Source organism: Tubulanus polymorphus, unplaced genomic scaffold, assembly GCF_964204645.1.
Source record: "Tubulanus polymorphus unplaced genomic scaffold, tnTubPoly1.2 scaffold_27, whole genome shotgun sequence".
NCBI classification, from domain to species: domain Eukaryota; kingdom Metazoa; phylum Nemertea; class Palaeonemertea; order Tubulaniformes; family Tubulanidae; genus Tubulanus; species Tubulanus polymorphus.
Window position 1 is genome coordinate 10,168 of NW_027437434.1, and position 144,179 is coordinate 154,346.

The 144,179-nt window shown below is 36.5% G+C and overlaps 1 protein-coding gene and 1 pseudogene across 1 annotated transcript; one reads left to right on the forward strand and one right to left on the reverse strand.

Moving 5' to 3' along the window:
* Positions 1-7,658: 7,658 nt before the first annotated feature.
* Positions 7,659-87,453, forward strand: LOC141914484 (beta-arrestin-1-like; the record flags this gene model as incomplete). The annotated part of the gene is made up of 13 exons (XM_074805705.1): positions 7,659-7,689; positions 14,906-14,966; positions 18,828-19,069; positions 19,620-19,679; positions 19,926-19,993; positions 23,157-23,292; positions 33,354-33,438; positions 55,991-56,063; positions 59,657-59,668; positions 63,841-63,987; positions 75,191-75,277; positions 77,116-77,256; positions 82,467-87,453. Coding segments are annotated over 13 exons (1,240 nt in total), but the record flags the coding sequence as incomplete, so codon positions are not given.
* Positions 47,702-49,984, reverse strand: LOC141914487 (uncharacterized; annotated as a pseudogene).
* Positions 87,454-144,179: the final 56,726 nt, after the last annotated feature.

Here is a 144,179-nt window from a genome sequence, read left to right on the forward strand (position 1 = left end):
GGTGACATTTTTACCTACAATCGGTCATAACTGTAAGCAGCTGAGTTGAGTAAAAAGCTGAAAATACATGAATCGAATGTGTACAATCTCCTGCCATATTAATACTATTAAAATCTATAGAGCCATTTTCTAAATTTGACCTTAATGGTGCGGTTTACAAGTGGTGCTTTTAAAATGCTACTAGTCCTACAATCATCTGATCATGACGAAACTTGGTATCATGCAGATACTATGGGCAAAGGGCTAAAAAGTTAGAGCCGTTTTCCGAATTTGATCACTAGGGCGTGCTGTGCAAATGTTCCTTGTAAAATCGCTGCTTGTTTACTGTACAAAAGCAACAATCAAAAACAACAATAAAGCTATTTTAGATTGTAATTGAATTTTGTTAGCCCATCCTCGCTTGCCAGAGTTTTGATTGCCTGGAGAAGCTCATGCCTAAACCAACCATAGACGCAAACCCTTCAACCCATCAATTATTATACCGCCCAAGATTTCTTTGATGAACAGTTTGCCGCTCCGCGTCCTCAAGTCTAGCCAATTCTTCGGATGTTTTATTTTTCTCCGGTAGGTTCACTCTATCAATACCACACTGGTTAGATCTATAGCGGCCGCTAAGAGGCAACCTCTCCGCCCAATAAATCATGGGCAGTGTAATAGACCAATAAGGTAATCAAACCCTAGCAAGCGAGGATACTTTTAGGCTACTCAAGTTATTGAAGTAATGTAACAATAATGGTATATTTTAGCTATCGTTTTGAATCTAAATTTATGTTGTCTAATTTGTCTTATTTGAGTGAAAACACAATTCTGGGTGGGATAGGCCTGCAATAGCAGTCAAGGCATAGGTGGTAATTGACATATTCAAGATCACATCCCGTGAAATAGCCAATTAGAACTTGTAATAGTGTTAACTGCAAGAGGGTAGGAGAGTCATAGGAGAAGAGGGAACTTCAATTCACTAATGAAATTGACGTCCTATAAGTATTCTGAAAACAATGATCACGAACGGTAACATCACTAAGTATAGGCTGCTGCAGTTAGTCTTCATATCTAGCAATTGATGCTTTGTGGTAGACTAAGTATTTTGAATTGACTTGATGCCTTTCTAGTATCGGCGACAAGGAGAAACGCTGAAATTTGCGGATGCTAATTAATATGACTGCCAATGCGGCACACATTGAATGGACCTGACCAATTCAATTCAATACAAGAGAATGCGTACAACAAAATAAACCTTTTGAATATCCAAAGAGAATTCATTTCCACAGACAAGACAACAAAGTGAAATTATTTGAAATGCACACATATTGCATTTTTTACTGTTGTATCCGTGTGTACCAGTCAAAATGACTGGCATTCTGTATTTTAGTTTGAACATGTTATTTCGTGAATAAATGCCGAGTCCAGATATTTTTTTCCCCAGGGGGGTGGGAGTACGGAATACCTGAAGCGTCATAGCGATTGCCAATCACTAGTAGTATATTCCCACTGGTGTTGTCTGATATAAGTGATTAGGGTTTTCTGTTTCTTCACAGAAAACCCTATTGATATTCGCATGATTATTAGGGTTCTTGCTGCTTTCGCAGAAACCCTCTTGTAATTCTGTTGATTAGCCTATTATTATTATTACAAATTTTCCACTTTCCAGCCAAAATTTATTCATAAAATGTAACTCCTCTCAGATTCGACCACTAACAGCTTATAAACGTAATTTTCATTTCTGTCAGAAATATAACTCAGTGCCTGACCATTTCGAATTTGCGTATAGTAATTTATTATGAATTTATTCCGTGTAATTACCGGGTCTAAACAGCGACAAGAATAACGCAAAGCATTATCATCCATTGATAAAGTACATCCCGCAAAGCCTACAAATCACCGGACGACCTCGACCGTCAAACTCGACCGTATATCGCGAATTCAGACTTACAATTAGTCCGGATCCGTCATTTACTGCGGACAATATGCAGCCAACATGGTGGATGGTTGAAATCATTATTAGCTTAATTTAATCGCAAATTTATGTCGAGTTTTAGGACTTTGATGAACTATGATCCCTAGAATTAGTCAATTGATTAATTCTATTAGTAAATCAATTTACGTTGGCTACATTTCCTGAAGATTTCTGGCTCAAATCAACGTAATATGGACAGAAATGGTAGGGATTTTCCTATGGAATTTTACTTCTGCGTTCACTTGACTACTCGGGTCGATGACGACAGCAGAGTTTATGCAATTTAAGGTGAGAATCCACTAACCAGGGAATGTTAGACATGATTTCTTGGTCTAACTGCAGTTGAGGTTACCTTTCCACTGGGTGGTGCTGTGATATGAGTACATATGATAGCAAATGAGTACTCGGCAAAGCAATGATCATTGTTGGCTACCTACTACTTGCCTAATGCCTAGCTTTTTTGGGGGATTCGCCTAGAATAGATTTAGGCCATTAATGTAGTGTGTAGAGCCATTGGAAAGCCTTAGTAGTTAGTAAGGGACTCGTTTACATTTATGTAGGCCTATACGACTATTTATTTGGACCGTAACCAGATCCGGCAACATATACTCGATGAAGCAATGATCATCGTTGGCTAGCAACTTAACACCTAGCTTTTTGGGGGATACGCCTAGAATAGATTTAGGCCCTAAATGTAGCGCGTAAAGCCAGTGGAAAGCCTAAGTAGTTGGTAAGGGGCTGGCTTACACTCGTGTGTACGACTATGTATTTCGATTCTTTCTTTCCAGCTATTATTATTCATGGAATGAACTGGTCACTACGGTCTTCAATTCCTTTGCCGATTCTTGCAGCTGGTGGGAATATATTTAAACCACAGTGTGCAAGTGTACGTTTCAAATTAAGCGTCTCAGATGCTGTTAGTACTTGACGTTTTGTGTAATTGTTTTTTTCTAATGTCATGTTTAAAATATTTGGATCAGTAATCAGTCGTGCTAGTGTACATGCAGAATTGGATTCATTGTTATTATGGGATGATAATTTACGAGCATCAAGAGTCCTACGATATACCCTTGATATGAAGCTTTTAAAAATTTATCAGAGACTTGTTTTGGAGTAAACCGTATAGCCCTTAAAATACCGAATCCACATGGCTTAACGGTCGGTGTCTATGCTCTGCGAGACAGTTGTAATAGATGTTTCACGGCAAACGCACGATTTAAATATTATACTTTCTTTCGCTCCTCTATTATATTACATAGCTGAGTAATTCTTACATTAGATTGCTTATTTACAGGTGGAAAGAGGTCAGATGGCATGAAAATCGACTGTGACTGACTAAAGCGTTGAGGTTTCAAAAGATGTCGCCAAAATGCTTGTATCATCATGGGTAGACAAATTATCCGATGATAAATGAAAACTTCACCTTGTTGATCGTCAGTTGATTTAGCTGTAATTATTTCGTCTGGATCAATCGACACATAATTCATTTCAAAATCTGTGTTCAGTAGAATTTCTTTCAATAAAATAAGAATCTATTTGACTAATTATTTACTAATGTATTCAGGAGTGAATGGTAGGGATTTTTAATTGATCTCAAAACCAGAGAAAGCATTCTTCAAAAATTCAGAAATTCCTAGACTCATAATCAAATTCTGTGAAGTCATTTAAGGTCTTTTGCTCGAATCAAGCCAAGGGCTCAGGTGGCTAAAATTCAATTCCTCACTGTCCTATAATGCCGAGTACGACGGAGTTTACACACTGAAAAACATTGCGCTGTGTAAGTGTAATTTGGATAAGTCAGCAATATAATGACGGCCCTGGCTCCATCTGAGACATAAACAAGTTGGACTGTATTGCTTCGATGCTTTGACAAATGGTCATATGTTATGGGCTAGAATTATTTCGATGAAATCTTCGTACGCTTCCCAGTTCGACATATGAACCAATTAGGCAGAAACCCGTTATCGCTGCTATGCAGCTATATTTATTATTATTGTTATTTTTTTCCATACTTTTTTTGTCAAAAGTACAGGCTTTTTAACATTACCGAACGCCTACCGCACGTTTCTTGCCACGTCGATTATCAATTCAAGCATAAATTAACAAATTTATTACCGAAAGATTGCACATTCAGCCGCCGTTTTTAAAAACTAGTTTTAACAAAAGCCCATTTTCCTCATCAAATCATATTACCGATACTCAGGAAATTTACTACTTTAGATTTTAAAAGCACTGTCGAGCTATTTTTCTTTACTAAATTAACCGTGTATTTACTAAGATTAATCATTAGAGTACCGGGGAGTCGTAGGCCTAAACTAAACACGCCGAAGAGATATAGTGGAGAAAAGCTGTTGTGTCGACGAGGTATCAAAATAAAAGAATATATTACTTTATTCGGCCGCTCCTATAGTACATACCGAACTTTGTCAAATGCACAAGGTATTTACTAAAATAAATACAAATGTAAATGTAAATACAATATCATTGTACGCGACCTTTAGGCGTTAGGCCTATAGGTACTGAGCTTTACTGTATCAAACAAACCCAGTATAATTGTTGCGTTTATTAATGTACTCATTGGATTGAATTTCAAAACAAAATTTGAAATAAAATTCAGGCAAGAAATTCAATAGGCCTACAACCAATCTCTCCGGATTTTAGGCCTACGCTTACATAGGCCAACATAGACTAGTAGCGTAGCCTCTATGAGGTTAAAACTAAGTTCACTGTAAAGGAGGAATCAGATTTATTAAAATGCATGTTAATAAGTGATTAACTGGTTCTGACTTCTTAATGATCAATCACAATTATCAATTTTATTGGCAAAAATGAAGATTTAAAAAAAATATCGTTTGAGCAGACAGCTTTATAAGCCAGACTTTTCCTTTGAATTTTTTCATCATTGATGAAACTGGTATTTCATGTCACTGCGACCGCAAGTGACGATTGCGTCGCAATGACTCATCGACCTATGCTCCCTTGCGACGGGTTGTGACTGTCAGCGATCCAGTCACAAGGAGTCGCACATGTTCTACTCTCTGTGACGTGACGCAACACGACCGTGGCAAGTGACCTACGCGCTCTTGCGATGGCAGAAACTAGTCGCACACAGTCACTGAAAATCGTGTTGCATCCAACTTGCGCCCACACTTGCGACGCAACGCGAGGAGCGCGTCGCAAGGCTGACCTACATTCAGCTTTAAGTTACTGCGGTGCCCTAGAAAGATCTTTTTTTGCGTCAGGGCAAAAGATTTTTTGTTCGAACCAATAATATTCCATTCGATTGAACCAATTTGAAAAAATCGTTAGAACAAAGTTGTGTCAGTTCGAACAAACTTTTTTGTCCAACGAAAGATTTTTCGTTAGAACAATTGTGTAATCGATTAAGAGTCGTTTTAATTTGAACAAAATTTTCTTGTCAGAACATTACGTTGTTTGGTCGAAACAAGTATATTGTAAAAAGTTTTTGGTTCAACCAAAAGTATATAGTATTTCGTTCAATCGAACAGAATTGTTTTCATTCAAAATTTCATTCAAACATTCGTTCGAACGAAATTGTTTTCACTCAACAAAATTTTTTGTCAGGACAAAAAGTTTTTCATTTCAACAATAACAGCTTTTTATTCGATTTTCTTGTCAGAGCGAAGAAAAGTTTTCCTTCGAACAAAAAGCGTATTGTTTGATCAAACAGAATTGTTTTCATTTGAACAAGATTTCAGAGCATTGAGTTTTTATTTGTTCGAGCAGATACATTGTTTCATCGAAGCATTTTTCGTCCCAACAAGCAAAATTTTGGTGAAACTAAATAGTCTTTTCATTTAAATAATGAGTAATCTTTATTCAAACAGAATAATCTTCTCATTCGAACATAAAGAATAATCTGAATCTGGGTTTTCTTTGTATCCAATATCCATATCATGACTTTTAGGTTGAAGCCCATCATCCATGTTTCCGGCCATGTACGGCACACAGCTTGTTTAGGTTGGTTTTGAAATTTACTTGGTCCGGTACATTTTGGTTTACTGAGTTTGTCATTTATCAGGACAGTAAAGAGAAGATGACTTAGGATACTACCATGCGTGACTCCACTAGTTAGACGGACTTATTCCAAGATGAGGCGTTCCGTTGATTTCGGCCACCTGTTTTCATTCAGATATAACTGCTGAGCCATTTGAGCGACCTATCATTGATAATGTTTCCTAGTGGCTTGTTTAGCAATGGCTGATATTGTACCTTATCAAAGGCTTTGTCAAAATCCATAAAGACTAATTATGACTTACAGTCTACAGCCTTCAGTGTCAAGTAAAGCCATCTGGTCCAGTTGTCCATGGTTTCAAGTAGGTCTAATTGACTGTTTGTCGACCTTCATTTTATAAAGCTGTGTTGACCGTTGAACAGGATTCTAAAACTGTGCAGAAAACCTGTTATCGCTGCTTTGCAGCTATATTTTAAAGTTTGAAATAGGATATAGCCTACAGTACATAGAATCTGCCTGTTCAGAATCGACCGTGATATTTTCATCAGAATTCAACATTTCATTTAAAAGCTGTTAGAAATGTCAAATCTTATAGATTTTATGTAAAAATGTGGAAAATTTGCCAAAGAATAAACATCATAATTCCAATAAGGTTTTCTGCGATCTGCAGAAAACCCTAGATATTTTGCATTCAATGTTGTTGAAAAGTCTTGGGGATTTTTGTCTTCTTCGAAGATTTGGGATTTTTATCCAGTTATGAAATTAAATGCTCGTCAATATATATTGTCTTAATAAAACTTAGGTAATGATGCAAGGGGCACATTACACCATAGTGAGATTGATTGACTAGAGTTGGCTTTTTTCCCCTTTGGGATCATTCATTTATTACGTACGCATAAAATTTGAATATTTCATCCGCCCCTCCCCTCTGCACGCAAAATTGGTAATTTTTTCATATACATTAAGCATACGCAATTGCACTGACCCCTCCCCCTCCCCTAATGCATACGTAATAAATGAATGACCACTTCCATGTCTGATCCATTGTTTTTGATAACTTCATCCAAAATCTAGAATAGTAAATAGTAACGAGTAGTAACTAGTAATCCATGACTGATAGTGCAGCTGTCAATGAATTGGATTAGCCCCCTAGCTTGTCCACTCAATTTCATTTCAATTTAGGTGGGTAGTCCACTGACTGCCATTCTGTTTCCCTTTAACTTTTGTCGAGATATTCATTCGATCATCTATTTGACAATTTTCAAGGCTCTGGTACACTTGACCATCACTTAGCCTACATTACATCTGTGCCTAAACGGTAATCCGTTCAATTGGATAAAGTGAAAATAACATTTCATTGATTTTTACGCTTCTTTAAACCATGAACTCCCAATTTCGACGAAGAAATTAATTTCCTAACAACGATTCTTGAATCCACCATATTGAATACCGGTATACAGTGTTTGTGTAATTCATTTACATAAACATTGAGTGTTGTCTCAAACACAGCTGAGGCACAGCCACTAAAACACGGCCCCGGCCGAACATCTGGAGCACGGCTGTTTGTAACACGTGCGATAATTTTGTGTTCGCATACTTCGGTCTGGGTTGACTGTGAGGTTCGAATTTCGGTTAGGCCTATATTAGCGAAACCACTGTACTCCCTAGATTGTAATATGATATAGCCTGTGATTAATATTGTATTATGTCATGATGTTCTCTTTACAGAGTATTCAAGAAAAGCAGCCCCAATGGAAAGGTAAGTTTTTGTTTCCATAAGTCTGAGGTTAACTTAGAATAAACATTACTCCGGGACTGTTACTGCACAGAAAAAGAACATCAATGACCATGAAATACTCCTTGTTTTTATGTGTGCTGTGGGATGTCTGCCGTACCCTTGAGACCTTATTAACAGGACACCGCCTTTTTAGATTTTTAGGCCAGCCATAGACTGAGCCTGATACTGTGCAAATGGAGCAAATTTAAATGACATGGTTTTCAGAGCTAAGGCCCTTTGACTGTGCAACTGAGCTTATATTCATACAAATTATTCATTAAAGCATTATCCATTCTCCAAATCCTAGCGAGCTGAATTTTGAAAAAAGGGCCTTGTTAGAATTTATATGAGCTTTTTCGCAAAAATCTAAACCCAAAAAATATCGGTTTAAAAAGCCAATCAGAAAGCAAAGACTCCTCTATGATTGGCTTAGCCGCTGAAATCAGCAGGTGTTCATGTGAACCTGCGGCATTTTATGCTGTTTATCTTCCGTGTTTTATTTTAAGATCTAAAATTTCAAGATATATGTTTCAAGATCGTTTTCTTTGAAATCTGTTGTTGATTTGGTTTTTGGAAGGTATATTTTTATTTGCACCACAGAAAATATCATTGACAATGTAAAGTCCGGGAAAATACCTTTTTCTTGCAAAAACCGTAAAGTTTGCCAAGTCTCTGTTTCTAGCTAATGCATGGGCATTAGTCAGTGCTGGGAATTGCTCCAAGTTGAGAAATCAGCACAATGCGCATGCGGCACTACATGTGAACTGCATGTGAACTTTAATGACTTAACAGTCGCTGTAGTTTCCATTAGGTTCGAATCCCGTAAAAATATTGCTTGTTCATCTTATAAGGGGCGCTATCAGGTTCGAAACCCGAAAATTACTGGTCGTATTTCAAGCGTTACGACATGAACTTTGATGATCTAATTTTCGCTTGGTTATTGTTTGCTGAATAAAAAAGTTACATCTTCCCGAATATGAAATAATGAACTTTGATAGCCCCAGGATATACTTTTAGCCTATGTGCTTTTAAGTTCGAATCCCGAATGTGTAACAGAAAAATTCATTCATCCTTTCAGCTTACAGCAAGATCACTTGAACACCTGTCATCCCCAAAAATACAAATGATCCTCTTAAGCGACCAAACAAACTGCGCCTCCCCGCTGGGCAAAAAGTTAAAACAGGTTCATTCCGGCGTTATAGTTCTATGTTTCAGCGTTCTGACATGACCCGAAAAAATACACATGTAGTGACGCATGCGCACGCGACCAATTTCTGGACTTGGAGGATTTCCCCAACACTTACTAATGCGCATGCGTTATAAACAGAAACTTACGGTTTTTGCCTTTTTCTTCCAATCGCATGGATGACCTTGATATGCTAATTAGCCATATATCAATCCAATTCAATTTTACTTTATTGAACCAATAAAATATCAAATACAATTCAACTTTGTTTTATTGAGCAAATTTCAGAAAATTCTATTCCGTATTCAAATCAATAAGACCAAGGGAAAAAATTGATCTGAGGTATTTGTTCCTGCCATTGCCCTGTCTGTGCCACTTATAAAACACGATTGTACTGTGTAAATTATAGGTATCGACTCTGAGCTGGGAGTGTATTTTGGCAAATATAGTGAATGCTCAGAATGCATCATTTGCCATTTTATGAAAATCTGACAAGCTGGTCATTGCGCTCATTGGGGCTCTTGTTTGAAATATTAATGTGAGGATTTGGGGCAGATGAAATGTCCACTCCTATTGAAAATAAATGTGATCAGCCTTCAAATATGTTTAATAACAGTAAACTCACTTCAGTGTTTACCATAGAATACTCCGATCAGAACTCAATGTAGCAACTCATCAAGCTTTCATTCATGAGATTTATGTATTTATTTCGACTCGCTGAATATTGCCCGGTTGGTAGAATATCCTTTTAGTAAGAACTTAATTACAGTAAACTCACTTCAGTGTTTACCGTAGAATACTCTGATCAGAACTCCAAGTAGCAACTCATCAAGCTTTCATTCATGAGAATAACGTATTTATTTTGACTCGCTGAATATTGTGAAATTATTTAGATTTTTGACATAAAATAATGAAAAATAGTTAAATTTCTAATTAAAAAATTGAAAAAAATCTAGAAAATTCAATTTAATAAAACATTTGTTATATAAATGAACGAAGAAACCGAATTCAAATTTGAAATTAAAGAAATGGGTGGGTGTGATTTGAACAAGCGCCTCAGAGAACATAAAAATTATTCAAAAATTTCAAACCTGAGGGTGGAGTAGCTAATCACGTTTATGAAACTAGTCACAATTTTGATTTTGATAATGCCGCTATAATCTCTCCCTGTCCCGATAAAACCAAATGTCACATTATGGAATCTGCCCTTATTATTGAAAATATGGATAAATGTGTTAATTAGAATGACGGTTTTTCTCCTCACAATATTTTGATCTCTAAATTTTTCGCTTCACTTGTACCCCCATTATTCTTATCCCGTTTGTCCAGCTTGTTTTCTCCGTTTGACACTTCCATTCACTCCCTCCCTCCCTCACTCATTCTTTGATTATCCCTTTGATGTACTTGCCTTTTGTTTTTGTCTGATTACCCCTTAGTTTGTCTGCCTTTGAACCCTCTGGACTTTGTTTTTAGATTACTTTAATCTAGTACTACATCCCCTTAGTTTGTCGTTTGCCTTCTTTGTTTTCTTCCTTAGTGTTCCGGTTTTTGTTATTTAATTACTTTAATCTTAATCCTTTAATCTTTATCATTTGTCATATTCTTGTATGAATATACTGTTATTTGATTTTGTTCTCAGTACGCCCGATGATGGCTAACAGTTGTCAGCTGAAACGTCGCTCCTCATATATAATCATTCTGATATAGAATTTTTCAATCTTGGCTTTGTTATTGTGGGATTTCTCTCGCCATTTTATAATCAAATCTTGTATAGGCCTATATTAAATTGAATTTTCTAGATTATTTCCCTTTTTTGATTAGAAATTTAAGTATTTTTCATCATTTTATGTTAAAAATCTTAATTATTTCACTTTTTAGTCAAAGATTTTACTATCTGAAAATACAATTATACACTTACTGACTTATAAATGACAACAACCTGACGAATTATTGGTTTGTCAACTCACTGAGAAAAACAAACAATTAATGTCATTTAGTTTTGCTAAATATGGCCACTATATTGAATTTCATCTTAGCATGATACATAGGTGGAATTCTTGATAGACTTTCATGAAACTAAGTGTGAGGGTTTGAGCAGGTGAGAATTCCATCCATAGGCCCTATACAAAATTGAGGTTTCTCGCCATTAAATCTCGCCGCTGGGTGGCTAACTTGAATTGAACTAACTTGAACTTTCCCTGGAGAAACATTGCCACTTTCTTATTTAGATGTTCTTATTTAGATGTTCTACTAAACTGCGTGATGTTTGAGGGTTAAAGGGTTTATTTCAATTCAGTGTCGTACCACCTCATCTAGTTCATACTGCTTTCATCATGGTTGCAATACGGGATATCGACAGATTCAAGTTCTGGAATTTCTGGTTTGATGGCGCCAGTCAGAACCGGAATTCCTATATTACATTAACGACATCCCAGACAATATCCACTCAACAGCTAGGCTATTCGCGGATGATACATTGGTCTATCTCACTGTCTCATCCCAGCAAGAGGCAGACATACTATAACAAGATTTAAACCCAGTAGTGGAATGGGAAGACCGGTGGCTCATGGCATTTCACCCTGAAAAATGCCATGTCCTCAGCATAAAAAAGGACGAGCAACAACATACCCTTAAACACCCTTCAGACCTGGTGTCAGTCGGCAGCCTTGCAAGCTTCAAGGCTGCTCTCCCTAGTCATTAGTATTCATGGCTATTTTAATGAAAACAAAAAAAATATCCTTTAAATTTCTCCCCGATACTTATATTTATTCCTCTGCGCATACCCAAAACTGTAATATTCATCAACAAGTTGTTGCTGATAGTAAACGGAAGAAGAAGAAGGAAATTGGAACCTAAATCCACCATGTTTCAGTTCATTTGCAATAAAAATCTCTCGCTTCAAGTTTTCATGGGCTTGCATGCTTGCAAGTCCATATTGCTATCACACGGATTGATAACTTGCTTGGGGAGTCTTTCGTTAGAAATTTTCTTGGGCTCTGATATTAACACACATTTAATGCAGTAATAAAATCTAGGTTCCTTTCGTATATTGGCTATAACAGTTGTTATTTTCATTGTTTTATGATTTTGTTTAATCGTTTTTGTTATTTTAGCAGCGCATACCAACCTTGGTTGAGCGTGCGTGATCAGTCTTGAAATTGGTATTCATGCACGGCTTAGTGCTGCCGACAATTCAATTCATTCTTTATTGACACAATAAAAATTTCACAATAAAATATTTACTTTCACGTTTTTAAGAAATTCTTTTAATTTTCTTTTACTTTCATTGGGTGCTTGCGTAAGCGGCTATTTGAAAAATCTCTCTATGAACATTTATATTTTTCAGTTTAAATATCTAAAACTTAAAAACCGCTTTTTTCTAAAATAAATTCTGAATTGAATTGAAGACTGGTTCCCTGTCTCCAAAGAGCCAGGGGGCGGTAGTCTCTGGTGGCAATAAACTTTATCAACTTTATCGATGATCATAGTGGATTGTCATTTGAAGGAAATGCAACTTATTCTTGCTTAATGTCTTTATTATTTTAAAAAGAAAAATCACGGCTCCATCTATTTTCGTGTTCGCTTCTCTTCACCTGAAGTCACTCGAGTTAGTCACTTATTCTTTCAGTCGTAAATGTTTCTATGCAAAATCATTTCAACACAATCCGATAAGTAATCTAGCAATTATCAACATGATGATAGATTCCGTTAAGACACTACAATATTCAAATAACAACTATCCAAAAGCTTGCACTAACTTGGTCCTCGTCTACAATAAAACCATTCTGATTCCCAGTCCCCGTGTGTAACATTTCATGTAGTGATGTAAGACAACACCGATCTCTTAGCTCTTTAAAAAGTAATCGGTTCAAAGTTCGATTAATTCTACTACAGAAATACAAAACCACCAAGCCAGCTTTCAGTACAACCATGTCAGCAAGCCCAATTTTAGAATTTCTTTTTATCACGATGCCTACACCAATTCTTGATGCATTTTTTCATGTAGTGTGATCTTTGGGCCAGCTAAAATGGGCTTTTCTTTTCATGTAAGGATATATTAACAGAAAATGAACATTATCGCCACATAGCCTATCCCTCTTAACCATTTTAAAACTTGTTATATCGTTACAATGTAAATCATTCTGTAAAACTTTGAATACTTAATCAATCTTCTTCTACTGCGTCATGAAGGTACTAGGCCCGTGGGCCTCTTGTTAGTTAGCGATATTTTACTTACTATACATCGTCACGCATAATCCTTTAAGTATGATATCCTGACAATGTGTTGAATTCGATAAAACCTCACCTCGAGCGCTAGATATCACTAGAAACGTCGGAAATTTACCAAAAATCACAAATTTAGCGATGACGCTTGAAGCAGCTAATGGAAGTAAAGACTGGTGCCGGGTGACATCATTTCGTAAGACTCTTAAGGGGAATTTATTGCAGGCTACACTGATAAATATGAAATAATAATATGAAATGAAATTGATTTTAGAAGGACTACACTCGTAGATTCATGATAAAAATATGAAAAGTACCAGAACTCGAACCAATAATCGAAATCGGGCCATCAAGTGCTGCCACCATGTGATACCTGGCAACCAGTCTTTACATTGTCAGCTGTTGCAAAATTGTTTTTTGGCCAGCCGAAGGCTGAGCCTATTACTATACAAATGGAGTGAATTTAAATGACATGGTTTCCAGTGCAAAGGCTCTTTTACTGTGCAACTGAGCATATATTCATACAAATCATTCATTAAAGCATTATTCATTCTCCAAACTCTACGTAGCTGAATTTTGAAAGAGGGCCTCGAGAGCTTTTTTGCGAATATCTGATCGCAAAAATATTGGTTTTGAAAAGCCAATCAGAAAGCAAAGACTCGTCTATGATTGGCTTAGCCGCAGAAATCAGCAGGTGTTCAGGTGAACCCGCGGTATCGTCTACTGTTTTACTTCCGAGTTTTATTTTAAGATCTAAAATTGTCATTTCAAGATCGATTTCTGTGAAATCTTTAGTTGATTTGGTTTTTGGGAGGGTTTTTTTTATAAGCACTACAGAAAATGATATTTTCTGTATCATTGACCATTGTGCAAAGTCTGGGAAAAATAGTTTTTTCTTAAATCGGATAGATGACCTTGATATGCTAATTAGCCATGTGCTCAAACTACAAATTCAATCAAATTTTATTCCGCAAAAAAATATCAAATCAAATTCAATTTTACTTTATTGAACAAATAAAAACAAATCCAATTCTATTTTGTTTTATTCAGAAAAATTTCGGAAAATTCAATACTATTCCGCAATAAAATCAATATGATCAAGGGAAAAGATTTATCTGAGGTATTTTGTTCCTGCCAGATCCAGTCGCTGTCTGGGCTACTTTCGTATTCTACAATTGTATAGTGTAAATTATTAGGTATTGACTCTGAGCTGGCGGTGTATTTTGACAAATTTAACCCATAGAATGCATCATCATGTGCCATTTTATGAAAAGCTGACAGGCTGGCCATAGTGCCCCTTGGGGCTCTTGTTGATAATTTTAGGATATTTATAGTGATTTCTAGCCTTTGCAGTGAGGTTTTATCGTATCCAATTTAGCGGTAGGATATCATATTTAAAGGATTACGCGTGACATTGTTTACTAAGTAAAATTTCGCTCATTGAAAACTTGTAGTGAGAGATTTTCATTGCAAATGAAGTAGAACATGGCTGATTTAGGTTCCAATTTCCGGTTCTGACTAGCGCCATCAAACGAAAAATTCAAGAACTTGAATTTGTCGATATCCCGTATTGGTTGTCAATGTGTTTGTTTTTGGCTTCACACTTGCTTATTCAAAAAAGCTAGTCCAAGACTATTTAAACCTGAGATAACCGCGAAAAGACATATGCCTAAAGGTAGCCAGAGGTATCCGTTCAGATTTAAGTGGGGTTAACACATTCTGTATTAATGCACCCAACTGCTGACTTGCACATATTTGGAAATTTCACTCTGAAAGTTTATTTTTCAGATCACTGCTTATTTGGGGAAAAGGGATTTTATTGACCATTTGACTCACATAGACCCTATAGGTAAGTCTGTTTCAAGTACATTTAACAATAAACCAGCTGCACCATCTCTTATGTACGCATGTACTACAAAATGCTGACTTCAACTCTTACCATTGTACAATGTGAAACACTGAATTGCGCACAGTTGATTTTTATGGACTTCAACAGGTCAATGGATGCAGAACACTTCTAGAAATTATCATGCATATTCACGATGGATCATGTAGTAGTGTGTGATATATGTAAAGTGCTTCTGGCGATTGTGTCAATTGATAGATTTTCATAAAAACATTTTAGCTCACCGGGACACCTGTTAGGCTTTTTTGGTTTACCTTTTTTAGTGATAGTAGAGTTGGCATTGAGCCAATGATGTATAATCATTGTACATTTTTTTATGTGACCATTTGTTCTATTATAATTGATGCGATTGAAGACATGTTAAACAACCGTTGATGATATGGTCAGCTTTGTTAGATTTTATTCAGTAGTAAAGTATCAAAAACCAATTCAATTCGATACTATTCATCCAAAATACACTCAATCACCCTCATTTTTATTTTGCATTATTAAGAAAAATCATTGAGACGTATGAACAAGTAGATTGATCTACATTATTTGTTCCGGTCAACTGCCTGACTGTGTTACTAAACCAATGTTTATTTTGTCAAATATTACCAATAAAGGGCATTTTCATGAAAAGCAAATACAACAGGTTGGTTGTATGGCATCTGAAGCTCTTGAAAAAATTTACCTATCCTTCATGACCTTAACCCTTATTTTTGCCTGACCTGGGTTTCTAATGACTGGCCCCGCATTTAGCTGTGGGTGGTATTTTTGTTGCCTTAGCTCATCCGTTGGTGGGCAGTCTGTTTTAGAGATTTTTGCACTGCTCTTCAATCTACAATTTGTTGACTGATTCATTTATAACATTGTATTTGAATTCTGAGTGGTGGAGGATGAAACCAATTGTTTTTGACTTATGATTAGGGTGGTCATGTGAAATAGGCATTTTATACCTTGTTCCCACTTCAGTTTAGGACTGATATTTTTTAATTAAAAACACAGTACACAGTTTTTACAGTCATTGAGTAAGCGAAAGTTCAGATAAATTTGCTACAATAGATAGTTCTGGCTACTTTGTATTGTTTTACAGAAGGCCTATATTTGGTTGACTAGTATTGTTTTACATTATATTTAGTTGCATGGTGATAAAAGTTGATCACAATAATTTGAATAAGATTTTCTAATGAAAGAAAGCCAAATTTTACATTCGAATATGACTACCTGTAATGGGGTTACTTGAATTATCAAAATCATAATTTTCCCCTTTCATGACCCACGAATCTCGATGTAGATTTAATAGGAACAGAAAATTCCTTTTTATTCAAGTAGATTTCACAAGGACAATGAATAGTCACTTGTAAATGGTGCAGATAGGCTATGAAGTAAATATGGTTTTATAATGCCTACACACTTGTCACGGCTCCCTTTGTTGAGCATATTTTTTGGCTGAGGCCTATATTCTGCACCAAATGCATACGAACTTTGCCCTCGACAAAATGCGTACGCGAAATGCATGTGTTGGCGCCTTTACCAAGTGAATGACTACATTGCTTGGTGTGAACAGCCATCTTGTAATCTTTGAGCCTGTTGCTCATTCTTAACCTTCATTGTAACTCGATTAAGCTACATATCATACTCTGAAATTTTAGTTTAAGTTGAGTTACATGTACTCATCTGTACATCTTGAGTACCAGAAACTTAACAGTAGTCATAGTCATTGTAATTAAATCAAATTTTGAAGCAGCAGATCATCAGCTAATTCTATTTTAATCTGCCAATAATTTCATTCGTATTAAGCAAAAAACCAAATTCAACTCAATTTAATAAAATATAATCCATCGTTGGAAAAAAAAATTGATTTTAAGTATTTGTCATTAAGCAAATTGACATAATTTTTATGAGGATAATAGATAAAGCTACAGCCTTGCAGTAGGCCCTATGAGACACTTGTTAAAATGATCCAATTTGTATGATTAAGAGACTAATTGAGAGAACAAATATTTTAACAAAGATTATGAAAACAGGACCTTGAGAGCACAGGACCGTTGGTCCCCTAGAGTTGATTCATGTGGGTCATAGAATTTCAAGGTGAACTGTATAGAATGATGCCATTTTCACCATAGCTACTTGACAAAGCAGATCATTTCACATGGAGATGAATTGCAAGTCTTCCTCGTGAAAAGATTAAAAATTCCAATTCAAATCTGTGGAAATTAGACGGTTGTTGAAAGTTTAAATTCTAAAATCGTATGTTTTCATGCTGAAAAAGCAGTAAGTAATACTTGTTTTACTTGATTTTGTACCTACTGCCTCTCTTTTTTAACCCTTTCGCTGCAAACATGGTTTAATTGTGGTGTACTTTGGTCCCAGGGGTGGATCTAGGGTTTAATTAAGGAGGGGCAGCAGGTAAAGTTAGGGCACATTTTGATGAATGCGGGCACTCTAAGAGTATACTTCGCTCGAGCTTCCAGAAAATTTTCTTAATTTGATGCAATTTAAGAGGTATCTGGGCTTTTCTGGTGGCACCTGGGAGCCTTTGCGAATCCTGTATCCTAGACATGTATACGTATTGAATTGCCAAAGATAAGAGTCGAAAAGGAAGAGTGGTCCATCCCCCGGCCCCCCATGAAAGTCACCGGAAAACATCAATTATATTATTTTTGAAACACCCAATTACGGATGGTTAGGTTCTGTAAAGTATTTTACCTAAATAAAAAAATTGAAAAAAAATTTTGAGGGCACCTTGAAATTTTGAGGGGGGAGCGCTCCCCCTGCTCCCCCTTGTATCCGCCCCTAGGTCCCAAGGTAAAAAAAATTAAAGCAATTTAAAGAAAACAATTTATATTGATTGGGCCTTACTTATTTGTGATGTTTCCTTGGTAAAAGTAGCTAAAAATATGATTTAAAAAATCCGACCACCACAAGAATTTGAGAGCATAGTACATTAATTGAGCCATGACCTGGTGCCACCAGCTGGCCAATCATCTGAACCATCTGGCGAAAGTTTTGCCATCTTATTGAAAAATTAAGAACTAAGTTGTGTGGTGTGCATACAAGTATGAGTATGTACAACTCAATGTATTGAGTTGTAACGATGTTCGATGACTAAGGGGTGCTAGACAATACTTATCGTCGAGCTGAGTTTGTCATACGTACATTAAATGTCAATTTTATGCGGAGCCCAGCTTGCCATGCGCGGCGAAAGGATTAATATTGCCGGTGCTACCTTTAGAATTAGGTAATAGTAGGTGTCTTTCAAAAAGAAAAGAAAAATATATTTCATCACTACCACAGAGTTGAAGTAGATTTAGATGTTCCAACCATAAATTACCAATAGAGACTGGTAGATATGAAAACAAACCACGGAACGAACGAGTTTGTAATAAATGTAATCTGAATACTATTGGGGACGAATATCATTTTATACTGAAGTGCGAATTTTTATTTAGAATTAGAATTTTGTATATACCTAACAGATATAAAATTGGCGCAAATCATTATACATTCATCCACTTGCTCAATAATGAAAACTCGTATTACAGTCTATCTAAATACATTACGAACGACTGTTACACGGTTGTTATAGCTAGGGCTATTAATTGTACACATTTGCCAGCTTCAATATTCATATTGATACTATTTTGTTATGCTCGGAAAAATTGTATATCTTTTTAGAGCTATAAGATAAACTTGAAACTTGAACTTTAAAACTTTTCACTCGCTCTTTATTTCCGAAGTCCCTTAATCGGCTTCCTATATATTATGTAATTCTATACATTATGTAACTATGTCATGTTTTTCATAATTTTCCACCAATAGATGGCGTAGTGTTAGTCGATCCGGAGTATTTGAAAGATCGTAAAGTCTTTGCACATATACTGGCCGCATTTCGGTACGGTCGCGAGGATCTTGACGTACTTGGATTAACGTTCCGTAAGGATCTGTTTCTTGCATCGGTGCAGGTTTATCCTCCAATCAAAGAACAACAAAAACCGCTGACCCGTCTGCAGGAACGACTTATTAAAAAATTAGGACCAAATGCGTACCCATTTTTCTTTGATGTAAGTGTGATTTTAATTCAGTTGATCTTTTGCAATATATCTAATAGTTATGATGCTCTTGCAGTTGCCAGTAGCACTATGAGACATGTCATTATTCCTGGGCAATCGTAGTTGCCATTATGGCATTCTTAGTTTATGAAATTTCAAGTTCAGAAATATCATATAGTTTCAGTGCTGTAATGGTTCCCCCTATGAGATATTGTTCCAGTGCTTAATCAGTATTTCTGTTGTTTCAGTTTCAGTTGCTAGAGATATCAGTCGAGTGCGAGTTACCACTTAAAAGTTCTAGTGCTTTATTACTTACAACTGAAATAACTCATTTTTCCAGTTGTTATTAGGCCTATGAGACATTTCATAGATGCAGTGCTATGCTAGCTCCCACTGAGATTTTTCAGAATTCCAGTGCTGAAACTATGAGATATCGTAGTGCAAGTGCTTTTCCAGAGGCCACTATGATGGTATCCTCCACTTAAGAGCTTTTCATCTCATTTCCCTATTGGTCGATATGATAATTATGAAAGAAATGAATACAATCTTAATATTCTTTCAGTTACCTCCAAATGCGCCAGCATCTGTGACATTACAGCCTGCACCTGGTGATACTGGCAAGGTATAGTAAGACCTTCATTGTTGAATAAAGATTCTAACCAAACCCTGCTCATAGGAGGCATAAACATTCCAAGTAACAGGTGCAAAACTCTGTCTGTCAATTGACTACAACTGGAAGTATCTTATCATTTATGGGCTCGAAGTTTTGTAATCTTTAAAACATGAAAAAGACTATGAACACTGCATTTTTTAAAATAAAAGGTAAGCTGATAGTACTCAGAAGGATTTTTTCATCCATTTTTTTCAGCCATGCGGAGTTGATTATGAGTTGAAAACCTTTGTCGGAGAAAGCATTGATGAAAAGCCACATAAAAGGTAAATCAGACTCAGATACGCCAGTCATAACATACAGAGGTTTGTACCTGGGGTCATTCATTTGTTACGTACGGATAAAATTTGAATTTTTCAACCCCCCCTCCCCCTCTGTACGCAAAATCTGCCTTTTTCATGTACATTAAACATACGCAATTGCACTGACCCCTCCCACTCCTCTAATGCGTACATAATAAAGGAACGACCCCCTACTTCTCAAAAGCAGCAAAGAACATTATTTTCTTCCCACTCCCACTCACTATGTGATACTCAACCATATGGAGATGACTAGGTGAATAAAAGAAGCTGACCTTATAGTAGTGTTTTGGATGGGCTTATGCTCGAATAGTTAATTGATTCTTAGGTTGCACGGAGGTGTTAGTTATGTTTTGTCTATATTCTCATTATTTCCAAGATGTTGAAGCCCCAACTGTTACTTCTTCCATAAAAACCTCACAACCTCACAGAACCTCTGTGTATCAGTAATCTTCTCAACGACAGGGTTCGATTTAAGCCCTGGCGAGGCCAGTGAATTTCCTATCAGGCCAGTAGATTCTTTATTGCTAGAAGTCCGTCAGGCCAGTGGATATTTCAGCTACAACTGTATGTGTAATTTCATCTTTGTGCAAACATGTGTTTATCCGTGTCTTGTTGTGTGTTTTCCATTGTGCATTCCCCCAGTCCGCTCTCAGTATACAGTCCGATTATAGCTTTGTGTTTGCTTCATTGAATGAACGAAGTTTATTTAGACACAAAAGACCAGTACAGAGGTCAAGAGAATACAAATATATGCAAATATAAATCATTAATAATGTTCAGTAATGTGTCAAGGATTCATTCCAAGCCAAACAAGTCTGTACTCAGAGAGGGGATGAACACTGAAAACTAATGAATATGACAATAGATTATGATATAAACATATGATAGTTCTGATAAATCAGATCCTTACAATATTGATGGTAATGATAATGATAAGAATACTTATAAAGTTAATGATGAAAATGATAATAAATGATAATAATAAGGAGAAAAAAAAATGATAATAATAAAATTTAAAAAAAAATGATAATAGAAAAGAAGAAAAAAAATACACAGCACGCAAAATAAAAAAAAACTAAAAAAATGATAATCGTGCACATAATAACACTAAAAAAAGAAAAAAAAATGATAATAATAGAATTTAAAAAAAAATGATAATAGAAAAGAAGAAAAAAAATACACAGCACGCAAAATAAAAAAAAAATAAAAAAAACTGATAATCGTGCACATAATAACACTAATAGTAATGCTGATAATAACAATAATAAAATTAATGTTAAGGCTAATAATAACACTGGTGAATAATAACACTGGTGATAACACTAATAGCAGATAAGGAGACTAATAATTACACTAATAAAGACACTGATGATAATTCTAATAACAAATAATACTACTAATGATAACCACACTATAAATATCATTACTTGGAACTGCGTGTAGGGTCCAGGGCATCCCTAGCTGATCAGAATAGAAGGCAGAGTATGGTGATGAGCAACTGAAAGCGTTTGCCACTAATGGACAAAATTTGAGATGTTGTCAATTTGAGTTTTTAGATCCCAATTAAGTAGAGAAATGCACATTATGAAAACGGGAGTTCCCCTGGAACGGGTAGTTATCAAAGCAATCTTGGTATACATGTATATCGGATTGAACTCGATCTTTTTATCAATCTGTAGTTTTCCCTCAATCGCCTGTCTCTGTATCTACAGCCACTTGAATTAGATAAAAGACAGCAGTATAAAAACTATGGGCCGGTAAAATGATCTGTGGACCAATAATGAATGAAATTTTTTCCTTAAATATAACCCTGCAGCGATTTGGAAAACATTAGTATACTTACTTATTTTGCCCCACTAACAATAGAAAAATAGTGTAAATTTTTAGGCCAGCCGTAGGCTGAGCCCATTACTATACAAATGGAGGGAATGTAAATGACATGGTTTCCAGAGCAAAGGCTCTTTTACTGTGCAACTGAGCATATATTCATACAAATCATTCATTAAAGCATTATCCATTCTCCAAACTCTATGTAGCTGAATTTTGAAAGAGGCCCTCGTTAAGATTTATATGAGCTTTTTAACGAATATCTGATCGCAAAGATATTGGTTTTGAAAAGCCAATCAGAAAGCAAAGACTCCTCTATGATTGACTTAGCCGTTGTGTTCAGGTGAACCCACGGTATCGTCTACCGTTTTACTTCCGGGTTATATTTTAAGATCTAAAATTGTATTTCAAGATCAATTTCTGTGAAAGCTTTGGTTGATTTGGTTTTTGGGAGGAAAATTTTTATTGGCGCTACGGAAAATATTATTGACCATTGTTCAAAGTCCGGGAAAAATAGCTCTTTCTTAAATCGGATAGATGAGCTTGATATGCTAATTAGCCATGTGCTCAAACTACAAATTCAATCAAATTTTGTTCCGCAATAAATATCAAATCCAATTCAATTTTACTTTATTGAACATATAAAAACATCAAATCCAATTCAATTTTGTTTTATTGAGCAAATTTCAAAAAATTTAATTCTATTCCGCATTAAAATCAATAAGACCAAGGGAAAAGATTTATCTGAGGTATTTGTTCCTGCCAGATCCAGTCGTAGTCTGTGCTACTTTTGTATTCTACGATTGTATTGTGTAAATTATTAGATATTGACTCTGAGCTGGGAGTGTATTTCGACAAATTTAACCCACAGATGCATCATCATTTGCCATTTTATGAAAAGCTGACAGGCTGGCCATAGTGCCCCTTGGGGCTCTAGTTACTGTATGGTGATGTTGATATCATCACTTCACTTCAGTTATCAATCAAACTTTTATCAAAACCGGCTTTATTTATTTGTGAAGGTTATGAACGATGCAACAGTATTTGACTATGTGATGTTTATAACTATATATATATATATATATATATATATATATATATATATATATATATATATATATATATATATATATATATATATATATATATTAGTTTATTGATGAATGTATTTATGTATGAATGATATGTGGCAAGTTTGATTGTATCTCATGATGTAATTTGTGAATAAAATACTTAATCATTTAAAAAACTGTTATTTATATATTTGATTTATTTAATGCTATGATTTTGCCATTTTTAGGAACTCCGTCCGTTTGGCAATTAGAAAATTAACTTACGCCCCTGAGGAACCAGCACCACAGCCAAGTGCGGAAGCCACAAAAGATTTTTTTGGCAGTTCGGGGCATTTACGTTTAGAAGCTAGTCTTGATAAAGAGGTATGTTATCATATATCATATAATTGCTCTTTCATTTTTGGGCGTTTCTATTTTTGTGGAAACATCTTTTAGCTCAAGAAGCATTTCGGAATCTTTAGATTTGATATCATCATTACAACGTGGAGTGTTTTTATGAAAGGTTACAGATACAAATTCTCTGCAGATCCGCAAGAAATCTCAGAAACATGATAGGGGGTTTAGGGTGTTGCCAACCTCCTGGTCTGGTGTGACTGGTTATTGGGTCGGTCTGGTGCGATTCGTTGTGAAGGTGTTCATAGCAGGTTTACTCATCTCTTCTGTTACATTTCTCGTTATCTACCATCTAAAGTGTCAACTTGCACCTGCTTGCAATGTTTTCCTATTAACTCTTTCAGTGCCCATGTGTGGTTTGAGAAAAACCCTCAGAGTGCCCATCATTGTTAACTAAAAAGTAGGAAAATCAGTAGTAACTTTGGAGATCCATAGAGTGAAAACTGTAAGAGCTTTATGGTAATTGAAAAGTTGATAGGGTATGATCCTTGGAATATTTTGGTGACAACTTTTCCGACTGAAAGTGACGCCTTATGGAAATGGGCTAATTTGCAGAAATTATAGTTGGTTGCCTATTTATTTGATAACCCCCTAAATTTCAGGTATGAAAATGAACAAATCTGGTTTGTAGCCTCAGCTACCAGCTGAAATGGAATAGTTTATGTCTACTGTCCGAAATATAAATCATATGGTTAATTATAATGCGCTTAAAATGAGCTTATTATTAGATCACGTAACCTCTGGATAGGTGCCCACTATGTCAAACGCAAAAACTTAAATATTAGTGATTCGGTGGTTTTTCAATTTTTAGGCCAGCCGTAGGCTGAGCCTAATTACTATACAAATGGAGCGAATTTAAATGACATGGTTTCCAGAGCAAAGGCTCTTTTACTGTGCAACTGAGCATATATTCATACTTCATTTACTTCAGGGTTTTATTTTAAGATCTAAAATTGTATTTCAAGATCGATTTCTGTGAAAGCTTTAGTTGATTTGGTTTTTGGGAGGAATATTTTTATTAGCACTATTGTGCAAAGTCTGGGAAAAATAGCTTTTTCTTAAATCGGATAGATGACCTTGATATGCTAATTAGCCATGTGCTCAAACTAAAAATTCAATCAAAAACCAATTCAATTTTGTTTTATTGAGCAAATTTCAGAAAATTCAATTCTATTCTGCATTAAAATCAATAAGACCAAGGGAAAAGATTTATCTGAGGTATTTGATACCTCAAATAAACCTCAATATTTGATACCTCAGATAAATTTAACCCACAGAATGCATCATCATTTGCCATTTTATGAAAAGCTGACAGGCTGGCCATAGTGCCCCTTGGGGCTCTTGTTTGGGTTAAGGAATATGAATTTGATTTGTTTCAACCAGTTACTTATTCAGGGGCTCAACCTGCACTGCTTGAGATACTGTTTGTCGATTGAGTTAGTTTTGCTATATCCTAAATCTTACCATTCAAAATATATTAAATGCTGGATGTTCAAAATTGCTCTAAATGCTTGGACTGAATGCACTTCTTCTAAACTATGAAGTGGAAACTCATTTTTACCTTCATGACGTAGTCATGAAGGTTATAAGATGGTAGTGAGTCGATGACGTCAATTTCGTGTCGCCACTTATAACTTGTTGGTGGGAGTTCAGAGGAAGATTTGTCAAACGAATAAATACTTCAATCTTATTAATGCAGAGTGTGAAATTTTGCTTTTTAAAAATATTTCCCTAAATTATTAGAAAATGCCGATAGTAAGACTGTGGGAAAGTTTTTATCGTTGAATGGGCGAATCACGGCGGTATTGTGCACCTGTTATAAGGCGGAAATAGTTCCATGTGAAGGCGAAGCTTTTAAATGATTCGACAGTCAGAGGTGGTTTATCAACTTTTTTCAACTATAGTGCTCCATTTTAGCCCACTTGGGACTTTAGTCCCAGCGGGCTATTGCATTCACTTTTCGTCCATCGTCCGTCCGTCGTAGCGTCCATCCGTAGACGGAATCCAATTATTTTGAGAAATTTTGAAGACCCTTCAAGGTAATGTCTTCATATTTGGTTTATACGTGTATCTACCCTAGACACATCTTCATCCCAAAAACTGGCCCTTTCAGAGTCACGATGGCCGACTGGCAGCCATTGTTGTTCGCCAAAATCAGCACTTTTTACACATTTTCGAAGTTTTCGAAGGAAATTTTGAAGACGCTTTGATCAATGACCTTGATCTTTAGTTTATATTTGAATTTACCTAGGGCCCATCAGCATGAGAACAATTGGGTCGATCTGACTCAAGATGGCCGTCCTATGACCTTTTTAGTGCCGAAAAATGTCAATTTTGGCCAGAATTCTAGGTCCTGTAGCTTCATACTGCTTTGCCATTTCTCATTGCAATTTGTGATGGGTATTCTTTGGAAAGGGATGTTTTATACCTGAGACAGGTATTTTTGATCAGCCAATAATGACTCAATTGGCGGCCATCTTGGTGTCATCAGTACTCATTCGTAGGTGGGAAAAAGTTTTTCCACATTAAATTGATACCTAAGCATATTGTGTTACTATATTCAATTGGAAAGTTGTAGCCCATAATATGTTCTATGTTTTGGGTGAGTTTCAAGGTCATTGGTTTTTGTATATGGCCACCAGGGGGTGTTGAGTAATACAATAACTTAGTATTTCTATATTATATTTGTACCTATGCATATTTTGTTACCACAATCAATTGCAAAGTTGAAGCTCATGACATCTTCCATGATTTTGGTGAGTTTTAAGGAAATTAGTTATTCTATATGGTCACCAGGGGCATTGAATAGTAGAATAACTTAGTATTTCGTTATTAGATTGGTACCTAGGCATATTTTGTTACCATGACAGTGCTTCATCTAGCATTAGAAAAGGGTAGGGTGCTGATTTCTAATAAGGGCATTTAGTAGTACCCCCTGCTACGATTGATGACTAGAAACTATGTTTAACTCTGATTTTGCCATGAGTGACACACTTGACCACAGTACATCCTTACACCTATGCCTGTCAATGAACAAAAGTTAATCTATAGGGCTTTCAAAATGATTTGGAAAACCAGTTGCAGTCAAAAAAATAGCAGAAACAAGCAATCTCAAAAAGCAAATGATACAGCGAAAAAGAGCCATCAATAGTGTATAGGCCTACATGAAATTGCATATTTTTAATCTTAGAAATATCAAATTAATTGATTTAAATTGATAGTGTTAGTGATTGGCAGTTAACTGTTGATAATTGGTAAGCAGCCAGCTTAAGAACACATTATTGCTATTAGGCTGCTCAAACTAATTGTCTCTGCGAGTCTCTCTGTGAGTTCACCGAACAAAGTTTTTCACCTTGTATATATAAAATTTGTCTAATAGTCTAGATAAAAAGATCCAGAGCATCACGATGTGTTCAAAACGAACCAATCCATCGAATATTCACTACCAGCTTTACAACGGTAATCGCTAGAATGATTGGCAGTAGTTTGGAAGTCAGCCAATTTCCTGGAAACTTAAACTAGGCCACGCGTCTGAGGCACATTTTCACAGGATGCACACTGACTGCAGTACATTTAAATATAACCACTGATCACATGAGCTACTATCGTTGATATCATACGAGATATTTCATAGTCATCGCAGAATACTTACTAACAGTCGGATGCAACAGCTTATTTTGAAAGCCCTGACTCATTACTCGTGACTGACAAGGGCAGGCGGGCGGACCTACGGCAAGTGATAAAGGCACAAGGGCGAGCATGGGACACATCTGAATGGCACAAGGGCGGCTATTTTCGGGGCATATGGTCAACAGGGGCATTGAATAGTAGAATAACTTAGTTTTTCCATATTAAATTGGTAACGAGGCATGTTTTGTTATCACAATCAATTACAAAATCATAGCTGCTGACATGTTCGATGATTTTGGTGGGTTTCAAGGTCATTGGGTTTTGTATATGGTCACTAGGGGGCGTTATGTATTGAAATTGTTAGATTGTTGAGTGTTTTAAACCACTTCCCACGCGGGCATGGTGTCCCTGGACCCCTAGTGTCCCAATCAACTTGCTAGATTTCGATCGTTTCTCATAAGTCGACACTTGTAATTCAAGTGTGATTTTGATGTGTGTAGAGATACATTGTGACTAGCGTATTGAATGGCGGCGCCATGTTTAAGTTGCGCGTCGATCGTTGAATAGTGGAATTATAGGGTGGAATTATCTTAATTGTATCCATACAAAGTTTATTAAAGGTTAGTGTCAACAAATGGTCCATTACAGTCCATCTAATTTATGTGGAGAGACGCTCTTAACCGGCAAAACCGTGGTCTGTTTCGTGTATCGTTGGCCTACATGACTGACCTTGCTTGAGCGTTCGCTGCCGGCACGCCGCTTCAAAGTTATGAATAAAGTATTATATAACTGATTGTTAATGACATACAACAAATGAACCTTTAAGAAATGTACCTATTGTCTGATATTCTACTGAAAAATTCCGGATTGATCCACCGCATAGTTTTTTCATGGTGAGCATTTTAGTATATGAATCAATTAAGATGATTGACAGACGCGGGTGCGGTCGTATCAGCTGTTGAAGACGTTCAATGTAAACAATAATTTTAACCACGTGCGCGATGAAAACCGGGACATCAAACTAAAAAGCACTGAATTTTTTAATTACATGTGATTTGAATAGGCATCTGTGCTGGTTTTTCAAAAAGTCTAATCCTAATTGACTCCTTTTACATAGGCCTAAGCCAGGACCTCTGGAATTGAATTCGACACAGTAATTCGCCTGTAATTTGTGATGAATCTTTTTCAAAATTAGCATGAAGATTGGGTCTGGCGAGATATCCACCCCTATTCTAAAAAAATGTCATTGGTGATCAAATATGGCTGCCATTGGGGTAGCCATCTTGAGTTTCTTGTTTGCACAATGCAGCCCGCATTCTTGATGGATTTCCACAAAATTTGGTGTAAGGATCAGGGTCAAGCTGTCCATGCCTTTTGTATATGGAGGTCATCGGCCTTCAAATATGGCCGCCAGGTCAGCCATCTTGAATTTCTAGCACGAAACGGCCTGCAATTCTTAATGCATTTTCAGGATACTAGTTGTAAGAATTTTGGTAGGTGAAATGTCTACACCTTATTGTCCTCCGCGCAGCGTAGGCCGCGAGCAGGGGACTTGGTATCCGCCTATGTCCGTTCGTCTGTCCGTCCGTCCGCATGAGCTTGTGAACGTGATTCAAGAAGAACCGTTGACCGCATGACTATGATATTACACAGTATGATTACCCCTAGGGAGAGGATGTGCCCTATTGATTCTGGGGTCCAAGGATCGAAGGTCAAGGTCACTACAGGTCATTCATGTGAAACTTTGTGAACGTGATTCACGAACCGTCGATAGCAGGACCATGATATTACGTAGTATGATTACTCCTAGGGAGAGGATGTGTCCTATTGAATCTGGGGTCCAAGGACCAAAGGTCCAGATCACTACAAGTCAATCATGTGAAACCTTGTGAAAGTCATTCAAGAAGAACTGTGGATAGCAAGACCATGATATTACGTAGTGTGATTACCCCTAGGGAGAGGATGTGCCCTATTGATTCTGGGGTCCAAGGATCAAAGGTCAAGGTCACTACAGGTCATTCATGTGAAAGCTTGTGAACGTCATTCAAGATGAACCGTTGATAGCAGGACCATGATATTACGTAGTATGACCATGATATTACGTAGTATGATTACCCCTAGGGAGAGGATATGCCCTATTGATTTTGGGGTCCAAGGATCAAAGGTCAAGGTCACTACAGGTCATTCATGTGAAACTTTGTGAACGTAATTCACGAACCGTCGATAGCAGGACCATGATATTACGTAGTATGATTACTCCTAGGGAGAGGATGTGTCCTATTGATTTTGGGGTCCAAGGACCAAAGGTCAAGGTCACTACAGGTCATTCATATGAAACCTTGTAAACACGTTTCAAGAAGAACCATTCATAACAGAACAATGCTATTTCATAGTATATTTACCCCTGGGGAGAGGATGTGCATTAGTGATTTTGGAGTGTTCGCAACACGGCTGATTTACTGATAGTCATCGCATTTTTAGTGATGAGTCTGATATTTACATGGCTGGAATACTTGTTGTATCATTATTAATTGAAGTCATTTTATTAACGTTCGCATTAGCAATCCATTTTGGAGCCTGATTATTTGTATAAGTTTGTTAACTGCGAGATATTGGAGCGTTTGCGTTGAAAATAGTCGTGTACAGTCGCGTGGGCAATATAGCCTTTTTACTCTCGTGTTCACTGCGTGTATGTATCAGTTATAGAGTACGGGCGCCATGGTGTAGGTCGCGCGTAACAACGATTTGTCTGAGTGAAGATGTAAGCTACTTAAAGCAATCATGTCGTGAAATTATAAAAAATCATGTCAGTCGATAAACTTTGTTTCGTCAGTAACCGGCACTGACTGGCCTCAAATTTGAAGAACTTGGGAGCTTCTGTCCTGATTGGTCCGTATGATAAAAATGAAAAAACCTCCGATGAAACCCAGGCTCTCACCAAGTTTGTACCGTATCTAATCGGGTCACTCATAGTTTTAGTTGTTTTACATCGTTCAAGGGACGTATTACAATTATGAACATTTGTTCAGACAAAAGGCCCATAATCAATTTTTCGAAGATTTCATTTGTGTTAAAAGTCAGTTATCATTAAAAGTTCACACTGACCAAAATTGAGTCCTTTTTTATATATTTTTTTTCTTGTTTAATTTTCAATGAAATGAATTTTTGCATACCGGTAGCCTACGTGACAGATTTTTTACTTCACCAGTTTGGTGAGCCACTGGACCATTGGTCCTTTATTTACCTGTTACCTGCTGCATCCGGGGGTTCAAATCTCCAGTTTTCACGTGCAATGAGATTCTCATTAGGAAATGAGATTTGTACTGTTTTTGCTTCTATGGATTTTCAATTATCTAGACTCTCTACCTAAGATCTATATATGTTTCTATCTTTAGTTCTATTACCTTGGGCCTCCATGGGGAGAAGAAATTTTGAGTAAGTGATTAAGGGCCCCAGTATCTCGGGCACAGGTCATGTCGGTCCCGAGATCCCATATGGTCTCTAAGGCACTGGTGATCACACCACATAATGGGCCACTTTAAAAATGCTCCTTTTCACGTGCAATGAACTAATAAGTCAGGAGTTCTACGTTTAAAAATCACCCGTGGTTTCCATAGTGTATCAGTAATCCAGTAGATAACATGAGCCCTGGTGTAGGTCTGGCGTAACTAGGACTTTTCAGTGAAGGTGTAAGCTTGAGTCACATTGTTTTAAGCTTAGCCTTTTCATGCCTGCCTACTAAAAGCAATCCTATCTTGAAACTATTGTAAACCATGTCAGTCGATAAACTTGAATCCATCAGTAACCGGCACTGCCCTAAAATCTGAAGAACTTGGAACTTCCGTGCTGATAGGTTTTATCATGAAATGAGTTTTGTTATCATTAAAAAAGCTCCAATGAGACCAGGCTCTCTCAGCAAGTTTGTACCTTTATAATAGAAACCCATTATTTACAGATTATAATAGAATTAAAAACCAATGATCTTATTTGATCAAAAATAGATTAAAAGACAGCGTTTTGATCTCACCCTAGATATTGTCAGTGTGAAATTTTGACTAAAGAAGAAATGCCACCAAAAAAAATGCCACCAAATTTTGCAACATGAGAACAAATGCCACCGGCAAAAATGTCACATTTGTATAGTAGGAATGAATGCAACCACGATAAAATAATTATTAGTAGTTATTTACCAGTGTTTTCATAGATAGCCAGGTGTCGGGTCCCGGACCCGTCTGTCAGTCCTTTTAGACCCGGCTGATTTTTTCAACCCGACATTGTTCCCGGCGGCTATCAGCACGACTGTGTATTTTCTGGTCAGAAGTATTTGTGAATATATGCTTCACACACGCATCACTCGACTACTGCCGATTGGTTTGACTCTACTCACTATTGCTAGCTATGAGAAAAGTTAAAGTTTTCCAAGAAATTGTCAATGTTCCAATCAGCTGTCAGCGAAGCTAGAAGTGCCACGCATGTTGGCTGTTGCTACAGGATTCCGTTCGTAGCGGGCCTTACAATCATTGAATTATCAAAGGGGAAATTCAAGGCCTTGAATTCAGCAAGGGTCTTCAAAATCGATTTAGGGGCCTCCAATTTAAAAAATGTTGCAAATCTATAAAATAATGATTATTTTTGTAATAATGGAAATCTTGGCAACAGTGTGACGATGTTTGGTGCAAGATATATAAATTGTATTGATTTCTTTTCAATGTTGTACGGAAGGTGTCTATTTTGAGTCATTGGGGAAACCCACTACCACAAATATCCATGATTAATCATCATACAGTTGTGTAAGATTTTACGGGATCATGTCCATTGACGGATTTTCATACAAATTTCTTGGCTCAAGGGGACACATGATAGGCTTTTTTAATAAAGTGGAGCACAGATCCCCTTTGAATTTATTGTATATTACTTTAAAACAAACTTTTTCCTGACATTTCCGTCTTGATTTATGATCTAATGATCGTTTGAAGGAAGTAAGATTTCTCATCTTTGGAATCCAATCAAATCCAGTTTTCATTCTTTATTTTTCTGCAGTCCTACCAAGATTTTACATGGAAAATACTCAAAGAAGGAAGCTATGATCCCTTCCATTTTGATAGATCCGTGATCTTGAAAATTAATATATTTCATAGATTGTAAATTTTATTTTCCCCTTCAACCTTTCATTTATGCTGTTAAAATTAGTAGGCCTACTCCAACCAATTTGATAAAGGGCCTTAGGATAGGCATTTGGTCACTGGCTCGAAAAATTGCAAATTTCTTAAACAGTTGCTGCAGTTGGCAGTGAAATTTACATAAGATAGGCATTCAATGGCAGTGAAATTCACTTTTCTAGGCTGATTTACTTAGGTTAGAAAAAAGTGCGTTTAAGTGCTTATATTTTTCCTATAGCATTATAACTACGAACCCTGTTTTTGGCCTTCAGTCAAAGTTGTTCGAGACCCTGCTGTTTTACTAAATGACATGACGGCTAAAATGATTAATGAAAACACTGTTTACATACCGAGATTTTGGTTGACTGCATTAATTATCAATCATTTCATCAGTGATCTGTTTTCTATTGATTATTTCCAACTAACTATTGTATTTGGCTGTTTTTCAGTACCCCTAAGTTTCCCCACTTTAAAATCTTAAAAATAGTTTGTGGCTGATTTTATGTTGTATGTTGTACCCTAGCTTGTACTTATATTTACTATTTTGGGCGGAGGTATTATGGGCGTATCCCGTACCTTAATGGTTGTAGGTAAAACCCACCTGGGTAAAAATCCCCAAATATCCAAAGTAGGTAAAAATCCCCACTTGGTGATTTCCAAGAACATTTCAAAGCAAGATGTTTCTACAATCTTATTCATTTGCAATGAGACTGAAATATGTTTGATCTGTGAAATGAAATCTTTCGTAGTGATAAATTCCTAAATTAACGCTTTGAATAAAATAAATTGTTAGAATTAATAAGAAAAATGAACTTTTTATTCGTAATATCTTAAAATTCGAACTGAAATATTTTTGAACTGTGAACTCTTGTTAACTTGTGGTAGATTTTGAGCTGTGCATGCCGTAATTTATTGGAAATAATGAACATTTAATTTGAAATATTTTAGATTCAAGCTAGTGCAGTATATTTGAAATGTGCGATGAACCCTTTCATTGAGATGTGTGATTGATCACTTTAATAAAACTCTATTATTAATGAACTATTAATTTGTAGTATGTTTTAATTAGAATAGTATATACTATAGTTTGTATGCTCATGATATCCTTATGGTGTTTCTTATGGTCATATGAAAAGATTGGATATATGTTAATGATATGAATAAATTGAACTTAAGACATTGGCCACAGGACCGTTGGTCCTTTATTTTCATTAATGTTTTGATATTTAATGCATTTTTCAGAAATATTACCATGGTGAATCAATTGCTGTAAACGTTTTAGTTGATAATAACACAAGTAAAAGTGTCAAAAAGATCAAGATATCAGGTATGTCTCCTAACAACAAGTGTTTACCAGGGTAACAGGTAAAAATCCCCCAAATTTGATTTCTCAGCAAACTATGATAAAGTACTTGAATATTCTTATCTTGAAAAACTTAAATAGTTTGGATATTTAACGGGAGGAAATTTACCAGGGGATTTTTACCTACATTCGTTTACCAGGACTCAGTCTCACAGAGTTCAATATGACTTCAGGATTATTTGATTTTTATTACCTTATCTTAACAACTGTATAGCCTCTCAGCATATTATTTGCCATTCATTATGTGAAGGGCGGGACGATCACTCTGAAAATATGGTAATGAAATATAATTTTGATCATTTCTAATTGCGATGATAATTTTTTCACCGGGTCGTATACTCTGTTTTTTTGTGGTGACATTTTCTTTCTAGGAGTGTGTTGACAATTTCAAAATGGCTCAGGATTGATTTCCCATCTTTGTATATCATCATTTTTAAATGTTTTCAGAAACAAGTAAAATTACTTATGATATTGAAATGATTTTTCAATGTTAATTAATAAGACATTTTCTATGATATTTCTTTTAGGTTTGTCACATAGCCATCACAGATAGTAACAGTCAGTTACTGGGGTTAGCACTGGTCTTTATATTGGGGTCCTGGGTTGAATTTTGAAATGGTACATGGCCATTTTGTTATTCTGAAACAAGCTGCGTTGTGTACTCTGCTGTTGGAGACAGTTAGAAATTATCGAATTGGGATTTGAATAATTCAGTAGCTAATGTAGGTGAATTGTTTTCTTTCTATTAGTTTTTCTGGGTTGTTTCACCCAATTGATACGTGGAAATCAATATTTTCGAATTCTGTTGAGTTGGAAAAATCATTACGTACGTGCTTGAAATGCTAATAACAGTTTATTTTGGAATTTTGTCTTGATCAGACAATGGCATTGATGCTAAGGTAATGCCTACAAATACCATTTCTGTTACAAAGTAATGAACATTTAAAGTTTAGTTTTTTTTTCCGCGAATATTGTTTCATCTGGAAAATAACATTGTTCTCATTGGCTTTTGATGATGAATTCCCTATAATCTGAACACTTATGTCACATAAACGAAAAGTTATCATTGAATATATCATAATCATAGCCACCTGGCATCAATGATGAACTTAGGATTGTTCACAATTTCACAAAATTATCTGCAATTCAATCAAATCTATTGGAGCTTTACACTAATTTAATTCAATTTGATAAAAGATAATGGCTATTCAGTGGGGAAACAGGACACCGACTCAAGTCAATCTTATTCAGTGGTGTACCAGGACAAGTATTCAATTGCATTTGGAAATCACAGTGATTTTGACTAATGAAAAGTCTGAAGTATGAAATTTTGGTAGCTGTCATTAGCACTCAGGAATTTCACTATGTGGTGTCAATAAGATCTTTTTGTCGCATTCGAATCCTCGCTGGGTGTATTTCCGTAGTTCTTGTGCCGTTTAAAGCCGATATTTGCGCGAATTCTATTCAGTCTATTTGAAATTGATTAATCCTTCTCTGGCTCATTTGTCAGGTCAAGGGAGAAGTTTGTATTTGCCATGACTGGTGAAAACTCTTAAATACTATTTTTTATCTCGGGCTAAGCCCGAGATGTTGTAATGGGTCCAAAAATCGAATTTTTGCTAACAAATGAGGTTATAACTTTGACACGAAGTCATGCAATCTACTATGTTTATTTAGCAAAATGTAGCTTCATCATGCGGCTAAAATCTGTTGGAAATGGAATTTTAAATATCGCGTTCATTTAAGAGAAATCGACGAATTTGTGGCGATTTTTAATTTTAGAAATTTCAAGGAGCATTTTGTTTCATAAAACGGCTAGAAGACCGATGTACAACATTACATTGAAGTGAAATAACTGCTCCCTGCGGTTGGCTGAGCTCCCGCTGTCAATCAATGTAAGGGCATATTCGATTGACGCAGACAAACCGGTCTTTTAATCTTCTCATCTATTAATCTGCTCGGTTCTAGTTTCTCATTTCCCAGTCATGGGAGAGTCTTATATGTTTATTTTTAATTTGATAGCCGTAGTATCGAATCCGTCTCCCCATATCTATTTCATTATGCAAATTACCGAAGATTCAATCGATACGCTACTTCACGGAAGATTATGCGCGCACAATCGAATAGGCCGAAACCTCGTGTATTGCCGCGATGATTGCTGATTGGATTTCGATGATGTTGTTCACTGAAATCAGCTGATTTTACACATCCATGAAGTGTTCAAGGAAAACCATTAAGATGCATCAATCAGATGGCGCCTATACATTACAAAGATAACATTCTGCACCCGAGATATTAAGATCCTTGGATCTCTTGTTTTTATATTATCCTACACTGATAGAAAATGCAAGGTAAAATCCAAGTTTATCACGATGCCGAATAGCTCATTTGCTGTTTATTTCCATGCATTACAAGTTTTGGTTATTTTCTAGTAAATAGTCAAGGTTCATATGATGTAAGATTTGATAAGGTGGGCCACCAAAATTGTGTCCTTTTGCCCCCCCCCGAAATTCATCCAATTTCAAATTTTTAAGTGCGACAGTTTGTTAGGTTTGAATTCCATTAAAAGTCGACTTGGTTTTAACTCGAACCAGCAGTTTTGGGATAAATCCAATTCCCATCAATTTAAGTGAACTTTTATTGAATAGTATCTTGTGCTTGTTTGAACTCTCGTCATATCAAAAGTAATTTGTAGGGTCTTACACTGATACATGTATAATACATTGACGTAATTGTTACTGTCATATCAGGTTTGAATCCCCGACAATAAACAATTTTTAACCCACTTGGGACTTTAGTCCCTGCGGGCTATTGCATTCACTTTTTGTCAGTTGTCCGTTCGTAGACGGAATCCCTTTATTTTTGGAAGTCATAATATTTGTACACATGTATCTACCCTAGACACAACTTCAGCCCAAAAACTGGCCATATCAGAATCAAGATGGCCGACTGGCATCCATTGTTGACCCCTAAAGGCCCATCAGCGTAAAAAAAGTTTGGTTGATCGGACTCAAGATGGCTGTCCCATGTACTTTTTGGTGCCCAAAAAATGTCAATTTTGGCCCGAATTCTGAGTCTGTAACTTCCTACTGGTTTACCATTTCTCATTGCAATTTGTGATGGTCACTCTTCGGAAAGGGATCTTTTATACCTGACACAGGTATTTTTGATCAGCCAATAATGATGCAATTGGCGGCTAGCTTGGTGTCATCTGTACTCATTCATAGGTGGGATTGACACATTTGTGTTTTTCCACATTATATTGATACCTAAGCATATTCTGTTACCACTATCAAATGGAGAGCGGTAGCTCATTGCGTGTTCTATGATTTTGTTGAGTTTCAAGGTCACTCCTTTTTGTATATGGCCACTAGAAGGCGTTGAATAATACACAAACTTAGTATTTCTATATCATAATAGAAGAATAACTTAGTATTTCCTTATTGTATTAGTAACTAGGCATATTTTGTTACCATGATCAATTGCGAAGTTGTAGCTCATGACATGTTCTATGATTGTAGTGAGCTTCAAGGTCATTAGGTTTTGCATATGGTCAGCAGGGGGCATTGAATAATAGAGTAAGTTAGTATTTCCATATTCAATTGGTAACGAAGCATATTTTCTTATCACAATCAATTACAAAATAATAGCCGCTGACATGTTCTATGATCATGGTGAGTTTCAAGGTCATTGGTTTTGTATATGGTCGCCAGGGGGCTTTGAATATTGAAATTGTTAGATTGTTGAGCATTTGAAACCACTCTCCAAGTGGGCATGGTGTCCCTGGACCCCTAGTTCCATTTCTATTTATGATTTCGTAAGGTTGCATATTAATGATGCTGCTAAGCAGAAAATACATAATCACTGCTTTGCAGCTACACATGTATAATCAACAATTTTATTCGCACGATTATGAGAAAAGGTCAGTGGAGGCTTTTAATTTTTGATACGAAATGTAGTACACGCCTTAGGTTCGCTCTAGCACTTGTATGAATGTTTTGTTTCAAATTGCATTCAAATGAATTTACCTGCTATTCTTCGTTATAGGCACATGTATATTACATTGCAGAACAATGAGGCACTGAACTATGGCATCTGTCAAATATTGTGTGGTACAGTGCAGCTTAGAATTTACCTTGGTAAATAGCGCTTCGTTTGCACGTTAAATGTGTGGAACCAATTGAAAGGTAGCGTACACGTGTTAGGAATACGTTTGGATGCCGATGGAATGATGTACGGTTCAAGTTTTAATCATATTTCATTTCTTTCCAAAACGCCAATTAATATCCGTTAAAAACATAAATGAGATGGAAAAAAGTTAAGGATGTTATGTTATTCTAAGCAGTACCGCAGAAAAACAGTGCTTAGGTATGAATGGGCCTAGATAATCGCTATTAGTGAACTATAATCATTGCGTCACACAGACTACCTGCTTTTGTATTGATCTTTTCACATTTGTTTGCTAAGTGCATGTATAGGAAACGAGCACTTCGCGTGTGGCCTAGTTAAAGTTTTCCAAGACACTGCAAATGATTTTAGCAACTGCATGCCGCTGAAGTAAACACTGAAGGCAAGTGGGTAAATTCTGAATCTCCGAAGTTTAGGGATTAAACTTGCACCATCATGTAAGTTCAAGAAAGTCAAATTAAGAATCTTGTTTCTTGTTTGATATTTCCATCGGATTTCGCCTTTTTGGATGATACTTCATCTTCCCTGTTTGATGTTCAAATCTGCTTCTATTTGCCATATCTTTTCTATTTGCCATGACTTTTCGGTACAGCGTCGTTGAAGTTGTTGCTAAAACTATACGTAGTTCACTTTGAAGCATTACTGTGCAAAAAATCTGTAATATAAAGATGAGGGTGTATGATTCTTGGATTCCCACAGTAAGCATTTGATGCCCTTACTGATAAAATTGTGGAAAGCCTAATCCTGGACAGAAGACAGAATAGGCAAGGCCTTTTTAAAGAGCTCGAGGAAAGGAAGAACGGGAAAGAGGAATTCAGATATTATTCAGTGTGTTGCTCACTTTTAAGTCACCGCTATCAGTGTAATGAGTTTCCATAAATAGCGCCCCTGGAGGCAGTCTCACACAGTGATGGTGATGCCAGAGCTAATATGATAAGTGGGTAAAATTGTATTACATGTACAGGTATTTGAAAGCTGGATATTACTGATATCATGTGGCAGGTTTTTGTCCCCTGTGAACAACTTTTGGCTGTTATAGACAACATTAGAAATATTAGTTTTTATAGTCAAAAGATAATCAGGATCCATTACTTGTTGAATCTAATTTTGATCCTTCTTCAATCAATTGCAATGATAGATTCATTAGGGTTTTCTGTTTCTCCACAGCAAAAAACCCTATTGATATTCACGTGATTTTTTATTCCCTTTTCTACACTATTTTCGTCGAAAGTACATAGGCTTTTTTACCTTATCGCTGTTTCTGATACAATCCGTTTAATTTTTGTGCTCACCTCGATCTACAGATACTCCTGGCGAATTTTGATTAATCAATGTTAAAAAAACTCTGTGGGGCCGTAAACATCGAAAAATTGAGCCCCATTCAATGAGGCGACATGTTTTTCTGAGTCGTCATCCTGAAATCCACCACAGGCTGCTGGTCACTTCGATTATCAATTCAAGTATAAATCTGCCTCAAGACTTCACATACAGCTGCAGTCTTCAAACAGTTTTTAACAATTACCCATTTTCTTCATCAGTACACTCAACCGATCCACAGGATATTTACTGCTCTAAATATTATACGCACTTTTGAGCTGTAAAGATCGATGAACCAACGTGTGTCTTTACATCGTCGTTCCGCGGATCCGCCGCAAGTATTCCTCGCCATGAGAATCAAATCAAGTACAAATAAATTTATTACTCCCAGTGATTTGGCCGACAGTTCAAACAGTTTGTTTAACAATAGTCTATTTTCCTTTACAGAATTTACCGGATATTTAGTAGAATATATCATTTAAGTACCATTTAAGTACTGGCGAGTTGTAGGCCTAAACTAAACATGCTGAAAAGATGCAGTGGAGAAAAGCTGTAGTGTTGACGAGGTATCAAAATAAATGAGTTTATTTTACTTGAAAAAAGAAATTATAAGGCACTGAACAGGAAGACTGATAGACCTTATTTTTTGGCTGATCTTCTCTAACACCTGAACTATTTGTTTACATGTGAAGAGTGAGGATCGAAGTTTTGAAACCCTATTGGGGGACAATTCTATGGAAATAGAGTTCTCTTAGATGCATTCTTCCTAAATTTTGATATACATTTAAATAGGAAATGGGCAACATTTTTCAGCTCAGAATTTTTTCGAATAGGTAGAAAATATGCAAGACAGCATGAGATAAAAACACATGAAAAGATCTTTGGCTTCAGATTCAAGAAACCGTGCTTGCCAGGGCGGCCTGTACTTTGTTCTACCCTAAACTTTTTTGCAAAGCGCTAAGCTGTAGTTGCCAGAAAATTATATTCAATGAACTATGTGGATAGTTTTTAGGCGCATGAAGGGCTTACCTGTCAGTGAATTGTCTATATCGGTTTTACCTGGCAATGAAGCTACGCAGTTAGTGGTTTAGACTGACTGGGAGAGGATCGGTAGATTATTGTCTCTGCAGGGTTCTACACTATAGCCCGGATTTTATTGGATTCAGCACAGCTGAATCTATTATTATAAAACGGAGTGCTGAATTCGTGTTGACTGCTATCTCCTCCGAGTGTGAAATGATTCACGGGCTAAGGTCTGCATTTAGTTGGCTGTTATAACGGCAGCTAAATGGCAACTGCTTTTGAAGGCTATTGATGAAATCTAAATTGGGTAAATTTGCAATTTTATGCCGTTTTTGGGGATTTTAGCGATGTAGTGTGACGTCGTCTTGATCTACTAACGTAAACAACAAGAGCAGAATTGTGCAACATTTGCTGTCGAAGTAGGCTTTTTGGTTTACCTGTTGTCAGCAGTATGAGGTTGGCATTGAACCAATTCATGTAAAATCGGGGTACGTTTTTTTAAGTGAGCAATTTTTAGGACGACGGTACGTAGTACACGTCGTCCTATTGTTATCGTGAAATCCGTCACGTCAAACGATTACGTCTGTTTAACGCCACGTACGCGTCTGAAACTTTCACAGTAGCTTAAATATGAAAAAAGGAAGGTTGAGGGCGTATATGGTGAATTTTTGTTGCTTGGTTAATTAAATATTGCCGAAATGAAAAAATTGAAATTCTGAACCCTGTCTAGAAGTAAAACTGTATTAGTCCGCGCTTAAAATGGTGCCACGCATACATTTTTGAATAAGCACTTTACATAGGCCTATTTCATGATTTAGTTGTTTATTTCCGTATATAGATATCGGGAGATTTATTTTGTCGTTTATTGCCTGAAATTTCCGTATTTTCTTGGTGTGTGTCAGCGGATTAATTGAATGTTTACGCATTGTTGATATGGACTCGGCGAGTACACGTGCTACATCGATTCAACATTAGCTGCTGTTGAATCGATACTCGTACGTCGAGCAACGCTGAAAACTATCTTACTATTACTAGTAAAATGATTTATCGTCATTCATTCTTTTGGAATTTCGCGTCAGCGATCCGTTTTTAGAGCCCGATTATGTGTATCTAGTTTGCGGCACAGTGATGAGATCGCGCGTCGATATCATTAGTTACAGTCCCGTAGGCAATATCGCCTTATATACGTGGTATGTATCAGTAATAGATAATGCGCGTTACGGAGCGCGTAGGCTACAATCCACACGCTCGTTATATCAAAAAGGTTTTGAATTAGCAGAAGAAATATTATTCACGATAACTTTTACTAGAAAAAATTCCTTTTGTGAAACCATTAAAACCTTTAAGTCAGTATCTTAATTTCGTCAGTAACTAGTTTTAATTTTGACTGTAGCCATATTAGTTTCACATTAGTTTCACGTTCAGATATTTTCACAAATATCCCATCTGATTTTAAAAGCTTTAACCACCAACGATTAGGTAACTTCTCGTCAGTAACCGGCCTACACCCTCATCGTAGTTTTGTATCATTCTCCTTGATCTATCAAACATTTTTCAGGTCAAAGATTCCCATAATCAATCTTTAAGATATCTTGTTAGAATTCTAATGAGACTGCTGGTAGATATTCGTTCTGTTCCACTTGGTAGATCGTTTGATTAGCTCCAGGGCGTAAGGGTTCAGTTAGCAGTTGCCTTTGGTTCAGTCTGTGAACAGCTTCAAATAACTGTGTTAACAGATGGATGTGAAGCTTGTACCCCATGGACTGCATGGTCATTGGCCAATGTCATGGGTTCTTGGCGATTGTGCCAAGAGCAGGCTGTATCCTGTGGTCATGGTAAGTATAACTTTGATTAAACATGCACCGATGGCTAAAATGATACCTTCGTTTCTCAACCCCTCTAATTGTATGTAAGGCAATATCAATCCATACCGACAACAATTTTATTGATCGAGCTTACAATATTTCGAGCCTCGGGACCTTTTTCCCTCTGGTTTTCAAACTTACAGGGATGCTAACTGCTCCGTTTTGCCTTTAATCTCTGTAATACCTTAAACTTGCATTAAATGTTCAACTCTTTGTCTAACAGTGGAACTTCGTTTGGACCTTACTTGCGAAAAGCACTACAGTGTGTAAGCCTTAGCAACCAGTCTATTCATCCTGAGTTCCACTTTTAATTTCTATTCTCTGTCGTCGACCTATTAAAAAGTTTCTTTCTAGTTTCATTGGTTCTCGGGTTAAACGACGTATAATCGATGCAATTGAAGACATGACGAACCTCCGTCGATGACATGGTCAAATTTGTTTCATTTCGACAAAAAACTGTTTTTGGCGGGAAAATTTTTAGCTCTTGCTTATAAAATTGCAATGACCTTGATTGGGGGCGTCGTCTCTACGAGCAAATGTGATTGGTTGTTTTTGGGATATATGGGGAATTCCGGCGCTACTAAAATAATAATGGGAAAGCCATTAATGGCGAACGTTTCATTGGACTAGGTGTCGTATATGTGCGAATTTTAAATGCTCATTGCTGGTGAGAATATAATTATTTCACATATTGCCATAGGTATTGTTTCATTTTAATACCCGGTGATTGTGTTGATTGAGATTGAAGTGAAGCGGACGTTCACTACACAAGGCCTCCACGTGCGCGGGATTGTTAAACATTTAGACTGTTGCACACACAAACACACGCTCATACAGACTGCTATATGGTGGTGTTGTAACGCTGCTTGGCGCGTGCATGTTTGATATGATAACAGGCTGAATAATCGTGGTAGCAGAAGATGAGCGCTGTGTTTTCTGTTTGATAGAATTCGTGATAAATTGTAATTTCTTTTGACTTGAAAATACTAAGCAGGCAAACCATAGGTATAGGTCGAGGTCTGAATATTGTAGTGGTAAATTCCAGGATTTAAAACGATCTAATACTATGCTCCGGTGTTTTAGCTTCCGCTATTTGAATATTTTTTCATATTGTGAAAGATATTTTAATGAAAATATGAATTAGTTTCCTTGGACGTAGACCATAAACAAATGTTTATCTTTGGTCTCATTTGACTACAAAATAATTCTTAAAGAATGAAAAAAAACAATATAAACTTCTAGAACTTTGAAGTCACGAATTTTCACGAAGATTTTTCAAGCAATGCCCTTACTCCAAACAACCTCCAGCTTCAGGTATATAACTTCAAGGTAAACCACACTTTGCCCATGGGCAATTTATTATATATTACTGATACAACATATAAAATTCTCCAATGAGAAATCTACAAAAGAAGAAATAAGATTGACGATGATTTTTCATTTGCTCTGCTGAAAATTGCATGTCGATGTGCGGCGTCGTTTGCGGTATTTACTGCAATGCTGTGATGATAGCGCCCTCGTTTTAGTGTGAAGCTCACTAAATTCAACGAAGCCGTTAATCTTTAGATCAAGGTTATGCTGTTAATAAAAAAGATTTGTTAGAAATACATGAATAAAAATTAATTATGCATACCCTTGGGATTATCTTGACGAAAAAAACGTAGGTATCAGTATGCAGATTAATTTTAAGCAATTCTAATTTAATTCGTATTAAAAACACCATACATGTCGATCAATATTGTGTAGTATATAGTTGAATTTTAACGTGCGGTTTAACTGCAGCTAACTTGCTACGATCCTGCTTATGCGGACCTCGGCGTCTTGTTTGCACTAATTCTTGACGCTAAGATTTACTGTGTTCTTGCTGAGGGGTTTTAGCATGGCGGCCCGCCATGCTACGGCACTTTACCGCCATGCAAATAATAGATACACCATGCTTAAAGAAATTCTGTCATGCTTAAGAAAATGATCAGGAGTTTATTTACTTATCTGGCTTTCTAAGACGGTCTGGTCACACGCTCAATTTTATTACTGATGCATCAATAATTGTATAAACACATTCTCATAGTTTTTTAGTAAAGCGCCTCCATCAAAGTCACCAAAATATTTTGCAAATCGAAATTATTAAACGCTTCCTCTAAGCTGATAAAATTGAATTATATTAACAGATTTGAGAACATGGAACTATATTATGCACATAAGCCTACCAATATACAACAGAAAAGTGCCTCGAACAAACTATCGACGATCTCTGCTAGATGAAAATTACCGAATTTAAACTAGTTCATTATGGCCCCCAATTGCTTGGAAAACGTATCTTAGCACCTATGAATATAAAATTTTTCCGGGGGAGTGCCCCCAGATGCCTTTGCGAGTTGCACATTGCGAGTGATGGATTTTCTTCATGAAAATAACCAGTAATGCCTGCATCACATTACGCAAACTGGGCCATTCGAAGACGCTGTACTCTCTTAGTTAGTTAGTACATGCTAGATACAGTAGTCCTGTGTACACACGGTGAGATAAGCGATGGCATCCTGCCTCTAGTAAATATGGACTGACTCAAAATGACAGTTGAAAAATACCCGGTTTGCCGCGTAGTATTAAAAAGATATAACGAGAAATTTACATCTGTTTTCACTGATACAACTGTCATCTCATTCATCCACTCACCCGAGTCAATTTGAAACACTGTCATTGACCATATGGTCCTTATGGTCCTCTTGTTTGTTTTCATGGGCTTGCATGCTTGCAAGCCCATATTGCTATCACACAGATTGATAACTTGCTTGGGGAGTCGATTACTTTCGTTAGAACCTTTCTTGGGCTCTGATATTTACACACATTTAATGCAGTAACAAAATCTAGGTTCCTTTCGTATATTGGCTATAACGGTTGTTGTTTTCATTGTTTTATGATTTTGTTTAATCGTTTTTGTTATTTCAGCAGCGCATACCAACCTTGGTTGAGCGTGCGTGATCAGGCTTGAAATTGGTATCCATACGCGGCAAAGTGCTGCCGACAATTCAGTTCATTCTTTATTGACATAAAATTTCATAATGAAACATTTACTTTCACGTTTTTAAAAATTTCTTTTAATTTTCTTTTACTTTCATTGGGTGCTTGCGTTAGCAATTGGTAAAATCTCTGTATGAACATTTATATTTTTCAGTTTAAATATCTAAAACTTAAAAACCGCTTTTCCTTAAAATAAATTCTGAATTGAATTGAAGACTTGTTCCCTGTCACTTCAAAGAGCCAGGGGGCGGTAGCCTATGGTGGCAATAAACTTCATCGGATGATCGTAGTGGATTGTCATTTGAAGGAAATGTAACTTAATCTTGCTTAATGTCTTTATTATTTTAAAAAGAAAAATTGTGGCTCTTATTTGTTTTCGTGTTCGCTTCTCTTCACCTGAAGTCACGTTTTTTCTTTCAGCTGTAAATTTTTCTATGCAAAATCATTTCCACACAATCCGATAATCTAGCAATTATCAACAGATGATAGATTCCGTTAAGATACTGCAATAAAATATTCAAATAACAACTATCTAAACGCTTGCACTAATTCGGTCCGGGTCTACAATAAAACCATTCCAATTCCCAGTCCCCGTGTGTAACATTTTATGTAACAATGTAAGACAACACCGATATCTTAGCTCTTTAACAAGTAATCAGTTCAAAATTCGCTTAATTCTGCTACAGAAATACAAAACCACCAAGCAAGCTTTCAGTACAACCATGTCAGCAAGCCCATTTTTAGAATTTCTTTCCTGTTATCAAATACCACTGATGAAACAGATATTGCTTTATTTTTACTTGAATTCATTAGTGAAACTTAAGAGTGTAATGATGCACTGACTACCAACGTTGCCTCGATCGGTCTTCAATCAATTACGACATCGATTCAGTTACATTCATTGAAGAATTGTTCTTGATAATTAAATCATCTATGAGTTCCACTTTCACAATCACTTACAGATATATCACCCCTTAATGTACCACTATTAAAGGCCCATCACAAATTGATTATTGTTTATTGTTTCCTTTACAACACAGGGATCTTTAGTTTCAGTTTGAGATTTAAGGGTATGTAGCTTGTCAGGGTGCCTATATCTCTTGCAATATTCTAAGCTTACGTTGCCAATATTTGACAACGGGAAACTATATTCGTCTTAAATGTTCATTCTAGAAATATTTCTTAATGCATTTAGGAATGATTGAAATATAACAATAAGAATGAGTGACAATTATGTTTGTTTTCAACTAGGTGATGGTGGGTCAGACGTGACTATACATGGCTAAGTACATCTGGGTGTGGTGTACATCCCTGACCTTTAAGTAATTGTAAAGACATAACAATAGTATCCATAAAGGGTGTGACCAACTCAACAAAGTGGGGACTGATATCTTAGTGATTTGTTTTTTATCAATTCCTCACAGGGTAATTTCTGATTAATGAAAACTGGTTAACTGTATCGATTTTGGAAGACATGCTGAAATTGTTCGTTATTTTAGATCGACATTGGTGTCAAGTCATCTTATCTATCATGAAAATCTGCCTGAACTCATTTATCCACATAATATATCTATTCCTAGGAAAGTGGCTCAATCTATTTCCTTAGAACCGACCATTTTCAATCAATCAGGCTTGTTGAGGGTTTTAGATGTTCATTAGCTATTTATCAGGGTGTGGTCCAAGCATCATCATTGGTGATTAGATTCATTGGGAGGAAAATTACCATCATGCGGGTTGATTAAACATGTATGTATAAATCCATTTGATATAATGTCAAATAAGCCGAGGATATAATGCAAATAGTACGTACCTATGAAGGGTGATAAGAACTAGAATTAATGAGAATTAGATTGATTAATTTTTATAGTTCAAAAATATGTAGTTGATAAATATTCAGTTAGATATCAGAGTTATTTTTCATGGACTTGTCCTATGTACTGGTCTTATATCAATCCATTGTCATATGTGACCGGTGCTGGCAAAATCAGTCACTTGTGTCACCTTATCAAAATTGAGTACTATACATATTCTGAAAGCCACAATTGTGTGGAATTCAATGCAAAAAAAAATTATGTTGATATCTCGAAAACTCACTGAGTTATTAAATTTTGAAGACTAAGTCAGCGGAAAAGGATTCTGAGAAATCGAGGGTTAAAGTCTCGGTACTTAGAAATATCAATCCACCATAGCAACCAGTATCTTAGAATAGAGATATCGACCCCAAATTTTTACCAGGGGTACGAGACATCATCCCCTTCGTTTTTCAAGCAAAAATATAGTTCCTGGATCGGTACTTTTTTAGGATGATAGAAAATGACTAAATTTGAAGAAAAAAATATTTTCGGAAAAATTAGATTTCACAGTTAATTGAATTTTTCTGAGTAATGTGACTTATTATTGCACTATACCAAATAAATAAGTCATTCTTTATGATTCTAGAGCATATAACACTTATTATAAGAAAGTATTTTGAATTTAAAATGAGAGCAGCAGTCCATCCAGGAACTAGATAAAATCGGCAATAAATGAAAATTTTTATCTTCATAATATTCAACTCAATTATTATTTCATTACTAACAACAGCGAAACTGCACAGATCAACCAATTAGAATACAATTATCACATATGCCTGTATAAAGTGTATCTCTGGAGCTACATATGGAACTTGACAGTGAAAACGGCTGATTACTATCAAGTTTAATTCACTTCGAAACACTGATTTCACAAATCCAGAAAATGGACTATATAGATTTCTGCCCCCGATTGCTGCAAGATAATCCTATTTGATTCACAATCAAAAGGTATTTAGTATTGATCTACTGATTATTACCACGACCTCGTCCACGACCTCGACCACGCCCGCGTTTCGCTGGTGGAGGAGCAAAGTCAGCATCACTGTCAGAATCTGATGGTACCGGCAAGTCACTAGTGGAAGGAACAACTACAGGTACAGGTAAGTCTTGTGGTGCAGCTGGTAAAGCCTGCGGTAACGGACAAGCTATGTCTCTAGTTTCAACACTGCAGAATTCCCGGATTTTTTGGTACAGGTACAACTGTCTTTCTGCCGATAATCCAGGTGGAGGAATAATGTCCGGTTTTGTGTTGTGCGGTATCACATTCGGATCGATAGCAAGGGTGAATACTTCTTCCGCTGAATCCGCATACAACTTTCTAAACACCTTTCCTGGATGATTACTGTCAAATCTGAAAATATAAGAAAGTAAATATTTTGAATAATAGTCCGTTAATCAAAAGTTGTATTCTTCTAGGCTGCAAAAACATTATCACTTTACAAAACAGGTATAGGGCAGTGATCTATTTTTCTCAAAATTCTGTCATCTATAATAATCATAATTATTATTATTATTTAACCACCGATTGCCATCCAAAGCAGATACCGATATGATACTCTCTTGCTATTAGAATTTGAACCCGCAACCCTGTGTCAAATTTGATTTTTCATTAGGACTTCGTGTACAGATACCTACCTAAAATTGTGATATTTCTTGAAATTGTTCTTATTCTGGCCACTACAGTTGTCACAGTGCAGTTCGACATCCAATTCCCCTAAACCGTGGTTATCGAAAAAATGGTCCAAGTAGCTTATGACGCTGTTTGATCCCTTAGATACGCAAACAATCTCGTCAATCAAATAATTCACCTACTGTGGTAACCCTTCACACACAATTCCAAATAGCCCACACTTACGTGGTGTCAGGAAATATGTAGTTGGCTCCATTAATGTGAAGAAGACCTTTCTTTAGGATTTATATTTATATTGGATTTTAATATCGAGACATAACGAACATGAAATGATGAAATGCTGATCTGAAATTAATAACATATAGAATTTAAACTCTGATCTTAAATAAATTTGCACACTGATCTTTGATTAATTTCCTATTTAAAACATTCATTATCAAATACAATAGAATACAAATTAACTGGTTAAACTTACATGTTTTTGACCAATATATTCTCCTAAATACTCGTTTAATAGCATGAAATCTAATCTCTAAAAAGAATCGACGTGTCGCTCGTTGTATCTACTAAAGTTCTCATCCTAGATTTGGTTGTTACACGTAACTCGTGATGAGGCTCTCTATGAGCTATTCGTACCTCTAACAAAATACATGGGTCCGGGTAGGTAAGGGTCATTCGGGTAATGAACCTGTTGCGCGAAGTCAAAACTATAATGCATTTTAACATCGCGTGATGCTGGAGGACTGTTCTCCAAATTCTTAAGGCCAAGGCCTTTGACAACCGTCTTACAGTTTTAAACCATTTTCTGGTACAGACTACGCTCGAGCGTAACTTTTACTAAATGCGCCTCCTGTTTTTTCAGATTTTCAGATTCTAATTCCTCTGGGATGTTCACACTACGGTATATAGTGGAGTTATTCTGTTGGCACACCCAGCATAAGTCTGTCATTGGGCGGGTCATAACAATAAACGGAACTAATGTACGCCACAATCTTCTGAAGGAATGAAGGCTGACTGCTCGATTCTCTGAAAAATAAACATTGAAACCTATCAATTTCTTGATATAGAACTCAGTGCAGTTAGTCCGTCACATAACTAAATCTTGATGCCTAAAGTCTGAAATGGGATAAACGTTATGAATTTGATTGCTTCATTTTACACAACGCCTATAACAGTTGGCAATTTGATCCAACTTCCATAGCACGTCGGGTACATTAAATTAGTTTGTGTTGGCATTGAAACCCGACTTAAGTACAGAATTTCGCTTGACGTGTAGTTTTTTGAAAAAGATTAAAAATTAATTGGATGCCTGTGATAATCTAAGAAAGCTTACCTGTCGAAATCATAGCTTGTTTATAGTTCCTCCAAATGCTTGCTTTTGTCATGCTGGAGGGTAGCAACTTAATGTTGAAACGCTTATAACCAGGCACTCTACCAGGCAGGACCATCGAATGCATTTCTGCGAAGTTCATCAAAAATGTCACATTGCGAGACGTATCATCGTATGTGATAATGTGCTTGTTGTTCTCCCGGTGCCCACCAGACTTTTTGTAACGTGGCGTCATACCATGCTCTTTATAATGCTTGATCAAGGCTGTAAGTTTGTCTTGGCTCATGCTGAAAAGAAAGGGGTTATAATTAATAACCAGTAAATATTTAACCAAAAACTTAAGTCCCTGAAAACAAAAGCCGTACATTTGAATATTGTCATTGGGCCTATCTCACGTTCTTCATTCAAAGCTACCTACTGTTATCGAGTTCAGACGTCAAGGAAACAGCGCGTGCATATAGGGCCTACATCCATCATTGACATGGTTTGTTGTACATGTTGTAAAAATAAGCGGTTTTATTCTTATTAAAAAGAATTAAAAAATTAGGCCTACTTACCAGTGAAAAAATTTGAAGGTTTCACGACAACATCGATGACCGAGGACGAAATACCATGTTCTCTGCTGTTTTCATTCTTTCTGCGTCTTTCGTTTTGAACATGCAGTCAACGAGTCATTACGCATAAATGATCCCAACTTGCCCAGAATCATTAAGTCCTTCTCAAATGCAGTTAACGCACTCATTGACATTCTGAGATCAAAGATTTCATCTTTATCGAAGGATGAAAAACAAGGCTTTCCATCATTTAGTTTACAGCTATTTTTTGATGAGCTGGACACACACGAGAAATTTTCAATTCTGGTTAGTTCTTCTCGAGGATTATTCGCAGTAGCCGGCACATCACGGAGAATCTCAGGAACACCATCCACGACATCCGCAGTATCATCTTCAGCAGAAGAGTCTTCGTTGTCACTAACTATCCTCTGATTTGTAGCTGGATAGTGGTCACCAACAGTATCATTATTTACTCGTCGAGCCGTCAATGTTGGACCTGGCGTAGCCGCAGAACATGACGGTTTTGACAGGACATTAGAATTCGGTGAAACAATAGTGTTATTAACAGGTACGGAGTTATAAACAGATCTATTTACATCGTTTTCAGTGTCACTTTCTTCATCTGAAGATCCTTCTGACGAAGAGGAAACACACTCATCATCGACATCATTAACAAAATAATCCTCCAAAAGTGTCAACCACTGCCTTTCGATTGCCGGTGACTCCAAATTGCACGATCTCAGACTGTTCAACGAATCCGCGACACGTTTTTCCTTCGATAGTGACATTATTATCAACGAATTTAAACAAGAATAAAGGAGAAATCTTTTCAAAACAAGTAGAATGAAATTAACTGTTGCGTTTGTTTACGACGGCAGCCATGTTTTTTTGCCCAGTGTGCAATGCGCGATGCGTTGATAAGCCAACCAGCGATCAGCTTACATCACACGCTCGGCTTGCGTAGCAACAAAGGGAATTGTTTACAGATCTTTCAAGCCCTCTCATTGGCTTTTAATGACGTATTTCGATATTCTTACGCTGATTTTCATTTAGCACTACTTCTGAGCTGTCGATCAATAGCCGGTTTGTGCCATTCAGACTACTGATTGTAAAAATATTTTAGGTGAAATAGACCGCTAATTTCGATTGTTTTAGAGACTATGTTGATTATGATTGATTCAATATCCCTAATTAAAAACGATGTTTGAAGCATTTAAAGTTAAACTTTTTAAAGTATAGCCTAATAGTGAAAACTGAAAATCGATATTTTCAACACTGACTGCAGTAAATAGCCTATAACGCTTAGTGAATGAATGCGACTTCCGACTGATTTTGCCAGCACCAGTCACATATGTTTGAATCCTAGTGAAAGTTGGTCATATACAAGTTATATGAGTTATTCCTACGAGTAAAATGAATTATTAAAAGTTTGACCTTAAAAAATATGGACGTGCCAACACCTATGAAATATGTGAAAATACAAGTAAATCAGCTCCAACTTCTACCATCGTTCAAGCATCTATGATAATAGTCACGTTTTGTTACAATTACACAATGGAGAGAAGATATTTCTACGTCATTCCTTTTTTGGTTTACCTTTGTCAGCGATCTGATGTTGGCATTGAGCTAATTCATGTAAAATCGCAGTACGTTTTTTTATGTGAGCATTTGTTTCATTGGTTCTCGGCTTAAACGATGTATAATCGATGCGATTGAAGACATGGCGAACCTCCGTCGATGACATGGTCAACTGAGTTAAAATTCTACGAAAACTGTTTTGGCGTGGAAAATTCTCGGCTCTCGCGTATAAAATTGCAATGACCTCGATTGGGAAGCGTCGTCTCTACAAGCGAATTGGATTGGCTGTTTTTGGGATATATGGGAAATTCCGGCGCTACTAAAATAATTATGGGAAAGCCATAGAACGGCGTACGTTTCATTGGATTAGGTGCCGTATACATGCGTATTTCAAATGCTCATTGCTGGTGAGGATGTAATTATTTCACACATCCGCCAATGGTCTGTTTGCCGTAACCCAACCGACCTGACTTCAAAGGTACTGAGTGAAAACTTTGAATTTTTGATAAAAACGGCCGACTGACCCACTGCCGACGTACGAGCTACGTATGTTTGAATTCAAGTGTGGATCATGTGAAAACATGCCTTAACATGTGGCCTAGTTTAAGTTTTCCGGGAAACTGGCAGTGTTCCAATAAGCTGCCACTCATTTTAATAGCGACTATATTAAAGCTGGTAACGTAAAAGCGCGCATATATTCAATGTACTGTTTCATTTTTAACACAGAGATGACGTTCTAGACGAAGTTATAATTTTAGAATAATTCTTGAAATCTATGCTAGTAGACAAATTTCCCGTGCACAATGGATATGATTTTTTTGCGATATTGTTTCCATGTAAAAAAGCCCAAAGGTGAAAAATTTGTTTTTTTTACCCAAAAATTTTGCAAAAAAAAAATTTCTACCTACCTACCGACTCATCCTGAAAAGTTGAGTCGGTGTTACGGCAAACAGACAATTATTTTGGGATGGCCTTATTTGAATATTTTCTCATATTGTGAAACATATTTTTTTGAAAATAAAATATAGTTTCCCTGCCGTGCCTACCTGTACCCTACAAAATTTTGGACGTGGACCTGAAACAAATGTATATCTTTGGTCTTATTTGACTACAAAATAATTCTTCAAGAAAGATAAAATACAATATAAACTTATGGAACTTTGAAGTCACGAATTAAAAAGATTTTTCAAGCAATGCCCTTATTCCAAATGACCTCTAGCTTTCAAGGTAAACCACACTTTTGCCCATGGGCAATTTATTAAACAATTATACAGGGTATATCATTATTCAAGCAAACTTCTATCAAATATTAGGCTAATTAATTAATTGTCTGTTTGCTGAAATGCTGACTCACGGTGAGTCGATAGGTAGGTAGACATTTTTAAGCAGAACTTTAGGGCAAAATTATTTTATCACTTTTTTCTACATTGAAAACAATATGACCAATCTGCGTGGTGCACAGGAAATTTGTCTCATTTAAGAATAATTTTACTGTTTTAACTTCATATGGAGCGTCATCCCTGTGTTCAAAATGAAACAATACATTTGATATAAAATTACTTGGATACAAACTTACTTGGATTTGAAGTGAGCGCTCAAGTCTGTCACTGTCCTACTTTTGACACGGGAGCCTCCTGTGTACACGATAACTCAAAAATCGTTTGAGACAATTTCGTGAAATTTTTATGGTTTGTGCATAATTGTATGGTGGGGAACCCTTTTGGGGAATCTATGATTCAAGATGGCCGAATTATGACCTATTTTTGATATGTGAACTACCAATGTACGTGCCAAAAATCGTTTGAGAACATTTCATGAAATTTATATGAGATATGTATGATAGTATGATGTGAAACCTTATTGTTTTGGGGACTTCTCCAATTCAAGATGGCCGACACCATCTACCTTTGACGCAGGAACTTCCCGTATACACGATGACTCGCCAAACCGTTGCGATAAATTCATGAAATTTTTATGATATGTGTATGATAATATGAAAAGGAACTGTATTGTTCTGGTAAAAATGGCATGTTTTGAACTTTTTATTGATACAAAGTCTTCTGTACTTATTGCAGATACTTGATCTGTTTCTTCACTCACCTGGTTTATTGCTGTGTGCATGAGCGTGCATTTTGATACAACTATGTTTATTTTCTACTTGGGTCAATAGTACAGTAATCAGGAAGTTGAGTCAACTCATCAACTTCACTTCAAAAAGTTGTGTGCGTGAACCGAGCATAGCAAACTCTGGTGCATGTGGCAAATCATTTTACTGCTATATTGCCAACAGGGATATGTAAGCAACTACTTATTTACACTGTTCCTATATCCTCTCAATAGGCCCATAACTCATTAGCCCCACAATTCATTCCACATCCCATTGGGCCACATCTGATAAGTCCAACGTCAAACCAACCGCATACACAAGATGAGGGGTTATGTGAATAGGTTAATTTGAGGTATGAACTTGAACATTGCTTGCTCATGTGTGCTTTATACACTGAGCTCATGCATTATATTTATGCTCAATGATAATAAACATTCATTAATACTTGCTTCTCTTTTTCCTTCCTCATCGCTGCAGTTGTTCAAATCGCTGACATTATGCTGTTCAGTAAAGCTAACTATAAATGTACAGTTGCCGAACTGGAGACGGAGTAAGTGGTGCCACCTACCAGGATTATCCCATTATTTGTATATGTTGCGTTTTTGTCAATATTATTTTTATTGGTTTTTATTTTCAGTATTTAATTTTACGTAGTATTGATGTACCAGACGTGTAAACTGTTGTTCTGGCCCTAGCATTACATGTGAGTTAAGTTTGACGCAAATTTAATTCATTTCCAATTGTTTTAATTCCAAAGAATTCTTTATAACTTGTGTGACGAGTATGCTATGGTTTTGAGTTTAGAAAGTTGAAATTATTTTATTTTCGATAACCTTACCTAGAGGGTCAAGTTTTAACTCACATCTGTGTAACAGGGTTCTGGTTGTTGCTTGTTATGCCTTGGCAGCTGTGATGATTTCTGTAATTTTAGATATGATAGTTTCCCCACATTCATTCCACTTTTAGTTCGACCATGGCAGGGGAAGATTTAAATATCATCCTCTTAAAGATTGCATCTTCTTGGATGCATTTTTTAAAAATGTTCTGACATCAATATTTGCAGCCTTTGGTATAGTTGCTTCAATCAAAATTCAATGAAAAATGTCTTACTTTTTACTTGCGCATCACAGATCCTTTCAACAGATATTTTAACTATCCTGCCAGGGCTGACATCACACATCTGGTACATCACGCTTCACAGAGTTTGATGATTTTTATTATCTCAATGTCAATTATGTATTCATTCATTGATTTTTCTCACTGCTGTTGTTTAGAAATATGTATGTTTTTCGCCTGTCAACTCTCTTTTAGCTCTGTTTTTCAAATCTCTTTTTTAGCTATGAAAAAAATCTGCTTTGCCTTGAAAGTGAAATTGAACGACAAAAAGGTTTTAATGGGATTATGAAAACTTTGTAATAAAATGGTCAACACTTTGGAAATTCAATTTTGAATTTTAGTTAAAAATTTGGTGTTATGCTGGGCTGTGTCTATAAGGGGGATGTTGTAAGGTTCAATGATCTACCTTTGGTTTGGTGATATTACTAGCAAGTCGTCCACCAGATGCCATTAGTGTGCTGTAGGACATTATTTTGTCATAGCTTTCTGTCAAGTTGTTTAGACCAGATTAGCCTATAGCGATTCTAATTTAAGGCCTTTAAAGCCAGTCCAAGCTGATCACACAACTAAAGCGTTAAATGCCCCAATTTAGAGAGCATTTTGAAATCTTAAACCCCCAACATTGACTGGCTTGTCCAGTTCCTTGTTTCACTTTTGTGTCTGTGGATTTGACTCTAGATTTAGATAATCAAACATATACTGATTTTAACTCGTCACCTACTCAAAACCTGGTCCAACTCAATAGACATAGCTCTAGGGAGTTTCGTTATACCATATATACTGGTTTTCGCACAATTTCACCTCATGTATCGAAAAATGCCACTGGCAGGTACAGCAGATTGAGTATGTTAGACAATTGTTAAATCAATGTTGATGTTTTTTTCCCCTCAAAAAGCTTTTTATGTTTAGTTTTCGTTCATCCTTCATTATTTCACAGTTCGACAATTCGCCGATATTTGTTTGTTTTCTACTGCTCAATACAAGTGCACTGTTGCCGAACTGGAAAGCGAGTAAGTTTATTTGATGGGTTCCCTCTATCTGCCACTTCAGATCACTTTTCCAGATCAACTACCCAGGACTCAGTTTCACAAAAATAAATTCCCTTCAGACAGATTGAATTTTGTCATCTATTCTGTTATCTGTTCTGTTATTCAGCAATTATTTGGGCCATCTCAAATTAAGGCCCTAGATTTTGATCTTAACGTTCATGTTTAATCTAGCAAACAAGTAGCCTATCTGCTGTCTATGTACAGCCAAACCTGCTTAGCCAAAATTGGTTTATTCCAGATATTCATTTAATCCAGGTCTAATCTAGTATCACTAAGAAATTGGTTTAGTTACTAATGGTTTCTGGATACGTGATACAAAAGCCCACTACCTGCATGAGCAAATTTGAAAACAATAACTTTTTAAGATCAGAAACAAACTAATTCTAAAAAGAAGACTGGGCATGCTTTTATAAACAAACCACTGAGCTTGGAGGCTGTGTTACATATTCTAAGCTGAGAATTTTTTGATAGACATAGATTCATTATGGTGCTAACAAATTGAAAGTATCTGTAGACCTCAATCAAATTCTCTCATTTAAGTTTGATATCTTTGAACTGAGACTTGCTTTACTTGCTTTAGAAAGAGAAATGCACTCAGTGCACTCTGTGCAGCTGAGTCCACTTTCTTGATTGAAACCTTTTACCCTTACAAAGCCCAACTCGGAAAGCTTTGCCATAAAGGTTTGGGTCCTTCATCATATTTTAATTCATTTATCAAGTGGGCCATAATTTCCACCTTTTAAGTCATTTTTTTCCTTTCTGTGATATATGTATCAATCAAAATAATTTTAGTGTTGTATTTTGTTGTTTCAAAAAAATATCCCTTAAAGTGTGGTGAAATTGCATGACACTTGTATTATTTTGAATTAGAACATTTCAAATAAGTAAATTTTTTAGATACAGTTGTTGAAATATTTGTTTGAATTATTATCTTCAGATCAATGTCTTCTGGCTTTTTAATTGTGCCATTTTTAGCCTACTTGGGACTTTAGTCCCAGCAGGCAATACGGGATATCGACAAACTCAAGTTCTGAAATTTCTCGTTTGATGGCGCTAGTCAGAACCGGAAATTGTAACCTAAATCTGGCATGTTCTAGTTCATTTGCAATAAAAATCACGCGGATCAAGCTTTTAGTTAGAGATATTTTACTTACTATACATCGTCACACGTAATCCTTTAAGTATGATATCCTGGCAATGTGTTGGGTTCGATAAAAGAAAACTTCAAACGCTAAAGATTGCTTAAAATGTCAAAAAATTACCAATAATCACAAATTTAGCGATGACGTTCGAAGCAGCAAACGAAAGTAAAGACTGGTGCCGGGTGTCATCACTTCGTTGTTCACTTCAAGACTCTAAGGTGAATTTATTGCTGACTACACTGATAAATACGAAATAATATTAAGAAATAAAATTGATTTTTGAAGGAATGCAATCGTAGATCCATAATAAAAATATGATAAGTATCAGGACTCGAACCGACAATCAAAAATTGGGTCGTCATGTGCTGCCACCATGTGATACCTGGCAACCAGTCTTTACATCGTCAGCTGTCACAAAATGTTTTCGATGATTTTAGGACATTTATAGTGATTTCTAGCCTTTGTAGTGAGGTTTTATCGAATCCAACATAACGGTAAAATATCACATTGGAAGGATTTATCATGACGATACATAGTAAGTAAAAAAACGCTCATCAAAAACCTGAAGCGAGAGATCTTTATTGCAAATGAACTAAAACATGGTGGATTTAGGGTCCAATTTCCGGTTCTGACTAGCGCCATCAAACCAGAAATTCCAGAACTTGAATTTGTCGATATCCCGTATTGCGTTCACTTTTCGTCCGTTGTCCGTCCATAGACGGAATCCAGTTATTTTGGGAAGTTTTAAGAAGCTTCAATGTAATGCCTTGATATTTGGTTTGCACACGTAATCTATCCTAGACACACCTCAGCCCTAAAACTGGCCTGGTCAGAATCAAGATGGCCGCCTGGCAGCCATTGTTGTTCGCCGAAATCAGCACTTTTCAAACATTTTTCGAGGGAAATTCTGAAGACGCTTGGATCAATTTCCTAAATCTTTTGTATATAATTGCATCCCCCTAGGGCCCATTAGCATGTGAAAAATTTGGGCGATTGTACACAAGATGGCTGTCCTGTGACCTGTTTTTTGCCCGAAAATGTCAATTTTGGTCCGAATTTTGAGTCCTGTAGCTTCTTAATGGATTGCTATTTTTCATTTAAATTTGTGATGGGTATTCTATGGAAAGGGATTTTTAATACATCAGACAGGTATTTTTGATCAGCAATTGGCGGTCTTCTTAGTGTCATCAGTATTCATCTATAGGTGGTAAAACGTTTTTTTTTTTAGGAAAATATCAAGAGGTTTTGACTGATAGGCTGTTATTAGCACTGTCATGAGATACATCTCCTCACATGGAATTGGAATCACCTAATTCTTTGTTCTTGCCACTAGGGGAAGTTAAATATCGAATGATATATAATTTGTCTATTTATATTGGTACCTAAGCAGATTTTGTAACCACAATCAATTGCAAAGTTTTAGCTCATGACATGTTTTATTATTGTTGTGAGTTTCAATGTCATTGATTTTGGCATATTATCACCAGGGGGCGTTGAATGATAGAATTACTTAGTATTTCCACATTATGTTAGTACCTAAACAAATTTTGTTACCACCATTAATTGCAAATTTGTGGCTCATAACATGTTCATGATTGTGGTGAGTTTCAAGGTGATTGGTTTTTGCATATGGCCGGCAGGGGCATTGAATAATATAATAACTACATATTTCTACATCATATTGGTACCTATGCATATTTTGTTACCACAATCAATTGCAAAGTTGTAGCTCATGACATTTTCTATGATTGTGGTGAGTTTCAAGGTCATTAGGTTTTACATATGGTCACCAGGGGCGTTCAATAGTAGAATAGTTTAGTATTTCCATATCTTATTGGTACCTAGGTATATTTTTTTTATCACAGTCAATTGCTTATAGCGCGTGGCATGCTCTATGATTTTGGCGAGTTTCAAGGTCATTGGTTTTTTTATGATCACTTGGGGGCATTTGAAATTGTTAGATTGTGGTATTTGAAACCACCTTCCAAGGGGGCATGGTGTCCCTGGACCCCTGGTATTAATCTCGGGCAATCTGTGATGGAATTGTATGTGAAAAATCTTTGCCGTTGACCTGTGACACTGGAGATTATTGTCCAAATTGAGGTTATTGTTGAATTTAACCTTGGGGTTTACTCAATTGACATATATTAAACCTGAATTTCTAAGTTGGTATTCATCAAAACATTTTCCTGGTATGTGTTTAAGAATCCTTAAAGGAAACCCTGATATCTACATATAAATTGTTTATTGTTTATTGTTTGAGGAGAAAACTGGGATATGTTTGATATGAAATGGGCATCTGATCTAGATGTCAATTGACGTGTGAACAGTTTTCCTCTGTGTATCTGTGCTATAATATGATGATGCTATATTGTTTTGATGTATTTGTATCTGTTTTTTTCTCACTATCAGTAGCAGCAACAGGCAAGTTCTCTTTATCATTCATTTACTCGTCTGTTTGTTCTTGTTTTTCTTTTTTAACCATATCATTCTTCACACTTAGCATCATGATCCTGCCCCTACCTAACCAAGCCAATCCTGCGCACATGCTAAGAATTTCTGGCTCAGTGAGGCGTTTGTCAATTTCCTGTGTTAAATCTGACACCAATAAGAGATTCATGTTGAAACCCAAATAATTTTCAACAAATTGTGACAATTAATTAATTGGCTAAATAGGGTGTAGGACTTGTTAGGCTTAATTATTGAATATATCTCAACACAAGATAATCTGGTGATTTGCTTATGTATTTGGATCAGTCACATAAAGATTTACTTTCCAGTCATTTACATATCTTTTAGTATAATCCTAGCATCTTTGTTGCCAAATCGGTAGAGGCAATTTCTCTTGTGAGGAGGATCCAGTACAAGGCTGTATGGAACTTCTTTCTGCCCCTTTATTAATCTAACAATTAGAAAAAGCTTATTTCCAGGTTGAAAGCTGTTAAAGATTTTTCATAATTTCTCAGATATGAAAAAGTCACTGAGCAGATTTCTACAAATACCTCTCATTGGTAATTTAGCATATGCGGGTTTGACTGGCCCTTATACTGGGACTTTCCTTGGCCATCCTTGTGGTGTATGAACTGCCAATCCTCTCGAGCAATGCTAGCTTAATCTTCTAACTTTTATTACATGATGATTTAAGTTAAGCTTTTATATTTAGAGTGATTTCATTATGTCTATTGAAAATATGTACATATCATAACATTGTTGTTCATATCATAACCAATTTTGAATGTTATTATAATTCAAAGCATGTTCAATGAATGTGACTAAAATAGAATGTCTTACTCGAAAATGATTGATTAATCAGGAGCCGGTTGCTCAAAAATAAGCTAAATTGAGCCAATGGTTAACCAATGGTTAAATGGATCCACTAAAGAATTATATTGAAAGGTATAGCAACTAGCGGTTAACTTTTGAGCAACTAGCCCATTCGAGGTGACTATTCTTGTTTCTGCCAGTTTCCCGTTTCTGCTAGTTTCCCATTTTATATACGTAAAACATATTAATATGTATCAATAATGATTGTTATTGGTGTTTTCGATGAAATTAGATATACATGTACAGACACATCAGGCATGTTGTATCCTACCTTTTGAGCGACTGGCCCATTTGAGTTGATTATTAGTGTTTTCTGCTAGTTTCCCTTATTAGATAAAAACATGTTGAAATGTAGGAATTTTGCCATTTTATTGTTATAGTTGATTTCGATGATTCTTGATATACTATGGGAAGCGATTCATGCAAAAAACAAGACCATTGATCGGAAGTAGGATAATTGTTTCACTGTAGTATATTCCCAAAGGTGTATCTTTAAAGCTAGGTAGCTATTCTGTAACATTGTAGCTAATTTGGTCGCTTCTTCCAGAGTTCACCGTTAGGTATCGCCATGGAAACGTTTTGGCTGTATCTTTCATTCTTAGTGCAAGAGTTTTATATAAATGATAGGAGAGAAAACTTTGATATATATATATTTTTTTTTGTTCTGTAGATTGATTTCAATTTTATGCCGCATTAAATTAATGTTGCCAAATGTAAATGGCCCATACAGTCTGATCGACGACAGTACTTCATCACAATTACTTATCACACGTATGAGTCCAACGATACCTTTGAAATCACGAAATACTTTCTTCCTATCTGTGAGAAATTCTTAGACATCCATTCATCCATGAAAAAAATTCAATGGCCTTAATATATTTCAGGGGTCAGATTCAAAATACATGTCTAATTGAAAAATTATGAAGAAGTTTGAAAAATCCAATAACGTGTTGGTAAAAATATTTTGATCTATTCTATGCATAAACTGGAGCTAGATTTATACAAGCTCTGTTAAAATCTAAAAAGTCTTATTTCACATTTCAAATTTTCCAGATAGTGATCAGTAAATTGCCACTGCTTTTGTTATTGTACTTGTCAGAGTGAGTTTGACGAGAAAAAATTTGGAAAAATTATGTGAAAATCCTGGTATTTTGCAATTGAAAAATATGCAACAAAAACTAATTGCAAGGGTGGGGAAAAGTGCTTAAGACGACACCTAACAGCAAATATTGGAACCTATGCGCAAATAAGCTACAGAGTTACAAAATAGCTACGGTACGAAAAAGTGACATCTTCATGTATATACTATGGTGGTGCATAAAACTTTCTTCCTTTGGTACAAAATAACGTCCAAACGAGGCTAAGTTTCTCTTCATAACCTTTAAAACATTCAATGCAGTAATAAAAGCTCTAACCCTATTGAATTTCATCGGAATCGGTTGCTTATTCATCAATTTAGTTATTTATTTGTTGTTGGATCTACTTTTCGTCTCAGGAGAACACATGCATTTTTACGTATATTCATGCTTCAAACAAGTGCTCGTTACAGACTCGCTGCTATGTGGTGTATTGATCTGCGCATGTATATGAAAAGCTCGTGGCCTAGTTATTAACAAGGCCATGCGCTTAAGTTTTCCTGGAAACTGCAAATTATTCAACTGCCAGGGTTCGTCGCGGCTGGCCGTGAAAAGCAGTGAATTTAATAGAAGGGCAGTAAAATTGGGAACTTGGAAATTGTTCAATTTACGAAAATAAATTGTCTAACAAACTTTGTACACAGTGTATAGAAATATTCACACCATGAATGTGGAGAGTATCTATTTGAGTGAGTGGGGAACTAGCTACCATTTATATTCATGATGAATCGTCATGCTGTTGTATGTGATGGAGATCGTATCAATAGACAGATTTTCATGAAAACTTCTGTATTCAATCAAGGGGGACAACTTAGGCATTTTTGATTACTTGGAGCACGGATTCTCTGAAATTCTGCCAAAACTTCATGCGTTTCCATTTATAATTTGAGAAAAGACATTTTTTCTTGATATTTTCCGTCATTATTGTCGATGTAATTGTCCGTAAAAAGTCAATTTTCTCCCATCATTTGAATTCAATCCAATAGTTATCACTCTTTTTCATTTGTTCTTCTTAAATCTCTACAGCACCAATGTTAAATTTTGATGCTGATTAAACATACACTCATGTCAATTTAGGTAAGTCCATACTAAGAATTTCGTTTCTTGTTTATAAATTACCATAAAACTTGGTGTGAGGATTGAGTGAGATGAAATGTCAAACCCTATTGAAATTTATGTCATTGGCTATCAAATAGATTTAGCCTGTAATTCTAGATGGATTTCCGTGATTCTTGGTCTAAAAATTGATGCAGTTTATCTATGAATGGGCACCGTGTCAGCGTTGATCTGTTCAAACCATCATTGTGACTCAATGAAGCCATATCCCACTGAAGTTTTAGTTGTAGTCAAGTACGCCATAGTACGTACAGCTTGAGTTTCAGAAACTAATTAAAATTTGATACTCATATCAATTAAATCATACCTTAAAGTCGCAGGTCAAAACAAATAATTTGTGGTCCATCTTTTTCAACTTCGTTAAAAAGGCCAAACTCCTCGCTGTAGGCTTAGAAAAGGTACCGTAACTGGCGTGAGTTTCTTCAATTATGCTGAGGCGGGTAGTTCCAACGACTACTTAATAGGATTAGGCACAGGCCTAATTGGTAGTATTATAACAAAACAGGCTTGTTTGCGAAGTGGTGCAGTACACAATTGCTGGTGCATCGTAAAGCGTTCTTAACACTCACTGTATACTACAATAACCACACTCAAAGTGGTGAACAGATGATAAGATAAAAACCCACTATGTACAAATTATAAAATTTGAATCAAAACATCATGTATTTTATATTTATGTTTTTTTAATGAATAAATTCTCAGTTTTAAAATTAAAATTTGTACACCAGTTTGCAATTTTAAGCACGATCGCTGAGTTGCTCAAAGTTTTATCATCCAATGTATTCTTGTTTTCTATCAGTTTAGATTTATCTTAAGAGTAAGTATGTGTTAACCTGAGAACGTTCAATGGAATTAGATATATCATGATATACATTAATCACAACACACATTAATCACATGGGACAGGATCTATGAATTAGAATGCAATGATATTGTAAGCACTGAAAAATCTGTAAATTAGGCAATGTGATTGGCTGTTTGTTTGATATCTCATGTCCATGAATGTTTTTGTTTTTCTAGGGAAGGATTTCCAATACAGCCGAGCACTCAAGGTTTCTGTAAAGTCTACTATTTGACTCCACTGCTGTTGAATAATAGAGACAAACGTGGCCTCGCACTCGATGGAAAGTTGAAACATGAAGACACTAATTTAGCATCATCAACTATGTAAGCAGCAACTCATGCGACTGACAAACTATTCCAGAATTGACATTCCAATTAATAAAATAACCTATTGCGGAATTGTTCATACCACCAGTGAAAATTTTCCATTTTAGCTACTAATTACAGGGATGATGATTTTCCACCGTTCGGCGGATTTCCGCCTTTTCAATCAATTTTTATCATTTCTCAGATCGATGCAAATCCGTTAAAAAAATGGGGAGGGGGTGGTGGGGATAATGGCATCTTAAGGATAAATTGGTATGACCATAAAAGCGTTTTTATGCGTGTGCTCGCGTGTAGTGCTGAAAAACAGCTTTTGCGGCCCGTAACGTAGCACCGCCTACATTGTTTTTCTTATGCAAATGAATAGATGATGTGCATCTGGACTTGTCTTGTGTTTTTCTTATGCAAATGAATAGATGATGAGCATCTGGACTTGTCTTGGAACTAGCAGTGTGTTAATGGTAAAACATTGGACGATGTTGTTTGATTCTCTGAGTGAAATTTCAATCTTAAAACTGCTGAAAAATGATGAGACAATGTGAAAAATCAAAATTTTCTGGGGGAGGACCCCTGACGCCGCCAGTAACTTCACGCCTCAGCTTTCTTTATTACGAGATTTAAAATTTTCTGCCTTTTTAATGATGCCCTGTTATCATCCCTGTAATTAGACTCATAAATCGTGTCCCCCTAAAATTCAATAAAAAGGAAGCATAATCCTTTACTTATAAACGTAGAATTAAAACCTTCATTCGCGTTCTTTTAACCACGAAATACTTTCACAACATTTTTAGGCCATCCTATTACTATACTAATGGAGCGAATTTAGATGATATAGTTGCCAGTGCTTAGACTGTGCAACTGAGCATATATTCATACAAATCATTCATTAAAGCATTATTCATTCTCCAAATCCTAGGGAGCTAAATTTTGAAAAAGGGCCTCGTTAAAATATATGGGAGGTTTTTTGCGAAAATCTGAACGCAAAAATATCAGTTTCAATCAGAAAGGAAAGTCTCCTCTATGGTTGGCTTAGCGCAGAAATCAGAACTTGAACCTATGGTATCGTCTATTGTTTTACTGCTGGGTTTTATTTTAAGATAGAGGTTTTTGGGAAATATTTTTATTTGCTATTTATTTTATTTGGATGACCTTGTAATGCTAATTAGCCATTGCTCGAATTACAAATTCAATCAAATTTTTATTTTGCAAAAAAATTTTAAAAATCCAATTCAGTTTTACTTAATTGAACAAATATAACATCAAATCCATTTCAATTTTATTTCATTCAAATCAATAAGACCAAGGAAAAAGATTGATCTGAGGTTTTTGTTCCTGCCATTTCCCCGTCAGTGCTACTTATGAAAACATGATTGTACCATTTAATTTATATTGAGCGGGAAGTGTATTTTGAGAAATATAACCGACAGATTGCACTTTTTGCCATTCATGAAAAATCAACAGCTGTTGTGCCCCTTAGGGCTCTTGTTTGTTTTCATTTGTCAGACATTATTCAAGATATTGTCATTTGGTGATGACTATATGGTGATGCTGTAATGTTGCTTGGCGCGTGCACGTTTGATATGATAACAGGCTGAATAATTTGTACGCTACGATATTTTGGACGTAGACCATAAACAAATGTTTATCTTTGGTCTTAGTTGACTACAAAATAATTCTTTAAGAACGACGAAATACAATATAAACTTCTAGCATTTTGACGTCACAAATTGTTCAGATTTTTGAAGCAATGCCCTTTCTCCAAACAACCTCTAGCTTTCAAGGTAAACCACACTTTTCAAGGTACACCACACATGGGCAATTTATTTGAGAAATTAACCAAAAGTGTCAAAAATTCGATTTATCGGAGCACATTTTTTATGCAGCATCTTTAAGTGTCAAGAATTACACATGTGAAAATTCAATGCTATTTGCGTGGGAAGAAATTTATCTCGTCGAGATCTGACGCTTTGTTCGTTATTTATGGGCTTTCAAAGACGAAACGCCCAAAATCTCGGTTATATATAATTTGTGTTGACCCGGTTTGAACTACATCATGACGTCATAGCATTCGTTGAATATGTAAATGAGGTGGATCAGCAGGCGCTAAACAAAATGGAGGCACAATTGAAGAGGTTTATATTCATCATTTCTAGCGCGAAAATACTGATACTCAAGGCGTATGATATAATGATTTATTGTGTGCGATGTGTTCAACAATTCATCTAGTTTTGAAATCCCGTGCATAAGGTAACATTGCATCAAGATATCTGACGAAATTCTGGTTTCAAATTGCGGAAATTTACTTCTGTGTTTGCCACACGGCTGATTTACAGATGGTAGCATTGAATTTTTAGAGATTAGTCTGATATTTACACGACTGGAATACTTGTTTAATCATCATTGATTTAAGTCATTTAATTGACGTTCGCATTAACGATCTGTTTTGGAGCCTGATTATTTGTATTAGTTTGTAAATCGCTGCACAGTGATGGACGTTCGCGTTGAAAACAGTCGTGAACAGTGGCGTAGGCAATATCGCCTTATACTCATGTTCACTGCGTGTATGTATCTGTTATAGATAACACGTGCCAAGGCGCAGGTTGCGCGTATCAACGATTATGAGTGAAGATGTAAGCTTGCCTGCCTACTTAAAGGGGAACTGCAGTGAAAAAATGTTTGTATCTATATATGTTAGAAACCTTTATAGATACATTTTCACAACAGCAGAAAAAACATTTCATCTAATACTTTATCCAAAAAAGAGGGTTTTGTAGAATGCTTGGCCGCCGCCATTTTCTCCACGTAGCAGACGCTTTTCGTCATAGCATCTCATCAGCAGCAAACTATCCACTGAAGAAGACTCAGATAACAAATACACGCGCCCCTGCAACTAATCTAGATGTCAACTCTGCCCTCTCATCAACTCATCACCGACCGTCACCGCAGCCAACAACCAACAACTCAAAGTCACTGGACCCTACACATGCGACTCCACCAACGTTGTTTATGCCATCACATGCGATATGTGCCCTGGAACCATCTACATCGGAGAAACTGGACAAACATTACGTCAACGCTTGAACGGTCACAAATTTGATCAGACACAAGAAAATGGATAAACCTATCATTTCAATCTTCCGAACCACATAATCAGAAACCTAAAAGTGACCGCGTTACATAAAATGAACACTTCTAATAAGCATTCGAGCGAAATCATGGAAAAAAAACTTATTCAACGCGGTGATACTGTTAATCGTGGCCTCAATGGCGATCTAGGATTCATGTCCCACTACAGAACGTTATTTCGTTTGTTATTCATTGTATCTGGACTTATCTCGGACTTCCATTTCTTGTTATTCGTTGCTCTTAGATACTATCTGTTTATTTTACTTTGATATAGTTTCATTTTGATTTATTTCTCTTTGATTTGTTTTAGTTTGTTGTTCCTTAATTAATTGATTATCTACTCATTCACTTAGTTATTAATTATCATGTCACTCATCATTTATTTGTAATTACTCTTCTCACTCAGTTTCAGTTCTCTGTAATTAGTGTCAGTCTACCTATAAATACTGTTGTTTTTCTATTGACTATACTCATTCACCTGATGAAGCTTCTATTCATTAGAAGCGAAAGCTCGTGCGTCAAATAAATAGTTAACCTATACAGTACTACTCGTCTCGTTACTTATTGTATACAAGTTGATTAGGAAATTTCAACTAGTGTTATGCTAAACAACAACAAGAGTAGAAATGAATGGCCAATTATAATTTTTTGACTGCAGTTCCCCTTTAAAGCAATCCTATCGTGAAATTATTAACAACTATGTCAGTCGATAAACTTTATTTTGTCAGTAACCGGCACTGGCCTCAAATTTGCATAGACTTGGGAGCTTCTGTCCTTATTGGGCCGTATGATAATGAAAAACCTCTGACGAAACCCAGGCTCTCACTTTGCCGGGTCACTCATAGTTTTAGTTGTTTTATATGTCATTCTATGAATGTATTGAAATTATGAATATTAATTTGTTGAGACAAAAATTTCCAAAATCAATTTTTCGAAGATTTCATTCTCGTTAAAAAGTCAGTTATCACTGACCAAAATTAAGTCCTTTCTGATACATGTATATTTTTTCTTTTCTAACTTTCAATGAAATGAATTTTTGCGTACTAGTAGCCTATGCATGGCAAATTCTTTACTTCACACTAGTTTGGGGAGCCACTGGACCATTGGTCCTTTATCTTGTTAGTGCTGTAGATACTACAATGACAATTTGTACTACAAATGATGTTCTTTCCCTTAAGTTACTAGTTATGCTTTGCTACGTCTATGGATCATACCTTCTATTATAATTTTTCGCTCTTTCAAAGCAGCCAACAAGGCAGACGTCTTACTAGTTTGTTTCTCTTCTAGATTTCTTCTCAACTAGATAGGTATAATGGGTTAAGTCCACTGGTAACACCTTTTCAAGATCAAATTTCTCATTCTTCCAATATGGCCACCCCAAAGTACATTTGAATTCCTTGTTAGTGCTCTTGACACCTCAAGGACCAGCGATATTCTTGAAAGTTAGCACCTTTGATTTGTGTGGTCCATGGAGTATACCTACCAAAAAATATTGATGGATACTTTGCAACCTATGGATACTTTGCAACCAAAACCGATTGCAAAGTTGTAGCTTATTACATGTTGTATGATTGTGTTTAAGTTTCAAGGTCATTGGATTTTGTACATGGTCACCAGGGGATGTTGAATAGCTGAATAACTTGTAGCTCATGACATGTTCTATGATTGTAAAGAGTTTCTAGGTCACCAGTTGATGTATATGGTCGCCAAGGGGCGTTGAATAGCTGAATAACTTAGTACTTTTCATACTGTATTTTTTGTAACCACAATAAATTTCAAAATTGTAGCTTGTGACATTTTTGTGGTCGGTTCACGTAGTGAACGACCACTTCGTTATCCTGTTCAAATGACGTCATGTTGTCTCCTAGGTCAGTCAAATTCTTACCGTTCAGTTTTCTCCGTAACCACATAATGTCTACACTTTTCTACACATTTGTACTACTGAATGTTAGATCAAGTTTATTGCGCTGTCCAATATTTCCGTCATTTGATGTAAAAATTGACAGAATTCCTTGTAAGATTATGGCTAGACTATGGCACATATTGACAGCACTGCACTGCTATGTCGAGCGCACTGACGTGATTATGGGAAACCACGCTATGATTGGTTGTTACTAGTCAAAGTGCTGAAGTGATCCGTTCGACAAGTTTAGGCACTTATATATGGTAATCGCTTTCTAGAAGGTAGTTTTTTTTATCCTGACATTAAACTTTGCCGATTAGTTTGTTTGATATGGAAGAGGCTAACACGCGCGCCACCGATGTATGAGGGTGCTGTTCTTACTATCATCACTGTATGTTGACTAATGTAAGAAATATAGCTGCAAAGCAGCAATAACGGGTTTTCTGCACAACCTTGTTCGTATTCTTGATCTTGTCTGGATAATGTGTCGACCACGATCGCGTGTATGCGATGCAGTGTTCTGTTCATGGTCAGAAAGTTGGGCTTCTACCTGAAAGGCATGATATGGGTACAAAGAAAACCAAGGACGTCTAGCGGCAATAAATTTGTTTATTTACACTTGAATTGATAATCGAAGTGACGAGCAGCCTCTGGTGGATTGCGGGATGACGACTCAGAAAAACATGTGGCCTCATTGAATGGGGCCCAATTTTCGATGTTTACGGCCCGACAGTGCTTTTGTAACTTTGATTTATCAAAATACGCATGGAGTATTTGTAGATCGAAGTGAGCTGAAGGATATCGTACCGATTGTATCGGCAACAGTGGCAAGGTAACAAAGCCTATGTTCTTTTATTGAAAATAGTGTGACATGAAATAATAATAATAAGAAACACGCAAATCTTAATAGGGTTTTCTGTGAAGTAACAGAAAACCCTAATAACATAACGGGAAGTGATTTTGATTTTTAGGCCATCCGTACACTGAGCCTATATATTACTATACAAATACAGCAAATTTTATTGACCAGATGGTTTCAAATGAAAGGTTTTTTCATTGTGCAACCTGGGCATATATTCATGATACAAATCGTGCATTCAAGCGTGAATGCTAAGCTGTCAGGTTTAAAAAGTCAATCAGAAAGCATTGTCTCCACTATGATTGGCTTAGCCACAGAAGTCATCAGGTGTTCACGTGATTCCGCGGTATCGATGACTGTTTTATTTGCAGGTTTAATTTTAAGATTCAAAATTGTATTTCAAGATCGATTCCTGTGATTACTCAATTTGGTTTTTGAGAGGAAGTTTTATTTGCACTTCCGAATCCTTGACAATTGTTCGGGAAAAATAGCTTTTTCTCAAATCGGATATATGACCTTGATATGCAAATTAGCCATGTACACGAATTGCAAATTCAATAAAATCTTATTCCGCAAAATGTCAAATCCAAGTCAATTTAACTTTATTGAGCAAAAAATTCAAATTCATCGAATTCCATTTTATTTTACTCTACATTCAAATGTATTCACTAGACGATGAGTAAAGATTGATCTGAGGTATTCGTTCGTGCCAGCCCCAGTATCTCTGTTAGTACCGTTACTTATAAAATATAGCCAGTCTAATGAAAAACAATCTTTGTCATTCAAACCTAACGGAGCAGGAGAACCGACCACATGTTTGAAATTTTCTAGTCTATGATTGTGGTGAGTTTTAAGGTCATTGTAACCTTAAAATATTCACCAGGGGTCTTTGAATATTGAAATTTTTTGTTTGTTGAGCATTTCGAACCACTTCTTTGAATTCATTGTCAGTTCTGCAGACACTACACATATGGTTCTATTCTCTTTGACTCAGCACTTCTTACACACATTTGAATTTTTTATGGGAAATGTTGAAGATGTTTCAATCAATTACTTTTATTAGGTCAGCCGTAGGCTGAGCCTATTACTATACAAATGGAGCGAATTTAAATGTCATGGTTTCCAGAGCTAAGGCCCATTGACTGTGCAACTGAGCATATATTCATAAAAATCATTCATTAGAGCAATAACCATTCTCTAACCCAAATGAAGCTGAATTTTGAAAGAGGGCCTCGAAAAAAATTTTATGAGCTTTTTTGCGAAATTCTGATCGCAAAAATATCTGTTTTAAAAGGCCAATCAGAAAGCAAAGACTCCTATAATGAGGTATCGTGGTATCGCAGTATCGTCTAGCGTTTTACTTCCGGGTTTTATTTTAAGATCTAAAATTGTATTTCAATATAGATTTCTGTGAAATCTTTAGTTGATTCGGTTTTTGGGAGGAATATCTTCATTTGCACTACAGAAAATATCATTGACAATTGTGCAAAGTCCGGGAAAAATCACTTTTTCTCAAATCGGATGGATGACCTTGATACTCTAATTAGCCATGTGCTCAGACTGCAAATTCAATCAAATTTTGTTCTGCAAAAAAGATATCAAATCAATTCAATTTTACTTTATTGAGGAAGGTAAAACAGCAAATCCAATTCAATTTTGTTTTATTGAGCAAATTTCAGGAAATTCAATTCTATTCCGCATTCAAATCAAAAAGACCAAGGGAAAAGATTTATCTGAGGTATTTGGTCCTGCCAGCTCCAGTCGCTGTCTGTGCTACTTAAGAAAACACGATTGAATTGTGTAAATTATAAGCCTGGGATTGACTAGTCTATGAGCAGGACTGTGTATTTGGACAAATTTAACTCACAGAATGCATCATTTGCCATTTTATGAAAAGCTGACAGGCTGGCCATAGTGCCCCTTGGGGCTCTTGTCTTTCATTTTATTTGTATCCCCTAACCTGTCACCTCTTTTGAGCCCCAAAAGGAAAATTTTGACCTGAATTCCGAGACCTTCCTATTGGTTTGTGATTTTCTTTTGACATTTGTGATGGATATTCTTTGAGAAGAGATCTTTAGTAAACCAACGGGGTTTTGCGATCAGCCAAGTATCACACAATTGACGGCCATCTTAGTGTCATCAGTCCTCATTCGTAGATGAAAAAAGTTTTTTTTGAGATAAATATCAACAGGCTTTAACTTATTGTCTTGGGATATATCACCTTAAATGAAATATGGGATCACCCAATGTTTTGTTATTGCCACCAGGGGGAGTTGAATATTGAATCATATACAATATGTCTATTCATGTTGGCAGCTATGCATATTTTGTAATTAAGTTTAAGTCCTGACAAGGGAGCAATGCGTGATTCTTGCAGCCGTTCATAGAGCTCCAACTAAAGAAGTTCAGAAGTTAGAAGTGATGGACGGGGTTATCCTATCCTTAGCTTGTTTTGTTTCGCATGCCAATCTTTTATCGATTTGGGGGTCTGGCTAATCTCGTTTTAGCATCCCGCCGGTCGATCATGGATACTGGGTACTAAGTTTGTTAGACAGATTAGGTTTCGAAATCTCTGAATCAATAGGCTCTCTTTGTCTCTTCTCAGGTTGGTGCATGCCAGTTTCAGTGGAGTTGAGAAAAATTCATGGGGGCAGACAGTCCATCACACAAGCTCTTTAGAGGAGGCGTTCTGCACCGATTCCTGTGGCACATGGGTTTAGTCCAGTCCAACTTACAGGATGTTTCCGTCAAGGGGTGTCACTGGCCCTCATTCAGAAACCCTTACAGATTTGTTGGCGATGGTCCTTCTTTTCAGCCAGGCAGAGGGCATTTCCCATGATAGCTTGTGCACTTTCGTCAGAAGACAGAATTGGAACTCCACCAGGAGGGGACAGATTGGATACTTGCTTGCCAATCCATTATTGGATCTATTTGCCAATCTTCCCCTGGATCAGTCCTCCCCTGGGTATTAAAGCAACTAAAGAGGTCAATTGCAATATCTTTCTGATAGCTCCATGTTAGCCAGCTCAGAAATGGTTTCTCCTGTATTTCAACCGGAACTTTCCATTGCTTTTCCCAGCACCCGGCAGTGGTTAAATCTGTTCACCTTGTCCAACGAGGGTAACGGCTACAGGCTTTTTTCTAGAGTTGGCTGCCACATTTATCATGGGATCCAAGGAGGCCATTGGCGTCCTCAGGATTTTTTTTGGGGAGTTAGTTTTTAGGAATGGAAGGGGGGGTCTGGGGAAAATTTTCAAAATTTCATGCAAGCAGGCACGTTCTGGTGCAATCTGAGGCCGATAAGTAGACTGGTTCCCATTCACTTCGCATGCATTGCTCTGCTCCACGATTGCCCATACTTTGTGGGCTTCCGGATGGGCGGACGTTACAGAAGATCATGGAATTTCCCAGCTTGTTGCAGGGTTTTAATTAGGGGCCCTTGAGTACCAAAAGTAGGTTTCCCATGGGATCTGTCAATAATTTTAAAGAAGTTAAAGGAGGCTCTGTTTGAACCTCCTTTGGCTGCGTCTTTTGCAAGCTTGTCAAAGAAGACTATTCTTACTGTTCTTAGGTTGCATGGCCCCTTATGATATCCACACATATCCTGTTTAGATAAGGCCATATTGTGTACAGGCTGACAAGTTGTTCATTAGAATTCAGCTCCCTCACGTCATGTTCGAATGTTGACAAGTGTAGAATATTTCCTGTAGTCTAATGTTAGTCAGTTACTTAACCCATTAGCACTCGGGAATTTCACTATGTAGTGTCAATTACTCCTCAGACAATTCTAGGGAAAATCCAAGTTCATCACAATACTGAATAGCTCATTTGCTGTTTATTTCCATGCACTACAAGATCTTGTTATTTTAGTAGATAGTCAAGGCTTTCATATGATATAAGATTTGATGAGGTGGGCCACCAAAATCGTGTCCTTTTGGCCCTCGAAATTCATTCAAACTTACTTGGATTTGAAGTGAGCGCTAAGATCTGAAACAGTTACTCTTGAAAATGGTTTTTAGGATAAAACCGAAAATTTGGGTTATTATTATTAATAAATTTTAATAGTTTCGATTTTTGGTTCGAAGAATGAGAACCTAAGCTATCGTCAAGTTGCAGTCATGAAGTCACGTGACAGGATCGGAAGATTTTTTTTTTCAGATTGAGTGATACGCCTCAATGAAATAGGTCCACATACGTAATTCGCTTGTCTTAAGAATATTATAATTATCATGATAGATATATTCAAATACTCTGAATAATATCATTTTCTAAAATCATGCGTAATGAATGCCGATTTAGCGGTTGGTTAAAACAAATCATTACATCTACTCGCGCATAAATACACCATCAACGCTGAGCCTGTTAAAGCGCCAGTTCCCGTACGTACAGCCATACACACGTTGGTGCCGACACCGGCTTCCACATCAAAAGTTAAGAACAAAATATTAGAAATATTTGTGATCCGATTTAAACCAAATAAACCTTTAAAGTAAGGTATTTAGCATCGGATATTGTGCCGAAAATTCTAGATTGATACACTACATAGTTTTTCAAGTAAGCGCATTTTTAGTGTAAACCAATTATGTTGATTGACAGGCAGTATCAGCTGTGCGCCTCATTTTATCGATGACGTCAGATATAAACAATAACATTACCACGTGCGCAATGCAAACGGAAAACAAATTGAATTTTTTTGAACAAACTTCTCTAATGGAATATCAATTTCTTTTCATAATTTGCCTTTCTTTTATGTGATTTATAATTTGTACATCAGACTTCTTCGAACCCCAGGACTTTGAAGTCCTCTTGTTAAAAAAACCTTTTTTGTTCCTCTGATTGTGGGACTTATATTCCAGATCTGTCATGTTCATACTGTAAATACTCTAGGAATCAAAATAGGAGGATGTTGATTTTTTGACAGTATTTCGAGGCCTTGGGTGCGTAGTTTATCATAAGCTATTGGGTTTGAATCCCACCATAACTGTTTTTGTACACCATACGAAAAAAAGTGTCTGGGCAGATTCGGGTTGTTTGAGGAGTAATAGTCAGGGCGGAACACGGGTGGCTTGAGTGCTAATGGATTAATATGAATGAATGATCAACAGCTATAGAAATGGCTGTATAAAGAGCTGGTATGTCCAAAAATGCATATCAAGTAAAATTTCATGTCAATATCTGAAATAACTAAAGTTGGGTGTTAAGTCTTGTAGATGGTTTCAACATATTCTATTGTGACTGCTATTATCAGCTCTTAAGCAAAACACTTTGTTTCTGAGGAACAAATAACTTTTCTAATTATTTGATTTTTGTTGCAGATTATCGGACCAAAATCAGAAAGAAAATCTTGGTATTGTTGTTCAGTACAAAGTGAAAGTTCGACTTATTCTTGGACTAGTAGCAGGGTAAGTCAACCCACTTCCTTAATGATTAAGTCAACTTCGGTTAATTTGTGTTCGGTTATCCAGTTAAGCTCTTATTCCGTATAAATAAATGGGTCCTATTTTCATGGACTTTCGCTTTAGTGAAGTTTATTTTACTTTGGCATTTGAAACTTTCTTCCTTGGTTCAAACTAAATTCCGAACAAGGCTTAGTTTCTCTTCGGACATTCAATGCAGTAATAAAATCTGTAACCCTATTGTATTTCATCAGGATGAGTTTCTTATTTATTAATTCAGTTATTTATCTGTTGTTGGAACTACATTTCGTTTCGGAAGGATACATGCGCTGTCACGTATATTCATGCTTCACTTTGTTTCTTGTTTTGTAATTGGATCCAAGATGGCCAACTGGTGGCCATATTTGTTTTGTTTTTTTTTTATGCATGATACATGAAAAAGATGATGTCAGATCTAAAGAAGCAGATTTGATAATGAAAATATGTTGCGGATATATAGTTGATGGAATGGCAAGCCCCAGTGCAAAAAGTTTCAAGGTCACATGATATTCCATTTGGCCACTAGAGGAGCTCAGAACATGAATCAGTGATGACTTCAGATGACGTTGTAAACGAAACACGTTTCACTATGTCTCGCTGATTGGGATTGGAGCACAAGATTTCCACCCCTATCAAAAATTAAGGCTGTGTGCCATCAGATATGGCCGCCAGGGCAGCTATCTTGAATTTCTAGTTTGCTCAAAACAGCCTATTATTCTTAATGGATTTTCATAGAATTTAGTGTCTTGTTTTGGCGGATAAGATTATTATATTATTACTATTGATAATTGAGGTCATCGGCCATCAAATATGGCTATCCATGGTTGCCATCTTGAATTTTCTTGTTAGGACAATAGAGCCTACAATTCTTGATTGGTTTTCATGAAATCAGTGTGAGGATTGGGGTAGATGAGATGCCTGGCCCCTATTCAAAATACAGGTTATCAGTCATCAAATATTGCAATGACAGCCATCTTTAATTTCTTGTTAGCAGGTAACAGCCTATAATTCTTGATTCTTTCATTATTTAGTTGCATTTGGAAGTGAGATGTGCGCCCCTTTTGTAAATAGAAGTTATCGACTTTCAAATATGGCCACCTAGGTGGCCATTTTGAATTATGTTATTAGCACAATAGAGCCTAAAATTCTTGATTGATTTACATGAAACTTGTTTTGATGATTGGAGCACGTAAGATATTCTTTACTTACGAAAATGGAGGTCATCAGCTATTATATTATAATATTGCCACCAGGGTAGCCATCTTGAATTTCTAGTTTTGCACGATACAGCTTGGAATATTTGATGGATATCCATGGAACTTGATGTGAGAGTTAAGACAGGTTAATCTGTGTTCCACTTAAATTCTTACAAAGTGGGTGAGAGTGTATTGCGGGGGGGGGGGGTTATTTAAGGCGTAATTCAAGTTCCAAATAAATAGTTTCCCCACCTACCTGTACCCTACCAAATTTTCGACATGGACGGTAAACAAAGGTATATTTTTGGCCTTACTTCACTACTAAATAATTCTTTGAAACTTTAAGCTAAAAGTTAAAACAATTTTTCCATAGGCAATGCGCTCGGCGCACAACCTCTGGCTTTCTAGGTAAACCACTTTGCCCTGGGCAATTCATTTCAGAAATTTCTTGGTGGGAAATGGTCTACCCCTCAAAAACCCCTGATGTATATTGCATATTTACATGCACTTGCTATAAAAGTTACATAGAATTCGTACAATTAGTACAGATGCACTCTGCCCTAAACAAACAATACAATTTATAACTTCATCGATTCCTATTTATTTCAGTGAATTGGCAGTTGAGTTACCATTTACTATCACGCATCCAAAACCTCTTGAATCTCCACCTCCAAGTCGACCAATCAGCGCAGTGGCTCCTGGTTCAAACGAACCACCTATAGATACTAATCTTATACAACTTGAAACAAAGTAAGTGTATGAAATTTAAACTATTTTGAAATCTCACAAATGGACTGATTATGAAACAGTGCTACCAGCTATTTGCCATCAATATTAGGCCTATAGATATTATTGACAGATACTATAGAAAGATTAGATGAAGGGTTTAGACGAGTTGCCTGGTGTGATAAGTTAATCATAGGGGTCGATTGAGCGCTATCACAAGTATCGCAGTGCTACTAAGAAAATTTCTTATACTACAGCTAAGGATCTCAGTATCAAATTGCAGTACTGCCATTTGACTCAATGTATTTGCAGTACTCGCTGTTAATTACCATTGTATTGCAAGCAGAAGGTAAAAATGAAAAATAAATCGGCCACAACATCTCATTGTTACCGTATTCGCGCGTGCCAGAAGAGTGCTGTCACCAAGTGACTGCTATATATGTAAGGCACGGTCGCACGACAAAATTAAGACCGGTCTAAGCTTTCACACGGGAAAAAATACCGTTCCAAATCAGACCCATCTAGTTTAGACTACTCAAATTTGGCATGGTCCAAAAGAGCGAATCGGGTTCGGTTTAAATTGTAACTGTGAATCTCTGCAGTAGATGTCACGACCTCTCCGGTAGAGTATGAGTCCAGTTAATAAGTTTCAAATGCTTTATTACCGCTTACGTAAGTATTTCTAAGTACTGGTTTTTCCGAAATATACCATGGAATGTTTGGAGCGTAACTAATATTCATATTCGTATGCCGCAATCATCATATGTTTTACTTTCGTGTTTTGAATCGTGTTAAAACGAGTTTCAATATAGAATAAAATCAAAACCGCAAAAATGTCTAAACCTGACAGAGGATCGATTGGTCAAATGAAGAATGTCTAGCTCTACTTAGAAACTGGAAGCAAGACTTCATCCAGGCCCAATTAATTATTTAGCAGATGGCAACATCTTGATTTTATCAACGCGTGTCAAAACGGCATGTGAACATTCACAAAAATTTGGTACCAGGTACGGACCCATTAAGACTGGTCTAACTAGTTGTCACGTGAACGCGGCTATAGACTTGCCCAGGCGATTACCTATACACATAACCATATGTGTTACCTATATAGGCAGACACTCGGCACTAACCGCTGACGCGTGTGTTTGCAAATGATTTAGCAGACCCTCAGCACTAACCGCTTACATGCGTTGTGATGAATTAGTTTCATTGTTTTGGAACAATTTTGTAGTATTTTTTTAAAAGCCTTATTGCAGTCGTTCTAATGGCGATAGCATAATAAAAGTTATAATTTTCTTGGAGCTTATGACCTCAGCTACCAGAAGATTATTTTCAAAATTTCTATTTGGGGTCGTATAAATTTATATCACGTATGCACTAAGCGCCTAGTTTCTAACACAGTCAGTGTATGTCAGTACATCTAATCATTCAAAACATGTGTTGTGATGTTGAAATTACTGGAACCTCAGCTAGTACAGGGATGAAAATCTTCCGACCATAGACGGATTTCCGACCTTTTCTAACATTTTCTTTATTCCTGAGAACAGTGTAAATCACTTCAATCGCTTTAATCACCTCAATCGCAGGCGTCACATCGGAGCGCTCCTTAGGAGTGCTCCTTAAGACGGTTTTTGGCAGTTGTTAGCACAACTGTGCAGTCGGAGAAACCAATATGGCGTCTCATTAAAAAAGCGGCTCTAATTCTGGCCCAAACTATTAATATTTTGACCAAAAGGAAGTAAGTTTTTTGGCTAAAAGTTACTGATTTTTGTTCCCAAAAAAAATTCTTTTTTTTTTGAAAATATTTTCCGACTTTTTCAATATGGGCCATTTTCATCCCTGCTAGTAGTAACTGCCTACATGTGGGTGATTGGCTAAAATGCTTAGAATGGCTTTGACCACTAGCCAATCAGCGACAAAGTCACCAGAGTGAGGGCGAATATTTTCGCCAACAGTGTTCTAAGATAACCTATTTCACATCAATTCCCGGCAAACCGGTTTACCAACAACATCAAAAGAGTTGAAGCGACATAGATCAGCCCATAAGCACTCAAGCCGCCCGTATCTGCCCTGTCTATTACTCCTCAAGCCACCCAAATACATCCACACTTTTTGGTTTACCTTTGTCAGCGATATGATGTTGGCATTGAGCCAATGTAAAATCGCAGTACGTTTTTTTATGTGAGCATTTGTTTCATTGGTTCTCGGCTGAAACGACATAGAATCGATGCGATTGAAGACACAGGCGAACCTCCGTCGATGACATAGTCAACTGAGTTAAAATTCTACGAAAAACTGTTTTTGGCGGGAAAATTCTTAGCTCTCGCGTATAAAATTGCTATGACCTCGATTGGGGGCGTCGTCTCTTCGAGCGAATGGGATTGGCTGTTTTTGGAATATACCGGGAATTCCGGCACTACTAAAATAATTATGGGAAAGCCATAAATTGGCGTACGTTTCATTGGACTAGGTGCCGTATACGTGCCGATTTCAAATGCTCATTGCTGGTGAGGATGTATTATTTCACTCATCTGCCATAGGTATTTGTTTCATTTTAATACCCGGTGATTGTTTCGATTGACATTGAGGTGTAAGCGAATATTCACTTACACGAGGCCTCCCATGCATGTGGAGTGTCCCACCACACACACACAAGCTCGTACAGTACGCTACTACCATGGACGTATAGTTTATACGTCCATGCTACTACTAAGGGTGATGCTGTAACGCGTGCACGTTTGACATGAAAATAGGCTGAATAATCGTAGCAGAAGATGAGCGCTGTGTTTTCTGTTCGATAGAATTTGTAATAAATTTTAATTTCTTGTGACCTGAAAATACTAAGCAGCAAACTATAGGTCGAGGTCTGAATATTGTAGGGGTAAATTCCAGGATTTAAAACGATCTTATAGCCGATTTCTTCTGTACCGGTATTTTAGCTTCCGTGGCCAACATTGGAAGAGGTTTCCAAGACCCAATATTTAGCAACACCCTCTGATATGTGACATCATATGAATTTTAGGCCATCCCAAAATAATGGTCTGTTTGCCGTAACCCGACCGACCCGACTTCAAAGGTACCGAGTGAAAACTTTTTTTCTGGGATTGAAATAAATTTTATGTTTGATAAAAACGGCCGACCGACCGACCCACTGCCGACGTATGAGCTACGTATGTTTGAATTCAAGTGTGCATCGTGTGAAAACATGCCTTGAGATGTGGCCTAGTTTAAGTTTTCCAGGAAACTGGCAGTGTTCCAATAAGCTGCCATTCATTCTAATAGTGACTATATTAAAGCTGGTAACGTAAAAGCGCGCACATATTCAATGTACTGTTTCATTTCAGGGATGACGCTCTGGACGAAGTTATGATTTAGAATAATTCTTGAAATCTACGCTATTAGACAAATTTCCCGTGCACAATGTAGATGATTTTTTTTGCGATATTGTTTCCATGTAAAAAAGCCCAAAGGTGAAAAATTTGGTTTTTTTTGCCCAAAAATTTTGCAAAAGAAATTTCAACCTACCTACTGACTCCTGAAAAGTTGATTCGGTGTTGCGGCAAACAGACAATTATTTTGGGATGGCCTTATTTGAATATTTTTTCATATTGTGAAACACATTTTTTGGAAATTATAAAATAGTTTCCCTGCCGCGCCTACCTGTACTCTACAAAATTTTGGACGTGGACCGTAAACAAATGTATATCTTTGGTCTTATTTGACTACAAAATAATTCTTTAAGAAAGATAAATACAATATAAACTTGTGGAACTTTGAAGTCACGAATTAAAAAGATTTTTGAAGCAATGCCCTTATTCCAAACAACCTACAAGCTTTCAAGGTAAACCTGACTTTGCCCATGGGCAATTTATTTTCATTGGTTCTCGGGTTAAACGACGTATAGTCAATGCGATTGAAGACATGACGAACCTCCATCGATGACATGGTCAACTTTGTTTAAATTTGACGAATAACTGTTTTTGGTGGGGAAAATTCTAAGCTCTTGCTATAAAATTGCAATGACCTCGATTGGGGGCGTTGTCTCTATGAGCGAATGTGATTGGCTGTTCAGTGTTTTCAGTAAGAGCCAGGTCCCAGGTCCCAGACCCGTCTGTTGTTTGTAAAGGACCCGCCTGCTTTTTCAAACCAGCTTTTGTTTCAGGGACTGTGACATAGGGGGACCCTCCTGTTTTTCAAAGGGACCTGGCTTGTTAATTTCTTATTGAAAACACTGCTGTTTTTGGGATATACAGGGAATTCCGGCGCTACTAAAATAATCATGGGAAAGCCATTAATGGCGAACATTTCATTGGAATAGGTGCCGTATATGTGCGAATTTTAAATGCTCATTGCTGGTGAAAAATATAATTATTTCACATATCGCCATAGGTATTGTTTCATTTTAATACCCGGTGATTGTGTCGATTGCGATTGAAGTGAAGCAAACGTTCACTACACAAGGCCTCCACGTGCGCGGAGTGTTAAACATTAGACTGTTGCACACACAAACACACGCTCATACAGACTACAATATGGTGATGCTGTAACGTTGCTTGGCGCGTCACGTTTGATATGATAACAAGCTGAATAATCGTCGTAGCAGAAGATGAGCGCTGTGTTTTCTGTTTGATAGAATTTGTAATAAATTATAATTTCTTGAGTAAGTGACCGGAAAGTACTAAGCAGTAAACTATACGTATAAGATGAATTTACCACTTCTACAATATTCAGACCTCAAGGATATAAAACGATCTAACGCGGCCTGGTGTTTTAGCTTCCGCGGCCATATATTGGAAGAGGTTTCGTTTCCAAGACTCAATATTTACCCACCCTCTGATATGTGACATCATATGAATTTTATTTGAATATTTGTTCATATTGTGAAAAATATTTTTTTGAAAATATAAGATAATTTCCCTGCCGCGTCTACCTGTACGCTACGAAATTTTGGACGTAGACCATAAACAAATGTTCATCTATGGTCTTATTTGGCTACAAAATAATTCTTTAAGAAAGATAAAATACAATATAAACTTCTAGAACTTTGAAGTCACAAATTAAAAAGATTTTTCAAGCAATGCCCTTACACCAAACACTGGCTTTCAAGGTAAACCACACTTTGCCCATGGGCAATTTATTTATGAGTGTTTTTAAAGTTGGTTAGCACTGATGCAATAGATATAGATAGTGACGCTGTATTCTAAATGCATCCTATTATCTTTCTTGAATTTCAGTGGTGAAGCGCTCTTTGACCATGACGATGATTTGATATTCGAAGATTTTGCCCGGCTGCGTTTGAAGGGACACGATGGCGATGACACTGAGGCCTGAAAGAACACAAGATTATGTCTTGGTTTGAAGCGTATAAAATCATGGTTGTTCATCTATATGTCTTTATCTCTCTACAAAAAACTGCCCATATTGTAGTTATTTATGTCTTAATGTCTGTAAATTGTAATTATATATCTAACACTCAGATTGGTTGAATCATGTCAAGGTCACCTGAATTTCTAAATAGCTAGTGCTTGGAGTATATATCTTTGACATTGTTAATAAGAGTAATTGTTGGAGTAGGATATATTTATCCACGAGGAGGATCAACTTGGAGTATAAACTTGGAGGACAAGTGATATTTCAACTCAATTTGAAAATGAGTCAACTGGGGCTAATAAATGGACTCAATTGGAGCAAATGTGACAAAAATTTAGTCAAATTTGAGTAAAATTTAAGATAGTAGATATATCACTCACTACTCTCCGGTCTCAGAAAACAGCATATTTTGTGAAGAGTCTACTTTGTAAAGTATATTCATGATTGCTCTAGATCAATGATGAAAGCCTCCATGAATTGGCCTATGACATCAGCATTTTGTCTCTGCCTAGACCCACAGAGTTGAAATAATTGAAAATAAAATACTGGTTTTTTTATTTAATTCTAATTCACAACTGTGATATTGGGTGTCAGGGTTTGGTTTAATAGCCGAGTTCCAAGTTTCTCCTTATTGTAACCTCAAAGCTGAAAGCTTAAACCCTTATTGTAACCTCGAAGTTAAAGCTTAAACAGGGCCAAGATAATTTATGCCTAAGGGAATTTTATGGAGGCACCCATCTTTATACAAAAAAATGAACTTTACTGGTTTAATTGGCTTTGTTTCATCACTCCGTTAAATTACAAGCCTAACTTAAGCAATACTTGTAGCCTAAATACAGCTCTACTAATAATGCAGTGGGAAATCGAAGACGTCCTACCGATAGAGCAGAACATAGCAAAGCCATACTGAATTCAAGTGATAAAATTCACGTTTGGGTCAGTTTTTTTTATTTCAGAAATTTAGCTAGTATAGGGAAGGGTAGTTAGTACGTACACATACAGAGCTTCTGGGTGTTTCCAGATAGATTTTTATACTATTGTCAGCCAAGCATGTAGTAATTTGTAGTCTAATTTGATAGAAGATATATTTTATGAACAAAAAATTGTTAGAAAATGTTCCTAATCACAGAAATAAGAATAAGGCAAACAGACAGAAACCCGAAAAAACTGAATTAATACTTTCAAATCCAAAAATCTTTCTTTTTAACTCTCTGTTTGAAACTGGTCTTTATAGGTTACATCAAGTGCTGCTCAGAATGCAAACTATCTGTTGAGGTTGAACCTATTTGTTACTCTCGAAGAATATTATATATATGTATAGTTCAGATTCCATCAATAAACTTATGCCGGCCGTAAGTAGTCACTAGCCTTGATTGTGGCATCACCTGGAATAACTAAAGATAATCACACGAGGTAGTGCTTTCAATGATAGTTGAGGTTGAAAATATGAAATGGGGATTATCCTGCTGCCTAGAAATTGTTGAAGATTTGTTAACGTGGTTTTGAATCAGTAAAACGTAAAGAATATAGTACTATGTAGGTTAAATTGTTATTTATTAACTAATTATTTGAGCTACAAACTTTCACTACTAATGCATAGCAGCTTCATCAGGTAAATGAGACTTGTCATTTGTCCTATTAAGTGAAAGTTTCTGTGAAATAAGAAAATAATGTAGCTTTATAAAGGTGAATTGAATGGAAGATGTTAAGTTGAGGTCGCTTAAGAATTGCTAAAAAAGTACCTTTTAAATGAAATTCTGCCCTTTTGGAATAAATAACTGCCCTTGACAATCTCATTTCACTATTCTATAGACAATTGGTCTACACTTGCTTTGTCTCTGTGCCCTGATTTAGATATATTACTTATGCTGTGGGTGTGGTAAGTGCAAATCGTGTGCTCTATTAACTGGGGACTGTGACCACCTATAATACTGCATTGTTATATCGTTTTCTTACTATATTTCTATATTTAAACTCCTGCTCGCTGATTGACGAAATTTTATTTGCCCCTATAAATGTTTTCATACCTGTTTTTAGCTAGGGATTGGTCCAGCCTAGTGATTGATTCCTGCATCAACCCCGCTTTAACTATTGTATAATTGACCAAAAGTTAAGGTTTCTAATGGATTTACTTAAGAAGAGTTCACTTATTTAATGAAATGTAGAAGAGATTGTGGATAATCAAGTACTTACTAGTCTATTTCATGATTTCTGTAAAGGTGTTCTAATGCTAAGAAAGGTCTTGGAACTGTCCAGGCAATATGAATCATCGATTTTTTATCTGTTTTACACTTTGTAGTCAATCATTAGTTGAATCTCAGAAAAATAGATTTAAGTTAACTTAACCATGAGAGGAATCTGTGATTGCCACAGTTGGCATTGATCAGGCTTCATTATGGTGAAAGCTAATCAAAATTAAATACCGTCCGGCTTCCTAAATAGTTTTCCATTCAAATACATGTTTTTGACAAAAAGCAAATTTAAAGTAATAATGATACCATTGATATCTCTTACCTTATGGAACCCTTCAAAGATACTTATTCTTAAATGATCACGAATTGTTTGTAGGTGTTTTTGTACAATATGGTATGATCAACGGGTATAATAGAAAATCATTCAAATTACGATTGAATTGTGGTCTATACAATCTTGAATCTTAACTGTTTATTATGAACACAATTGTCCTGAATTAAGAATTACCATTATCCTGCCAGACATGGAATCCTTGACTAATGAGGTAGCATTAGTAAGATCCCATTATTTAATTTTCGTGTAATTTTACTTCAATCATTGGGACTTGCTCTTGACTGTTGCCATAGTGCATCATCAGTGTTATATACAGACATTTTTGTCACTGTGTAATAATACTGGCATGTTATATTCTGGATCCGTCAATTTGCTGACACGTAACATTAGAAATGGACACTGCTATTTCAAGTACCAGTAAACTTTCCAGATACTAAACAGATATACATGTACAGTGTACATAATGATAACATGACCTAAGCATTTTCATGTGGCCTCCAGGGGCAATAGATACATAAAGAGTGTTATTTTCAGGATATCTGCTAAGCAAAGCAGATTTGACAATGACATATATTGCAAAATTGTTCCTCGAGATAACAACATTTCTAGTTCAACATATTGATTAAGTGGCCACCAGTGGACGCTACTTACATAAAACTGCCATTTCAGGGTATACCCTTTAATGGAGATTATTTGACTAGTGGAAACTTCCTACCCAAAATAGCCTCAACCCTCCTAGCGCACCTATTTACTGTGTCTTTTGCTGGGCCCCGCGTGGCTTTGCCATATTTCTATTTTCTTCAAGGTTGGTAGGCCTATATAATCACTGCAGTTATCAATGTATACCCCTCAGATAATTGACACTTATTTTCGATATTTCTAGTATATCTTACTGCCCAAAATTCAACAGACAAACACCCAGCCCAAAAATTAACTCAGATTTTCACCCTTTTGAGTCAGAGCTGTCTTGTCAGGCCCTCGACAGGTCTTGATCAAGAATTCAAGAGAAACGCTCGGAATACACAAGATCTGAAAGTAAGAGAGTAATTTGTTTTAGCATACTAAAACGGAAATGAAATACTACTTTAATTTGCAGTATGAAAATTAAAATCTAGAAAATCATATTTCTACAATCGTTTATCGTTGGGGTTGTTCATTTAGATGTACGAATCATATGACCCCTCCCCTTGTATGCGAATTGAGCCATGTTTTTTTTACATATTTTGTATGTATCATAATCCTCTCTTAAGTTTGTTGATGGAACTGAACGGGAGCCTATTAGTCATTCTGATTATAAGTTGATGAGTTAATATTGAATTGCATTGAATGGCACTACGTGTATCAGAAAGATATTAAACCAATAATTTGGCTTCGACAGAGTTCCACCTTCCGTAAGTATATTAAGCTTCAACAGAGCTTTGGTGGCTTTAAAAATAGCAACCGCCCGGCATTAGACGGCAGCCAATTTTATTATATCCGTCGAGAATTCGTTGATGTTTTATTGAGGAATCGACGATCCAACGATCTGGTCGGATCTTCGTCAACCTGAGCTTGACTTAGTTCAATAAGCTGTTGTCATTTGATGGGACTAGAGCATTGATTTGGTTGATTGGTAACTGCACCCCAATAGCAGTAGTATTCTTTGTGCCAGGAGGAAAATGTCCCCAAAAGTCCCTTCATAGGACGAATATCTTGGATAATTCTATGGGAGTACTTAGTTGTTTGGGGCGTAATATCACCGGGGCAATTTTTGAGGGGGTGTATGTATGTCTAGGGCGATTGACCCGAAGAATTGTCCTAGAATCGTTCTATAGGGCTAACTCGACCCTGCTCAACGGTTTAATTCAATTAATATTCAACTTGAGATTGTCGAGTTAACCATTTTCCATCCGAGATTGAGAAGTTACTGAATTGTGGAAATAAGCATCATTTTTCACTGAACCTTGGTACAGGTTCTGACTCCATCCAACTCAGTTAACAACCAGTTGAGCTTTTACTAGTCAAATGCAAGACTGGCAATGGCGCCTAAAAAGATTCGATCTTGTGAACCATTGTCACGACGTCTGTGAATCATTGTAATAAACGAGTTAGAGTTAATAAAAATTTGTTATGATTGTTATACATGTTAAGATTAACTCATTGTGCATTTCTATATTACCTTGATTTACTGAAGATCCTCTGACCTACAGCTTTGGGGATCACCTCATAATCTATATCTGTCTATGTATGTAGTGTGTACTATTTAGTGGTCAACCATATTATTATTATTAATATTGGATGGTTCTGATTGTTAGAGAAGTAAAGAATAAAGGGAGTTAAGTGTATATGGAAATGTATTTTAGATGTTGTTGAAGTTTCTTTTGTGTGAAAGCACCTCTACGGGCGTACTCTTTTATGACCTCCGAAGTCTATGTCCGAAATCTCCGGTTGGCTCCACACAAAATCCGAATCACACCACCTCGACAGAAAGGAGGTTTCGGAGACTCCAAAAAGTCACGTGACCAATAAAAGAGTACGATTGGAGGCAAACGGATTCTCCGATCTGATAAAAGAGTTCGCCCTAGGAAATCATCGTCAGGAGTGCGCTTCAGGCATATTCCCTCGACAGGGATCCGAACCTGATGGCATCGATAGACTAAATTACGGTCAAAACGTCCTCTGTATTATGTCCTCTCCGCGCACAATCAGCGGTGGTAGAGAGGGCGGCACCTTACGATAGTCACCTTTGAACCTGATGTTTAAAAAAATCTGCGGTCTTTGAGTAAATTTCCAATTTCTTCTGACTTTACTGGTTTTCGTCAAATCTGCGAAATGGTGTTTTTAGAGCTAAAAAGTAAAATATTTTTTTCCAAACCCAGTCAATATTTTTTTGGTTTTTCTGTAGTATATGCCTTAAATTTTCGCAGTTTGATGACAGTTTTTTGATTGGTAGTTCTATTTCCTAGTAATTATCGTCGGAATACGGAGAAACGGTTGATTTTCGCAAATGTTTGAATAATGATGATAACGACAATCTAATAGTTTTTATTATATCTTTAATAATAAATTAGGTTATGGTAAAATAGAAACTAAGGATTTAGAAACATTAAATTTTAATAAATTTCCGAAATTCTATGATAATTTAAAACAAGAAAATAATAATGGTTGGGTTTATTTTATTTTAGATAATAGTGAAAGATTTAGTAAAGCTGGTATACAAAGAATAAATCAATCAATTAGAACTTATTTGATATGTATTCTAGGTGCTCCAATAGATCGATTCCAGAAAACATAGTTATCAAAATTATTTAGATAGATATAGATCATAGAAGATATAATTAAAACCAATAATGATAAAAAGTCCCATGAAAATACTAAATTAGCTATAACTTGTATAGGAATTGTAATAGGCGGAATATTATATTTTAAATTTTAATTTTTTATTATATAAATAGATATTCCAATGGATACTTTTGGTGACGCCCCTGGTATAAGTGATGAACCACAACTTGATTTTCCTGATACAAGTACCAGTAATGATGATGGATCAGCATATAATAATAATTTAAATAATGATGAAGATGATGATCCATCATATAATTCTAGTTTAGCTGATGAAGATGATGGTGTAATTAATTACGAAACGCGTGAAAGATTTAAAGAATATATGACAGCTCCCGAAAGGAAAGTTATTAAACCCGTAACATTTAGAAAAGATTTAATGAATAGAATAGTAAATACAACTGATCCTTATTTGAAAGAGCAATTATATGGAATGAAAAGTAGAGTAATAGATACAATTGCTAACGAATTATTACCAAAAGATGTAATAGATAAAGTTGATACAGAAGAAATTGTAATGCAAATTTTAAAAGATGATCCACATTTCATGAATAATTTAGAATTTAAAAATGATGTATGGTTTTATAATGTTGAATTATATAACAAAACTGCATCAATACAATTATCTAGAATGGGTCAAGAAAATATTTTTGAACCTGGAGTGCGAGCAGGATCTACAATTGAACGTTCAAAAGGTGGTTCAGAATTTCTCAGAATTATATGGAATGCACTCGATAGAATAAATGAAGAAGAACCAAATGTTGGTATTGATATTAACAAATATTCCCCATTTAAAATTTAAATCCTACTTATGTTGATCCAGAAATGGAAAAGTATGGAGATCGATTAGATAAATTAAGAACTGCAACACCAGAAACATCGAGAAGAGATATTCAACAAATTGATAATGATTCAAGCAATTACAATAAGGAAAACATTAAGATAACTTACTGGATACAATGAATTCATTTGAAGAACAGAGATGAGAATTCCCCGCGGATCCGCGGTTTCCCGCGGATTTCAGTATTGAAAAATATCAATTTTCCAAATAGTCCAAAAATGATGTAAATTTATGGGGGGGGGGGGGGGGGTGATGATCTCACTCAATTGGTCCGGCGCGATCGGTAATCAGGTGAACCGTAAAAGCGTTCAGTGCCTGTTTTACTTATCGTCACGTAAAAGTATCGCATTTCAATGCATATTCATTGCAACACAGTGATTTTGTATGTACATTGTACTACGATGAGTTTGTATGTATTTTATCGATCGGTTGCAGACACGCACGCACAGCAACAGTAGTAACTTATATAGGTCTACTTACTGTTGCTGCGTGTGTGTGGCGAACGCTTTCGGATATTATACACTACTTGGTGATGATTTTTAGTGAGCATTCATCGGCGCATTTTTACTGCAATAATTCAGGGCTCGACCCGTAATGCATGAGATGCTGAATGTCATCAAATGAGGATGTACCACATTGGAACTAGCCATTACCTTCCAAAATATAATAGTCGTTCATGGGTTCGAGATCGCTCTAAGTGCTCGGAAAACGTATTTAATTTCTTAAATTTTCTTGGGGGAGGGCCCCCAAACCCCCCCCCCCCGAAATAGCTTCGCGCCTTCCGCGCTCGCTAGTGCTGACGGCGTAGCCGTCAGCTGGTTCGCGTATGTCACTCAAGAAAAAATAACCCGCGGATTTTACAGGTCGGCGTTCTCATCCCTGGAAGAAGAGATGCATAGTATTTTAGATACACCCGGTACTGAAACTGGAACAAATCAAATGCAATCTTTATTAAAAAAAGGATTACTTGATTTAAATGAAGAACAATTAAAAATATTTCCTGAACAAGCACGTAGAGAAATTAAAGGTATGCAAGAATCAGCTGGTGAAATTGCCAATATCAAGATGAGATTTTCTAAAATAACCATGTTAAAAAAAGAATTAACTGACGCAAATGAAGAATTAAAACAATTAGAATTAAATAAAGATCTTCAAGTAATTGATGAAGTTGAATATGAATGCACAAAGTTAGCTTTGAAAAAAAAATTAACTATAAAGATTGGACCAGAAACAGTTTTTTCATGAGATGATTATAATTTATTTATGCATTATAAAGATTTATGGTTAACAAAAGAAAATAGAAATAATATGATATTTCAAGGCATCCAATCAGAAAACCCTAATAAATTAAGATCAAGAGCTAATGACGCAATAGTAACTCGTACCGCAGATAATTTGATTAAAAAGATTTATGGAAGCAAATATAAAATTCCATTAGACTTTGAATTGATAAATAATAATGCGCCTTTATATAAATATGCAATTCAAGAAGATATTATATTCGAAATAACATTTGCTCCTGTTAATGAAATTGTATTATCTAGCGTTGTTAAAGATATGGGTTATAAATTATCGAATATATGTTTAGAATATGACACAGTAACTGATGAAAATATTTCAAGTATAATTCAAACTCAATACAATCAAGGATTTTCATTATTATATGATTATATTGATGAATTTAAAACTGTAACTATTAATGCAAGTGATGAAATAATTAATGAGAATATCAACTTCTCAAGAAGATCTATTAAAGGTATATTAATATTTTTTACAATTGCTACATATTCTAATGGCGCAATACAGGTTGATAATTATTATAATCCTGAAATATCAAAAGTAGAAATAACTATCGAAGGTATAGGAAATGAAATATTCTGTCAAGGAATGAGAATGATAGAACAATGGCCAGAAATTAGAAAATATTTTATGAATGAAAAAATTAAATCATCTGAAAATTGTAATATTAATCAAATTGATTATAATACCGGCAATAAATATGCATTATGGTTAGATTTTAGAACGACAGAGGATAACTTATTACATGGTTCTGGGAAGAAATTACCGAACACTAAAGATGGAATACAATTATTCATGAAAAAGAAAAAAGGAGACTAAAATTTCAAAATGCACATTTATATTATATCTGACGCGCAATCAAATATCATAAATTCTCAATTGAATAGTGTTATGTATTAAAATTTTAGTTTTCATAAAAAAATTCTATAATAAATGGAAGGAGGAATATATGAAATACAAAGTCCAAGTGAAATGATATCGGATATATATTATATAATACCTTATGATGAATATAGTAAGTATTTTGGAGAATACTTTAATGAATTCAATTATAGAATAAGTAAAATAGAAAAGAATATTGAAACAAAAAAGAAGATAATATTGAAACAAAAATAGGATATAAGAATATTGAAACTAAAATAGAAGATAATTTTGAAACAAAAATAGAAGATAATGTTATACCTTCTACATCGAATAATGATAAGATTGAACCTAAAATAACAAAACCAAAAAGACAAATGAAAAATATTGTGATGTATGTAAAGAATATAAAAGTTATAAGAGTTGGGCAACTCATCTTAATTCAATCAAGAATAATAAAATTAAGAATAAGAATATAAATGAATTGAATAATAATAGTGAAATTGATAATGATAAAACTGAAGAAGATAATAATAATGATAAATATTGTGAAGAATGTGATATTTAAGTCGTAGTAATTTTTCAAAACACAAATTAACTCAAATACATTTGGATAATGTAGAAAGAAATATATGTGAAAAGTGTAATGTTGTTGTATTACCTAAAGATAAAATTAAACATGATAATTCTTTTGAGCATTCATTAAAAACTGCTGATCCAAAACACCTTTATAGAATACCAACTGGATTTTTTGATATCGAAAATAATAATCATAGGAAATTATATAGATCAATATTCATCGATTATGTAAGAAATAATAAAAAAAAGTATTATCAGATGTAAAAAATCGTTGGACAAATATAAATGAATTTCCAGATGATTGTTCAGGTATACTTAATTTCATCAAATTTAAGGGAGAGATTTTTTAACAGAATTGAAAAAAGTTGCTGAAGATTTTATAAATAAAATTAAAAATGATGCAAAAAATAAATATAAAAATATAAGTGAAGGTCAATTAAATCAATATATCTATTTAAATTATGAATTGTTTGCTAAAGGTTTGAGGGCTATCAATAGTTATCATACCAAACAATTAGGTGAAGTTGAAGGTAATAGAAAATTAGAAGAATTAAGAGATGCATGGAACAAATTTTTGTTAGAATTAGAATCAGAAAAGTAATTTAAAATATGAATATAATACCCCCTTGTGTTTTTATGTCTTTAGTACTTTTAGTACATAAAGAATAAATCTTTATATTATTAGTACTTGAAAAATAAAATAGAACTACTAAACTACTAAGGAGATAAATATATATATATATATATATATATATATATATATATATATATATATATATATATATATATATATATATATATATATATATATATATATATATATATATATATATATATATATATATATATATATATATATATATATATATATATATATATATATATATATATATATATATAATTATATTATTATTATTATTATTATATATTATTATATATACTGTTTCAATAATAACATTTATTCACCTGATTGATTTTATATATTGCTGTTTCAATAATGATAAATATCATAGATTTATTATATGTGAAAATTATTTATATATTTTTTTTCTATGTACTAATAAAATAAAGATATATTCTATATGTACTAAAAGTACTAAAGATAATAAGGACATAACAAACACACATAGATTTATTATATATATTTGATTCAGTAATAAATATCATAGATTTATTTATCTCACAGATTCATTATTTATATTTGATTCAGTAATGAGAAATCTATATGTCTTTATTGTCTTTAGTAGTTAAGTAGTTTAAAAAATAATTTAAATCGAATATAATAAAGATTTATTCTTCTAAACTACTAAGGAGATGAAGACACAACAAACACACATAGATTTATCATATATATTACTGTTTCAGTAATAAATATCATAGATTTATTTATCTCACAGATTCATTATAAATATGTTTTTATTTTTCAACTACTAATAAAATAAAGATTTATTCTTCATGTACTTAATGTACTAAGACTACTAAAGGCATAAAGACACAGGGGGGTATTAATTATTTGAAATACCTTATTTTATAAATTTATATTCATAGGGAAATTGTAGTCTCAGTATTAATTTTGAAACTTTATTACTTTTTAATTTATTCATATATTTATCATGTAATTCAGTAGGTATTATTTTATTTTCTTCCAATGATTGTTAAATAGATTTTCTATCTTTATTGTAGAATAATACTAAAAATCTAATGTTTTCTCTAAAATCCTTAACAATTGAACTATATTTTTGATTCAAAACCCATGTTGTAATTCCAAAATGTCTCCCAGAGAAAGCTTAATAGCATAGTTCACTTTCTCTAAGTTTTGAATCATGTAAATTTGCACAATCATCTATAATGAATAATGTGTTTGATCCTTTATAAAAATCTAATGCTATTTTTATACAATTATCTCAATTTTCTTTAACTGTTTTAGGATCTAATATAATAAACTTTTTTGACGCCTTATAAAACGTTACCATTATGAAACTTAAACAATGTTAACCATTCAGCGTCATTTTACAAACGACAACCGTAAATCGATGTGCAAAACGTCACAGGTTTATGTGTACACATACAAGCTATTTGGCAAAATATTATTGATAAAGATGTAGAATGGCTCCCTGTGATTATATAATGACCTCTATTTGAACGTCGAAATGTTATATTGCATTGAATATCATGATAAGAGGTATTGTAATAGTAAAGGATGTATGATTATATCAGGAGCGGCAGGCATAAATAGAAATGATAAGTAAATCGGATTATTCGGTTAAATGGCGGATGTATACACGATTTGGAAGTCTGATATAAAAGTCAGACCCTGACATGGGGATGCTAGTGGAATGACGAAGCTATCTACGATCTGAGTAGGGCCGGCGTGAATTTCATCGGCGGCTACAAGCGGTCTATATAAAAACGTGTAAACAAATAATTTCAATATTCAAATGTTTTAGAAAATATGTTCGATATTAGGGGTATGCAGGTTTCATGAGATTAGCAATCTATAATAGCATAGCTGTCATATACGGCTCCGCGTCCGCTGATGGCATGTGTATAAGGTGACAATTCAATTCAATACTTTATTGATCCTTATTACATTGAAATTCCGGGATGAAATTCCCAAATTCAATAAAGTTACAAATTTTAGAATAAGAAAATACAAGACACATGGGTAATTCATACAGAATAACATGAATAAGTTATTTAAATGACGATGTCAACCCAGACTCAAGTCTAGGATATCGAGTGACAGCCAAACCGGGCCCCGGGACCGGGCCGGCTGGCTACACGATATGCTCGAAGTCATGATGAAGCAGACATCAGAAGAGCTCTTTCTTCAACCATGGAGGCAATGAAGTTGCAGACCAGCTTAGAGCAAAAGTGAATCGAAGTCGGTCACAAGTTGACATTTTTTTTTAAATTAGACCAGTCGAAGACTGTATCATCGCCAAATCTCATAATTCCCCAAATTTCTTAAAACTTCGATTTCAAATTTGCAATTCCACATTAGCTTATCCCAGAAATTCTACATTTTTTCGCAGGCGTCAAATAATTTATTAAAGTTAATTTTCTTGTTTATCTTAACTATATCTCTATTATATGTTTTATTCATTTCATAAGTGGGGCAGAATAATATAATATTATCAAAAGGATTCTCATAAATAGTTTCTAACAAGTCTAATATGTAATGTGTTTTACCACAGTTGGTTACCCCAGTAACTAACATTATTATGCGGTTCAAATATAAATAAATCTTTATTCATTTATTCTTATAATTTTACTAGATAAAATCCATTCATTGAATTTATCATCATACCCTTTATATTTCACCAGAGAATACTTTTTCCTTTAAGAGTTTTTTGTTTTCAATACTTTTTCTATTTTGTATTCTATTTCATCTGGATTTGGTACAAGTGATAATTCTTGTTCATAGAAATAACCTAATATTTCTTCATTTTTTAAATCTTCTAATTTATAAACAAATGGTTTAGTAAGTATTATCTTTTTAATCTTGAATATTTTTTCGGTAAAATTTGGAGTATAACCTTTATAAAAGGTTTTTCTATATTTATATATTCTAACGTATTGTCCAATTTTAAATTTAGGTTCTCCGAAATCATGTGTAACAATGGCTCCATAATAATTATTCCAAACTATTTCTGAATTATCTTCTTTTCTAGCTTGTATCGGTTTCATATTTATAGCACTATGTTTAGAATTATTTTAACCTTTCACTAAATCATCTAATACATCGATATATTTATATGTTTCATTGGCAGTAAAATATTTCCACATTCTAGTTTTCAATGTTTTATTAAATCTTTCTATGATAGATGCTTTTTTATCTGAGTGTGTTGAAAAATACTCTTCATCGTTATCAGATAATAGTTTTTTAAAATGTTTATTATAAAATTCCTTACCTTCATCAAATTGTATCTTACCTGGAATAGCTTCTTTAAATATATTTCTAAATGCATTTGTTACTTCTATACCAGTTTTATTTTTGATTGGAATTGACCATGCGTATCTACTGAATATATCTATAACATTTAATATCCAGAAATATCCTTTGTTGTATTCTTCTAAGTTCTTCATGTCAATCAAATCTGCTTGCCATTGTTGATCAATGTATGAAACCATAACTTTTCTCGTTAAATAATTTTTATCCATTTTCTTATGGATTTGATATGTTGGTTGATTTTGTAACCATACTCTTAGTTCACTATATTTTATATTTTCTTTATCAGATTTAATTCTATCCCATAATTCTGAAACACTAGAATATGATACTTCACTCTCTGGAATATAATATAAATCTCTTAAATATTGTTCTTTTTTCATCTTATTTTAATCCGTTAAGAATAATCTTGGTTTATTTTCAATGACTTTATCATTTGACTTATTTTCTGGTATAATAGGTTTATTATCGGAATCATTATTATTAGATTTGAATTTATATTTATATATTACGCCAGAAAATATAATAACTGTTACTAATCCAATTGTAATATATAATTTATTATTACTTCCAGCATTAGATGAATCAGATGGATTATCATTCGAATCAATAACAGATAATTTCTGTGGTTCATTTATATCAGTTAATTTCTTTTTCTTTGCTTTTCTTTAAAGAAGATCTTCTACCCAATTCCCTTTCCCATTTAATTTCTTTTCGAATCTAGGTTTCTTCTTAATATCATCACTCATTTATTTTACTTAATTTTTGTTCTGATTCAATATCTTCTGATTTATTTTTATCTTTACATACTATAGGTTTAATGTTAGAAAATGTTATAACTACAGTAAAAAATCAATGTCATTATTCCACCTAATTGGAATGGAGCGTATCCAACCCATTTCTGTAATTCTCTCATAAATAAATAATCATTCTTTAAATCACTGTATAATTTATTTTCATCATCAATTGGTATAATCCGGTTACATAATTTGGAGTAACATTTTATAATACCATCACTTATAGAATCGTTTATTCTAGCTAATCTAGCTTCTTCATATATTTTGAAATGTTTTATTACTTGATCTGGTTTCATGTTATCTAATTCTTGAAAAGTTATAATTCTATTTAAGAATTCCTTAGATTTCCCACCAGCAATCAATAGTTCTAGATGGTGCTTACATGTTGAATAGTATTCATAATCAATATTATTTTCAATTTTGGTTGGAATATCCTTATTATCACTAATGCCCAAATCATCTAAGGTTTTTTCAATATCAATACTATTCTTACTCGATTTCTTTGACATTTATATTAGCGAAAAAGTAGAAAAAATTAAACTTATTCTTCAAATGATACTAATAACTCTTTGGGTTAATACTAAATTGACTCGGTTAGTTAAAGTTAAAGAATTTCTATTCAAATCTTATCAAAATACAAAGTATTCCCTTTTTGAAAAGAAATGTTAGATTTTGAATAAAAATATAATAAAATTCACTAGCTACTTGAAGTTATTGTTTTTTTAAATATTTTTTATTTAAATTAGGATTTAGAATATCTCACTACCTTTGTCTATCTATAGGAGCAGTTAATATAAGTGTCCAGATAAGTCATTTCGGATCCTTGATATTAAACCTAGTTAATAATCAGAAATATTAGAATAGTTAGTTTAATTATTGTTTTACAACCGTTTCTAATTATTCATTATTCAAAATTCTTTGCTTTAATTTTTACAGTCGTTTCTAATTATTACGTTGAAAGTTGGCAGCACTGAGTGAATTAGATACTGAAATGAAAATTTGAACTGGAATTTGAATTTAATATTCAATTAACATGGATAATTGATTACTGATTTGATTAAAAATTCGATCATAATTAAGTTAAAAATCCATAATTCATTCATCAGTTTTCATTCTTATATTCTTTTCATTCGGAATAATTTAGAATTTCAAATAACGTAAACACCGTTTATATTGACTTCGGTGTTTTAGCTAAGTATATAAGGCAATTCATTCGACCACTGAAGTGCCGCCGAGCCTGGCTTGCAGGGGCATTTCGAAAATGCACCTTTGTCCACCCTCTGTGGTTCTCCTTCAGTTTCGACTTTCGATCCTCCCTTCGGGGGTTAAGGGTTGATAGGAAACGCATTAGGCGCCTTAAATATAATGTGTTTCCTGTCAACTATTGAAGGAGAATTGGTGAGGCGTGGGTCACAGGGGTGTAAATAGAAATGCTTGGGGATAAGTATCTTGTGGCGCCTCTCTATAACGGGATGCTTATCCCCTAGAAACTCTGCGAGTCAGGTCGGGTGGTTTTGCTAAAACTTACCTTAAAACTGAAATTCCTTTTAATCACGAGAGAGAATGTATCCTGTGTGTATTGTATGTACTGCGTGCTTAATCCAACTGCTAGCTATCCAATATAACATAACAACAAATGGCAACACCTGTTTGATCGATCAATTTTCAAATTAATTACTCCCGTGGATTGAGCGTGTGGCAGATGTTAGGTATATACACATGGTTATAGTTGTTCGTAAAACGACTAAGTGCTTATATATACACGTGTGACTCGAGTAGAGTTCTTATCATAAACGCTTAAGATTCAACGTGTTTTTCATTCTGTGTTGAATTCCATAATTCAACAAATGCCTTTGCTTTATCCAGTTGATCTAAATATAATTTCATATCTAGTTTGTTTCCTTTCCTAATATTTTCAAATTTTTCTAAAGGATCTTTGCTTACCATCTTTCTGAGTTTTATAAGTATAATATTCCGAGAGTTGTTTATTCAATTCACATTTTGAACATTTCTTATGATAAATATTAACAACACTATTTGTAATATTAATAGTTTGTGATTGTTCCGGCTCCATTTATTAAACATATTTTTTTACTAAAATTTGATTAACACGCTAGAATTCTTTTCATAATCTCATTCTCTTTTGTTTCTTCCCTTCTAAATTTTAAGTATTCTTCTAAATTGCAACCATACGCGACTGTATGAATTCCATCATCTAAAATATATCTTTTATCGTCAAATGGATTTAGACTAACCTTTTCAATTTCTTCAATAAACATCTCGTGGTACTCAGATCTTAAACATTTCATCCTGTGTTTTCTTACTTCTTCATTAAATATACAATTGATGTAATCTTTAAAATGAATATTCTTTTCAACAACGCTTTTGGTAATTCCTTTTAACTTTTTAGATTCATGAGTTTTGGTTTTATATGAATACATTTTAGATCGAATTCCAATGAATTCAATCATTTCTTCACCTCCTAATTCATCTTTGAATTTACCGGACACATTTTTATTATCATTGTAAAACAATTCATGATCTTTTGGATAATTACTTAAGTCGAAATGATGTTTTAATGTTTTTAAATCATCTGTTATGTTATTAGTTTTTATCTTTAATATGTAACTGTCGGTATCAAAATATAAGATTTCTATATGCTTTTCTCCAAAATGAGGTTGTAATACGTTATAATAGAATTCATACATTAATAATTTTGATATTTCTAAAACTGTAGCACCAATATAAATTGGTTTATTAAATTTTATAGAAGTTCTTCTCATTTTAACTGCAGCTAAATTTTCATCAAATATTCTGTTACCTATGAACTTAGGATATGTTTGTAAATGCCTTAACCTTTTACCATTACTAACTAACTCAATATCATTTCTATTTCTAACATTTTCACAAGTCTTACCATAGAATGCATTATTCATTAACTTGAAGAAATCTTTCTAAAAATCAGTATTAGCTTTAGTTCTCTGTTTGGTGTTAAAAACTATATATTTTTCTAACCATTTAGATTGACTGAATGAAATATATCTACGTACTTTTTTTAGACTCATTCCTCGATTCAAATATAATTTTAACGTTCTATAATGCACTACATGATTATATTTATCTTCCTGAGTTACCATTAACCTTTCTGTATGAATATGATTTTCGGGTTTAATTCTTTTTTGGTAATTTGATAATTCTTCATGTGTTACAGTTTTATATTCGGGGCAGTAAGCTAGATTTCTAGATTTAAATTTTCTAACTTCAGGAGGATATTCTGAATCTACAACAAAGAAGTAACCAACATTTATCTGCTAAATCAAATTCTTGTTTATCTTCTTCTGTCATTATAATTTCTTTATTTTCATTTAACTTTTCATTAAATTTTATTTCATATTCAATTAATAAGTCACAAAAATGATTGATAACATTTTCATTTCTATAATGATAATATTCAATTTCAATTAGTTCTGCATAATTAGATTTAATATATAATCCCAAAGCTGCAGCACTTTGATAGATCTTTTTAATAGTATTTGTTATTAGAGGATCTGAATAATCAATTATATCATTTTCATTAGAATTTAATTTCTTTCTTTTATGATATATTTCTTTTCTATCTTGGTCAGTTAATTCTTTATTTAGTGATTCAAAATCTCCATATATTACAAATGGTACTTTATTCTTGTAATCATATTTTTTAAATTCTAATAATTTATCCTTTTCATTTGGTAAAACTATTTTACAATAATCATGATTTTCACATAATTGTTTATGATTCAATAATGCACTTTCATTACTGAATTTATGTAAACATTTTCTACATAGATATATTTTATTATCAAAATCATTTTCTGATTTGAAAAATAAATCAATTCTTTTAATCCACGTATAATGATTCTCATAATGTAATATATCTATAACATCATTTGAATCATAATCTTTTGATAAGTATAGAGGTTCTGATGTATAATTTTCAATATTATTACCTTTTGTTCTTGGTAATTTGACTAAATCAAATACATTTATCTTTATATTATTATCTCTTTCTATTTTTGGAATATCTTTAATTCTAACAGGATAATTATCTATCTTATAATTATTTTCAAATGGTTTATAATTTGATACTCTACAAATATTATCAGTTGCAGGATGTAAGCAACTAATTATTCACCATAGAAAGCATTAGTTTTAAATGGTAATTTGATATAACTTGATCCATTAATATAATCATCTTTATAATATGATAAATTATTTTCATCAATTGGTTTAGATTTAGTTAATTTATTATATTTTGTGTTATAAACATGTTAATTCATAAATATTATTTCATCGAATATTAAACCAGATCCTTCAAAATATTTCTCTTCCATTTTACTTTTTATTTCATTATAACATTTATCTAATTTATCATCTACATGTTGTTTTGACATAATATGTTGTGAATGAGAATTTATATTATATATTGGTTCATCTTCAGATTTTAAAAATTTAACTTTAACTGATATACCAATCTTAGGGTATTCAACACCAGTAATTATTTTTATAATACTTTTCATATTTTCTAAATGTTTTTTATTTTCTTCTAATGTTTCACTTTTATGAAATTTAAATTCAATAGCAGCTGGTCCAATATTGCTTTCAAATGCTTCGGTTATTTCTGTTTCTTTTTTATTATCTAATGAATTAATATAATTTCTTACATCTTCCATGTATGGCCTTTTATTGTTTATTTTATTTTTTATTCTTTTAATTGTCTTCTGTTTCTTATCATCATCATTATCAAAATAATCTTCACCTAAAATATCATTATTCATATTTCTTATATGTATTTTAGATTTTAAATGTTCTTTATAATATCTTTTGTTACTGAATGATTGATTACATGTATCACATTTGTATATTTCTTTTTCATTCTTTAATTCATCTGATTTAGTTTCTAATATATCATCTTTATATTCTCTTTTTTATTTATTTTCTAAGTGAGATTTAGTTTTATTGTGTCTTGCTTATTGAGATTTATCTATATCAATTTTACATGTTGAACAGTGGTACTTCTTATTTGCTTCCATTTTAATACTAATTTTTTTATTAGGGTTTTCAGTTATTTCACAGAAAACCCTATTGATATCCGCGTGATTATTATTAGGGTTTTCTGTTATTTCACAGAAAACCCTATTGATATCCGCGTGATTATTAGGGTTTTCTGTTACATCACAGAAAACCCTATTGAGATTCGCGTGTTTCTTATTATTATTATTATTATTAGGGTTTTCTGTTATTTCACAGAAAACCCTATTGATATCCGCGTGATTATTATTATTATTATTTTCTTCCACACTATTTTTACCAAAAGAACATAGGCTTTGTTACCTTACCGCTGTTTCATATACAATCCATATAATATCGTTCAGCTCACTGAGATCTACAAATAGCCCGCGTGTTTTTTCACGAATCATCGTTACAAAAGCGCTGTCGGGCCGTAAACATCGAAAATCTAGCCCCATTCAATGGGGCGACATGTTTTTCGAGTCGTCATCCCGAAATCAACCCGCAGGCCGACTGTCACTTCGATTATCAATTCAAGTATAAATGAACTAATTTATTGCCGCAGACTTCACATTCAGTCGCGGTCTTCAGACAGTGATTTTAACAATAGCCCATTTTCCTCATCAAATCATATTACCGATACACTGGAAATTTACTACTTTAGATTTTAAAAGCACTGTCGAGCCGTAAACATCGACGAATCGACGTGTGTTACTACATCGTCGTTCCGGGGATCAGCTGCGAGTTTCTCCTCATCATGAAACTACGTGTAGTGAGCCTGTTATTCCAGCCTCGTATTCAGATATAGTGTGTACACACTGTACAGCTGCCTGTAGATACTGGTTGACATGAAATGTATAACTTAGCATGACGGAGCGATGATAACTAACGTTAACGTTAGTATATAGCATCGGATACTGATACTCAAATTTCTCTGAAACAAAAACTCCAGGTTTCGTAAAAACTGAGTATATTACTGAGTAGGCTCGATTGTTCAAGTAGATATATATAGTGAATGTCTGTGCATCGATTTGTTCAGGTATTATTTCAACTCACGATTGCATCATTCCGCGACAATTCAATATTTTGTTTTTATCGCCCGCGACGATTCAATATCTTGTTTTTGTCGCCCGAGACAATTCATTATTTTGGTTTTATCGCCCGCGACAATTCATTAGTTTGGTTTTATCGCCCGCGACAATTCATTACTTTGGTTTTATCGCCACCGACAATTCATTATTTTGGTTTTATCGCCCGCGAAAATTCATTAGTTTGTTTTTGTCGCCCGCGACAATTAATTAGTTTGGTTTTGTCGCCCGCGACAATTCAATATTTTGGTTTTGTCGCCCACGAAAATTCAATATTTTGGTTTTATCGCCCGCGACAATTCATTACTTTGGTTTTATCGCCACCGACAATTCATTATTTTGGTTTTGTCGCCCGCGACAATTCATTATTTTGGTTTTATATTTTGTTGTTGTCGCCCGCGACAATTTTCTTTTTTGGTTTTATCGCCTGCGACAATTCAATATTTTTGTTTTATCGCCCGCGATTATTCATTATTTTAGTTTTGTCGCCTGAGACAATTCACCATTTTGGTTTTGTCGCCCGCGACAATTCACCTTTTTGGTTTTGTCGCCCGCGACAATTAACCATTTAGGTTTTGTCGCCGGCGACAATTCACCATTTTGGTTTTGTCGCCCGCGACAATTCATTATTTTGGTTTTATCGCCCGCGACAATTCATTAATTTTGATTTATAGCCCGCGACAATTCATTATTTTTGTTTTGTCGCCCCGACAATTCTTTTTAGGCCAGCCGTAGGCTGAGCCTATTACTATACAAATGGAGCGAATTTAAATGACATTGTTTCCACACAAAAGGCTCTTTTGCTTGCCAAGTGAGGGCATATTCGAACGAATCACGTATTTAAGCGTAATCCATTCTCGGAATCGTAGCGAGCAGAATTTTGAAATAGGCTTTCATAAAAATGTTTTCTGCATTTTTCACGAAAATAAAATCGGGAAAATTTCAATTTTTATCAGCCAATCAGGAAGTTGTGTCTTCCCTGTGATTGGTTTATCTAAAAATATCAGCAGCTGTTCACGTGAATTATCGTGATTTCATTACTGGCGCTTTTGCGCATGACGTCATGTATCAACACGCGACAATACTTCCTTGTTCGCTACGTGTTCGCTGATTGGCCCATTTACTGGGAAATTCCACAGAAGCCTAATGTGGTTTGTTACAAGCGCTGTGATTGGCCCGACCTGATTCTGGCACGGCTTTAGCTTAGTGGGTTCGAATCCCTTGACGGGAGAAGATGATGGATCCTATCGATGCTATCAACAAATAAGTTTCCCGGTTGGGCAGCTGCGGATATCTACCGAAAGTGTTGCGGTTCGATATTTCGAGGTTTCTTTGAATTTTGGAGTGATATTGAAATCGGGTAAACACCGGCGGTAGATTGTGGTGAAAACCCATTGCTTGATATTTGTACTACTTAATCAACGAAAAGCGTCGGGACCGCGCCAGGAGTTTTCGCGATTCAAGTAGCTCAATAGCCTACTTCTTCGTGTTCGTCCACCTCCGCAATTTTCACTCCGCCGATCTCTGACACGGCTCTGTCGCCGTCGGCGCTGTGATTATTACTATTATTACTATTCGTACCACCAAAATTTTTTATTTCTATATCAGGGAGGTCTGGAGAATAAAAAAGTCAAAATTTGGATATCACATTGGCCTGATTTCATCGAATAAGTCGACCATGGTTGTTACGTTTCCGTACGAATTACCACCAAAACCGTCTGAACAATTTTGTCACAACCAACATTTCGTTTACAGAAATCAGGTGCTCACGTGAACCCGCGGTATCGTCTATTGTTTTACTTCCGGGTTTTATTTTAAGATTTAAAATCGTATTTCAAGATCGATTTCTTTATTTTAGTCTTTAGTTGATTTGGTGTTTGGGAGGAATTTTTATTTGCTCTACAGAAAATTCATCCTTGACAATTGCGCAAGGTTCGCAAAAAATTGCTTTTCCCAAATCGAGTGTATGAACTTGATATGCTAATTAGCCATGTGCTCGAATTGCAAATTCAATCAAATTTTATTCTGCAAAAAAAATGTTAAATCCAATTCGCTTTCCGAGAGTTAATGGTATGCTGCATGGAACAAAGTTGTTCTGAGATGGGTCTTGAAGCTATTGAGTCGAGAGATAACCATCTAGATAGTTCGTGAGAGTTCCAAAGTTTTGAAGACGCTTCAAGGTAATGTCTTGATATTTGGTTTATACGTGTATCTACCCTAGACACATCTTCAGGCCAAAAACCGGCCCTGTCAGATTCAAGATGGCCGACTGGCAGCCATTGTTGTTCGCCAAAAACAGCACTTTTTACACATTTTAGAAGTTTTCGAGGGGAATTTTGAAGACACTTTTATCAATAACCTTGATCATTCGTATATATTTGTATCCCCCAAGGGCCCATCGGCATGAGAAAAATTGGGTCGATCGGACTCAAGATGGCCGTCCTGTGACCTTTTTTGTTCCCAAAAATGTTAATTTTGGCCTGAATTCTGAGTCCTGTAGCTTTCTAATGGTGTGCCATTTTTCATTGCAATTTGTAATGGGTATTCTTTGGAAAAGGATCTTTTATATCCGAGAGGGTATTTTTGACCAGGCAATTATGACGCAATTGGCGGCCATCGGCATGAGAAAAATTGGGTCGATCGGACTCAAGATGGCCGTCCTGTGACCTTTTTTGTTCCCAAAAATGTTAATTTTGGCCTGAATTCTGAGTCCTGTAGCTTTCTAATGGTGTGCCATTTTTCATTGCAATTTGTAATGGGTATTCTTTGGAAAAGGATCTTTTATATCCGAGAGGGTATTTTTGACCAGGCAATTATGACGCAATTGGCGGCCATCTTGGGGTCATCAGTACTCATTCGTAGGTGGAAAAAAAGTTTAGCCACATCATTTTGATACTTAAGCATATTTTGCTACCATAATTAATTGGAAAGTTGTAGCTCATGACATGTTCTATGATTGAGGTGAGTTTCAAGCTCAGTGGTTTTTGTTTATGGCCACCAGGGGGCGTTGAACATTACAATAACTTAGTATTTCTATATTACATTCGTAGCTATGCATATTTTGCTACCATAATCAATTGGAAAGTTGTAGCTCATGACATGGTCTATGATCTTGGTGAGTTTCAAGCTCATTGGTTTTTGTATATGGCCACCAGGGGCGTTGAACAATACAATAACTTAGCATTTCTATATTACATTCGCTCCTGCTGTCTGTGTTAACACACGATTGTACTATGTAAATGACATTGAGCAGGGAGTGTATATTGATAAATATAACCCACAGATTACATCATTTATAAAAAGCAAATCTGACAGGCTGGCCATTGTGCCCCTTGGGGCTCTTGGTTTGGTTTTGTCGCCCGCAACAATTCAATATTTTGGTTTAGTCGCCCGCGACAATTCAATATTTTGGTTTTGTCGCCGGCGATATAATTCATTAATTTTGTTTTATCGCCCGCGACAATTCAATATTTTGGTTTTATCGCCCGCGACAATTCATTATTTTGGTTTTATCGCCCGCGACAATTCATTATTTTGGTTTTGTCGCCCGAGACAATTCATTATTTTGGTTTAATTGCCCGCGACAATTCAATATTTTGGTTTTATCGCCCGCGATAATTCATTATTTTGGTTTTATCGCCCGCGACAATTCATTATTTTGGTTTTATCGCCGGCGACAATTCAATATTTTGGTTTTATCGCCCACGATAATTCATTATTTTGGTTTTATATTTTGTTTTTATCGCCCGTGCCAATTTTTTTTTGGTTTTGTCGCCCGCGTCAATTCAATATTTTGGTTTTATCGCCCGCGACAATTCATTATTTTGGTTTTGTCGCCCGAGACCATTCATTATTTTCGTTTTATCGCCCGCGACAATTCATTATTTTGGTTTTGTCGCCCGCGACAATTCATTATTTTGATTTTGTCGCCCGCGACGATTCAATATTTTGTTTTTGTCGCCCGAGACGATTAATTAGTTTGGTTTTGTCGCCCGCGACAATTCAATATTTTGGTTTTATCGCCCGCGACAATTCATTAGTTTGGTTTTGACGCCCGCGACAATTCAATATTTTGGTTTTGTCGCCCGCGACAATTATTTTTCAGTCCACTTGGGACTTTAGTCCCAGCGGGCTATTGCGTTCACTTTTCATCCGTCCGTCCGTCCATAGACGGAATCCAGTTATTTTGGGAAGTTTTGAAGACGCTTCAAGGTAATGTCTTGATATTTGGTTTATACATGTATCTACCCTAGACACATCGTCAGCCCAAAAACTGGCCCAGTCAGATTCAAGATGGCAGCCATTGTTGTTTGCCAAAATCAGCACTTTTTAAACATTTTCGAAGTTTTCGTGGGAAATTTTGAAGACGCTTTGATCAATTACCTTGATCTTTCGTTTATATTTGAATCTACCAAAGGCCCATCAGCATAAGAAAATTGGGTCGATCTGACTCAAGATGGCCGTCCTATGACCTTTTTAGTGCCCTAAAATGTCAATTTTGGCCAGAATTCTAGGTTACGTAGCTTCCTACTGGTTTGCCATTTCTCATTGCAATTGCTGATGGGTATTCTTTAGAGAGGGATGTTTTATACCTGGGACAGGTATCTTTGATCAGCCAATTATTACGCAATTGGCGGCCATCTTGGTGTCATCAGTACTCATTCGTAGGTGGGAAAAAGTTTTTCCTCATTAAATTGATACCTAAGCATATTGTGTTACTATATTCGATTGGAAAGTTGTAGCCCATAACGTGTTCTATGATTTTGGTGAGTTTCAAGGTCATTGGTTTTTGTATGTGGCCATCAGGGGGCGTTGAATAATACAATAACTTAGTATTGCTATATTTGTACCAAGGCATATTTTGTTACCATGATCAATTGCAAAGTTGTAGTTCATTACATCGTCTATGATTGTGGTGAGTTTTTAAGGACATTAGTTATTCCATATAGTCACCAGGGGGCGTTGAATAGTAGAATGGCTTAGCATTTCCTTATTAGATTGGTACCTAGGCATATTTTGTTACTATGATCAATTGCAAAGTTGTATTTTATGACATGTACTACGATTGGGGTGAGTTTTAAGGTCATTGGGTTTTGCATATGGTCACCAGGGGGCGTTGAATAGTAGAATAACTTAGTATTTCCATATTAAATTGGTAACGAGGCATATTTTGTTATCACCATCGATTACAAAATCATAGCTGCTCATATGTTCTATGATTGTGGTGGGTTTCAAGGTCATTGGTTTTTGTATATGGTCACTAGAGGGCGTTATGTATTGAAATTGTTAGATTGTTGAGCATTTGAAACCACTTCTTCAGTGAGCATGGTGTCCCTGGACCCCTAGTTTGGTTTTGTCGCCCGCGAAAATTCATTATTTTGGTTTTGTCGCCCGCGACAATTCATTTTTTTGGTTTTGTCGCCCGCGACAATTCAATATTTTGGTTTTATCGCCAGCGACAATTGATTATTTTGGTTTTATCGCCCGCGACAATTGATTATTTTGGTTTTATCGCCCGCGACAATTAATTTTTTTGGTTTTGTCGCCCACATTATTAGCTTTTGAATAATTAGGCCAATTAATAACGTAATAAAGAATCATGCTTTCGCCTATTTTGAAGTCGATTAATCTGATATAGTACGGAAGCGATAAAGGGCCTCGAGTTGTCGCGTTCAAACTCGACAAGTCGCCATATTTATGTCGATTTATCGCGATATATCGTGTCAAGTTCACATGAATATGTCTACATATCGTCACGTTTTCACGACAAATTTCGCTTATTTGCTCATTTTCCACGGGACAAGCCGTCATTTGAAGACATGTCTAAATGTAAGATGAGGACGCCAGTAATATGACGACTGAGTTTCAAGTCGTCATGAATATGTCGACTTGTCTTGAGGAAAATGGTTGAGAAAACGAAATATGTCGTCAAAACGTCACGATATATCGACATATTCATGTCGACTTGACGCGATATATCGCGGTATGTCGACAATAATATGGCGACTTGTCGAGTTGGAACGCGTCATCTCGAGGCCCCTTATCGCTTCCGTAGATATAGTGTCGAATATTAAGGTCATTTTGGCAGATTCTTTTTTTTTTAAAGTGATATTAAAGCGATCATTCAAGTGATCCTACTTAATGAAAGATCTACGGAAGCGATAAAGGGACTCGAGTTGTTGCGTTACAACTCGACAAATCGCCATATTTATGTCGATATATCGCATCAATTCGACATGAATATGTCGACATATCGTGACGTTTTGACGACTTGAAACTCAGTCGTCATATCACTGGCGTCCTCATCTTTCAGCAACGCCAGTCACATTGAGTCGTACGTGTTCTACTTTCTGCGACGCGACACGACTGTCACAACCAACCGACGCGCTCTTGCGACTGGCAGAAACTAGTCGCACACAATCGTATTGCAAGCGACTTGCATCGAAACTTGCGATGCAACGCGAGGATCGCATCGTGTCACAAGAACAACCTACGTCTGGCTTTAAGTTACTGCGGAGCACCAGAAATATCTTTTTTTTTTCGTTCAAAAGACCTTTCGTTTGAAAATTCTTTCGTCGGAACAAAATCTATTTCGTTCGAACCAATAATATTCTATACAATTGAACCAATTTGAAAAAATCGTTAGAACAAAGTTGAACAAACTTTTTTTTTGTCCAAACGAAAGGTTTTTCATTCCAACAATCATTCAATTGAACAGAATCGTTTTAATTTGAACAGAATTTTCTTGTCAGAACATTAAGTTTTTCGTTCGAACAAGTATATTGAAAAAAGTTTTTTCTCCGAACCGAAAGTATTAAGTATTTCGTTCAATCGAACAGAATTGTACGGAAGCAATAAAGGACCTCGAGATGTCGCGTTCCAACTCGACAAGTCGCCATATTTATGTCGACATACCGCGATATATCGCGTCAAGTCGACATGAATATGTCGATATATCGTGACGTTTTGACGACATATTTCGTTCTCTCAACCACTTTCCTCGCGACAAGTCGACATATTCGTGACGACTTGAAACTCAGTCGTCATATTACTGGTGTCCTCATCTTACATTTAGACATGTCTTCAAATGACGGTTTGTCCCGTGGAAAATGGGCGAAAAAGCGAAATTTGTCGTGAAAACGTCACGATATGGCGATATATTCATGTCGACTTGACGCGATATATCGCGATATATCGCGGTATGTCGACATAAATATGACGACTTGTCGAGTTGGAACGCGACATCTCGAGGCTCCTTATCGCTTCCGTAGAATTGTTTTCATTCAAACATTCGTTCGAAAAAAATTGTTTTCGCTCAACCAAATTTTTTTTCATTTCAACAATAACATAGCTTTTCATTCGAACACATTTTTTGTCAGAATGAAGAAGATTTTTGGTTCAAGCAAAATATTAACAAAATTAACAAATTTATTACCGAAAGATTGCACATTCTGTCGCGGTTTTTAAAAACTAATTCTAACAGTAACCCATTTTCCTCATCAAATTATATTACTGGTACACAGGAAATTTACTACTTTAGATTTTAAAAGCACTGTCGAGCCGTAAACATCGACAAATTGACGTGTGTCACTACATCGTCGTTCCGGGAATCAGCCGCGAGTTTCTCCTCATTCTGAGAATCAAATCGAGTACAAATTAATTTATTACTACCAGTGATTTGGCTGCGGGCGTCAAGCAGTTAATTTAGCAATACCTATTTTTCTTTACCAAATTTACCGTGTTTTTACTAAGATAAATCATAAGTGTACCGGGGAGTCGTAGGCCTTAACTAAACACGCCGAAGAGATATAGCGGAGAAAAGCTGTTATGTCGACGAGGTATCAAAATAAAAGAATATATTACTTTATTCGGCCGCGGCCTTCTATATCAATACCATCAATACTCTATATTTCCTACAGTACATACCGATCATTGTCAAATCCACAAGGTATTTACTGAATACAAGTATATACCACACTCCTATCCGTATGCTGGACTCACACTTGACATTCGGAGTAAGCGTTCGCAGTGGGGGAAAGGAGATCGTTCGCTGTGTCGCTTGAAGTGTTTATCGAGTTTTACGCGACCTTAAAGCTTTAGTATGGTGGCTGATAAGTTGAAAAAACACGAATATGCAAATAAGGGCGACATTACGACAAAACGACAAAACTAAAATAACGCGAGAAAACAATGATTTTGACTTTATCACCCACGACAATTCATTGCTTTGGTTTTATCGCCAGCGACAATGCATTATTTTGGTTTTGTCGCCCCCGACAATTCTTCTTTTTGGTTTTGTCGCCCGCGACAATTCATTATTTTGGTTTTATATTTTGTTTTTGTCGCACGCGAAATTTTTCTTTTTTGGTTTTGTCGCCCACGACAATTCATTATTTTGGTTTTATGTTTTGTTTTTGTCACTGCAATTCATTACTTTGGTTTTATCTCCAGCGACAATTTTTTTTTTGGTTTTGTCGCCCGCGACAATTCAATATTTTGGTTTTGTCGCCCGCGACAATTCAATATTTTGGTTTTGCGCCCGCGACAATTCAATATTTTGGTTTTATCGCCCGCGATAACTCATTGTTACGTTTTTATCGCCCGCGACAATTCATTATTTTGTTTTTATATTTTGTTTTTGTTGCCCGCGACAATTCATTATTTTGGTTTAATCGCCCGCGACAATTCAATATTTTGGTTTTATCGCCCGCGATAAATATATATATATATATATATATATATATATATATATATATATATATATATATATATATATATATATATATATATATATATATATATATATATATATATATATATATATATATATATATATATATATATATATATATATATATATATATATATATATATATATATATATATATAGCCTGGTCTCATAATTCAATTTCAGCCGACTCCGTGAAGAAAAGACACAGTTTGGCCGAGCTATGAAAACCCCTGCATCTGGAAGTGGACGGAAAGCACCAACTCCAAGACTAGAGTGCATTGAAAAGCAATTAACGTTCTTGTCTCCTCATATGAAGCATAGAGATACACAGTCAAATTTCGAGGTAAAAAATTTAAATGCCATTATTTTATTACAAATGATTTTCACACGATATTATAAGTAAAAACGTTTCCATTACGTAAGTCATATGAAAAGTAAATAGAGTTCTACATGTATTTCTTAAACCATGCTATCTTGCCAACTCACAGAACCTTCATTCATAAAATATTCAATTAAGGAAAGCCGTTTTTCTTTTGCTTGCACACTACTAAAGTTACTATGTGGTAAGCCAACTGATTGCAATATGTCATCAGTTCTCCATTCGCCATCTGACCAGATACGACTTTCCGTGTCTTCGCTATCTATGAGTCCTTGGTGCGTGTAGACAGGGTCCCCAAGATTTCTCAAGAAATTGTGGAGAACACATGCGGCGAGTACTATTGTCTCAACGCGGTCAGGTTGAAGGCACATTCTGCTCAAGAACACACGAAATTTCTGGCACAAGATCCCAAAGGCGTTTTCGACAACACGTCTTGCTCGTGACAGCCTGTAGTTATATATCCTTTGCTCTATAGTCATATTATGGAACGGATATGGTTTCATTATGTAGTCCTTTAAAGGAAAGGCATCATCAGCAAGTATATGATACGATAGCTCTTTCTCACTGTCTGGCAATTGAGATTTCTTTGGAATGTTGAGAAGTCTCTGTTCAAGTGCTTCAGCTAGTGAACATGTATTGAACACTCCGCCATCAGATATGCGACCGTTACAACCCACATCAACATAAACGAATTTATAGTCCGCATCGACTAGGGCCATCAATACAATGCTAAAAAACTTTTTATAGTTATAATACACCGATCCCGAGTTTTTAGGTGCATTAACAGCAATGTGCTTTCCATCAATTGCACCAATGGTATTCGGAAAGTTCCACTTTTCATCGAACTTATCAGGAATTTTCTTCCATTCATCTTCTGTTTGTGGCATCTGCAATAAAAAATTTAATTGATAAATTACTTTATATTTCAGCTTGATGAACCTATATCTGACAATGAAATTGACATTGAAAACGACGACTCCAGTGAAAGATCTTTTAGTCGATGTAGTACACCCGCTCCATGTACTAGTAATGCAGAGTCTAGTATACCGCGAGCATCAACGCCATCACAGGAAACTAAACGGAAAAATGCTGGACCAAATAAACGCAAATCACAAACGGATACGAGGAGCAGTCAGGATGTTTTGGAATCTATTACACATTCATTAGCACGTCCAATTGAAGTGTCTACTCCAATTGTTCAGAAGTCGTCAGAAGACCAGGCACTAGGACATTTGTGGGAAATTGTAGAAACAATTGCGAAAATTAATCATGCTATCACGTCTGCTGTGTTTATGTTTATCGTTATGTTTATCGTATTCTTGCTTTACGTCGTTCGGATAAAATAACCATAGCTCAAGGCCTTTCATATAATATGTTCAATTGCGGTAAAATATCATTTTTCAATAGATTTTTGAAAGGCCTCTATCGTATCAGTATCACACGCGGACAAAACGGGGGGCCGGGGAGGCCTGGAATGAAAGCCTACAGCCAGGCTTGTCCGTGCAAAGCGTGTCGCAATTTCTTCATCACACAGGTCAGACACATCATATTCATTTTATATTGTTGTAGGAATGAATCTAATATCCAAGTCGTTAACGGTGGAGAACTACGTTCTACAGATATATACGCGACGTATTCGGAGGGTTGCTTCAGTCGAAATGTTATTCCACGATCCAACGCCGAAATAGGAAAATTTATTAGATGTATATATCCGTTTGTGGAACACAAGAAACTATACGTCGGAGGAAAAGTCTGCAACGGTTACCTGAATGTCTCTTGGCGACCGAAGATGTATGAAACTATATCGGATCTTAACGAATTGGGGACTTTGTTTCCAAACGCGATATTCTTGAAAACGTCTTTTACTTCAACTAAAGTAATTTTGCCGAGTGGAATGGCGGTAAATGATATACCCGTCAATCGAGAAATTGTGTTCGATTTTCATGAAATGGTCTATCGCGTATACGTCAGGACTCGTGAACTCGATCTAAAAAAATTGTACATGTCATCGAAATTCAAAATGGATAAATCTGTTTCAAATATCTTGAACCTATGTACGAAAATTAAATTGTGCATTGGAAAGGTAAAACCGAACCGTTCAATCGTAAGGAATATGTATGTTGAAAATGTTATGTGCAATGGTCAGTCCGCAATCGTCTGCGTTCGATCGAAAAACTGTGCGAGGGCTGTACCTTTTAACAGCGGAAAACTGACCGTCTCGTGCAAACCATGCCGTGATATCGTTCTGTGTGAACCGTTTGAAAATGTTTGAAGACGCCTACGAGTGGGACCGTCGAAACGCCGTACAGGTCCATAGGCATCTGTCACGGGAACATATCTATCTAAACGGAGCCAGTAAAATGCGGAATCATCTTGCCGAACAAGTACTGGATGTAGATATGCTACAATTGTTCATGGAGTATCAGGTACGTGTACTTAAAGCTCTTTTTAGGGGTTTTAAAATGGAAGGTAACAGGAAAAAAATTAAAATATATTTTTTTTAATCATTTGAATATTTTCCACATAGAACTTCGGAATGAATCCTGGAAAAAATTTAAAAGGAGTAAAAATTGTGATGAACTTGATTCAAATGATGGGAGAAATGAAAAAAAAACTAACTTTTTTGCAAATCACGAGATTGAAAATTAAGAAGAGAAAATCAAGACGCACATAAAAAATTACTCTAAGTTATAAAAAACGGCCTTACTATTTGCTAAATATACGAATTTAATTGATATTTTATTGCCTTTCAAAATATTTTTTCAGGGAAGTCTCGGGGAAGAAGGCGGTAAGCTGAACGGGTGCATCGAGATACTCCGACAGACATCGTTGCTGGTGAAAATATTCCGCGATTCCAGATGCATTAAAGACACCAACGACGAGAGATTAACGCAACTAGAAGGGGTTCACAATTGGTTCCTTTCATGGGAAAAATCGGTGTTGGAGAGTGACATAAATGACGGAGAAAAAAAGAAGAAACACCTGTCTTACCAGTGCAGAGATGATCTGAAATCAGCCATTTTGGGATTCATATCACTATGCAAGGACAGGTATAGGTTTAGCAATTTACGTAACTACATTTTTCTCATTAAATCAAACAATCATTACTTTTCCTTCACTTTTTAGATTACAATACAACCCCATAAATCCAGGACGACTTAACAGCGAGAGTATAGAGAATCATTTTTGCCAGCAACGGGGCTTCAATGGTAACAAGACTAACCCGACATATGCCGTTTACCAGAAATCAGAGAATACATTAATTCTGTGTCAACATACCATATCAAAAAAGGCAAATGCATCAAACGGAAAACGTCAAGCAGATCCATACATTTTCGATGGGAAGATACGAAAACCCAAATTACAATCCTGTGTTTAAAGGTTAACTGCCAGGTTTTTGATGTAAATGCCATGTTGCCTGGATCATCGTAAAGCATATTTATAACAGGCGGTAGTTGAAGGAAATCACCTACGTGGATGAAATAAATGCAAATGATATTATTCATGATTTCATGAGCCATTTCATTATGCTTTGTACCAAAAATTCATGTTAGTACCTGAAACAATAATCTGTATACCCCCAAACGGGCGTTTGTTTCCTCGGACTTGTCTTATTGTTTTCTCTAATAACGTAAATATTCGAGATGAGATCATTGATATTTCATCAATAAACAAGAGATCACAGGTGCATATAATTTCTTTCTTCTTTTTTTCCCATCCCCCGTCATCAGCTGTTGCGTTACTTCATCTGCACTGTATCTACCATCAAGGATAGCGGCCCAACTAAAAAAACATCCGAAACACCGTGAATTACAAAAGATGCAAAAAATCACAGCATTGGGTTAACACAACAGTAGAACGCTTTAGAGGACGATCACAAACGAATGATTAGACTGATTTAGGACTGCAGTTAAGTGTCCCTAATGGTTATGTACCTAACCTTACCATAACACTATTCTTTAGTAACACTAGTGGCACCTCCCAGTGGAAAGATGACCCAAACTGCAGTTAGACCTATAGTTTTGTTTTTCTAATTGCTTGACCTTTGCTTACCTGTGGATAGTTTGGCTCCTACTAAATACCGACTGGAGCCGACTGGAACCGACCGGAGCCGACTGAAAACCGACTGGAGCCGACTGGAAACCGACTGGAGCTCCAATCGAAAATAAATGAAGACAATAATGTTCATCAATAACATAATCCTTTTATTAATATTATTTCTATACATGACGATGAAACTTTTAATTTTTTTTCAAGTTCAAAATTATTTTCTTATCATAATAATATTATTCATATCATTATTAATATTATTTCTATACATTCTCATCAATAACGAAAATTGTTTTCTTATCATTATAACATTCACATCATGATTATTTTTACATTTCTATCATATTCTATCCAGGGCTGCCAACCAGTACGATATCGTCGTATTTTCGTACGATTGGTGCGTTGAACGTACGACGATACGCTGAACAACAAATCAATACGACCGGGAGCTAGTAACTGTACGATGATACGCTGTACGGCAAACTAATACGACCCGTTCGTTTAATGCATACGATAATACAATGAATTGTCTTTTAGTACGATAATATATCAAGATATGTTGTTAAAGTAAATAAATATTACGTATTTTCTATCGTTTCTTAGACTTTTGATTTCACGCCGCAGTATTGCGACGATTGTGTTCGCTACTTAGGACGTCTGTCGATTGACGGTATCAAAGATGGCGGCTTCCTGTTCGCGGCGTGTGCCGGCTCGTTCTTTGAAATTTTAACAATAAAAGTGAACAATATGTCCGATTCAAATGACGGAGAGGAGCGTGCTGATCATGCGGCGGCAGCTGATGCTGGTAACGAAAGATCTTCGGCAAAAAAACGAAACGTAGTGGAACCGGACCGGAGATACGTAAACAAACGTTCTTAAATGTCTAGACGTAGAAATTCCCTTGCATCACAAGGTCAAAATCGTCTCGGTATTTTGCTTATTGTAACATTTGCGGGATTGATGTATCAGTATCCCATGGTGGGAGTAGTGACCTTGTAAAGCACTTTGGTACTACTGGCCACAAAGATAAAGCTAAGTTTAGGAAAATTTCCCACTTCTTGCGTCCTAGCCAGAAAGAAGATGATGATTTGTCAGTGATTCGTACAGAAGTATTGTTCACATACTTCTTAGTTGAACATAATTTTGCTCTCATGGCTAAAATGTTGTCGTGAATTACAGAAATAAAGATTTCAATATTGATTTTCCGGTTTATGTTTTCTTGATTTTTGGAAACCAAAAATAGGATGTGATCTGAAAAAATAGGATGAAACATGGATATGAGTAGGATGAGAGAAAACTATGAGTTGGCAGCTCTGTCTATCATACTTAGAGGATATTTCATACATCGCTCATATTCTACCATTATATATTTATTTTATTACTACATGTATTTCAAGGATATTTAATTTTATTACAATACATTCTCATCCATAACAATTATTTTCTTATCATCATAATATTCATATTATCATCTTTACATTTCTATCATATTCTATCATATTTATTTCATTACTATATATGTATCCAACGCTATAATAAAAAATGTTTTTGGTGCCTGATGAGACTGACCTTTAAAGCCTGCTTTCCACTGTTGCAGTGTACTTCAGGCACCAAACATAGTAGTTTTACTATACTAAATTGGTTTTAAATCATTGACAATCATATTACGAGTCCTCGTTAACTTTTTGCCGTTTAGCGGATAAGGTTTTCGCATTTTTTGTCCTTTTTCTTTGTCCTGGTTTTCTGGCGACTTTGGCTGTTTTTGGAATTGTCAATTGTTGTTGAGGTAATAGTTTTAATAGATTTCTTTTTCGTTTAAGGTTCATGAATTTATTGCATATGGTTTCCTTGTCTTCGTTGCTTTCCTGCATCCACATTATATGGGAAATAGTATATCTTTGTAAAGAAGGAACAACTTCATAATTTCCTTGATGGTGAAGGGCACGACGGACATCGATATACTGTATTTTTACTAATTTGTGTAACTGTTCTATCAAATCGGGGATCTTCAGAATCTTCCAGTTAGTTGCTAGTTTGATTATACTGTTTATAGTCTCACAGTTATTGTTTGTCCATCCTATAGGGTGACATTTCTTAACTTAAGCTTAACTTGAACTCCAGCTTTTCAAAGTATGGGATGAAGAGCGGAGCGATTTCGTTGATTCTAGCCTTGACCTCCATCATTCTGAGTGTATACTTATACTCATCAAGTTCATGTAACGCGCCGCTTTTACCAAATATAGAGTCGACTATTTCATCTTTTATTTTATCATTCACCCCAATTTTGTGTTGCAAATGCCGTTTTACGGTTTCAATCAAATGTCGGTAGCATAACAATTGAGTAGCATTTGGACATGTCTCTTTGATTGCTTTCAGTACAGCTTTTTCTTCGTCGGATCCAACGGTTAACATTTTGCCCGCAATTTCTGTATTTATGTTTGAGTCTAATTTCGCTTTTAAGTAAGAGAAGAATTGCTGGTAATGGTCTCGCCGTCCCAATGCAGAAATAATGGCCCAGTGAAAATTGGTGCTTCTTGTGTTTCACGACGGAGCAAATGGGTGTTCTTGAAAACCGTTACAGTCAAATAGCAGGCACCAACGTTGAATGTACGATCGATGTCAAGAATCGGAAGGTTCCGCCGCTTGCGTACAAAATCGTTTTACGTCTCTCATCTGTTGCTCTGTATATAAAATAACCGTCGGAGGTTTTTCCGATCGAAGTAATTACCTCTCGGATGAAATCACTGCCGGATTGCATATTCATGAGAGTTTGTATTTCATCTGCTACATTCTTACGGTTGCCGGATGTGCGATCCTTGACCATTTCACGGTGCCGTACATTCTGTACCTGTTTCAAGTTTCTTGGCGCTGATGATGAGCTATTTAGACTTAGGTCGTTATGAACTTGCATCGGTTTTTGTGTGGTCACCTTATTGGCGATTACATCCATGACGGAGTCTGAAGTCCGAAAATATTCTATTCCAGTCCCCTTTTTTTGTATTGTCATGCGCCGTACCACTATCCGGCGGATCACCGAGATACTCCACCACTGACCGGTTTCGTACATCGCCGAAGTTTGCTGGAGAATGGTCAATCGAAGTAATTCGTTTTTTGAAATCCGGTTTTCGTTTTAGTGTAGCGTAAAACCGCCTCAAAATAATCAAATGTTCGTCAGAAGGTTGTTGATCTAATGCTACGAATTCTTTTTTTCATCCTTATGCCGTACGACCAATTCTTCGATTCGATGACCTGGAAGATGAAATTTACCTGATGAAATCCCGATCATTCAAATCACAAAGTGATGGGCGTAAATTTTAGTACGTATTTATGCGTTTTTTACCTTATGTGTTCCATTTTCTTGTATGAGAACCACCACCTTCTTAGTTGAAGACATCTTTGTGTCCCAAACTCCAGAGTCATCAACGAATTTACTCCGGTTCCCAGCCTGTCTACGTTGAACGTTGTTGGTGTTGTCTAATAAGTAGTACACATCACGTTTTCGGCCGTTTGGAATACTGGTGGGAAGTTCTAATTTTTCGGTGGCGGATTTTCTAATCACATATTCAATCACTTCAGCGGTATCCAAAAATCTCCCATTTAGCCGACCCGAAGAGCCGTTAATTTCATTTGATGGTATTGTCGTGGTGCCGTCGTCAAATGTGTCAGACGGTGACGAAACGCCTAGAAAGGAGATAGATATGCTATTAAAAACGGGCAATGTAGATTCCCAGGCATTAGTTAATACTTCAAATTGATATACACACCTGTTAAATCTGATCTGGAAGAAAGTGTAGAATTATGCCCTGGTTCATTGCTTAGGCGTGTCTTCGCGTCGATTTTGTCTGAAAAGAAATAGAAAAAAAATCAGTTCCTGTTATAACTTAGTTATCAAATGTTGTTATAATGATTCAATTATTTTTACAAAACTTACAATCTACATCGACTTTTTTAGGTGCGGAAACTGTTATTCTCGACTCGTCAAATTCCGGAAACGGCGGAGAAATACCTATAGATATGATTTCATGTTTAATTAATGATAGTTCTGTTGCCAAACGATTTAAATTAATTAAATAGATCGAGCAGTATGACGACATGACGACGTAACGTACCTACAGCTGTACTATTAAACTGTCTTGATGGGCTGTCAGAATCTTGCATTTGTAAAGTACTAACGCAGTTCTCAAAGCTCACTCTTTTCGAAGATCTCTTCTCTGCAAAGACAAAATGGAGTGTAAGCTAACAAAGCAGCTTGAAATTAAGACAACTTACGTAGAGTTATTAGATGTTAAGTTTATCAATTAGTAAAGTAATTAAGAAGTTAAGTATGTATGTCTTACCGGAATTTCGTGGTGACATCTTAAAACGTGTTGTTTCTAAAACAGAAAAAAAAGAAGACTTGCTTTTTTCTGTACACTTTTTTTCTTATTTGTTTCAGATTGAGATTCGACACTATATAAAATTTACTCGGTGCCTACCTAAGCTTGGAAACTCTTCTTCTGACGAAAGATTAAGCACATTTTCCTTGTCTACCGCTGAAATTATAGAATTTGGTGAATTAAGGCATATATTCATTTGGTAAAAACTCTCACTAGATAATTTCAGAAATCATTTACAGAATCTTCGTTTCATACGAAGTTTGGTAACTAAAAATTATGAACACTTACATGAAGTCGTTGAAATCATTTTCAAACGATTCTTTTCTATCAAAGGGACGAAATGTTTTGGTATCCACACATTTCCGTGCGACTCTCCAATTCTTGTCCACAATATATTAATTGGAGGTGACATTTTCCTATAGCATTCACGAGGCACCATTTCGGTATTTAGCAGTCTCACGTGCTGGTCCATCATACCATTCACAGGTGGATATACAGTTCGTATGTAGCGTCCAATAACTGTCGCCAATGCGTGAAATGTTATTTGTGACGAATAGGCGGTATCAGTTGCTGCAGCCAGACATGTTTCCTCTATAGATGGCGATATTAATGCATATCCCCTGTTCTCTGCTTCTCGTTCATAGAACTTCGTGTTTCTGACGAGCTCTGTCGCTGTCCTGACTCTGAGTTCATCGGCAAGTATTTCGGTTCCTAATAAAGTCATAGGAACTGCATTAAAGAGACAGTTTCCATCTCCTCCAACACGCACAGGAATGAAGCCTGGTACGTTCACAATGTTTCGCGATAATTGATCGGCATCAGCGACTATTTCAGGAGTCAATTTCTGTTCGAATTGCCCAAAACTGGCCAGTTTGATGGCCACCATGTTGGCTGCTTCGTGAGGGCCCTACTTTCTTAGTATAGCGGCTTCGTATAGGATGAGTAGGCGGGTGTACATAATAGATCCATCGGGCTTGGAAAAACACTTGTTACAATTGTATTTCAATTTCGATTGGCCCAGCAGCTCGAATTCTTCATCCCCTATCTTCTCGCATGCAGCATGACACCAGTGCTTGCAGATAGGACAATAAACGCTGGGTCCCTTATCGCATGAAAGCATACACACCCCGCAAGGCCACTTGGTTTAACCTAAAGGAAAATTTACAATATTAGTTAGGAAATTTGTATCATCAGTTTTCAGAATTTCAACAATCAATGCGGATTTTAAAATGTCAGACATCAGTAAGAAAGGTGATAATTTGTTAAACAATATCGGCCTGTGTCAACTAAACCACGTATTTCAAAAATTTTAGAGAAAACATTTGTAGATAAATACATATTAATAAATACATTACATTCATATTTGGAGAAGGCTATTCGACGGACATGGCATGGCTATCAATTTAATTATTTCTCATAATTATAATTCAAATCATTCGTTTGTATCATGCAAACATGGTAAGTTTGAATAATTTTGAACAAATGACACAACCATAAAAGAAAAGGAATCGGGCCTAAAATTGAACTTTGATGAATTCCGCATGAATAGAAGTGACCCTTGAATGTCAAGAACTAAAAAAGTTATATCTTTGGTTCAAATAGATAAATTGTCTCTTAAATTTAAGAGTAAAATCTCTGTAAATTTATTATATCTGATAAAATTTTCTTGTAATATTCTTACCTTTCGAATCATTAGGGTTTTCTGACTTTCGTCGAAAACCCTCTTGAAATTCTGTTGATTATTATTATTATCATATATTTTCCGCCGATTTCGTCAAATAAAATTCATCTTCATTCAGATTCGGCAACTGACAGCTTCGAAACGAAATGTATAAATTGATACTGTAATAACGGTCTCTCTGAAACAACAGATTGTCTGAATGTACTTTCCATCCTATTTGAAACTTAAAATTACTTATTAGGTTACTGTAAATAAAGAATTGAATTGAATTGTTAGACAACAAGCACCGGCGAAATAACAGTTTGTGACGTCATTTAGTAAGTAAATAAAGGAGGGCTCCGAGAATTTCCAAATCACGGGGGACTATACTGGGGTTAGACCATTCAAAAGTTCATAATGTACTTGTAGGTTATTAAAAATATTATGATATTTGATTTGGTTTGGTCTAAATTTAATTAATGAAAAAACCAATGAAACTATGCTTAGAAAATATTGGTAATAAAGTAATTTTGAATTTAGTGCGTACCATGCTACTGGCAAAAACCGTAAAGTTCCCCAAGTCTCCGTTTCTACCTTACGCATGCGCATTAGTCAGTGCTGTAATGGCTCTAAGTCGAGAAATCGGCACATTGCGCATGCGGTACTACATGTGAACTGCATGTGAACTTTAATGACTAATAGTCACTGTAGTTTCCATTAGGTTCGAATCCCGTAAAAATATTGATCTTATTTACGCTGGTTCATCTTATAAGCAGGTTCGAAACCCGAAAATTACTGGTCGTATTTCAAGCGTTACGACATGAACTTTGATGATTAAAGTGTCGCTGGGTTATTGTTTGCCAAGTAAAAAAGTTACAGCATCCCGAATATGAAACAATGAACTTTGATAGCCCCAGGATTTACTTTTAAGTGCTATTAGGTTCGAATCCCGAATGTGTAGCAGAAAAATACATTCATCCTTTTTTTTAATATACCGATATGTATCTTAGATTTTCAGCTTATGGCAAGACCACTTGAACACAGGTTGGGGAATGACAGGTCTGTCTGCGGGCGTCGCGAAGGTTTTCTTGACCTTTCAAAATCCATGGTTGTCCTCTATTAGTTGTTGAAATAGAATGACCCATCTTGGGCCGTTGCCGCTTTTTATTTAGTTCGCCAAGAACTAATCACTAATTATCATACTTATAATTTCTATCTTTCAGAACAAAATTCTCATTCTGATTATCCGTTAGTTTGTAACTGTTTTTATGTGGTATTTCTAAATTTCTTTTAATTTGTCCTTTGATCAAGATTCACTATTGCCTCGGGTTAACCCCCTAGTTTGCCATGCCTTAATTCGTTTAGTTTGTAACTGTCTTTGTATTGTATTTCTAAATTTCTCTACGCTCTTGTCCTTTGATTAAACTTAAATATTCACTATTGTCTTTTTAAGATCCCCTAGTTTGCCTTGCCTTAATTCGTTTAGTTTGTAACTGTCTTTGTATTGTATTTCTAAATTTCTCTTCGCTCTTGTCCTTTGATTAAACTTAAATATTCACTATTGTCTTTTTAAGATCCCCTAGTTTGCCTTGCCTTAATTCGTTTAGTTTGTAACTGTCTTTGTATTGTATTTCTAAATTTCTCTACACTGAACATCGGAAAAGCTTTTAACAAATCATCGTATCCTTTATTGTAACGTACAGCGAACTGAAAATATCATATACATTCATTCTATTTTTTTTTTAATGCGAGTCATGCCGCTAAATATATTAGATCTAGAGCTAAGTATATTAGATCTAGAGCTCCAGTGAGTGTCCAGTCGGTTCCCAGTCGGCTCCGGTCAGTTTCCAGTCGGCTCCAGTCGGTATTTAGTAGGGGCGGATTTGGGGTTTGGGATGAAGGTCGCTATAAACTTGGCACGGTTTACCGGTAGATGCGGTCAATGCGACGTTCTTTCCACGATTCATCAATGCTTTGACGACACGCCTGACAAAAAACGATTTTCCCGTACCAACCTGGCCACATACTATCAAATTGTGACCGGCAATAACCAAGTCAAAAGCATTCTTTTGACAGTCATTTAGGTCATCCGGGGACGACATAGTTTATATCGGTCTGATACAGTTACGTGGATATAGCAGGTAACCGCATCGCAGATCAGGTGGCAGTACCAGACGTGATCGAAAAGTTTGATGTTGGATTTAAGAATTAGTTTGACAGCCGGATCCACGTGCATTTATTTACTATTGCCCGTTGGCCCGGTGTGTTTACTTTTGCAACGGGCCAATCATAGAAGTGAGTTCTATGGGCCAATCAACGCATCGGTCGTAAGTGCGGAGCTAATGTTACTTCCGGGTATGATGGCGGAAGTTTTCAGCGAGGAGGGACGTTTTTCGAGACTGGTCGCGATTTAGCTGTTCCTGTGCGTTAGATTATCTAAAAAGACGAAAATATCGATACGCTGGGGTAAGATCAGAGTCTAAGCTTTCGAACGAGCCCTCGATCGTAAAAATCGGTTCAGAATTACTAGTCGAAAGCGCCGTTTGTTTTCGAAAATCGTGGTCATTTTTACTTCCAGGCTGGTGCGGTACAGACGGAATTTGACGATTTTTTGGGAGTAATCGCCCGATTTAACAACCTTTAAGACAAAACAACCTTCAATAAACAACTCGGACTTGTGCAGAAATCTGTTGGCTTTACAAAAAAACTTTATTTGAAGCGGATCGGACCGCAAATAACAAAACTACGAACTGTTGAAGTGACATACCTATCGACCGATCTGACGGAGAGTTGGCTCCCTTGTCTTTTTATATATAGTACCTAGGATACTGGGGTCAAAATTTTTTTTGTCAGGTCCCCGTGGGGTATTGTAGAGATATAAGGGACCAACTCTCATCATTTCAATAGAAATGAAAAAAAAAATCATTTTGAAAATTTTGTTGTGACTAAAAGGATTGTTTTTTTTCACACGTAAGGTGGAGGTGGCGGTTTATGTGGAAGGCGGTATATTGAGGGTTGACAGTTATTTTACATTCATATACATTTTTCTCAGGATAGGATTAGAGATATTTGAATTGATCTTAAATACCTCCCAGGTCTTTTCCAGAGTCTTGACACAGGTAACACAATGACCCATCGGCTCAAGTCCATTATAACATTAACCCCGATTGTCGTCCGATTCTACTCGTCGACAATGTCTACAACCCCGATTGTCGTCCGATTCTACTCGTCGACAATGTCTACAACCCCGATTGACGACCGATTCTACTCGTCGACAATGTCTGCAATCCTGATTGTCGACCGATTTTACTCGTCGACAATGTCTACAACCCCGATTAACGACCGATTTTACTTTGTCTACAATCATGTTTATACAATCTTATATAGGCTAGAGTCGCTGTGTTCGAGGGGCTGCGTGTGTGCGTGGATTACGATTATATATAGTGGCTGGGATCGAGGGGCCGCGTGTGTGAGTGGATCACCCTTATATAGAGTGGCTGGGATATTGAGGGGCTGCGTGTGTGCGTGAATCACCCTAAATTGGCTGGGATCGAGGGGTGGTGTGTGCGTGGATTACCCTTATATAGAGTGGCTGCTATCGAGGGGCTGCGTGTGTGCATGGATCACCCTTATATAGAGTGGCTGGGATCGAGGGGCCGCGTGTGTGCGTGGATTTTGTGCGTGGATTACCCTTATATAAAGTGGCTGGGATCGAGGGGTGGTGTGTGCGTGGATTACCCTCATATAGAGTGGCCGGGATCGAAGCGCTGCATGTGTGCGTGGATTACCCTTATATAAAGTGGCTGGGATCGAGGAGCTGCGTGCTTCCATCAGTTGATTTTCACAATCAGGATTGTAGACATTGTCGACGAGTAGAATCGGTCGACAATCGGAGTTGTAGACATTGTCGACGAGTAAAATCGGTCGACAATCAGGATTGTAGACATTTTGACTCAAGTCCATTATAACATTAAATAGTTCCAGCAGAGACTTATCACATTGGACTGGTATTTGGAATTGGATGGGGTGTTCTGTCGTTCAGCTGAAACAACTTTAAAAACCTTGACTTGGCTTGTCATTTCACCTGAAATTATTATATTATAGCAAACCAATATTATTCATTTTTACAAAACGTACTTTCTTGATTTGGCAGTTTCATTTTTGGAATAACTATGTCATGGTAGACATAGATTTGATCTGCATGAATATAGCTTTTAAAATATCAGAGTTACATTTTTGAAAAATAGCATTTTATCAATCATTTTATTTCTGAGATTATTTTCTTGTTTCTCTTTGTACCATTTATGACTGCCAAGCCTAGTTACTCTGGTCTGAGAAGCTTTGTTCTCATAGTATCTTAAAGTCAACAAACCACAACATTTGCCTAGATACTTAATGGTGACACTAATTACAAAGTTTGTTTTCTTGGCAATCTGGCATCTATCCGTTGTCAGAGCCCAAGTACCTGGATCCTCCAATCAGATGAATCTTTGCTAGATTGGGTTTGTAGGTGGAGCCAGAGTCATCAAGGTCCAGCTCAGGCCTAGCTGGGTTATTCTGACTTTGGATTTCATCAAATAAACCCAATCTGCAATTAAAGATTCACTCTCGTATTTTCATTGGATTTTCAGGTAAGATATTTAGTACACTTTGTTATTCATAGTGTTTCCATTTATTACAACTTAGCTTAGGCCTAAAACAATATAGTATAATTTGTCTGCTATATTCTCGCCTCCCCCGAGTGAAGTATTCTACCGATCCTTATGGATCTCGATTATTAAAGAAATCGAATGTAAATTAGAATTACAAATAACTGAAATTAGGTTTTGCTATAAACCATGCAAGACGCATATATTCGAATTACAAACTAAAACTTAAGCTGGCAATTTGAGTACTCTGTATATATATATACATATATATATATTTATATTATTAGTCAACAAGGTGTTATGACGATATGATATATAATCTCAGTAATTATTAGTATAATCATGTATATTCAAATGTATGAACTATGACTTTTAATAACTTTTTTTCTGACATTGGATTTCATCAAATAAACCCAATCTGCAATTAAAGATTCACTCTCGTATTTTCATTGGATTTTCAGGAATTTCAGGATCACAAAACATAATTATAACCGCGGTGGTTCATCCCAAAAACTTCCGCATTAAAGTTGGTGGAGAACGGCTTCGGTACCGTGTACTAGATACTTAATATGTCGCTACCCGGAATGTTTGAGGTGGACGAAAATTCAGCGCGAGCGCTCCGAAATGGAAAGATGGTGGTGATCACGAATTAGCCATCCAGTCCGTCACTGGAACAAACAGAAAATCGTATCGATTCGGAATCCTTGGACGCAACAACAGGCAACAATGTGGGTTCGTGTCACCATTTGTTTAAACAATATAAACTCTCAGAATTTGACGGTAAAGAAAATGTGGACGGCTGGCTCCGTCAGTTCGAACGATTTGTCGAGTGCCAGGGTATTCCGGAGAAAATGCAATCGACGATATTGTTTATGCATCTCTCGCCAGATGTAGAAACGGTGCTAAATGTTGTGCCGAGAGAATTTCGGTCGGACATTGCGATTTTGAAGGAGAACTTACGTCGTCGTTACCGACCAGCGACTGATATACTACTGACAGGTATTCGGCAGATGGAAAATGAGTCGGTAGCCAACTATCTAAACCGAGTGGAAGTCGCTGCTCTGTCTTCGTCGCTGAGACAGTCGGAAATTGTGCAATTGACCATCAATGGGTTTTCTAGCAAGTATCGTTCGTTTCTTGCGATAGATAACCCCTCAGATTTACTGAGTTTACGCGATAAAGCTTTGCGCCTCGAGGCAACTCAATCCACGGCAGGTAGTCCCGCAGTTGCTGCTGTAGCCCCTCAGGATCAGGACGCCACGAACAAACTCACGGAAATGGTTTTCGCCTTGCAGCTTGAGAACAATAAGCGGTTCCAGAACCTTGAAGAGATGATAACGTCCCGGCATAACCAGGCGCGGCCATGGCAGGATCGCGATCGTTTTCCGAGAAGACGACCTATGAACTATCACAGCCGACAACGTACAACGAACCGAGATTTTAGCTTCAATTATCCTGTACGAAAAGATGAGGAGGGTAAGTGCTACTTTTGCAAAGGAGAGTGCTATTTGCGGTCGAGCTGCCCAGCTAGGGACAAAGAATGTTCGGCTTGTAACAAAATCGGCCATATTAGAATTGCTTGTAGAATACGCTAGGGGTGCGAGCCTGTCCAGGAGCCAAATTCTTGCGACGGGCACCCAGAGGCCGATATTGCTTTAATGGCCCATTTAGAGAAAAATACGACTAGGTTATACATAGGTAATCAAAGAATCGATGCGCTAGTAGATAGTGGTGCAAATATTAGCTGCATTTCCAGGCAATTATTAAATCGCACTAAGTTTTCGGCATCCAAATTAAATGAATCAAATATTAGAAATGTTGTGGGTGTTAGTGGTAATATTGTTCCGGTCGCAGGAACTATAGAATTACCCCTGACTTTCCCTGGTGTCAATACTTCGATTCGGCACACATTTTACGTGTTTGATAAAATTCACCAAAATTTGATTTTAGGGATTGATTTCATGCAGCAAAAAGGTGGACATTTAGATTTTAAAAATCACTGCTTGCAATTAGAATTAGATGATGATATACATGTACTACCTATAATAGTTACTGGCCCTACAGCTAGATCTTTTAAGTCGGTTAAGTTGCGACCACGCTGTGAAATGGATGTACCCGTATCTGTGCCTAAATACCTAAATGACACATCTGTTCTATTGTCTCCGATTCCTGAACTTGTAAATAAAAACTTTACCGGAGCTAGGTGTTTGGTTAAAGTTGAGAGAGGCACGGCTCGTTTACGTCTCTTGAATCCTACGAAAAAAACGGCTTATATACCCAGAGGTATGGTACTGGCAAATTTGTCACAATTAGATGAGTCCACCCCGATAGTCGGCCTTTCAGATGACATGAGCCACACGTCAGTGGCCAGTGCTACTTTACCAGAACACGATATCGGGAACATAGCAAAGTTTGCCCCGGAATCTGATGGACCAGGTTCTAATCCTGATCCCATAAATTTCGATTTGTCAGAAGCGGACTTGACTGAGGACCAACGGCAAGCTCTCCATAATCTATTGACAGAATACAGAGATAGGTTTTCTACGAACCTATCTGAACTGGGTTCTACCAACATGTATACCCATACTATAGACACCGGCGACAACCCGCCTTGCGCTCAGAGACCTTATCGTCAACCCCCTCACATTCGGGTTGAGCAAGATAGACAGGTCGATGAAATGCTAAAGGCTGATATCATTACCCAATCTAACTCTCCATTTCAATCACCGGTTATTATGGTCAAAAAGAAATCAGGCGAATACCGCTTTGCAGTGGATTACCGTGCCCTAAATAGACCGACCAAACCCACGGCTTTTCCGCTACCGAAAATTACGGATGTGATTGATTCCATCGGAGAGGCTCGTGCAGCATATTTCTCGACCCTCGATATGACTTCAGGCTTTTGGCAAATTGGTTTGGACCCTCATACAGCGCATAAAAGCACGTTTGTTACCCAATCCGGTGCATACATGTTCAAACGCCTTCCCTTCGGTTTGAAAAACAGTCCTGTTAGTTTCCAAATGACCATGAATGAGGTTTTAAGAGGGTACAATTGGCTATTCTGTCTGGTGTACATTGATGACATTCTCATTTATTCTAAATCATTCGAGGACCATTTACGGCATTTGAGGATGGTTTTTGATAGACTGCGCATTGCTAACATGACTCTGAAACAATCAAAGTGTAAATTTGCTATGGACAAGGTTCCCTATCTTGGTTATATTTTTTCAAAAAGTGGAGTCGAGGCAGACCCCGCGAAATGTGAAGTCATCAAAAACTTTCCAATTCCAAAAAACCAGCGGGATCTTCGTGCTTTCCTTGGAGTTTCGGGATTTTACAGGCGTTTTGTCAAGTCTTATGCTAATATTGCTTCTAAACTGACATGTCTCCTTGAGAAAAACCAGGAATTTGTTTGGACCGACGAACACCAATAAGCCTTCGACACCTTGAAACAACATTTGATTTCTCCCCCCATTTTATCGTATCCGGATTATAAAAAAGACTTCCTTCTTTGTACCGATGCCTCTGATTCGGCAATTTCGTACATTTTAGCGCAGACTGATAACGAGGGTCGCGAGAAAGTTATCTGTTATGGTGGTAAATCCCTATCTCAGACACAACGTCGATGGGATACTAGAGATAAAGAATGTTTTGCTATCGTAGTAGGTATCGACGCTTATAGGGAATATTTAGCTGCCAAACCTTTCACGATCTACACAGATCATAAGTCCCTGTCATATATTCATAAGGTTAAGGACACAAATAGTCGCGTAGGCCGTTGGGCAGCTAAATTGCAGGGCTACGATTTTAAAATTGTACATCGTCCAGGTGCGAAAAACACTAATGCTGATGGTGTTTCTCGGCGAGTTTACCCCGAAACTGCAGATGATGATGATCATGAGGATTTTCCCACTCCTTTCGAAGTTGCAGCGACTTCGCTTGCAGAGACGTTGGAAGTGGAATTCACTTACGCGTTTGATGAGCCAAGTGCCTTGACCACATTATTACCTGTTCAAGACGCAGATCTCGAAACTGCACAACGAGACTGTGATGAATGTTTCCCCATGATTGATTTCTTGGAAACAGGTCAACTACCTGCGGATGAACATTTGGCCCGTTACATCGCTTTTCAGGCTGAGAATTTCCACATTCACGATGGTCTTCTCTATAAAGATTTTCAAAAATACAAAGATTTTCCAATTGAGCAACTAGTGGTTCCCAGAGATCTTAGGTCGGATATATTGGCCTCTTATCATGATTGTCTTGCAGGTGGAGGTCATAAAGGGATTAAAAAGACCTATGATGCTATCCGCAGTAAATATTACAGGAAGCATATGTATAAAGATGTGCACCAATATGTCGGCACATGTCGAAAATGTCAGGAAGCAAAGGCGGCTTCTCACCAAAAGAAACCTTCGTTAACTAATATGCCCATAACCGATACATTTGTGCGTTGGCATATAGACTTCTTGGGTCCCCTACCCGCCACTACCACGGGTGAGAAGTACGTTCTCTTACTCGTGGATAGTTATTCTAGATGGTGTGAGGGTTTTGCATTAAAGTCACAGGAAGCTTCCGAGGTGGCCAAAGTCCTGTATAATGACATCTTCTCCAGATACGGCGCGCCTCGATCCTTAGTATCCGATCGGGGTCGATCATTTTTGAATTCTCTGGTTTCCTCATTATGCGAACTCTTTCAGGTAACTCGCTCTACCACATCAAGCTATCATCCCCAGACCAATGCTACCGTAGAGAGGCAAAATAGGACATTAGGCCAGATATTCAGATGCTACATTAACCAAGACCAGTCGAATTGGGCTGACATACTCCCAAGCGTAATGATGGCTATCAGGTCATCACCGTGCGAATCCACAGGATTCTCTCCATTTCACATTCTTTTTGGTAAAGAAATGCCTCTGCCCATCGACACATCACTGACTCCGAAAGACAGTCTTTACAAACCTGTAGCCAAGCATATTAGTGATCTGAAAGCTAATTTGGAGGTAGTTAAAAAGATTGTTACCAAACGTAACGAGGCCATGCAGTCGAAGAATAAACGCCTTCATGATACTACGGCTAAAGACCCAGATTTCAAAATTGGTGATGAAGTTCTCATTACCAATGAAAAAGTGGCAAAAGGTAAATGTCGTAAATTGAACTTGAAGTATAAAGGCATATACCGTATAACAAGTGTAGGTCCCAACTTCACATATTGTCTTACATCAGTATCGGACAATAAGCCTCTTCCTTCGATGATAAATGCGGCTCGTTTGAGACATTACTTTGCTAGAGAATCGACTGATGATTCAAACGATGTTATCCCGGAAGAACAGCCCGCAGATAAATTGACGGGTGACCAGTCAGACCAGACCAAATCCCTTCAGAAAACTAATGCTCCTACCAGGGCTGCAAGTCAATGGACTAGGGTTGTGACAAATTCTCGGTTGAGAGCAAAAGCTAATTGTCAACACAACTCCTCCCGTAACCCTCGACCTGGTCCCAGGAGACAGCGGCAGCCACCAGTGAATGAGGTACCGCAACCTGCGGGTTACTCTCGAACCCAGTCGGATAACACTTACCATCCGATCGAACGGATTGTCAGCATGAAAAACACACAAGAAGGTAGAAAATTTAGGGTTAAATGGGCTGATGGGTCTACTTCATGGGTCAAAGAAAAACATATCACAAAACACGCAGTAGATACATACTTTGACACTCACACTTTAGCAGGCAAGAGGCGCAAACGCCCTCGCTCCTGTTTCAAGCGTCAACGTAGCAGGCCGTAATTAGTAGCTATCGAAACTATCGTAATCCGTTCACATAATATTCTATTACTTTCTATAAGGCTTTCTTCTATTCTCCTACTTAGTGGATTTAGACATCTGTAATATTTTCATACGTTTTGGACCTGGAGACTTCTCTTTTCTTTACGCCTGTTTATCTAGAAGAAATTTTTCATCTCTAGTAGAGTCTATCTGTGCTCATGGTCTGATCAACCATCTCTCTTTCGTCTACTAGTTTGGTTCGTTTAAGTTTCCATCGATGACTCTTCTAGGTTTGCGCATAGGTGAAAAGTTCGTTTATTTTGTCTAGCCAATCGGCTGCTGTCGTCGTCGTGATTTGAGAAGTTTACTACCTTTACGGATTCTGTTTTATTTACTTTTGTGTTTTTGTTTTGCCTTATAGAGCGATTCTCTTACTGTAACCATTTTAATCCATTTAAGTATCTTTTAGACTTCCTTGATTTAAGTAGTGGACCGATCGGTAGTACTATATCTAAGTAGGCTTCCCAGAATATCGAATTAGGTACCCAACAAACGAAAACAGAATATTTACTTACTATATAGCTAGCTCATTATTTTAATCGTCCATTTTCATGTAATTTTTCTCCTTTGCAACGGTAGCACTGACCGAATTTATATTACTTTGTTTTGCTTATTTTAAATGCTTTCTCATTTTCATTTCATGTGTGCAGGTATATGTATATATATATATATATATAACCTATAGGTATTGTTTTATGGCATCTGTGAATGCTTACCGTAGTATTCGGTATTCTGTTCATGCGAAACAGTTTCAAATGATATTAAGTGCCGGAGTCGCACGTCTCTATTTTAACGTAAATAATGTATTTTTGTGCTTTCGTGGACAAAAGTTCTACGCGGCAGGGGAGGATATAGCAAACCAATATTATTCATTTTTAAAAAACGTACTTTCTTGATTTGGCAGTTTCATTTTTGGAATAACTATGTCATGGTAGACATAGATTTGATCTGCATGAATATAGCTTTTAAAATATCAGAGTTACATTTTTGAAAAATAGCATTTTATCAATCATTTTATATCTGAGATTATTTTCTTGTTTCTCTTTGTACCATTTATGACTGCCAAGCCTAGTTACTCTGGTCTGAGAAGCTTTGTTCTCATAGTATCTTAAAGTCAACAAACCACAACATTTGCCTAGATACTTAATGGTGACACTAATTACAAAGTTTGTTTTCTTGGCAATCTGGCATCTATCCGTTGTCAGAGCCCAAGTACCTGGATCCTCCAATCAGATGAATCTTTGCTAGATTGGGTTTGTAGGTGGAGCCAGAGTCATCAAGGTCCAGCTCAGGCCTAGCTGGGTTATTCTGACTTTGGATTTCATCAAATAAACCCAATCTGCAATTAAAGATTCACTCTCGTATTTTCATTGGATTTTCAGGTAAGATATTTAGTACACTTTGTTATTCATAGTGTTTCCATTTATTACAACTTAGCTTAGGCCTAAAACAATATAGTATAATTTGTCTGCTATATTCTCGCCTCCCCCGAGTGAAGTATTCTACCGATCCTTATGGATCTCGATTATTAAAGAAATCGAATGTAAATTAGAATTACAAATAACTGAAATTAGGTTTTGCTATAAACCATGCAAGACGCATATATTCGAATTACAATTTAAAACTTAAGCTGGCAATTTGAGTACTCTGTATATATATACATATATATATTTATATAATTAGTCAACAAGGTGTTATGACGATATGATATATAATCTCAGTAATTATTAGTATAATCATGTATATTCAAATGTATGAACTATGACTTTTAATAACTTTTTTTCTGACTTTGGATTTCATCAAATAAACCCAATCTGCAATTAAAGATTCACTCTCGTATTTTCATTGGATTTTCAGGAATTTCAGAATCACAAAACATAATTATAACCGCGGTGGTTCATCCCAAAAACCTCCGCATTAAAATATTATTGTGAAAGTTAATTACAACGGTGAATTAACTAATCAATCAGACTGGCTAAGGTAATAGTATTTATGACTTACATAAATTATCCGTGTAGGCCTGTATGAAGTAGACGATCATTAGAATATAACGTTACTCACCTGAAATTGTGATTAATGTATGTTTGATATTCTTTATTCAGTAGCTTTGACATTTCATGCAGCCATTTCAAATACAAAAAATATAAAATCGTTACATAGATACTCGGCAACAAGTTGCCAAGAACAGATATATCCAACAATAACAATTGAAATGTGAAAATCATTCAAAATGTGTCTAGAAACGTGAATTGGATGTTATTTACCGCTACCCGAATTGTTTAAAAACATATCAACACCAAGATTGTGGAAATATGATAATTAATATTTCTTCAAAAATGGCCGCCATCTTGAAAAATGGCTGCTACAGGTTTTTGTGCTGAATTTTCGAGTCTGTAAACCCAATATTTGATTTTAATGTTGTCAAAAACATATAAATAGGCACTAAGATGACTGAAATCGTGTAGCGTTTCTCTCCTGGGTAGCGTGTTTCTTTTTAGGGTTGGATAAGTAAAATAGGCGTTTGCTACTAGGGTTCGCCCTGAAACAATATAATCGGGTTATACGAAAATATTGGGGGAAGTAATTCCTCCTCAGGGAAAAGATATAAATTCTTGTCTAAATTATCGTCAAATACATATTCATCCTTCTCATTCCATGATCAGGGCTCAGCATCCAAGTAGGCGACTACCTGGCCAGGATTTCGCTCGGGTTCGAACCTAGTTCTCCTCAACATCTACCGTTCTCTACGTATGACACTCTGTCATGACTACCCCCGGGTGAAGGCCATCAGTCAATAAAGGACTGAGGGATCGGATCCTCGATTGATGGTCTCCATCTAACTACTGCTGACACGTCCCTGATCGAACTGGTCCTCTCATATAGACGAATAGTAATAGATTGGCACTGAGGTGAAAAATAGCGGCGGAACTCCTCTCCTCGTTCAGAAAAGACGAAGATATAAGACTTATATAAATCGTCATAAGATAAGAGCCCGTGGACTCTCAAATTTAATGTAACTAAGTCAATAAAATTAACAGCATATCTTTAAATTCTCTTAGTTCGCGGCGCGTCTCGAAAAGGTCTCGCGTCGTAGTCGCGTCAAAAATGCATGTCTCATTCGGGCGTACAGTACGAGACTCGAAAGGTGCTAACGACGATCTCAAATCATCGCTCGGAATATATATATATATATATATATATATATATATATATATATATATATATATATATATATATATATATATATATATATATATACATTTATTTACATTTAAATCGCCCGACCAAGAGTGAATCAAATCGGCAAGATATATATATATATATATATATATATATATATATATATATATATATATATACATTTATTTACATTTAAATCGCCCGACCGAGAGTGAATCAAATCGGCAAGAAAATAATTTAAAAATCGAAGCACCCGGCAGGTAGATAAAGAATATGTACACAAGCTTGCTCGACGAAATATCTTGATCGGTGACGCTCTCAGTCGGCCGGTAAAAGTTTAACTAGAAGATAGTCATAAACGGCGACATCAAACTCGGCCGAAAAGTCTAACTCGGCCGAAAAATCAAACTCGGCCGAAAATCAAACTCGGCCGAAAATCAAACTCGGCCAGACGATCGTACGTAAGTTAACGCGAATAAATAATTTGCTTCCTTCGGGTTGGACAAGATGATCATATCCAACCCGAAGGCGAGATAGGAAGGATCAATCTCTTACATCTTATATATAATTTATGTTCTCGATAGCAAAGTCAATAGTAAAGTCGGAATTCTGCGTGTGACGCGTGATGATACCAAAGATCGGAATGTCCGACACGCTCGAACGACCCGCCTTTTATAGGAATCCGAGTGCGCTCATTGGCCAGTAGTGATTTTTCTACGCGAGAAGTAGGCCAAGAGCGCGCACAAAATAGAACGCGAATAAAATAGTTAACAGGAAGATTAATGCTCCCAGAAATTAAATATAGTCAATACACGCGCTAAAAATACCAAAAGAATACATTAAAGAGGATAAAAACGAAATTCGAATATCAAACCCGAGTTTGATGTACGCGCGCAAGAATAGTGAGCCGCCTAGCGGTGCGACAAAGCTCAACTCGCCGAGCGAGGAACCGAAGAAAACAAATCAAACTATGTAAATATGATGAAAATAGGATTATGACATTACCAAACGGCAGTTCTAAAGTAAAAAAAACGATATCAAAAGAATAGACTACAGGTAAGTAACTTGAATGTTATAGCGCGAATTTACGATAAAAGCAGAATAAAAAGATGTGATCGTGCTATTTCCCGACAGAAACCGATCCAAACCCCAACCCGAACGCAAATAGACCGCAACGAGACGCCCGAAAAACTTTAAAGTGTCCAAATTTTCAGACTACAAATTTAAACCATCGAAAACAGAATTAAAAAAAAATAAAAAAAATAAAAATATATATATAAAATAAAAAATATATAAAATATATATATATATATATATATATATATATATATATATATATATATATATATATATATATATATATATATATATATATATATATATATATATAAATAAAATCGCCCCACCCGGAGATATCGGAGGAAAGGATGAGGTGCTGAAAGAAAAATGAACCAGAGGTGTTAAACAGAAACAGGGTCCATTTTCGCCACAACACCCCCTCCCAGCCTCCGACCTCCCCCGGCGGAGGCGATAAATAGCGAAAATCGGAGTAGAGTCTCATACGATGCCAAACACCTTCTGGTCGATCAGACACAGCGTTCATATTACTGGTTCGCTACTGAATCCATAGATTTCTACGTCTCCGGCCGCGGTAGGGTGGCTGTGTAGCATCCCGAATGCCGTAGGTCGAGTCACCTCCACTTGTCGAACGAACTCTGGAGTCGGCCACCCAATCTTGAACCTCAAGGATTCGACGACGCACCGGTTGCATACTGCTCTGTAGCATGGAGAACCGAAATATTTATACGCATTGCGACCAGGAACAGGATGACTGTGTAGCAGGACCAATTGTTCGCACAATGCTGGACTCGCGTTGTTGGCCTGGCAACTCTCTGATGACTTGTCGACTACGACGTCTTCCAGCTTCGACGTACCTTTTTCTATCTCGACTGATGGCTCGGACGACTATTCTTGCGCAACTACCGGCAGCGACTCAGTTGACAACTTGACGACGGAAGTCGGAGACTGAATTACTGGTGTCTTCATAGCAGTAGTAGGCGGCCCGATTGGCAGGCTCTCGACGACGGTTGGTAGTTTATCGCCTGCAGCAGTCGGCAGATCATCGCTGATGACAGCTGGGAATTTCTCTGTGACGATCGAAGGTGGATAAACCTCTTCTATGGTGCCCGACATCTCTTTCATGATTCGGGTTACGACGTCGGAAGCCGATCTCCCTTCCGATTGACAGCTGACGGGAGTGACGTCCATCTCTTGTTCTCTAGTTGAAGTAGCGGTATGGGATTGCGTACCAAAGTGGACCGTTCGAGCGTCACCAGTGACCGGCTCATCTTCTTCTAATATCTTATTGATTTGAACCACTAACTGCTCTGCCGTCTCGTCGATCGCTTCTCGCTCCCGCTGTCGATCCAATCTTGCTTTCGATTCTTCTGCGCGCTTACGCCGCTGCTCGTCACGTCGAAACTTTCTTTTGGCGGACACCGCGCTCACAGTAGAGGTAACGTTCGACGCGGATAGGACTTGTGCAGGCGGGTCTCGGTCCCATGAGTCTTCCGCGACTTCGAGGATACGCACCCTCTCTTCGTGGTATTTGACGTGCCCACGGGCCTTCAGTTTGGTAGCGAACTGTTTACCGCACTTTTCACACTCGAAAACTTTCCCCTCGCGGGTCCGGCCTTCACAATACCTATTATGCGCGTGAACGTTTTCCTTGTCGACTCTTCGCGCACAGTAAATACATTTAACCTTGGTCGTTTTATCCCTACAAAATAGAACGGATAAAAAAAAAACATGAAAATTACGATGGCAGATGACATCTGGACTACCACCAGTCGCCATATCTATCAGGTGGTCTCGATGTACGCCCGAAAAAAGTGGTTCTAAAATCGTCGCTTTTGATTTCGTCCGAGTATTTCTCTGGATAGTCAGGAGTCCTCAGGTCAGGTGCGGTTGGCTCAAGGTAGGGTTTCAGTCGGTTGAAATGCACGGTCATACGCTTGTTCGAATTAGGAAGCGCTATAGTATATACTACGTCGTTTATTATCTCGAAAATCTCACATGGGCCTACCCAATGACAGGCCAGCTTTGATGACTTCATGCCAGGCGTGACAGGTCGGAAAAGCCATACCCTATCACCGACTTTGTAATTCGTTCCGTGACTACGAGTATCATAATGTCTTTTATTTCTTCTAGCACGAAGCGCTAAGTTCTTTCGGGTGTGAGAAAAAGCGAAAGTAAGGCGTTCCTTCAGTTCCGTTGCGTACGTCTCAACTGGGAGCTGTATTGAAGGATGGGGAGTTCCCGAGAGAATATCTATAGGTAAGTTTATATCCCGGCCTAGCATCAAATAGTTTGGAGAAAATCCGGTCGAATCATGTGTCGACGCTCGGTACGCCATCGTTAAAAATGGTAGCTGCTCGTCCCAGTCGTCCTGGTTTTTATTCACAAGCATGGCGAGCCCATTCAACCGGGTGCGATTGTATCGCTCGACTTATCCATCGGACTGCGGGTGGTAGGCGGTAGTTCTAGTCTTACGCATTTCTAGCATGCCGCAAATTTCGGTCATCAATTTTGACTGGAAATTAGACCCTTGATCAGAGTGAAATTGTCTCGCTACACCAAATCTACTTATGAATTCTCGGACGAGTGTTGCTGCTATAGTCTTGGCTTCCTGATTTGGTAGAGGATAGGCCTCCATCCAACGAGTAAAATAATCGGAGACGACTAAAATTACTGTGTTCCCGGCTTTCGTTTCGGGTAGGGGCCCCAAAATATCTAAAGCTATTCTTTCCATAGGTATGCCAACGCGATAGTCTTTAAGTTTTGCTTTATTACTACTAGGTGGACTCTTCCTGGTGGCACATAGGTAACAAGTCGCACACCAGAGCTTGACATCATCCCGAATTTCGGGCCAGAAATATCTTTGGTGAATGCTAGTGAGAGTTTTCTTGTAGCCGAAGTGTCCGGCGGTTCTAGAGGCATGAATCTCGATGAATACTTCGTGACGGTAAGTTTTAGGCAAAACTAACAACGTGGACGGATCTAACCCTTCTCTTTCCTTGGTGATATACAGTACGCCCTCGACCAATTTTAATTGTTCCCACCGGGTTGCTAGAAATTTGCTGGTAGCGCCCTCACTTGCGACATCCTGCCAGTTTGGTCGATCTTGGGACTTATATCGCTCTACAATCCATCTGAGATCAGGGTCGCTTGCTTGTGCTTGGCCTAGTTCTGTTGGCGACCATTTCGGCGCGCACGATAATTCAGTGGAACAGTCTCTGATAGCTCTCACCCGCTTGATGTGGCTGCATGGACTCTCGATTGTTTCATACCTCTCAGAGGCCCTCAAGCAATGTTGACATTCCCTGCGACTCAAAGCATCTGCGTTGGTGTGAAGACGGCCGGGACGATGTTGAACCTTGAAGTTGTATTCTGACAAAAGTGTAATCCACCGGGCCGTCTGTCCCTCTGGGTCTTTAAAAGACATGAGCCAGCGTAGCGAACCGTGGTTGGTGCGGAGCAGAAACTCTCTCCCTAATAAATAATGTCTGAAATGCTTGACGTATGTGACCACTGCCAATAACTCCCGTCTCGTGACGCAATAATTTCGCTCTTGCTTTGACAAGGTGCGACTGCCATAGGCGATCACTTTCTCAGCCCCATCGTGTACTTGTGACAAAACAGCCCCCAAGCCTACCCCACTAGCGTCGGTATCTAAGATAAACTGGGTATCCGGGAGTGGATATGCCAGGATGGGCGCTGTCATGAGCGCGTCTTTCAATTCCTCAAAAGCGGACTGACATTCTCCAGACCATTCAAATTTCCTTCCCTTCTCGGTTAATCGGTGGAGTGGTTTCGCCGTCGATGCGAAATCTCGGTAAAAACTCCGGTAGTAAGATGCTAAACCCAAAAATGATCTTACGTCAGTTTGACATCGAGGTACAGGCCAGGTCTTAATTGATTCGATTTTACCTGGGTCGCACGATACGCCGTCCTCTGAGACTACATGTCCTAAAAACGCAACCGATTTCTCAAAGAAGTGGCACTTCTTGGGTTTGAGTTTTAGATCGAACCTTTTAAGCCTTTCGAATACTTTGTGTAGGTTGCCCAAAGTCTCTTCAAAATTCTTTCCGAATACTATGATATCATCTTAATAGACTAAGCAAATCTCATACTGCAGGCCACAGAGAACCTGTTCCATGAGTCTTTCGAACGTCGCGCCACTATTACACAACCCAAAAGGCATCTTTCGAAATTGAAATAGACCATCTCTCATGACAAACGCGGATTTCTCTCTTGCAGATTCGGACAGCTCGACCTGCCAATAACCAGATGCGAGATCTATAGTACAAAAATATATAGAGCCAGAAAGGGAACGGATAGAGTCATCAATTCTGGGTAGGGGATAAGCATCTTTCATAGTGACGTCATTCACCCGCCAATAATCTACGCAAAATCTAATCCCCCCGTCCTTCTTCGACACAAGAACTATCGGACTAGCCCACGGTGAAGTTGACGGTTCAACCACCCCGCGATCTAGCATCTCTTTGACTAGGCGACTGGCTACCTCTTGTCTTGCCTGTGGTAAGCGTCGAGTCTTCTGTCTAACCGGCTTAGCATCCCCTGTGTGTATATCGTGCGTAATTCCCGGGGCTACCCCTAAATCTGCGTCGGACCGAGCAAAGATGTCTCGATACTCTAAAATTAACTTTTCGACCTGAGATGCTTCGTCTGGCTGTAAGTCTTTCGTGCTTCTCTGGACGAGATCTCTTAAAAATTCGGGAGTCTCTCCGCTTGGAGGGCTGGGAGTATGCGTGGCTCTCACATTACTGGATTCTACTCTAGATGCGGGTCTCAAAGAGTTGTCCCCTTGTAAACTGTAATCTTGTGTGGGATTGTAGGATTTAAAACTCTGGTGGGTAACCATATTTTCTCGGTGTCGACGAGACTTCTCGCTGTCAGAAATCGATGTTTGTGGCTAAACTCAGACGGTTCTATCATAGCCCACTTCCCGGAGTGGAGTTGTACATCAGTCGTTCCTTCGAGCACTTTTTCGCTAAAAGGGGGGATAACGACTCGCTGACGGCTTCTGACGTGAGTATTGTTCTTATCTAGCTGACATTTCTTTCCGTAGATGATTTGCTCACCATGACTCGTGATACTTTGCCTGGCTGGGTGAATCTAGTCGTAGTGTGAAAGAAAATCTAAACCTAAGACGGCTTCATCTTCGATATCAGCTACCGCGAATGACCAGGGCATGACCTCGCCGAAAATCTCGACTCCGACCTCAAGTTTACCGTACGTTTTCAGAGGGGAATTATTGATACTGTATAGCCGTAAATTCGATTCTTCTAGATTCTCCTGCGATGCTGGGTGTAATTTCTCGAATACGTTTTTACTCTGAACTGAAACACATGCACCAGTATCGATTAAAAATTTGGTTTGTACATTGTCGATTTTTCCGCTGATGATTATGCTAGATACCGTGTTGCTGATCGCGCTTACAGTAACTCGTTCATTCAAGAGGGTTGGCGATGAGAGTTTGGTTTTTAATCTCTCCTCTGGCTTGACTCTCTTTGAGCCAGGGGTCGCCCGTTTCCCTGTCTCGGTCCTTCTCGGCAGTTTCTAGAGATATGGCCTGTTTGACCACAACTGTAACAGATGATAGAATGATTATCTCGACGAACGCTCTGTTGGGATTGTAGGCCTACTAACTGCTGACCATTGTCGTAAACTCAGTCACCTGAGATCTCAATGTCTCAATTTGGTCGCTCTCTCCTACTTTTGTTGCTCTCACGAACCCATGAGATCCACGTTCTCTATCCTCTTCTAATCTCTTAAACCCCTCTAACTCTACGGCTAGACGGACTAACTCGTCGAGCGATTTACAATGACTCTGGTACAATTGCATACGCAGCTCTCTATCTTCGATCGCGTCTATAAATGTGTTCGGACCAAACGGTCTCGCTGAAACGGGTCTAAATCGGGATATGCCCTAACGGCAAGGGAAAGTAGTTCTTGCCCCAGCTCTCTCAGGGTTTCCGTCCTCTTACGCCTTCTGTTCTTAATTTCAGCTAAGAAGAGTTCAGATTGATGGCCGGAACCAAATCTCGAGTCGAGTATACCGACTAACTCGCCATAATCAAGCCGACTTTGATGCGACAAAGTGCAAGCTAATTGACGGGCGGGACCTCTAAGGTGTGTGAATAGAAAATCTGCCTTGGATCCGTCGTCCCAGCGGTTGATACGTGCTACTGTCTCAAAAACTTGAATATAATCTCGCCAGGAACCATTGCCGTCAAAGGTTTCGGGTTTGATTCTACATGCCAGGTTACGGTCTTGAGTGAGGCGCTGACTCTCGAAAACAAAGTTTTATCCCGGCGGAGCTCGGTCAAGACGATCACTCGTTTCGACATTGGACTCAAAACGGTCGGCATAAATGAAATTCTGATCTCCGGAGCTAACCCTACGAGGAAGCGCTGTCGTCTCAAAAACCTCTGAGCCTTTCTCGAGTACATTAGGCGCGGTCACTACTTCTGTCACGGTTGGGGAATCTCCTACGACCGTCGTCTCTCTGTCTAAGGGCTGACTATGGGTTAGATTCCCGTCTCTTCGAGATTTCGACGCCTCGTCGCTAAGACTTCGGGGTTGTCTACGAGCGTTACTCCTAGTCGAAGGGATACTCTCAGATCACCATCCACGTTAACGGATTGAGTACTCATCTTTGCTAAGTCACTAAAATTCAAATAATAGTCTTAATCGTCTTATACAAATTCTGAACGAGTCTACGTTCCACTCAGTGCCAAAATAATAAAGATAAAAGAATATTGTGCTAAAATTCTCGTTGAGTTTCTTCTGTGCGGGTCTATCAACTTATTGATCAAATCAAATCAAATACGATCCCACCGCTGCCACCATTTTTGTAGCGTTTCTCTCCTGGGTAGCGTGTTTCTTTTTAGGGTTGGATAAGTAAAATAGGCGTTTGCTACTAGGGTTCGCCCTGAAACAATATAATCGGGTTATACGAAAATATTGGGGGAAGTAATTCCTCCTCAGGGAAAAGATACAAATTCTTATCTAAATTATCGCAAATAAATATTCATCCTTCTCATTCCATGATCAGGGCCCAGCATCCAAGTAGGCGATTACCTGGCCAGGATTTCGCTCGGGTTCGAACCTAGTTCTCCTCAACATCTTCCGTTCTCTACGTATGACACTCTGTCATGACTTCCCCCGGATGAAGGCCATCAGTCAATAAAGGACTGAGGGTTCGGATCCTCGATTGATGGTCTCCATCTAACTACTGCTGACACGTCCCTGATCGAACTGGTCCTCTCATAAAGACGAATAATAATAGATTGGCACTGAGGTGAAAAATAGCGGCGGAACTCCTCTCCTCG